The 109619-nt window shown below is 39.0% G+C and overlaps 4 protein-coding genes and 1 long non-coding RNA gene across 14 annotated transcripts; 2 read left to right on the forward strand and 3 right to left on the reverse strand.

Moving 5' to 3' along the window:
* Positions 1–19592: 19592 nt before the first annotated feature.
* Positions 19593–25006, forward strand: LOC113030507 (LIM/homeobox protein Lhx1-like). Its single transcript, XM_026182014.2, has 5 exons — positions 19593–20397; positions 20948–21168; positions 21406–21680; positions 22290–22446; positions 22716–25006. The coding sequence occupies exons 1-5, from the start codon at positions 20228–20230 to the stop codon at positions 23090–23092; spliced, it is 1200 nt and encodes a 399-aa protein (XP_026037799.1). The 5' UTR covers positions 19593–20227; the 3' UTR covers positions 23093–25006.
* A 9573-nt stretch (positions 25007–34579) lies between these two features.
* Positions 34580–68127, reverse strand: acaca (acetyl-CoA carboxylase alpha). Of its 10 annotated transcripts, none has more exons than XM_080307006.1 (55): positions 67919–68127; positions 66468–66726; positions 65060–65192; positions 64676–64814; positions 64274–64383; positions 64079–64160; positions 63884–63982; positions 63649–63755; positions 63460–63570; positions 63160–63369; positions 62895–63065; positions 62173–62334; positions 61810–61973; positions 61538–61688; positions 61224–61327; positions 59865–60092; positions 59186–59336; positions 57270–57404; positions 56265–56411; positions 55998–56186; positions 55533–55633; positions 55308–55396; positions 55045–55169; positions 54828–54941; positions 53924–54037; positions 53714–53803; positions 53483–53601; positions 51193–51216; positions 50629–50778; positions 50168–50311; positions 49967–50069; positions 49767–49874; positions 49559–49615; positions 49225–49269; positions 48055–48096; positions 47237–47452; positions 46961–47116; positions 46664–46867; positions 45678–45833; positions 45436–45582; positions 44791–45060; positions 44236–44333; positions 43947–44067; positions 43678–43788; positions 41501–41644; positions 41278–41398; positions 40218–40314; positions 39986–40082; positions 39744–39879; positions 39492–39669; positions 39291–39403; positions 38489–38643; positions 37557–37727; positions 36389–36525; positions 34580–36246 (listed from the first exon to the last, which is right to left on the reverse strand). In XM_080307006.1, exons 2-55 carry the CDS (start codon positions 66695–66697, stop codon positions 36120–36122), a joined length of 7203 nt encoding a protein of 2400 aa, XP_080163132.1. In that variant the 5' UTR covers positions 66698–66726; positions 67919–68127; the 3' UTR covers positions 34580–36119. The 10 variants fall into 10 exon arrangements, with proteins under 10 accessions (XP_080163132.1, XP_026037167.1, XP_080163131.1 ...); XM_026181382.2 differs by having other exon boundaries at positions 46643–46867; XM_080307005.1 differs by adding an exon at positions 67384–67489 and having other exon boundaries at positions 46643–47116; positions 67919–68097.
* A 5553-nt stretch (positions 68128–73680) lies between these two features.
* Positions 73681–78652, reverse strand: LOC113029980 (T-box transcription factor TBX3-like). The gene is made up of 7 exons (XM_026180955.2): positions 77884–78652; positions 77311–77578; positions 77007–77153; positions 76786–76862; positions 76548–76708; positions 75608–76152; positions 73681–74760 (listed from the first exon to the last, which is right to left on the reverse strand). Exons 1-7 carry the CDS (start codon positions 78207–78209, stop codon positions 74446–74448), a joined length of 1839 nt encoding a protein of 612 aa, XP_026036740.1. The 5' UTR covers positions 78210–78652; the 3' UTR covers positions 73681–74445.
* Positions 78653–81788: 3136 nt separating this feature from the next.
* On the forward strand, positions 81789–88650 carry LOC145431375 (uncharacterized). The gene is made up of 2 exons (XR_013911679.1): positions 81789–82111; positions 87251–88650. It is a non-coding gene; the product is annotated as an uncharacterized LOC145431375 (long non-coding RNA).
* Positions 88651–95801: 7151 nt separating this feature from the next.
* On the reverse strand, positions 95802–105074 carry ppm1db (protein phosphatase, Mg2+/Mn2+ dependent, 1Db). Its single transcript, XM_026182668.2, has 6 exons — positions 104413–105074; positions 102432–102660; positions 100070–100194; positions 99770–99951; positions 99298–99525; positions 95802–97969 (listed from the first exon to the last, which is right to left on the reverse strand). Exons 1-6 carry the CDS (start codon positions 104927–104929, stop codon positions 97532–97534), a joined length of 1719 nt encoding a protein of 572 aa, XP_026038453.2. The 5' UTR covers positions 104930–105074; the 3' UTR covers positions 95802–97531.
* Positions 105075–109619: the final 4545 nt, after the last annotated feature.

The following is a 109619-nucleotide window of genomic DNA, read 5'->3' on the forward strand; positions in this document are numbered from 1 at the left end:
GGCAGTTTGTTTAAAAATATATCAGTAGCTGGTGAGGTGGTGATTAACTTCAACTAGAAAGACTAGAGAAATGGGAGTGTAGATGAGCCAGAATAGATTCTTGGCTGGATCATTTGATGATGCCTGAGCTTAACTGTCTAAGAGGGGATTAAGTATGAGGCCCATACATATAGCGCCTACATAAATGATTGCAGGGTTAATTGCATTGTTCTGTGCCTTTGGGTAATGGACTGTATTGAACTAATGATAAAGCATGAGCTCCAAAGCTTTTGGTTTTTGCATCCCAGATTTCCATGCTTCTCTGTCACAGCTCTTTCCAAGATAACCTAATTAAGAAGAAAATTCACTCTTTTGATAATTAGCCTACTAATAGTTATTACATATCTTCCAATGAATATTATGGTAACGGGGTAGTGCATCCAAATCTTTTGAAAAACCCCGCTGTGGCACTATTCCCGTGCTACAGAAAGTCATCATGACTACTGTATCTACTGTGGAAAAAGCAACAAAAAACAACGACAAAAAAGGGAGATATTTTTCTTTCTTTCTTTCTTTCTTTCTTTCTTTCTTTCTTTCTTTCTTTCTTTCTTTCTTTCTTTCTTTTTGATTATGCAGTCTTGTTTTTGAGACCTGGGGGGGCGTTTTTCACCTGTTCACAAGTCATTAGACAGAGAACACTAACATTAAGCTATTCAGTCAGGATTATAGCTGAATCAATCCATTCAGCAAAATAAATAAAAATATGATGCATTTTACTGCAAATGATATCACAGAGAATTTCTATATATAACTGTATATAATTTTAGTATATAATGTTTTAGTATATGAAAATATATATGAAAATATATATGAAAATTGTCATATACTAAAATTATCTATCTATCTATCTATCTATCTATCGATCGATCGATCGATCGATCGATAGATAGATAGATAGATAGATAGATAGATAGATAGATAGATAGATAGATAGATAGATAGATACTGTATACATATATTATGATTGATTGATATATTGACTGATTATTCCTCTTATAGTACTAAAACATCTTTATTACATTTGAACTAGTCAATGCACTACATGTACATTCATTTATTCATATGATGATTAAGAAGAAGGGCTTCTGTGGCAGACATAAGTGGATCATTATCAAACCAGAGAAACATCAACAGAGTAATGAAGGGCACTACATCAGAGGTCCAGCAACAGTTCACAACCTCAACAAGCCCCGTACTGCAGTCTCATAATGACTACAGTGTTTAGTGAAAATGCTAATCGGCTGATAACACGACCATTTTGATTGTCTTTTAATTAGAACATACCTAAACAGAGTGACCACAAAAAAATAACCATGAGACTTTTTGAAAAGCTCTTAATTGAAGCTCTTATTAATTAAGAATCAATTCATCTTTAGACTTTGAACAAGTTGCCTTTTTCACTTTCTTACTTATGCTTCCTTTTACATTGTAAATGTTATGGACTTTTTGTCTTTTACTGAATAAAAGGGGAACAAATTTTTAAAAGCTGGTGCTGGCATTTATATTTTATGTCTCAAGTTAGGGTAAATAGTTATAAAAGCATTAATATACAGGAAAGTTCAAATAACAATAATGTGTTGAGAAGAAGATAAGAAGACCAACTAAATGCTGTAACTGTCAAAGTACTTCAATCACACAAAGGAATTGGAGGCAGGAGGTGTTGGAGCAGTAAATGGAAGGGTTATTATGGCAGATTGTGGGGCCTAAGCCTTGTTGCCTCTCCACCTGCTCTCTGTGCTTTTTTTTATAGTGCACAGAAAGCCTCCTCACCTCTAATGGCAGTTTACAGAATGTTTGCCCACAACCAAAAGTGTCATAATTTGCTCTAACCACCATAATTATGCCATTTATTTTTTTTTTAGACATAAACTATATTAAATGGGAACAACAACAGTATCTCTAATTATAACTTGTAATGGTTGTTGCACAATAGCTGTGTTTGAATTGTTGCTCAACTACAGTAAATTTCACCCTCAAAGTATAAGATGCCTCCAATTTTGCGAGTGTAAACGAAAACAAGGACAAATATTTCACTTCTGACAAAAGCTGTAGACAATCAAGGGAACAAAAGCTGCAACATTGTAAGTGTGTTGTCTACAGTCTTACAAAAGGTCATTTTTAAAGCAATTTAAGGGTTAAAGACTCACTTGAATGCTCTTTGAAAAAGGTCAGACGTTGCTATTTTAATCTAATTTACCTTGAGGAAATATTCTTGATTCTTTAATTTTCCAAGAAAGAAAATCAGAGTTATATCATCAACCTTTGTTTCACTTAAAGGACGATGTGTTAATGTTTGTACACATATTCTCAGGCTGGCTGATACATAAGGTACTCTCTGCAAACTACACACCTTTCCAATTATTTGGGTGTTAAAATTCAGACAGCAAGTTTGCAAATTATTTCTTCTCCTCTTGTGTGGCTTATAGAGCACTTAGTCAGCCATCCTGGCTTTGCTTCATTTAGTGGAAAAATAAACATGATGACAACAAGCATGAAATATATCAGTTCATAAATATAGTTTGACTGTAAAAATAACCAAGAGGGTGTATTCAGTGAAAATGGATGGATGGATGAATGGATGGATGGATGGATAGGATTTGTAGACTCTTTCCCAAATCATTCTGATTGTGTATCATTACCCATATAAACTATTGTCTTCCATCAACACTAAATTTTTTTGCTCTTGTTAAAGACAAAAAAAAAAAAGAGCAAAAGAGTATTAAGACAAAATTTATGATTGTTCCTTTAACCAGAAAAAAGTATATAAAATATTTCATAAAATATGATGTGCTCTGGTAATCATTAACACATGAAATTAGCCTTCAGGGTGGGTCTTCTACAACAGCTCTGCGTATAACTCACAGTTCTCACAACACACTAGAGTAAATGGTAAATGGACTGGTACTTATATAGCACTTTTCTACTCTATTTGAACACTTAAAGTACTTTCTTACTACAAGGCTCATTCACCCATTCGCATAATAATAATGGATTGGATTTATATAGCACTTTTCAAGGCACCCAAAGCACTTTACAATACCACTATTCATTCACTCTCACATTCACACACTGGTGGAGGCAAGCTACAGTTGTAGCCACAGCTGCCCTGGGGCAGACTGACAGAAGTGAGGCTGCCATATCGCGCCATCGGCCCCTCTGGCCAACACCAGTAGGGTAAAGTGTCTTGCCCAGGGACACAACGACCAGGACAGAGAGCCCAGGGATCGAACCGGCGACCTTCCGGGTACAGATACGCTTCCCAACCCCCTGAGCCACGGTCACCCCATTAGTGCTTTTTCTATGCTGAAGCATCTTGCCTAACATTCACACTCCAATGAATGCATGAGTAGTAACTCAGGTTTCAGCATCTTGGCAAAGGACGCTTTGACATGTAAAGCAGGGGAACCAGAAAACTACTGACCTTTTGATTGGTAGATGACTCATGGCTCTATCTGTTAAAAAATAAATAAAACTATGACAGCACCCTCATTCTGTCTTAGAAAAATAGGTGGTTGTGTTTAATTCTTTTGGTACTAAAGAATGATTTAATCCCACTGGCAACAATTGTTACCGTTTTAACCCCCTATTACATTAACAAAATTAAACATATTGTGTGTATGTGGAAGTCTAAGGAGTAAAATGCATGGACTTATTTTGCAGGGAAACATTTGGGATCAAATGGAAACTGGTCATTCAGAGGTTGACTGCTCAAAATCCTCAACTTCTGGGCAACAATTTCTGATTGTAAGAAGACAGCACAGGTGCCCTCTTTGCAGTAGGGGACTCCTTAATCCAACTGGTTGTATACTGTTTATATTCCAATATAAAAGCACCTATGTCATTCTGCACTAAAATTGTGATCCTATAACAACCACGTCACTATTTGACCTCAACTTGATCTCATCTAATTACAGACTGATAGTTGACTTTCTCTGTCTTGTTGACATTTTATTGCTGTCTTGACACACCAAAGAAGCATTTCAAAGGCAACAAGATTGCAAGTTCATTGCACACAGTTGCAATAATTTCTCTTGTGCCACAGTGTCCATCCACTGTCACTGTGATTGTAGCATTATTGCTGATGTTGACCTTTGAGTTCTAAACATGACTCCCACACGCTTCAATGTGAATGGAAACCACATTGCCTTCACAACTGATTACTGAACATCTTTCATCAGCCACTGCTCTCCCAAAGGCACTTGAAATGAGCCCGCCTTATTTGCATGATAGTATTGTCTGAATGTTTCTGTGAGAATACCAAAGTGAAACCAGCACACTGTGGCATGAGACAGAGGGACATGGTGGTGATGATGGTGTTTTGGGGGAGTGGGGCTAGTAGAGGAAAGCTGATGAATGCAAAATAACATTAAACATTCATGTTACCCAAACTTTTTATCTGAGAGTGCTGAACAAAGGCAGTGCTCTTGTCTGGACAGCATTATATTAGACCAAAAGATAAATGCGTGCATTGAACAGTGAGAGAGAAATTCATCACAGTGGTTCACCTTTTCAGCAGCTAAAAACGTTTTGTGGATGAGTCCAGTTGTTGAACAGTTCATATAAAATAACCAAAAACTCTGAAAAGTACTTTCTCAATAAGTTTCCCACATACACACAATTTACTACATTTGCAAATGTAGGGATACATACAATAAACTACAAGCCCAATTTCAACATTAAAACAGACTACAATTTAAAAAAAAATACTATATATGTATATATAGTTATATATATATATATATATATATATATGTGATATACCTTATATGTGAGCCTGCTGGGAGACACGCTGACTGCGCTCTGCACTTCATACAGCAAGCCACAGAGAATCAGAGCTCAGTAAGCCTGAGTAACACCCATAACAGGCAGGGGGCCTTTATACATTTCTTGATCCCTTATTCTCTTCCCATTTGCTCTCCCCTCCTCCTGCCATGACGGCACAATTAACCATCAGACACACAATAGGGGCACATGTCCCCCACAGCCACGGCCAGCTCCCTCAGACCTGTACATCCTAATAAGGATTAGGCTAGAAGTTAACAATGAATGAAGAAGTCTTTCAGGAGCCTCTAATTCTATTCTGCCCTGTGTCACTTTTCATATGAGGTCTTTCACAACTGTGTGTTTGAACATAAGGTATAATCCTCTTAAATATCAAAGGTGGACAAATCATATTAATTTAGACATTACTTCCCCAGGCTCAAGAGCACATTATTCACTCGACACAGACCCCCAGTATCACCATCTGCTCTACTCTGTCACCTGCCACTGAGTGACAACCGAGTGCTCCTCCACTCAACTTCTTGCCTTTTTCCTCCATCTGACTTTAATCCTTTAGATTTAGTTCTTTTCAGTAACACTCTGATAAGTAATGGAAACTAGATAATGTGGAGACATGATTGATGATCAGGACGTAATTATACAAATATTTGATTCTGCGGATTGCTCCTACCAGTTAATCAAAAACTTTTGTGAAAAGTTGAATTTCTTTTGATATATTATCTATCAAAAGAGAAAATGACTTTGTCACTGGCTCTGGCAAAGGATTTAAACCATCTTAGAAAAAGGTTTACAAGTATGTTCAAAGGATATGAGAATATGTGGCACACTTGATCTGATGAACACTTGAACACATTATTTATGTTTTTACTCTCAGTGAATATTTCTCTTGCGGTTCTGTTAAATTAAAAGATTAACTTAAAAACATATTGTTTATTAAATATTGCTGAGCTTCTTCAACATCTTTTACAAAACCGCAGACACTATGTTATCCCTTAGCTAATTTAAAAACTCCACAGATCCACTTAACTGATACATTTTCTTTGATGCATATGTTGGTAAAACTAGAAGGGATCTTATTTGAAAATTGCAAACACCTGCTTCGTTTTTCCACTGTTTAATAACGCAGTGTACATCCAGCCTTGCTTCATGTTTCTTTCTACAAGTGTAAGTGAAAAATGGCCAGAATCTGTTTCATCCTTTAAAGAAAGTCACAGTATCAGCCTACCTTCTTCCTTCCCTGGAGTTATATCTGTTCATTTGTACAACTTCAGTTCCACTTGAATTTTATCAGCCTTCTGCTGGCCTCTTTCGTGGAGATAGCGTATACATTCTGACAAGAATTAGCCTCAGACTAACCGATACGGCTCCTCCCCAGAGAGTTCATGCTCTCATCCTTTACTTTTTTCTCTTCTCCTTTCTTTCTCTCTGCTGCCTTCAGTTGGTTTTCTCTTCCTTGTCACTCACCTGTCTGTAAGACATCAAGCAATGCCTTTGTCTGACAGACAGCTGCTAGCGATGTCTGATGGAGTAATTTGCAACAAATGTACAAAACACGACTGATGAGAAAAATGTCATCCGAGGTAGTGGTGAACACTAGAGCACTGTGGATGGAGAAGAGAGGTCCATTTCCATTCATCACAAGTACTGACAGATGGTCCCAGTTCTCATTTTCCATCTTTCTGTTCCAAGTCCCTCAGCTCATTAATGTTCTACATCCTCCACAGGTTGATTTATTCTCTACTTGAATGCAGTGCTTACCACCACTTGAGAAAACAACCTGTGCATTTAAAGGTGTCGGAGCGGTTTTAAAATGCAACTGGAATTAGAGCGCTATACTACATAATGCAAACAATCAATATTTGTAGAACACAAGTCTTCATTTTCCGCCCCGCCGGGTCATTTAAAGGGAACTGGAGCAAACCATCCAATTGTAATTTATATCGAACTCTGTCCAGATTTATTTTATGAACTCAGCACAAAAACGAGGGAAATTTGTATTTAGGTGATTATTTCTTTGTTGTAACAATCGTTCTTGGCAATAGATTCTCACACAATGGCAAAGCCTGTTTATTTCCCCTTAAAATGTGAAATGGTTTTCAGTTTGTCATTCTGTTTCTCCCTAGTTGTTGCCCGACATTCTTTCCTGTGTATCTTTGCTGATTTCATGAAGGCCTGGTTTGGATAACCACATGTTTTAAGAGCTTTCTTTGCATGTCTGTGTTCCTTTTCTTTGCCTTCTGCCTCAGATGGAACATTTTGTGCCCAGAACATTTCCTCTTAGGCAGAAGGGAAAGAAAACAACTTAACCTTTTTGATATAAAATGGTTTTTACTTATTTTATCCCATCATATCTCTGTAATTTTTAAAAAAATTGAGTTATGTTCAAAGACATGTTTTATGTGATCACAGTGACCTCTAGACATCCAGCAGACTTCCATGTGAATATTTCAGAAAAAAAAACAATACCCTCCCCCCACCCTTTATATACTGTATCCTGTGAATGGGACAGAATGACATCCGAAAATGCTAATGCTTCCTGACCCACCTGTTGCTGGCACAGAGGCACATTATAGGTGGAAAAACCTTCCAGGAAGTAATGGTGAAGGCTACGAGGTGCAGGCAGGGTGTTTGACTTTGTAACACTCTTTGGTGTAAAAGGCTTGTCTGCGTGTTTGACCACAGCATGCTACGCTGTCAAACATCTTTATTTCTGGGGTACAAAAAAGCAGTTACTGGATGATATCGGCTAGCACTTTCCAGGGTGTCGGCCACAGATGGAAAATTGATTTTTCCTTCCAACAACATTTCATCTGTTCACACATTTGTCGTATCCGATACTGGACCGGACAAGTCCATGGGCTCTGATTTGGAGGTAAAGGTTAAAGACAGAACCTGTATGATCTACACTGCCTGTCATATTTACATCACAAAGCAAAACCTGACTGTATAGCAAAAATCAGCCACATAATTTGTATTACTGTATGCATGGGGGGGAAGCTGGAATCTGTAAGAACACTGCAAGAAAAACTTTTGAAGCTCTGTTCAGATTACATTAACACTTTAGAGAATCATTTCATGCCAATCACGGATTATAGGGTTCAAAAAGAGAGGCTTCTTAGTTTTTGGTTGCATGCATGAAGAAGTGTATCAAGGAGGAGGTAAACAACAGATGTAGTGGAATAAAGCAGTCTAATCCTTTAGGTGAGAAATAGAATTAATAATTATTTTAGGAGATTAATAAAAATGGAAATCTTCTAACATATAAAAGCCACCGAATTTAGATAACCATGAAATGCACTGTTTCTTTTTCTTACTTTTCTTTTCTTATGCCTCATTTGTATTAAGGTATTTTTCTCTTTAGTTCTTTATGCAGCATCAATCAATTTGATGTAGAGCTTCATCCACACAGTGTTCCTAAATTAATGGGGTTTATTCTTGAACACCAATCAGAACAATGTTTAAAAAGGGGGGGCTTTCTTAGTCCGTATGCCTCATTTCTGTGTGAAAGAGTTCTCGGAGACATGAAGGAAGAAAAATAATCGACACACTACACAACACTCAGAATCCAACACTAACACCTTAACTAAAGGTTTTCTTTCAAAATTTCCCCTGACCCTGAAATGACCATGTTCTGTTATTGTTGCTTCATCTTCACTGAGGGGCTAAGAGCCACACAGAATTGATTGTATCTCCACAACATGGAGATGGTCATTGATCTTATTCTTTTTTTTTTAAATTAAAAAAGAAAGAAAAAACGCTTTGTTTAGCTGACATCTGTCTTTTCTCTCATGGTCAGGATACCCCAAAGCTTTATGGTGCAGGAAATCAGTGGGCTGCTTGATTACATTCAGTGTTTCAGCAGGAACACAAAGTACGGCTGCTCTTTGGAAAAATGCCAAAGACTAAATCTACCATATCAGGTCTGTAAAATTCAGAAAGAGGTTTCCCTACTGTGCCCCTTCCTTTTCTTTGCGGTGAATTTGATGGTGATCTCTGACAATTCCTGATTGTGGTTGGGGTACAGTGTCATGCTTCTTTTATCTCTCATTCTCTCCAGAGAGTAGAACCAATAGGCGTACTGCGCCAAGGCACCGATCACCACAGGTCCTGTGTTATTAACTGAGGTCAGATGTGAAGAATCAGTGATTCTCACACCTTCTTCCTGTCACTCTCTTTAATTCTCACTCATTCCTCACGGGAACTGAAAGGTTTTGACTGATCAATCACCTGCAAATAGCTTTATTGACACAGCATATGTAACATCTGCATTGATGAGGCTGTTTGGACAAACAGTTGGCATGGTCACATAACACTCAAGCAAGTGAAGTAGTCTCAGACTCAGCTCTAATCTGTAGTAAAATATTAATGAATAACTGTGGAACCTTAAGCAAATGAGTAGATTGGGACAATGTTTCAAAAATTGACCAAAACAGTGAGGAAATTATTAAATACACACGCTAACAGCTTCTCCAGTTTTATTAATACATTTTTAATAATGCAAATATTATACATATTACACATTATTCAGTCTGCAAAAGGATTAAATTATGTGTAAAAGGGGATTGGCAGTCTTCTGTCAGGCCCGGCACTCAGCAATTTGAATTGACAAAATTAGATGCCAACTCTGTGTTATTTCAGGCTGGTCGGGCAGGGAGGGAGCAATAGATCCAAGTCCTGCATTCAGCTGTACTGTATTTTATTATCAGCATTAGTCAAGCGGCATGATGCACTGGGCTGTGAACTCTGAGCTGTGATCAGCTGTTCCACTTGGTCAGTCCATTAACACTTTTCTCCATGCATTGTCCCGAATCTAACCGCCCACTGTCACTCCGGCACTCGGGCAGGCCAGAGCATGAACAACTCTGATATAAGTTGCGTAATATATAGATAATATATATGTAATATATCTAAGCTATTATATTATACTAGTGCTACCACTGGTGTTTGGTATTATAGTGAATATTCCTTATCGCCTCATGATGTGTGACTAGTTAACTAATATGAAGAGAGGTCTTTTTTGTGACCTTGATGCTAAGTGAAAACCCAAGAGCTGGGGGAAATCAAAGCAGCACACTAACATTGCAGCGCTTGAAGGTATACGTCACTCAATTGATTTGATTTGTAAGCTCTTCTACTTCTTTCTCCTCAGATTTATTTGCATGATAATGTGCAAGTGTACTAAAGAGAAGCACCACACGCCACGCGTGATCAATTGATAAAAAGTCCCTTATCAGACATGCGCTCACACTGCTGTGTACTCTCATTCCAATTTTGTAAGAATCTCTGTTAATTGTCCTTCTCTGCCGTGTGGCCTTTATGCAGCCACAAACATGAACCCACAAACGCACAAAATCTTTAAACTACTCCTCTCTCTCTCTAGGGATATTGACCTTGCCAGTTACGTTCTGGTTGGCTGCATTCTGCGCCGATGTTGGGTCTGTCAGAGGAAATATACAGTCCTTGGCTGGAACCCAGGTGTGCTCAGGCAAACTGTTAAATTTGGTCATTACTCTTGTAATAGTGCTTTTATGGTTTGTTCACATGGGCCATGTGCACAACCGCCTCAGCAGAGCTTTGCTGTAAGGTCTGCAGACAGAGACGAAGGCATCATTTCTCAAGAAGCTCAAGAAGCACCATGACTATAAAGCAGACATCTAAACAGCCTGTTGCAGAACTGAAAGATCTATCTATCTATCTATCTATCTATCTATCTATCTATCTATCTATCTATCTATCTATCTATCTATCTATCTATCTATCTATCTATCTATCTATCTATCTATCTATCTATCTATCTATCTATCTATCTATCTATCTATCTATCTATCTATCTATCTATCTATCTATCTATCTATCTATCTATCGATCCATCCATCCATCCATCTGTCTAATTTTGGATGTATGCATGCTACAACATATGTACGTCTGAATTGATTTGTAAGTGTCAACTCAACTAGAGGCAGGACCAGGAGGAGGGAAAAGCAATTCTAACGGCTTTTTGATGTAGATAAATGGCGTACAGATGGCCCACTCAATATATTTAAATGAGATATAAAAATCGGGGAGGGGGTGACTGGAATACATTGATTAGCCTACCAAGCAGACACGTTTTCACTGCTATAATTCAAATGTTTATATGATTTGATAAGTGCCCTTAAATATCATAAAAACGTTTGTAATGATGTCATCAAAAGTATTTTAAACAAACAGAAATTACTAAATAAAAATCTCAACACTAAGATATCTCTATAAACAGGATTTTTATTTGATATAAAAGTGTAATGCATTAATAAGAAAACGGTAAACTGTTACAACATAAATGTACACCGACATAATGGATAATATATTTGTTATTGAAGTTGTAAATCCCCTGTCTGTTTCAATTTAATGTCTGAACTAAATCCAATACTTTCCATTCATCTCCTTTGTTTTTGGGATTAGCTATAGGGTAACAACAGTAAAAATACTCAGTTTTGTCCTCTATTACACTGTAGAGGAGAGGCAAAGTATTGCTATGGCAACATGACAGACACACTTGTCGTCAAACATGTAATGTTTTCATCATTGTCCTACCAATTTGATTTACTAATGTCTCATGACTCCTCATGGGGGTGTTTATCATATTAAAAGGAGTGAAACTGACACAAGTTAACCAATAGTGCAGACAGCAGAGAAAAGCAAATCTGAGAGATAATCAATTGACTTGACACATTATTAAAATTTAACATTAATGATAATAAACAAATGCATTTCTCCAATTACACTGATGTCATGATGTATGTATACAGTGTACATAACATCACAATCCCATTCCAGTCACGAGAAACAGTATTTTACTATGAGCTACTCATTTATTTCTACCCTGAATGCACTGATACTCACCTTGATCAGTGCGATGTAAGTTGTTATATTACCATGTTCTTTTTTTTTTAAAATATAAATATAAATATTATTCAACAATAACAGTTTAAAGAATTGAAAAGTTTTCATTTGTGTGTCATTAAAACTTTTCAATGGCAATACCATGAAAATACTTACTTACTGGCATAACATACCATCTGTAAAAGGTTGCCTGAAATATCTGTTAGTCTTAACCTATAACTCTATTTTTATGTAAGTCATGTAGTCTGTGATCTTTCTGCTTTTTGTAACTCTACCTTGTGAAGTTGAATGACGACTCCCGAAACAGAAATTATCGAAGAAAGCTTAAGTCGGGCTGTAATTAGGAGATTTTGTGCCGTCGCGGTAGAAGAGATCAATACAAAGATATTAATATACAAATGAATATAAAACCATCAAAACACAAAAGATAATGCAGGGAAATCCACCACTGAAGACAGCCTTGGGTGGTGGTATTATGACTCTCTAAGATGCACCAGCCTAGACATTTTATGACTGAAGAGATAATCCTCTTCATTCAGCCATCTCGGTCTGCAGACACTATCCTGAAGGTAAGAACTGCTAACACATTCCAAACAATACTGTCCGACAAGTGTAAATTGTATTTACCCACAGTTCACCTTTAACACTGGGCTGCAAAAGAAGCCCAAATGCGATTATGCACGTGAAGAATTAATCCCGAGATGAGCACAGGGTAATGTATGGTAATTATCCAACAGGATATTCTTGCGTAGCGATTAGCATATCTGGGAGGCCAGACATGGATGGGAGGGCAGTCTGAGAGGAAGGAAAGGACACAGCTGCTGATAAGAAGCCCAGATTTCTTTTTTCTATGTTGATGGTCTGGCTACAGGCAGTGACTCATTCTCCCCTTTGTGTTTCTCTCTATCATATATACGCATATACAACATCAGATGAAAATCTGAACAGTTGGATGTACACAAGCACTCACAGACTGACAACGCACCTATCATAGCGAATGCTGGTAAAATAAAGAAGTGGAAATGCTGGATATCTGGGAAACAAATGCTCTCAGACACTTACAGTGTGTCTATTTTGCACTTCGGTTTATAGTTTTATAAATCCAGCTTACAGTTTATGCCAGCAGCATGGTTCAAAAACTTTAAACAGGGGCATGTTTGTTGTTGTTTAACCTGTATTTTTTATGCAAACAAACATGCCACTATCATTTCTCATGAAGACTTGTTGTTTTCATATGTGCAGAATATGGTTTATAATGGTCTTGCTAAAATATGTAAGGTCTTCTGTGAAAATGGTATCATCGCTCAAATCTATATGCATTGAAAAATGGTAGTAATGGCTCCTTTACTGATAAAATTAGTCATGCATTTCCATTCATACTACCACAGATGCTTGTCAGCTGTGTATTGATCATTTTATTTTAGATATTATTATTTATACATACTATTACATTTATACAGTTATCACTTCTCTATCCATCTTGTATGAGTTTGGGACAAGAGAATGCAGCTTGGTAGAGTTTTAGCTTCACTGTCAACTTCAAGTGAGCCTCAGTCCAACTGATACTGATTTAGAATTGTCATCCAAATAGAAACATGATGAAATCTGAATCGTGAAATCCCCAAATTCTCAAATTCTGTCCAGTTATAAAAGGAAAAATGTTTGTTAAATTGTTGAATTGAACCAACATCATTATTATTATTTTATTTTCATTTTTTCCCATAACATCTTTTATGCCTCTTAGCATCCCCCAGCTTTTCATTTCTTCACTTCTACATCTTCTTTTGTACCAGTAGCAGTATTTATGAAATCTGAATAACAGACACAGGTTTCAACCCATTTTTTTTTTTTTTGGCTGCCCTCTAAACCCATTGCATAATGTGACCATGAACCACTGTATCAATTCTGGGTTTGGTATTTAGGTGTAATCAGCCATGTAGGACACCAGTTTGCTGAGAAGCACGGGCCTTTGTGAGATGCCCATCTGCTTAGTGTATTGGGACAAGCCCAGTCCCACAGAGCTGCTGAAATGAAAGGGGTGAGTATGAGAAAGCCCAGCTGAAAAGACAAGGGTGGGCGGCTGCATCAGGGCACAGTCTGTCTAAGGCACTCCTGCAGTTCTGTCTTATTCTAATGCAGCGTATACGAGTCCCCTGCTTGCATACAACTCAGAGATCAGAGACTGACAGATGCACCATGGGAAGCAGACTGGGATGTCTGATGCATGCATGCGTCCATCCTTTCATGCATGCGGTGTCTGTGTTCTCTCACTCTCTGTTAAGCTGTTTAGCTAATATTTGCCTATTGACTTGACAGTGTACATATTACCCTGCCTTGGTGACCTCTTAGCAGGACATGTATGTGTGTGAGAGTAGATCGATTCATACAGTGGGCTCCCCCATCCTTGTTGTTAGTATTCAGCAGTTTGGCTGAGCAGGGTGGGAGCAGGTGATAAGCTGCTATAGGCCAGTGAAACCATTCCAGAAAGAGTTGTGACCCTACTTCAGCAGGACTGATTATATCTTTCCCAGGGCTGCTAGGTCTGGCAATCGAGCCTACACTACAGCCTGAAACATATCACCCCAGACTGAGATCACAGCAGCCATGTTCGAGATAATAATAGCCAGTGAGCAAACAGTGGGAATGGCAACAGCGTTGTTTTCAAAATTCTGTTCATCCTTTAAAATGTGCTTTTGATGAGTTATATTTAAAACTGTACATTCCTGCATCTTCATGGCTAAGCCAGACTCCTGTCACATTTAGAAATGTTTCTGTAAACTTTAGATTAAACATAGCTTTAATCGGCTTCTTTGGCCTATTTTTAAGCTAATTTAACTATTTTATTTATAATTGTACAATTTCACATGATGAGTGCACAGAGAGTTTTTGATAACCTTCCACCTTTACAAACAGAAGAGCAAAATATTAATGGAAAACACACACACAAACCATTTTTCCCGAGCAGCCTGGAGATGTGGGGCAGGTGACCTGCTTGTGAGAGACTTGCCATGTGTTGCATGGAAAAGAGAGCTTTTGGTCCTGTAGGTCCATATGCCCTCAAGCTCCAACAATCCTCCGTCCGCTTCCCCCTTAGACTTACACACAAGCATGCTTCTCTCTATCAAAGCAGGCTGCACCCCCACCCCCGGCGCACGCTCTTGATAACTGACAGCAGCTGCATTGATGAGCACAATGCACGGGCCAAGGCAGCTCAGCTGGCCTCACTCCCCACTTGACACTGGTTTGACCTCTGGCATGTGAGTCTTCCTCCCCGAAAGATGCTCTTCCTATAGCCTGACACAGTCTGTCTATCTCCTTTACCCACACTCACACAGACAGAAGCACGACACACACCCAGAAACGGGTGCATCCTGAGGTTAGCTGGGTCAATTAAATTCAAACCAAGGATAAATGATTTGTAAATCATGTACAGATAAGGAATTAATGGACAATAGAGTTAGCAGCAGTGCTGCTTTCATTTTCACGTAAAAAAGTACTCACAGCAAGCATCCGTAGGTGTTTCTTCCAATGACCCATAGTAAGGAAGTAATTCTCAAGCAATCTTTATTTCATTACTGCCTTTGAAAAACCAAGTCACACTGTGCTTCACAGGTGAACATAAAATATAATACCAAAAGTTGCATAACTGGTGAAGCATTGAGAAAATAAACAAAGATTTTGAATAAAAAAGAATAAAACCATAGTTTCAAGGAGTTGTTATGTACACTTCTTGCCATATACTCATACATATTTCCATATGCGCACAAGGAGCATCAGCAGTGTATCCAGTACGAGTGAGCATGAAAGGCTTGTAATAGCTCACCTCCCTAGGGGACTGATGACACCAAGGAAACCAAACAGAAGCTGATGGTATGACAGAAGAGCTGGGGAGGGCGTGCTCATCGCTTCCCCTCCACCATTGTGCTCCTTTACAACTTTACAAAATAGCCTTTTAATTTGCTGCAGCGTCTGGGGTGTCTGAATTGTGCCAGCATCAATCACCATCATCACCAGGGCCGTAGGCACTCCGTCCCTTGGGCCCTCTCACTGAACGGCCCCCAAGGCAGATCACTCTGTCTTCCCTCATACAGGCTAGGTTTCCCAATCTGTGCGATTGCTTGCACTACCTCACAATCATGCAAACAATGTGATGCTGTTTGAACCCTAACATTTGCTCCACTCGACATCACTCAAATTTTGACCAGCCTTTGATACTCCAGTGTTGTGCATGAGAGGAAAAAATCTAAATACAAATGACACTGGCTTGAGCATGAGATTTCATTGGTTAGTTTTCACTGGTTTTTACTTTAAGAAAATCTATCAAATTTCTCTTTTTCCAAAAAAAAACAAAACAAAAGAGAATATTTACATTACATTAATATATATATAGACTATTTTTTCTATAAGGCTTCAAGATTTGGCTTGCGAAATTACCCCCATAGTGGAAAATGATATATCAAGACAGTGCCAGGGTAAAACACACTTCTCTGGGTTTGTTTTGGGGGTTTTTGTTTTTCTTTTAAGTATTTGAGGTTAGTTGGTTAAAACTAGAGAAGGTACTTTAACAGAAACTGATAATAAACATTTTTTAAACTGTTTAAAGATCAGTGCTTCATGAAACCTGGCTTGTTAGGCATGTTAGGGATAGAGCCTGATACAAAAACCTAATAATACCTCCTCCTACACAATGTTCAGTTTGGGTGCAAATGATTCAAAGAAGTGTTGGCTCAGATCGGGATTTCTTACGTGGTTTACTAATATACACGCATGGCTGATGGAAAAGTTCTTATATAGTGCTTGATATGTGTTGTACATGTCTTATTTACTTTTTCTAAGTCCAAGTGTTTTGCTGCAGTACCCTAACCTATCAAGGTGAACTAACAAATAGAGATGCCTTTTTAGTAACAGACTGCAGTATCGTGATTGGATTAAACTTAAATTGTCCACAGAAGACAAGAAGGGCATTAGGAGAGGGATTTCATCTGCTACTAGTGTGTGTGTGTGTGTGTGTGTGTGTGTGTGTGTGTGTGTGTGTGTGTGTGTGTGTGTGTGTGTGTGTGTGTGTGTGTGTGTGTGTGTGTGGTGTGCTTGTAGTTTTTATTACCTTAAAGCGTTGCAGACCTATATAGGTTTTTATGCTTCTATCTATTATATTAAGTATATTGACTCTACATGTAATGAAATGTTCTATATAAAATAGAACTGACATTGACACTGACAATTATGTAGACTGAGACAGCTTCTCTTTGTTGTTCTAATAAATGTCAGCTGAGTAGTGTAAATGTTCAGTTAGGCTGTTGAGCTAAGTTTCACAACTTTGGAATTGTTCTTTTAAACTAAGCCTGTCCATCCATATTCTCTTCTGCTTATCCTTGTCAGGGTCACAGGGGTGGGGCTGAAGCCTATCCCAGCTACCATAGGGCAAGTGGCAGGGTATAGCCTGTCCAGATCGCCAGCCTGACGCATGGCTAACATAGACAGATGCACAATCGCACTCACATTCACACCTACGGGCAATTTAGAACCACCAAATAACCTAATCCCACTGACTGCATGTCTTTGGACTGTGGGAGGAGACGATATCCCCCATAGAACTCACACAGACACGAAGAGAACATGCCCGCTCCACACAGATAGGTCCTGGAAAGGTGGTGGAGTGGAACTCAGGACCTTCTTGCTGTGATTTATTGAATTCATTGACAGATGGACGGTTGGCTAGAGTCCATCTCTTCTTAACTGAACTCTACATATAATCCCTGTTCTAGTGCTAAGGCCAGGCAGTTATCATGATGTCACTTATGAGCTGTTCTGACTGAACAAAGCAGACCATTAAGCACCATTCAGCATAGGTACCAAAATGGTAAAGTTATCCCGCTTCACATTAGGAATCTCTTTAATCTGCAGATATGCTTGTCATGCCTTATTGTGTGCTGCATAGTATTTTCTTTCTGTCTGTCACTTCCCATTCTGCCACTGCCTAGTCAGTTTTAATTGACTTTAATTAGCATCTAGTAATTAATTTTGTTTTCTACAAATTATTTGTATGAGTGGTCCCAGTGGGTGGCCTTGTTCATCTCGTTAGGGCCAATTAGCTGCAATTAACAACCACTAATGACTTGCTTTTTTCATTCCAAAACAAACAGTGCACACCCTGGCAGATTCCAACACTGCACAGAGACCTCTTGTGTGTATAAGTGGTGCTGGGGCCAAATGATGGGCCAGGCCTCTAATCAACACCTTCCCTGGAGAAACCAAACTCACTAAGGAAACATGTATCCAGCTTCCAGCTTCCCTCTGGTCTTTTTGTTGTCAGCCACTATTACACCAAAGCTTCTGGGAGCAAACTTACTAACAGAATAAACTTATGAGAAATCTTTATTTAGTTTAACAGTTCAAAACTTGTGAAAACTAATTTATTGTTGAGTGGGTGCTTATTTTTGCTTTTAAAATAATAATAAAAGTAATAATAATAAATCACATACTTACAGTGCCACTGAGAGACTGTCCTTTCTGCACTGTGACTACGTCTTACTTGCAATGTTTTGAGGCCATCTTCGTATATGGTTTTGTGTAAAGTGTAAGGCCTGATGAGTGAATCAGCTGATAAATTCATAATTTAAAACACATCCTCTTAATTAATCAGCATTTACAGTTTATCAATAAGACCACAGCCTGAAAATAGTGATAACGATTCACGATATGCTACAAATCTGCTTTATGCACACAATTCTAGCATTAGATAGGCCCTTTAATCCCTTGATTTTAATTCCGTACACTAAGTAAATGTGTACATAGTTTGTTCACTGAATCAATAATAACCCCCTACTCCCCATCACAATTCTGCTTGATTGACTGGTTGTCAATAACTGAGATCCACATTAGTTGTTCTAAAAGCAGAATTTTAAAGTAATGACTTTAAGTGTCAAAGAAAATGTGGAGACGGTAACGTTGTAAATCAATACAGTGGACTCTGATAAAAATGACTGATAAAATTGCGAGTTGTAAAACGTCAGGCGTGATGTGACCTTGCTCAAAAAGAAGAAAAAAGGCAAGAGAAAATCCGAAGTGTGGCTTTAAAAACGAAATGTTTTTTTTTTTAAAAGAAGAAGTTGTTTTTTTTAATCTTCAAACAATATATATATATATATATATATATATATATATATATATATATATATATATATATATATATATATATATATATATATAGCTCAACCTACATATCGGGACATCGGATATCAGGGCCCAGCAGAACCCGAAGCTTGTATGAGAAAATGCGCTATCTTCGTCCCCAGTGTACCAACATGGTGAGATAGCATCTATAAGAGGCAGCCTATCGCCACAGATTATAACCATTAGTGTTCCCAGTCATTTCAATGCAATGAAGAATAATGCAGGGCCACAGCGTCGGTCTGTGTGAAAAGACTGTGTTGAGCACGTCCTCTCCCCACAGCCTTCTGCTGGGATAGACCTGCTGATCATTTGTCACCTGCCACTGCTTCAGTCAGACTTATTCTCCGGCCTTTTCCAAAGGAAATCATTTATTCACGTGACATTATCACGGCCTCTCAGCACTCTATTCTACAGAGGAAATGTATATCAGTCATAAAAAAGACTATTATTGTAAAGTGAACCACTTTCCTTATTATTTTATATTATTTATTCGTAACTATAATTTCTTTTAAATATTAGTTTGAGCTTTTCTTTTTAGTTTGCGGTGTTAACATTAGACATCCGTCACTAAAATCTGCTTTTAGAAAATTTATTTTTAACAATTTTCCAAGAAATAAAAAGGCTTTAAAACATATTGAGGTTTCCTGTAGTTTTTACCGCCACATTTCTATTTCCTTTTATTTTATTTTGTAACCATGATGCTTCACCTCTGTAACTTAAATAGTTATTTGTGGCGGACTGAAATGAAATCCCCTCATCCTCCACCCCTGAAGCTGACGTCACAGGTTTGTTAATAGGCAATAGGCTGAGCTCCGCTAGGTGAGCTCATTACAGCGTCTCTCTCAGAGAGAGCTCGTCAGAGGCAAAATGGGACACATATGACCACACTAAGCGCACAGACAGCATTTTATTGTTGTTCGTTCTTCTTCTCCACTTTAGCCAACTGCGGATTTTTCGCAGTGAATGATTTTAATATTTATGAATAGCTTTCTTTTTTTTTATGTCCTGAAATCGCACACCTCGGATCATCTTCACGGCCCGCTATGATCTCCAGTCAGTGATTATTATATATACATATTTTTTTTAAATACCAGTTTGTCTTCAACTGCTGATCTTTCATTTGGAGCAAAAGACTGAATTTGGATTGTTGCCCTGTGGAACAAAAAAATCAAACAAAAACAACTACTTTTACTCTCACTGATGGCGACCTAATCGATGCGAATAATTCGGATGAGCTGGATCTTTTGGATTATATGCACTAAAGCGAATCCATATCTAGGTGAGCGGGACGGAAGAGAAGAGGAAGAGTTGATTTCGCACTCGCACACTGGAGCGGGAATAAGTCTAGACAATGCTTCAGTGTGCCAGCTGTGAAAAACCTATTCTCGATAGGTTCTTGCTCAAAGTTTTGGACAGACCGTGGCACATCAAATGCGTCCAGTGCTGCGACTGCAAATGTAGTTTGACAGAGAAGTGTTTTTCTCGAGAAGGGAAACTGTATTGCAAGAATGATTTCTTTAGGTAAGAATTGACAGTGTTTGTGGTTTAGTATTTATAGAAAAGGTTTGGGTTTTTTTTAGTCAGTTAAAAACAGGTTAAAAATGCATTCCAGTGGTTGCAACTAACCATCTGTTTTTATACAATGGACACGCCTGTCTGCTGTTATTTTATTTCCTCGTCTTATCTTTCTCTTCTCTCTTTTCGTTTAATTCTCAGTTTTCTGTCTTCTTTGAAAGTGAAGCTAACCCTAACTGCTCGTGTGATTATTATGATGGAAAATATCTTACAATTGTACCTAATATTTGTGTTTAGCCTGTTTAGTTAGACAGCTGCATTTTTACTTTCTGCTCAAATCTTACAGTTGTGAAAAACTGACTGTGGTAATTTCACTGACTACAACACACTAAGTTTCCGGTAGTTTGAATGGGGGGTTGTTTTGTAAAAACAACACAAACTTGTCAAAACTGGGCCTAAAGTCATAGCAGGTGTAAAGGTGTTCTCCTAGATTAAGACCAACATATCACGTCTGTGCCGAAACCTTTCCCTGACTTTGGTTCTCCCTCTTGAACAGGAAATTTGGAACCAAGTGCGCTGGATGCGCGCAGGGGATTTTACCCAGTGATCTAGTCCGCAGAGCCAAGAGCAAAGTGTTTCACCTGAACTGTTTCACCTGTGTGATGTGTAACAAACAGCTGTCCACCGGAGAGGAACTGTATATCCTGGACGAATTCAAGTTCGTTTGCAAAGAGGACTATGAAAACAACTCTGGGAAAGACACAATCCTCCTTTCAGGTGATTTATTATTATTATTATTATTATTATTATTATTATTATTATTATTATTATTATTATTATTATTATTATTATTAATTATTATTATTATTATTATTATTATTATTATTATTATTATTATTATTATTTAGTGTAGGCTATTTTATTTATTTTTTTAAAAAGATTCCTGAGGTGCACCTTTCATAAATATTTAGCCTAGAGTAGTGGCATTTTCTGATTGTCTTATTCTGATTACAGTAACGACGTGCAGCGATCCAAGTCTGTCTCCGGACTCTCAGGACCCGCAGGACGACGGGAAGGAGTCAGAAAACGGGCATTTATCGGATAAAGACACGTGCAGCAACGAGAACGACGAGCAGAGCGCCGTCGGAAAACGACGCGGGCCTCGGACCACTATAAAAGCCAAGCAGCTGGAGACCCTGAAAGCGGCTTTTGCGGCCACACCGAAGCCCACCAGGCACATCAGAGAGCAGCTGTCAAGGGAGACGGGTCTCAACATGAGAGTCATCCAGGTAAAAGCAACAAATATAGAAAAAGAAAAAAAACCCCAGATAACTATAAGTTTACTGTTTTTTTATTCATACACAGACTCACACAAAGTGACAGTAACACAATCACCAAGGCACTAGTGTTACAGAGAATAAAGCCTTTGATGTAGGCAACTCAACAAAGCAATGTGGCTGGTGGCGCTTGCAAGCACCCACGTACAATATATGCTCTGCTGATTTTCATTTTTTCCCCCCGCCTCTCATTTGGGGTTTTCCTTAATCTGTGCGCCCAGTGCGTCCCTAACATCACAGAGAACTCATGATGCCCATGGGCATTTTAAAAGGCCCCCTAATAATAATAATAAAAATCGTGTCGCACGGATACATCTTGAATGCTAATTTAAAAATGCTATAAATTATATTTTTAGTGACCTAAAAAGTTAATTTTTGTGTCTTTTCTCATCAACTAAAACCTTACCCCAATTTACAAAGACCTCGTCATTATTTTGGGTTGATTTATTTCTAATCATCGTCTTCCAAATCATCCAACTGCAATTTGTCGCCCTTATTTCAAAAAGCTGTTGGCCACACTTCATAATTCATGCTCTTTGTTTTTGAACTGCTGTCTTAAAGGTTTGGTTCCAAAATCGGAGGTCCAAAGAGAGACGTATGAAACAGCTGAGCGCTCTAAGCGCTCGGAGACACGTGTTTTTCCGCAACCCGAGGAGAATGAGAGGCCTGGGAGAGAGAGTGGAACCAGGAGAGCTTGGACACTTTTCTTATTATGGAGGTGAGCTATATAAAATAATGATTAAGATTTAGTGTTTTAAGACTGTCACATCATAAACAAACAGATAAATAAGCAAATATGGTACAAAGTATCTATGCTTCTTCAGGTTGATGCATTAGCTGTAATCAATAAAATGAACCTTATACAATCTTATAATCAATGCTGTTTTTGACCAAATTGTAAAAATTCAAGATACATAAAAAAGCCACTACTATTCTTTCTTTAAATTCTGACACAATGCACTAATCCTTATGTTCATATGAGTGCAGAATATCCTGGTGAATACTATGGCTCAGGAGGGAATTATGAGTACTTTCAAGGCCCACCATTATCGCAAGCACAGACTCCAGCAGACCTGGGCTTTGTGCCCTCCACAGTCCCGGCTGGCACTCCACTAGGAGCCATAGACCACCATCATCCTGGGCACCACTGTCCCGGAGAGGTTCAGTGTTTCTCTGATACATTATCTCATCATCCCGTGGACTCACCAAGTCCGGAGCCCAATGGACCAAGTTCAATTCACAGCATCTCCAGTGAAATGTGTGGCCCCAGCACGCCCTTCACCACTGTTTCTCTCAGTGACAACGGATACACCAACCAGCTGTCACAGCCCTCTTCAGAAATGAGTGAAGGCACTGTTTGGTAATCAGGCTAAGACCGAAATACTACAAATGCAGTTTGAAGGCAAACCCTTAACTTTATTTCATATATCAGCTATTTATTTATAATTATTTATGAATATTTATTTATTTATTGTATTTCATTATGCTTTTTTTATTTTTATGTTGGTTATTTATTGACGGGCCACGTATTAGATAGTTTGGAATAATCTGTGTGAATTGGCTCGTTAATAGGTTCGCAGTGCTGGGCCTCACTGACTAAGCAATAAACAAATACATTAATACTGCTGAATCGTATTTTAGTGTTTACAAAACCTTTTCCGTCATGTACAGTACTGTGCAAAGGTTTTAAGCACATTTAATGCTTATATTCTTTATCCATTATACAAGAATATCAACTGGCCATAAGCCCATTCTGTATTCAGTTTTTTGGCCCATGCTAGCTGGAATAGACAGTTAAGAAGATGGATGTATGGATGGACAAGGCAATGGATATCCCCAAACATTCACACAGAGTCATAAAGAACTTCAGTGACAAGAACTACAAGGAGTTCTGCAAGATGCTATGGCCCACAGAGATCCCTTGTCTCATTGTGCTGTATTTATATCAGTCTAAGATAGCAAGAAGCGATGGAAACAACTGAGACCAGCCTAAATGCAAAGAAGAATTGTGACCATACATTCAAAATGGCTGGGAGAAAGAAAAAAAAGAGTACCCTGATAAGCAATGGTAAGTGCACCCATAAGAATCTGTGCTTTTTAAAGGAAAATGGTCATACTCAGTATTAATTTGAAACTTTTTTTCTGCTTAGTGCACTTTATGCAAAGTTAATTGATAAAATGTCAGATTTCAATGTCATTTCTAAAAACATTCACATTTTGATATGTTTAAAATTTGCACAGCACTGTATATGATGAAACTGACCTTAAAATTCAAATGTGAACTGTGTGATTGTATTTGTTTTATCACCTTTCAGTGTTTCAGCCAACTTACAAATTCCAAGTATGAGTTTGTGTGTAATATTCATGTTCATGTATTACACATGAACCACCCGCTGGTTACAGATCATGAACGTGATACATCTGACCAAAAACATTTCTCAGGACTGCGGAAACATTGCATTGTTTTTTGTTTCGCTACACCTTTCTTATGAATAATTTGCTGTTTAGCATGTGTTTGCCTTCAAAGTATTGCCATTTTAATCTGAACATTTACATGAGTAGAAAATGATTTGACTGTGACATGATATGAGTCCAACCTGACAGTATGTATAATAATGGGCAATAATGGACGGAAGAGTCAATTGTTTATGTGACACTCAAGTGTTCAGAGGGTTGATTTTGAGTTGTTTTAAACATTTTCATTCTGGCATTAAATGAAATGCCAGAATGAAATAAATGAAATTAAATGGCAACCCATTTAATGCTACTATTTCACTATGCTATTTTGCATACCTCAAAAAAAACTGAAAACACAATAAACTGTTGCCAAATGAAAGGACATCGCAAACCCTGCCATTTCAGTTGTAAAAAAAATAAAAAACACCTCTAAAGACTTAAACGGCTTTTGTCTTTAAAATGTCAAATTATTTATAACGATAGTATTTCACTTTTCCACAGACGACTTTTTTTCCATGAGATACTTGACCTTTCTTATCCGGTTTGTGAAACAGGCATCACAATGCTGTATAATAAAAGTCCTATTGATGATTGTTATTTGTTTATCACTTTTGGGGGAAATGATGGGAATTCCTTTTTCAGTCTTTCCTGATTTTGTGAATGTTTATTGAACAGGGATTTGTTAACATGTATGTAATCTTTTGAGATTTTTAAATAGACCAAAAAGATTACCAGAGGGAATCCTTTTAGTGTACAAATGTGCATTTAAAATATTTTTGTTGTCCTTTAATAAACACACTCTTATGGAGTCTGATGAAGAAGCCAAAGTGTCAGCAACTGCTTAAAAACTGCTGCAAGATTAGAAATAAGTTCTAAATAACATCAGCAACAATGCATAACCGCTAAAAGAGTTCAGCTCAAAAGTACTTGTATATTTATAACAGACATTGTAAATTTGCTTAGCTTAATCTGTTACATTGATTATGAAGAGCTACTCATTGCCATAATTTACTGTTCTGCTAAATCGGGAAAATTATGACTAAGTGAAATTCTAGGAGGAAATACAAAACGTCTCTTTGAAACTCTACTATAGATTCACCAAAATCAGAGCTGTTGTGCTAATGTGTTTATAGCAACATTATCTAATTGGCATTGTCAATATATGAACATCTTCTTTCCCCCGGTTATGTTCAGTGAGCCTAAGCGACATTTCAAAGACACAATGTTTAAGTAGAAAGTTATCAACTCACATTACATACTGTATATATGTTGGTTTTTCCTTGTGTTATGCAAAGGAGCTTCATAAAATCTTTGGCACTTGTTACTTTGCTAGGTGTTTTCTTGATAATTCAAGAGCTGCAAGCACGTATTTGGATTCGCCGGCAATAAACAATGAGCCTTTCTCCAATGCCAGCTAAGTGACATGTTGCAACATTAACAGGCTAACGACAGAGTGACTATTTTCAAGCCAGGGAAAGGTGAGAGCATCATAAAAGGGGACAGGACGCTGCATAGTGGATCAGTAAGCAGTGAAGCGGGAGACTGAAGGAGCAGATCAGTGGAGCTGATTGGGGGAGGGGTAGAGGAGACGAGCAATGTCACAAGGCATAAACTGCAGGAAAACATGTTTATAAGTTGAAGATTAGATTTGACAGTGGCTAACAAATGTCAACCTGATCACAAAATATTATAAAAAGACATATGAGAAAATGTGGAGCTGAAGCTGGAAAAGAGAGTTGCACAATTGTTAATATGGTTTGCATTAGACTGATGTGTTTGAAAAAAACAAGTTCAGTCTCCCTTTTGCGTTACAACTTTGCGAAATGTTACGCTGAATGTTAAAAGAGTGACATTCAGCGTCATTTCCCCCCAAAAATTCATAGCAGGCAACTTGTGCTTTTAAACACTATTAAAACGATGTGATAAAAACTATGGACTTTGACATAACTGGGCATGTTTTTTGCTTAACCAGACACATGTATATACCAGCTTATGATGATGAGCTTAACTTAAGCTGCTAAAAGAGCTAGATAACATCCTAATGTTCAATATTCATCTAGATTTTCTTATAAATACGTGCAACTTGTCAAGGTTAGTATCAGTGTTGCCTGCTGCTAGTTGGTAAAGTTAATGCTAAATGGTATTTTCACTTATGCTTAACTTCCTATTCACCCATAACCCTTTATCAAGTGTAGAACCCCATGTAGTAACTTTATTTGCATCATAACAACGGAGAAAAAAAACCCAAAAGAGTAAAATGTTCATGTGATATCCTCTAATAACACTCAAATTTTGAATTATTCAGTGAAAATCCTATAAAAGATTGAAATTGTTCCAGTCATAACATTTTCTTTAGGTGAAGAAGTTTAGGACACTGATGAAGAGGCAGGTGGTAGCACAAACCTGAGCTCTTGACCTCTCCAGTAATATTAACTGGTGGCAGTGTTATGCTACTGGGGGTTTGTTTTCCTGGTGCTGTTTGAGTTTGTAAAGGGAATTCTCCCTCAGAATCAGCGATTGAATTGACAATGTTCCAGAGGGCAGTAGGGGCTGAAACATATGCTATCCCCAACTGAACACCTGTAGAAGATTGTGGCCCAGTGTACTGTTCACCAAACACTAAAAACACCAAATGAGAGAAGAATAGTGTTGTAGTAAGGATTCTGAGAGTTGCAGAAGCATTGCCAGGTGCACTGAAGCTGCTCTAGCCCAGCACCTTACCTTTAATTTGTTACCTGTCTGTAGAAATGTACAGCTACTTGATATAGAAATGTAATCCTCAGCAGATAATGCTGCAGTGTGAGGGCTCTGAGATGCAATCCAGAGTTTATTTATGTCATTTAAATGTGCTCTCGTGTCATTTCAGCTTAGCATGAGAGATAGTACTGCTGTTCTTGCTGGCCTGCTCTGCTCTCCCTCGTACTGTGTGTGCAAGAAATTCTAATCATGATGGTGAACTTAACATCAGTTGGCCATTCAGTGTAATTTGGTAGAAAGTTTACCACTTAAAGCATGTCTGAAAATGCCCCTAATACACAATATTATATTTTTTGCTAATATTGATCTTTGAATTCTGCTAATTAACTGAAATTTACAACATTTACATGTTCCCGTTTGCTGTAGCAGATAATGTTATGCTGGAAACGTAATCCCTATAATCTCAACAAAATACCTTGATGAAGAGAAAGATTTGCAAGTCAAACGTGAAACCAGCAAATCAATTTAAATCTCACTGACAATGAGAGAGAGGGGGGGGGGGGGGGGGGGGAGGCGGGGGAATAAGACTTAATTGACCTCTAAGCATTGATTTGTGCACTTACCTACCAATTTAACTGCTTTCATAAGTGTCCTGAAAAAAATAGCAAATCAAGCAAGCAATCATGGAACCTGGTGTCCAGGAAATCTGAACTGTATTTTATATATCGGGTATGTTTTATGCACAAAAGAGCTGATGGCTAATTAGCTGCCTACCGCTGACTGGATGGACTGTTTGACTCCTATTATGCCCTGACACTTGAGCTGGGTATCAGCAGCTTGGTTAGATGCCTGCAGCTATAGTATCTTTATTGTTCTTCACAAGACTAGACAATGTTCTTAGACATAATTTGTTGGACCAATTACCAAAAGTTTTTTTTAGTCTCTTCTCAAGGAGCATAATACAGTCACCCATGAAGACTTAGCGTGAACAAATATAACTATCTTACATCCTGTGTATCAAAATTTAAACACCTGAAAACCGAGAAAAGAAAAGAAAAACCCAAAACAATAAGATAAATGCTACCATGTACTAATAATCTACTGCAATTTGAGATGAATCCTTCTGGTCCTTATTTGATTTGAACTTAAATTTAGTATTTTTCTCATTGCTGTTCTTTTTAGCCCCTTTCTCAATCTAGCCCAATTCACAAATTTGACTCTTTCTTCACTTTATGCTTGAGGCTTGGTACTCCAGTTTCTGCATGAAAATCATTCACACATAGAATTTTATAATCAATGCCCACAGTAATAGGATTCCTCTGGCCATGGGCAATTAATACAGTTTTCTCCTTTTTTCCCTCCTTGCGCTGATCTCAAAGCTACGAGACATTGGCTTCTCCTCATTTACATATTTATTGCATTGGACTCAAATCTGGCGAGTGATTGATGTGGAGCCTGCCTTCTGAATTTTTAGCGGTCTATTATTATGAAAGACATGGAGGGGGGCTGCAGCACGTCAGTGTAATTTTGATTAAAGTTGAAGAGGACAGAATCACGAGTGTTCCCCACCTACTCTCTTTTCCTACACTGCTTAATCCGTGAGGCCAAGAGCTGATTTCAGCCTGTTATTGAGCCTGAGGAGTCAACCATTCACAAAAAAAAGGCAGATTCACTTGTTAAGATTTTAATCAATGTGTCACTTGCTCCTAAAGTTAATGACAATGCGATTATTTTCAGTTATTAATGGGTCTTTGGAAAACTTTTTCTTTCCTCTCTTCTATTTATTTTGGATCATGTATGTGGCTGTATTGTTCAGAATAATGTTACGAGCAGTATCCATCTGTTCATGAATGAAATAATAAAAATTGTTTTGAAAGGATGATTTTCCTCTGCATAGCAAAGGCTTTTGCACACTGAATTCCTTCAGATTGCTTTGCTGCACAATGCAGACTGAGACAAAGACATGACACTGATGGCTGATCAGATGGTAAGCTTGTATGCTCAAGTGTGAAAAACTCTGCTCTGCATATGGTATATGTGCATACGTGCATGTAATGGGGTGCAGTATGGAGGTGACTGTAGAACAGTTCTCCAGCTCCAATAGATCAGTTTCAACGTTTCATCTAATGTTTGAGCAAGTTTGGGAGATAAAATGTTTCTTGTTTAGTGCAAGCTTTAGCAGTTATAATAAAGTAGCTAACATTCACTCCCATTTTTTGATTAAATGTAAACTCAAACCTTATAAAAGTTTCAGTTCAGGCGAATTTGCCTAAAATCAAAAGCAACCCTCCTTCTCTCATCTATACTTACACCAGCACTCATCTGGAGGCCGGACAGATTCTTGAGAACTTAGATGGCTTTTATCAGTCTGATTTAGATGTAGTAAACTAATGCTGATACATGACATTACTACAAGCTAGCTTGTCAAGCACAGGGATTTCACTGGTTGGCTGCCTTTGTCCTTCAGAGCCAAAGGACGTGCATTATGAGATGCGGTAAACCAACAGTTCCATGTGGAGTTGGCTTTCTATGGTCCACTGATATGCCCTTAATGTATGCAATTTAATGTGACACATCTCTCAAATGGACTCATTGCTGGACTGGACTGATCTTTGCATTCAGCTAAACGGTGCATATCATAACCCATAATGAGTGCCACACAATACACTTCAGTGCAGGCTGTCTTTACTTGAACATATTAATTAATGCATCTTCAGTTCTGGCTTGACGGGCTTTCAGATTCTTTGATGGTGCATCTTGTACTAAACTTCATAACGTCAAATTAGCAACAATAAGTACACATTCCCATAGTAATAAGATGAGGTGACTAAGTCACAAGGAACCTACAGTACACATAGTTCTATAAGTATTTCATTAAATGTAATTAAATTACATTAAATGTAAATCTGTAATTGAGTAATTTATACTTTTTAAAATGTATTTACTTATATTAGGCTATCTGTGTGGTGTACCTTTTATAGTGAGGATTAGCTATAGTTGTGCATACTTATTTTGGTTCAGAGTTTCTACTTTATTTTATTTTTTTATTTTTATTTTATTTTATTTTTTTCATTGTTGTTCAGTTTTCCTTTCATTTGATAGCTTGTTGGCAAAAAAACCCACAGGAAAGTAAAAAATAAAAAGAGCTTTATTTCGTATTACAGTGTATTCTATGGAAGCATTAATAATAATAATACATTTTATTTGAAAGCGCCTTTCAAAACACTCAAGGTCACTGTACACGGAATAAAAAGCAACATATAAGCAAGCAATATTGTCAGTCTTGTGCTAAATGGTGTGAAAGGAGAAAACTTTTTACTTTTGCATTTATTTAAAGCTTCTTCAAAACAAAGATTCAAAGAATAATAAAAGCAACAAATATGAAAAGTTAAACTTAAAAATCATAATAACACAAAATAAATTATAAACAGAAAAAAAGAAGGAAAAACTGCCTTAAAAGTGAAAGAAAAAAATGTGATAAAGGCATTAGCAGTTATACAAAGCCAAATGATAAAAATGTGTGGAATTTAGTAATTGTGGTGTCCTGGCTGCAAAGACTCGATCAACTTTAGTGACTAATTCTTCTAAGTCTTTAAAAGTCTGTAGCAGATGGCGGTCTGTGGAATAACTGTACAGATGTTCGACTTTCCAAAAATTCAAATACACCGTGCATCTAAAAGAGAAGCTGGGCATCCAACAATGTGTGACTAATTCATCACCTGGAGAATCTGAATATCTGTACAAATTCAACTGCAATCAACCTAAAAGCTGGTTAGATTTCAGTCTATAGCTCAAAGCGACCGACCAACAGGCTGAGTAGACTACAGAGCCCTGTAGTCAGAATGGCTCAGACAATTATGTTTGTAGTAGCATTTGCTGAGAGACACGGTAACAGTAGATAGCATCTTTTTCCCGTCCCACCCTTACCAACACGTCCAATATACTGTGAGGATCTATCGCTGCTTCCATATTTTCTATACCAGTTGATGACCTACAGTGATAATTGTGATGTATGGCCAAAGGTGCTGGACCTCGGCTGCTGACCTTTCCACAATCTCATACTGGGGAACCTTTACCATCGACCTCCTTTGCCCCTCCCCATTTTCCACAGATCGTATTCCAGGGGCTCCAACCTTCCTCTCCCCTCCTCCTCAGCCATGTACATATTGTAGTTGGCTCAACGTACGAAGCCCGAAACACTCCAGTGGTTCCATGAATGTTAATGCTGGGATAAAGGAGCAGAGGAGAGGGGAGGGAGGCACAGTACAATGGACAACTTTACCTGGCCTGCAATGCACAGCTATATGAAGCTTCTTCCATGTTACGGTTCATATTGATTAAGCCATGTTTTCCTTGTTATAGTATGTGTGTGAAATATTAAGTGTGTGAGCAGCATTTTCAGGACGAGTCGCAATCACACTCCCCAACCATGCGCTGTAATAATTTCACATTTTGTATACAAAATGTAAGGACGACTTTTTGCTATTTGATCTTTGTGTAATTTTGGTGCAATCAAGATTTTAAAAAATTGCTGCTGATGTGTGCCAAAGTTCACTTCAGTCTTTACCAGGCTTGGGTACAGAGGAAATGGCAGCACTATGAAGTGACAATCACAGAGTGTTGCAAGCTTTTACTCCTGCAGAGGGCTGAAGTGCTGCTTTCCTGCCCTCAAAAGAGGTTCACAACCTCTGTATACCCTGCATTTAAGATGCTCTAAATCATTTATTTAAGTATTGATCTATACGTGGATTTGCATTTCAGGAACTGAGTTTGCGTTGAGACACTATCAAAGATTACAAACCACAAAACCTGGGATGCATGGGGAAATATCACTATCGTTCTAATCTCACTATCATGAAACTAAATTCAAACAAAGCCACCAGAGTGACAACAATATTTTACTTTCTGATATAGGTTCAGCTTCACTGGAAGTTTCAAGACTGCATTTATATTCTCATATGCATTATTCACAATATATAGCACTGTGCAAAGTTTGGAGCCACCTCTCATTTCTTTATAGTTTATTAGAAACATGGGAAATATGTGTGATATGAAACAACAAGCATAAATGGAAATACAGTATAAGTGCAAAAAGAGACTGAAAGTCAATATTTGGTGATGCTCATAGTGCTCCATTGTGTGCTTTTGCAAAGCTCAATTCAATTCAAATCAATTCAATTTTATTTATACAGCTCCAAATCACAACAACAGTTGCCTCAAAGTGCTTTATATTGTAAGGTAGGCTCTACAATAAGTAGCAAAGTATATTCTGAGTGTTTTCACTGGCAGGGATGTAAAAGTATCCAGGTATGCTTACTGCATTAGCAGTGTGCTTGGGATCATTGACATGCATAAAATGAAGCAGCTGCCAATCAATTTTGTATTGCATCATCGTGGGTAAAAATGTGACGGTACTTTAATGATTTCAAAATAAATGGTAAATGGCCTGTATTTATATAGCGCTTTACTAGTCCCTAAGGACCCCAAAGTGCTTTACATATCCAGTCATCCACCCATTCACACACACATTCACACACTGGTGATGGCAAGCTACATTGTAGCCACAGCCACCCTGGGGCGCACTGACAGAGGCGAGGCTGCCGGACACTGGCGCCACCGGGCCCTCTTACCACCACCAGTAGGCAACGGGTGAAGTGTCTTGCCCAAGGACACAACGACCGAGACTGTCCAAGCCGGGGCTCGAACCGGCAACCTTCCGATTACAAGGCGAACTCCCAACTCTTGAGCCACGATCATACCTTAAGTTTTGACAAAATCCTCAACACCGCTGACTGTTTTATAAATGGCTGTAGACACTCACTGCTGGACCGCTCTCCTGAACACTTTTAGACTTAGTGACATTTTTAACTAAAACAAAAACTTTAATCACTCAATAAGATTTGTTGCCACTGATTTTCAGTCCAGTTGTGTCCAGCCTTTCTTCCTTCTCCAAGAATGGCTTCTTGATTGCTACCCTTCAACTGAGATTATTTCCAATTGAGGCTTCACAGAGCAGTAGATGGATCAGCTGAAGGGCCAGATGCATCTCTCAGATCTTGTGTCAGGACATTTCTGGATCTTTTTTCATCATATCACGACTTTTATCTTAGGCCTGTTCCTTCTTTTCTCCTCCACTTGTCCAGCTTCTTAAAACTGCACCCCATGGTGTGCAGTGTCTTTCCAGCAGCATTGTATTATAACACACTTTTTAAAATTGCACATGATGCAACGTGAAATTTTTTTTGGTTTTTTTGTCAGTTATTGAGAAAAAATATTTTCCTCAGTGTGCCTTCAGTATATAAGAGAAACAGGTTTGAAGCCAACATTTATTTCAATACCGTAGGGGAAAAATTAATTAAAAAATGACCACATACTCATAAAATTGATAGCATTGTAGTGCCCTGGCCTGTTATAAATTTGCAGTATGTCTGAAATGTAAAAAGACAGGGAGGGACGCAGAGATGAGATGAGCTCTTCAAAATCCTCTGCCTGGAAAAAAGGGGAGAACAGCTGGGACCTGGCACTCCCTCTGTGTCTGTCTACTCTTTGTCATGGCCAAAAGACTCTTGTTTTCAGGCAGTAATCAGACAGCCCTGGGGCTCTGTAAAGACCCTGTTCTCTTTTCATCTCAACTGTTGCATACACCCTGCTAATTGGAATCCTGCAACTGGGTCACAGGCATTGTCTCTCAAGTGCTGTCAAGTCATTGTGACGCGTGAATGTGGAATTATGGTTGTCTCCGATGCATGATTGAGTCTTCTCATCGTAATGCCTCTTTTTCAGTCTCATCACAGATGTGAATTTTTCCCCCTTTCTTTCACTAATATTTCTTTCTGCCCCCTCCTGTTTTTGTCACTTTTTTTGCGTGACACCAGAAGTAACTGGGTCTTGTCATTTGGGTAAAGATGAATATTTAATTCAACTGTAGTAACATTTAAAGTAATCTTCTTTATTTATTTATTTCCAACAAAGCTTATAACTATATATCAGCAGATCTGGTTTGCATCCTTAACTAGAGAAAGATCATTACAAGTTTCTGTCAGTTTCACCTACTGATCCTCTTCCCTCCAGTGGCTGACGAGGAACCTGATTTCGCAGTTTGTCAGTGATTAAAAGCAGAATTAATCGGCCTAGCATGCCACTACAAATGAGCAAGAACCCTCTGGGAGACCAGCAAGACCAAGCAAGGCACATTTCCAATTATACTACCAAATGAATCATTTCTTTTATTGGGCCGTCTATAATTGTGGTGGGTATTGGGTGCATGCAACTCAATTTGTCTTACATATTTGTTGGTAACATGGTAATAGAGTTGACAGAGCCAAGGGGATGATATGAAAGAAAGAGCCGGAATAAAAAAAAAGAAGAAAAAAGGGGAGGATGAGCTAGATCCCTCAATATTTGTTTGATCTGCTTCATCCTCCTTAATACTGTTGAAGTTTAAAAGCCAGAGAGAAAAATGGCACTTTAATCATCTGTGGATTGAGGAATGGGAAGACTATCATTTTCAAATAATCAGAAAATGTCTCTCCAGAGTCACAGACTTTGTTCTGACTACTGGAATTAACGAGGCTTCCAGTGATGTGATTATCAGTCGCCGGAATCATCGATACAGAAAAATAATTGACAAATTAAATTAGCATAAATTCTTGAAAACAAGACATTTGTTAAAAAAAATAAATCAAAAAACTTTAAACTAAGTTGGGTAAGCTTTATTTAAAGTTGAAGTTACATTTAGAGCACATCGTCATCAGTGGAGATTATTTTCCGTCTTCAATTAGGAAACATCCAGTTACTTAGAAAGCAGCTGGGAAGCTTGTCAGTACAGGTGTCCACACACACACACACACACACACACACACAGAAAAGGCACAGCAATAACTATGAAGCCATTTCACATTGCCAACATTGGTATTCAGCAGGGCATTATAATGACACAATGATCCAAAAGTCTAAATTTAACAATGTAGTGCCCTTTAGCCGTTGTTATTATTAGCATTATGTACTCAGTTCCTAACAACAGGTTGTCTTTCTATCATAACACAAATACAGTCGAATATGTGATTCAGAAGACTGGTTTAAATGGTAAAAATAAAAAACATTTCATACACCAGACGTAAAAACTTCAGCAACAGTTGATTACAGTTAAAATCTAACGTATATGTGAACAGTAGCTTTTATCATTTCACAGACATTTTTAAAAGATTTGGCCATTTGATTGTTAATTCAAATACATCTCTTTAGAAAAAAAACTCAAACAAATAAAACATAAATTTAGAACAAGCTTAACTTAAGACTCAACAGCTGTTGAGGAAAGAGGAAAAAAGATCTTTCTGAGCAAGCTTACGTTTTAAACTCCGTCTCCATTTCGTATTCAAGCTTTCGTCAACTCTCCGTGCGTTACTGTTTGTTTCCCTTTGTGCATTTATGTTTGCACGTATGCTAGATGCAACATTTCAAATGCAGGCTTGATTCTGGCTGCAATGTAAGGGAACAGTAAGCACTAAAGTGCCTCTAAAGCAGCATTTACTGTGTGAAGGGGACAGCTGTGGTTTTGTTGTGAGGCGAGCTGCCCATTGCTCACTGCAGGGTAACTGTGCAATAGTTGGGGTTTAAAAGGGACCTTTCTGCTGCTCCCTGCTGAGCTCCCCTGTTCAATTCTGTCTTTGTTCAGTAACTAAGTGCTCCATGCTTAGGAGTGTAAAAAAAAAACACCTTTCTTTCTAACTCCTCTATCAATGTGTCGCCACTGTTGAGCTGGTCATCAAACGCTTGCAAATCTTAGCAAGCGTATGTCACAAACCTAGGTGTCTTTTTAAGAACAGCGTGTTTAATTTATACTTGGGAACACTCCAGTTGAAAAGCATGGATTATCATGGAAGCATAGACATCCTCTCGAGTCATCTGTGTAAACTCCAAACGTATTATTAAATTAAATTCACTAGATATTTCTACATTGTCATTCTTTTAATTGCTCTTCAGTACAAAACACATGAATTAATCTTAAACACTAGCACATGTGTACTGCCATTTACAAAATGTTATAAATGATGTCAGTCAACTCTTGATCACTGAGAATCATTGCCAGCGGTTCATTAACAACGTGGCTGCTGCCAGCGGTCATCACGCTGGCTCCTCTAGCCTCAATCTCCAGATCAGGTTGAACCAGGCTCTGTTTAGGTCTGACTATGGCCTAAGCTGGGCTTTAAGCCAAGCATGGGCAAAGACAGGCCCCCACTAGGAGGATGCTGATGTCTCCATAGTGGACAGGATACGTACCACTTCTGCTCTCTGAGTAGGTGAGATGTGCTGGGTCATGTGCACAATAGAATCCATGGCAACCTCTGGATTGGCTTGAACAAGGCTGGGAGAAAAAAAAAAGAGAGGGAAACAAAAGAAAATGAGCCTGTCAGGTGGGCGAATGAAGGTTAAGAAAGGAGAAAATGAGCTATTTAATTCCAGCACTCAGCAGCAGTTTGCGCTGTTGCACAGCTTTGAATGATCACCTGCGAATCTGCTTGAGGATGTGGTCTCTGCGGATGTACTTGATGTTCTCGTCAATGACTGATCTTGCACCCTCTTCTTCAGCTAGCTGCCTCTCCAGCCATGCCACCACTTCTTCATTGTTATCCCACAGATAGGCCTGCAGAACACAGAGAGCGTTAAAGGACAGAAAATGAATCATTGTATGCAGCATTTAAGCATATATAAAGCCTGAAAATCCCACTTTTTTCATGATGCAACAATGAGTGGAAGTAAAAGCAATTAAAAGTTACACACCATATTAAAAGATAAAATTAGCAAAATATCATGAATCAACAAATAAATATCAACATCAACAACAACAAAAAAGATGGACAGGCACAAAGTGGGGGCCTGATGTCTTGCTGACTGGACCTGATGGAAAAATTAGTATTCATGAGTGCTGGCATTTTCTGTTCCCAAACAAAGCCAGGCTGGAGGGCTTAGTGAAGATTTGGGGGTTTAATGGGCTCTTGCCTTTTTATGAACAGTCCTGCTTGAGGTCCACAAGAACATTTAACGCCCTTATTAATCATTTTTAATCTGTTTGCTTTTAATTAAGAAACAGCGTGTTGCTCTCCTATCTGCACGTGCCAGGGCTGTGATTAATTGTGGCTTAAGACAGCCAGTCCTGATTAGGGTAATGTATTAGCTAACAAGAAGGCCACTTCTTAAGAGATCTCAAACACTGAGCCGACTCCTGTCACCCCAGCGGCTGGAGCTCTGAGCCTTAGAAGCAAGGAAGCACAGAAGGAAGGAAGGAAAGATGATGACTTTCACAGAGCGATACACAATGAGACATTACCAAAAAAAAAAAAAAATCTAACATGAAAGGCACTGAAAAGCAGAAATGTCTACAATCCTGTGTGGATGTGTGGAAATGATGAAAAGGTTCACTACATGACAGATATTTTGTTATTCCACAATTCTGGTTTCAGTCTACTGTCAAAATAACTAGAATTTACCAGTATTTTAAATATTCAAAGTTTTTATTTTGAATGAATTCTACACGATCCCGTCGCTCTCTAAAGTCAAACTTTTAAATTTATGAACCACCACATCCTTCCATATTATCATACTTTTCACTCAGAGCCAATACATATTGAACGATTTTACAACAAAACCTAAAAACGCCAACAAAATACTTTTTACCTTTACAGCCCCCTCGGCCTCCACAAACCAGCGGCGCAACATCGCCTGGATCTGCCCATCTGTCAGCTCGCTGTTGGCCACCTGGATCTTCCTCTTTACGGTTTCCTCCAGCAGCAGACGCCGCAGACGCCAGTAGAAGAACTGACGGGATGTCTGCCATTCTAGGATATCCTGAAGAGGCAAAAGACAAGCATCTAGCGTTACAAAGAGCTGGTATCATGAAGAGCTACGTTTTAATCCTGCTGAATGCCAATTTTAATGTGGAGCATTGAATTCTGTATCAAGTGAAGCCAAAGGTGTGGCACTCAGGTAGCACTAATTAAGTAGACCACTGTATTACCTGGCTTAAAAACTGTCTGCTTTGACACAAATGTCAATGAATTTATAGGTTTCATTCATAAAATAAAATCTAATTCGACACATTTAAAATGTAATTGTTGTAAAGCGGATTGGTGTGTTAATAACACATGCTGTTCTTCACATTACAGTGAACTGATGGTCTGAGGATGTCTGTTCTCCTTTTCCGTGCTAGTATACTTTAGAATAGGTAATAATCCTCTCCTGTATATAGCATGTAGGGCAGGAAAGAGGGGAAGAGAAAAAAAAAAACCACCCCGACTGCCATCCATCTGTAAAACACCCCTCTGGTCATGTGAGCAAAGTGTGTATCTGTGTGTATTTGTATGTGAAAGATGGGTCTGTGAAGGCACAGAATGAGATGGGGTCTGCCTAAGGCTGCTCTGTAGTTGCTAAGGTGATAGACCAGGGTCATCAGAAGATAATTATAAGGATGAATCTCGCAGCCTGTTGAGACCAAACATTATTCACTAGGCAGGTGCAGCAGCAGCTAGACTGATACTCCCCTATGGGCTTTTCAGGTTATTCACAGACTACACCTTCATATGTGCACACGTGATAGTGTTAGCTCTCACCGTGATGACCCCCTTCTCTTGCATGCGACCTGGGGTGTCATGGAGGTCCGCAAACTGTACAGCCACCTGATGGTAGATGGGCAAAAGAAACTCCTCACGCTCCTTAAGTTTGGTTTCAAGCTCTTTGCGATCAGGAGGGCTCAGCTCTGGGGTTCCTGTTGGAAGTTTCAGAGTAATAGCATGAAACATATTAGGCATATTTCACTGGATTATTCTAAAAAGTTGAATTTAGGGATCAGCAATCAAAAGTGCATGTGCTTATCTACATTTCTGAGCACGTATAATGTAACTGTATTTTCTGTTTACCTCTGTACTATCAGCCTATATATTTTTTTTTATGCAGGCAGTTGCATGGTAGTCCTGTATTTGCCTTTGGTATGTTATACATAAACACAGGTTCTCTATGAGAATGTAGTTGGGAATCAACTTCTGCTAATAGTGTTTTATTCTAGCACCGCCCCCAAACCCTCACTTCTCTCAGAGCAGACAGATGAGCTCCCAAAACCCTCACAGTAAACCATCACTATGCCGAAAGCTCCAAGCAATTGCAGCATTGGTCCAAAGGGGAAAAAAAAAATCAATAGTCTGCATGGGAGAGACAGTAGAGCTAGTGATTAATCTGGGAAGGTTGTGACCGACATCTCCCAGGGGAATGCAAAAAAGATGACACAAAATCAAGAATGACAGGGAAAGCATAAATGCTCACACCTTTTGCTTCTCCCTTAAATGAAGGTAAGACCAAACAGGGAGGAAGAGAGATAGCCCTAAAGAGGAATACTCAGATTTCAAGTGTGGGGCTTACCCAATTTTTCAGCCAAGCCCATGTAGACTGGATCTACTCTTCTCATGGTCTTGACCAGATCCTTCCTTCTAAACTTGATCTCGACTGTCCCTTCAGGCTCCAACACACCACCTCTGGAAACAGAAAGGATTTAAGTGAGGAAAGACAAGGTATTAAAAAAAATAAAAAATAAAAATCTGCCTCCTTTTCTCCAAAGCTCACCGGCTGTCCTTGTCGGCGTACATCTCCATGTGCCGGGGGTTGATGGTGGGATCTATAACGACCCAGGAGCCTCCTCTCAGCTCAGCCTGCGGGGGGATATAAACCAATACTGGCTGCTTGTACTCTCTCAGCCCATCCACAATGTAGGCCCCGAATTTCAGCACTTGGTCGTACATATCTAAAGAGGATAAAACCATATTAGATGAAGATGGGGTTCAATCACTAATTGGTTGGTGACTGAGGCAGAAGTACCTTTCATCCCTCCAGAAAAGCCCCTCCAATTGGCAAACACAATGAGAGGTAAGCCCTCCCGGTTTAGGTCCTTAATGGCCTGAGCAGTTTTGAAAGCAGAATCTGGGAACCACACCTGTCCTGCCTGTTGGATGAGCTAAATATAAAATAAAAACGAAAGAAGCGGTATCAGTACAAAGGTGTCTGTGAATGTGTTGTGTGCCTGTTCATTCTTGAATATATACACACTCAGTGACCCTTACCTTAGCCTCAGAGTCTAAATTGGCTGGATCAGCTGGGATCGACAGTTCCACTGACCTGGTTTCCACAGCAACAACTCCAGTCGGTATCCCACCGAGTCTGTAAAGAGGCCATCCACTGTTAAAATCTACAAAATACCTTGATATGATTTTTAAAAGCTAATCAATTTTTTTGTTTTGTTTTGTATATCAATAACGTTTAGTGACATGTAACCTGGTTTTATTTGGGACTTACCTGGCTCTGCCTACCACTACACTCTGAGCCCACGGCTGCATGATCTCCATGAAAGAGCCATGGTCGAAGAAGCCAAGCTGCCAGGAACCCTTTGGAGCTTTATTGAGAGAGAGCAGAATACATGCACAGAGTAAATAAAGGCAAAAAGTGAAGTTAATTAATGAAAATTCTAAATGCAACACAATCAGATCCACTTCCAAAAAGCATTCTCTCTTCTCGTGATATTTTTAAAATCCCTAGCTCTCTTCTGTGTGCAGACTCAGCGTGTATATTCGCAGGATCTGTCATCTTGGCACCGCCCGTGATAGATGACTGTATAAGCAGACTTGCTCAGCTCTTTTTCTGCCTGTACACCCCAAGAAACATGCCCAGCCTAAGAGGTTACCATTCAATTAAGCTTGGCCACTCATCACTACCAGACATTGACTGGCTTCCCACACGGTTCCCCGATCTCTTTGCCATCCCAAGCAGTAATTACACTGATGTGGAACCTGCTCAGTCCTGACCTGCAGTGTAAAACACACTGCATCAATTTTGATGCTGATCTGGCCTTTGGCGGCATGGTGTTAGGCTTCACTGTTTCTTGCTTAGTTTCTTAATAGCCTTTCTCTTGTAATGAATTATTTCAACCTTTAACTCTTAGGCTATCAGGCTGAAATAATAAATCTTTATATTTACTTTAAATAACACAAAAGAAAATGTGGCTTGACTTTTTAACAACTGCTGATGAAGCAATATTGATGATCATTAGGGGAAAAGTGAAGTGTATACATTATTTTTATAGTCAAAGCTTAGATTTGAGAGCTTAGATGCTAAACAAATCACTACAGCTTTTTTTTTGACTATGTTCAGAATTATAACATCAATAGCATTAATAATTAATAGGATGATTTCTAGTAAATAAAACTGGGCATTTAATACAGAGTAACAAAGAAGCTACAGTGAATAGAAGGTCTGCATTTTTTTTTAATACACACTCTTCAAATATTACTCGAGAATTGATTTGCTAGTCCAAACATTTTCATAATCAAATTTAAATACGTCCACATTAGGCACTCACTCTGACTGGGGCGTCCTGCCAACATCCAGCGAGGGTCATAAGGAGCCTTGGTAGGTACAAACTCTACCAGTCGATCTATGGGATCCTTGGCATTGAGGATGGGCACTGGGCTAGATTTACACTGAGGAAAAGATCACTCATTATGATCATGATATCACATTATTAAATGAAATTGTACATTACATTATTATATTTACATACGTTCTAAACATCGAGCTGTTACCTTGGGCATGTAGGACAGCCACTGCAAAAGAGTGAAGACTCCCTCAAAGTCATCGCAAACAGTGCAGTGAGTGACACCATTGTTGTGCATGATCTGAACTCCACCGAGTTGGTTGTTGGATGTATACACTTCTCTGCCCAGCACCTAATGTAGGAAAAGGACAAATGTATGGATTTGTGGGGAAATGTTTGACAAAGGTATTTTATTTTAGATCAGGCAACTAATGAAGGCAATGTTTCAAAACCTGAAGCATTAGTTTCCCGCTTAATTGAACAGAATGTGGATTTACCCTTTAAAAACTAGTTTCAAACTAAGTCAGAATACTGTTGCGCAACACTGGCTGACAACAGGAAGTGTTGTAAACAAGTTTCTAGTCTGTGTATCAAGGTTACGGCAGCCTTGTCGATACCCCTCTTTCACAGTAGTCACATTTTTGGGGACAGCGCCTGCTTCTCTTCATAGCCGATTTCCTAACACATTGCATGAATTAACACGTCCCTTTCTTAACAAGAAAAGCTAATTCATTATACTGGCTTACATCCATTTCTGGTGTGCAACAAAAACCAATGTATCTGTATACATTTAGAGCCACCAAACTTATTTTATCTTCATGTTGTTCCTTTGCCAACCTGAAGCCATAAAATCTCACTTCCAGCCCACCCTATTTTCATAAGCATCTCAGAACAGGTGGCAGGGCCCTGACATGCTTCTATAAAAATCAGAGAGGAGCTCAATCCCTACCCTCAGCTCTCACCTTTTCAGCCATCATTTACTTTTTTTATTACCATTAATGGTTATGTATCTGGCTACAAATCTAGGGCACTCTCCTAAAGCTGTCAGGAAAGCTGGCTGCCCCAAGAAACATTGCAGTCACCTTGACATACACAAAACCCCTGTGCCTCTGGCCATCGCCAGATTCATTAAGATTCCACTGCGGAGAGAAGAGGAGGAGACAAAGGCGGAGGAACGAAGGGAGATGATTGGAAGGAAGAAAACGAGGCACCAAGTGGTAGCAACAGCTCGCTGGGGTATTTGTGCTAGTAGTTACTATCCATTCCCCATGAAAATAGGAGTTCTTTCCAGCAGTTAATGAAATGATGATCTCTGGGTGGTAGCCTCCTGCTCTCTATTAAGTTTCAGTTAATAGCCAGGAAGTCACATGATAAATGAGCAGGCCAAAAAAAAAAAAAAAAAATCTTAAATCAGTGTTGCTGGTTAAAATCATTTTCTCCAAATAAAAAACAAAAAAACGTGTTGCTATTCATCACCTCTATATTGTGGACATTTGTCAGTAACCATTATTGTGATGCTGCTCCTACAAATGGAGCAAAACAGTGGGACAATCTAAAAACAATTGAGCTTCCAGCAAATAGATATATCATCATTGGGCCATTTGCATGGTTTGTCATGTTGTGAACTGTCATCCAATTTGAAATGAAATCATCTTAATGCACTGACAAGGACAGACAATGGGTAGCAAGCCAAAAGGAGGCAGCGATGCGTGCAGACACGCACACAGACACACACTAATCAAGTGTATACAGGCGAGAAAAAAACCAAAAAACAATCTGCATCAGCAAAACTTTTCATTCTGATTAAAAACAAATGATATGGGTGTCCTGCACTGCAGCCTCTGGCATGTCACTCTATTTCTATGCAAATACAACTTCATGGTGCGCTTTCAATTATTCCACTTTGAGTGGCAGCCAGGCCTGTGGCTGGGATCGGAAAGGGAATCCCAGTAGAACACAGCGAGGTGGAGGGAATGAGCTTCAAAATTGCTCAAACAGGGAGGGGGGAACAAGCCATATAAACCGAAAAATAAAAATAAAATCATCAAAGCACACACCGTTTTCTGTTACATTTTTTTCATAATTCAAAAAACAAACAAACAAACAAAAAAAGGACGAAAAACATAAAAGACCCATTTGACCTTCCTGCCATATTAGCTAAAAAATTTAAAAGTCAACTAATGAATATATATTGGTTTGCTCATTAAAGCGCAGATGCATTAATTATATGAATTTAGAAACAGCTCATTTGGTGTTCACTCCCCATTACAGGAGAAGCAGAGTGCACATGTGTACAACACAATCATGTTTTTCTTCTACAACAGCAGAAAGGCACCATCACTGTATTCTACTGTATCTAAATTACACAAAAATGACCCATTTCACCTTATTGAGGGCTCCAGCTCCAGTAAGGATGATGTGGGAGTTGTCCACTTGTATGGTCCTCTGTCCAAGCCTCACCAGATAGGCTCCAATACCTATGGCTCGGCATGTGACCTAGAGGAGTGCAAGATTTCCAATAAGCAACCATCCAGCTTTTCACGTCTTTACATACAGCAAGTCTTTCTTCTTAACAGAACATACAAACTCAAGGCAAAGCAGAAGACTACATATATGAATGTGTGTTTTCACACAAGTGCGCACTTGAATCTTACCAGATTCATCGTGATGATCTCCTCGTAAGCCAGAGAGGATTCTCCGGCAATCATTCCCGACCCTCTCAGATTCTCCACACCCAGCCCCTCATCTTTACCTATAATGTCAGTGATCTTGTACCTGCGTGACAACACATACATTCACTCAAATCCAGATGCGATGACCCCCTCTTACCTTTGTCTCAATCTGTCACATCTTGTGTTTGAAGCTTGAAGATTACAAGCTTATAAAATCATATCCTCACATACAAAATTAACTATTAATGCATACTTAAAAAAAAAAAATTACCTCGATTCACCCTCATCCTCCACATGTTCGCAATGCACTGAGTTTAGAGCTGAAACCTTCTTGTAATCCTGAGGTGTGAGGTAGAGATACTTGAAACCCTGTAGGAAAAACAAAACATGCAACTGAAATAATGTTGACAGCTTAAAAATTGACAAAAATGAAGATGCAGCAGACAAAAAGTCAGGAAACTTTTTTTTTAAAGACAGAAAAAAAGGAACAAAAAAAAAAATTGAGAGAACAGATTAGTCTCAGAATTTATATACTACACCTTTAGTAAAAAACAAAAAACAAAACTTAATACATAATAATAAACCTTCAAATGCAAATACACTGAGATAATGACAGCAATTCTGAAACAAAAAAATCTTTTAGAATTATGGAAAACTAAATAACTAAAACTTACTAAAATAAGTATTAGGAATATTACGATATTCTCAATAATTATCTACAAATAGTGATTAGTGGATTTCACTTAAAATAAAAAAAAAAAATTCTATACAAATTTAAATTAAAGTTTAAGTATAGCCTAATGTCTCTGAGACTCTGCTGGCTGACCTTGTAAGGATCAGCTGGATCTTGCCAGGCCACATGAAACATATGTCTGATTTCCTCTGCCAGACCGATGCGTGCACCGCTGTTGGCCGCAATATAGAGTCGGGGGATGCCACTTTCCCGAGCCATCTCTGAGGCTCGCAGGAACAGCATGTCCTCCTGGGGCCCAAAGGAGCCTATCTTGTGTGTGATGTCATTGCTTATGACAATGATCTCACGTCCTGCTGGGTACTCTGGGGTTCGCAGGGTCATCCGCCATGCCACCATGCCAATCTGGAGAGATCAAATAGGGAAACTTTAACCCAATAAATACAGAATATCTGTAAGTATTAGACAATAAATAATCCACATTAGCTGCATAGTTGTTTTTCTGATTTTGACCATGTTTGCTCAACGGTGGAATAAAAAGTGTGAAATCCTCCATATTTGTTGAATCAAGACAGAATCAGAACGCAGCTTTACATCTTTGGAATAAATAGAAGTATAATATATACAGTCATCTATTTATCTATACTACCATCTTTATTGCATCAGAGCAAAAGAAAATGTGTACATTCTGAAATAAGAGGCGAGTGTGTCAAAAAATGTCAATGTCAAAAATTCCTGCTTTTCAAGGTTTGTTTTCATGCTTCAAGCTTAAACACGGACCTCGTTGCCCCCTGGCAGTCGATTCATCTGTACCAGCTGACCTTGAGCATCAAGAACCAGCTCTGTGAAGGTGAGCAGCTCAGAAGGAAGAGGACACTGAGGTAAGTCGGCAAAAGCCTGACATGAATGCCAAAGCTTTTTCAGAGCCTGAAGATAGGATAAAATAGGCAGCATGTTAATATGTTATTATTTAGTACATCTAAGCAGAAGCTAAATATAATAGGCACGTTTTTGTACAGTACCTGTCTGAACATTTCTGGAAAGTCATAGACATAGGTGGTGCCCAGAGATTGTGCTTGGAAGCGTTTAGACTGCAACAGGTCTTTGGTAACATATGGTGTATTGATGAGCATGCCATGCAAGGGGCCCTGCTTGTCTCCATATGCTTGGAACATAATCTGGAAAAAGGCCAGAAGTGGTCACTTTAGTGATACAATGATCTCTTCAACAACCTTGGCATTAAGATGAAATCAAGATGAAAACACATGACAGGAAAAAAAAAACAACTAAAAAAAACGTGATAATGATTAAAAGCACTTCTCATAGTTACTGGACATCAAAAGAATTCCTCTCATGTAGCGCTCTCACTATGTTGCAACTTTAGTATGTGTTATTACTTCATTATTTATCCTCCCAACAATATTACATTTTAATGCATGAAATGAGTACAGCTAAAACACTTCGAGCTGTCACTTTTGTTGGTAACCATATAACAGTCTTCACATAAAAAACAAACTGTGAATCTCTTATATAATGGAACCATTAAAGCCACCACAGAGCAAACATGGGAAAAAGACAAAAATAAGACATGAAATGTGTTGAAGATGACAGAAATCTTCCTTCATTGCTTCATGTAGCTTTCATCTCTTCAGCACTGCCTTACTACTGAATGGATGGCCGTGACCACTGAAAGATGAATGGACGGCTGGATTGATGAATCTCGCATATCTTACCTGAGTTACCTGAGTTTAGAAAAAAGATATTGCTAAAAGAACTGTCCAATGGGCTATGGGCAAGACACCATACTGGATCTCTACTCCAAATAATAAAAACTTGAAGTTTCTATTATGATATATACAACTACGAAATTTACAACAGAGTCTGGTAAATTGTACTCTACAAGCTGAGGTTTCCAGGAAGGAGCTGATGCCCTTTACCAGTGAATGGACAATAAGGAGATGAGATGGATGATGTATGAGTGCCCCACCTGTCGGTCTTTGGGCCCCACCTGTCCCGTTCGGGCATCAGTGACCTCCTTGTAGAGGCTGATATCCAGGTAGTAGCCAGATTCATTTGTAAGGAAGAGGCGGATGGGAATTTGCTTCCCCGTTGGAGTCAAGCGGATGTTAATCTTCAACTCGGCCTGCAGGACTCGAAGCTTCCACAGACGGCTGCCGTAACGCATCACCATGGAGCGCACAGACTCCTCGATCTGAAGTTCACAGGAAAAGATTAGCAGGAAGCAAACACAGTGGCAGTAATTTACTCTGTCAATCAGATATTTGTGGGTAATATTTTCCCAGACCTTTGATGGGTCCATGATGACTGTAGGGACAAAGTTGAGGAAGATATGGTTACAGTCAGTTCGCACAGTTGTGTTGTTGAAAGCCACCTCCAGTTCATCCATAGCTTCCAGCAGCAGGCGCTCTGCTTCATTGTGAAGGTATTCAAAGGAGGCCTCCTAATAAAAGAGGAGGAAAAAATAAATCTCAACAGCATCGAACACGGCAGAATTTGGGGGCTAAAAATTAAAGGCAAAAAATAGAAAGTTTCTCATCCAAAACCAAGCTTGTAATCTTACCTTTGTTACCAGATCAGAGTGGCGGATAATGGCACGGACAAAGAAACGGTAGTCCGTAACTTCTGTGCCCACCTCCACTCGGGCTGCACCCAGATACAGGTGCATCTTGTGATTGGCACATGGAATGGCAGTGAGAGCAAAATTCCGCATGCGGTTGAGCTCCAGCTGGAATGCTAATGCAGGCTCTAAATGACGATAGATCCGGTCCTCCTCAAACTATTGAGACACAGACAGGATACAATAACAAACAGTAACACAGTCCTGCAGAGACAAGTTTGTTTCAATATTTTACTGAGCACCTCAGTTTTTTTCTTAACTAGCACCTCTAACATTAACAGACACAGTTTAAATTGGCAATTTCACGATTGCTCAGTTGGTTTAAGTGTAAAAAGACGCCCATGAGCCACACACTGTATTAAGTAAATTAAGTCATGGGCAATATCAATCTCAGAAAGCTGCTAATGGGTGTCATTTCTCTTAAATGGGGGACATAATTAAAGAGTTCATTAGTTTAATGAGTTTTAGTCATGTCATTGTAGTGAAACTATCAGGAGTAGCAGAAATGAAGAGCCATCACTGACTGCAACTGAATGAAAGTTAACACTGCTTGGAACGGGTGGTCAGTCTGTTTTTTTTCCCTAAACAGGCTGTTTCATTGTCATGGGAATAATCCGACATACATGTGCATTAAATACACAGTATATTCATCTTTCCAATAGAGGTCCCTTCTCCATAGGCTCAACATTAACTTGACATTTAAGCAAAAATACATTTTATATGACAGTGATGATTTGGATTTGTGTTATGTGAGCACCTACCTTGTCCCTGGCACGGAATGTGAAAAATTTAGGAAATTCCCTCTGTGTAAATAATCATAAGACAAAGAAATAAATTAATCAAAATGTTGTACATAACAGATTACATTTTCTATAAAGACAGCAATTCTGTGTTAAGAATGACAAATTAATTAGACTTTCACCAACTGTGCCTAATTACAGCAGCTCAAAAAAAGCCATTATGATCTTTGCTGAAATAGCTATATGGAAAGGAACAGTCACAATTAGGACCTTAATCGACACGCAGGGGGCCCTGTGTTCTTTTACTGCGATAATTTACCTATCAAGAAATCACTATGTATTCACCAAAGCAGAGGGCTAACATAATAATAGCAATGGGCTCAACATATAAGCACCCATTACATTCTAATGCATAAAACATGTCCTCCTTTCAGAGATCCAGTGATTCTCTGAATAATGCCTGGTAGGCCTGTCTGATGTTATCACATGAAGTCTCCCACTTGCCAAAATAATGCCAGATGGATTGGAGACGCCCTCATCACACCACAAGCTACATAATAATCAGATGACTGCAAAAGTATACACAGTGTAAACCTTCATAGCTATGATTTAACACTTATTGCAAATGACCCACTGCAATATAGTGAACTGAAGAAAAATCTTTTCAGAGTGAGCATGCATAAAACAGTAGCGGCCACAATGATAGGGACATCTGTTATTATGACAATGACTTTGTCTTTTCTATTCAAATCCCTGTCATCTAAATGCAACTGGTCTCTTGATAATATGTCAAACTCTGAAAGACAAATGGTACATCACAAAACTGCTACATCTGGGGGTTCAAACTCTTATGTGGCTAAAATGTGTGGTCCCATCACTAATAGGGCATTTCCATCTAAAAATGATGAGCTCACAATCTGTGTGATTTATTTAAGCTGGTATAACCGAGCTGTAAAAAAACAAACAAACAAACAAACAAACAAAAAGCAGCTGCAGGATGGCAAAGATTAAAAAAGTCTGTGCTAAACAGAATTAGTGTATGCATGTTAATACACTATCATTAATCTACCTCCTGTAGGTGGCGTTTCCAACAACATCTACAGTGATATTTTGCACTTTCTATGTAATTTGTGTTGGTTGTGAAACAAATGCACTGTTGACGACAGAATTCTTCTGCCTTCCATTACTTACATGAAACCTTTGGTCCACCTCACAGTTGACTTGCTTCCTGAAATCCTGTCATCAAAAATGCAGCAAAAGCAAGGCATGCAGAAGGAGATACAGAGACAAAAGAGGAAAACCAGCTAAATTTCAAATGCAAATTATTACCACAATTACTACAGTATTGCCACACATAACAAATTAATAAAATATTAGTGATAACAAAAAGGTCAGATGCAAGCTCAGTTTATTTCTGATATTTTGGTACATGCGGTTCAGTAGTGCCGAACTGATGGCATGCAAGGCAGCTGATGGTGAAGATAGATGGTTTTCTGAGTTTTAAGTTTTAAATCAGAAGCCTCACCTTTTGAGCCACGAGGAAAGTCAACCTTCGGATGCCGTGTTCAAACAGCAGAGATTTCTGGAATAAGAAAAAAATTTTGTTAAAAAAAATTAAAATAAATATATATATTTATAGTCAGGATGATAAGAACAAGCTAAGTCATCTCATATATTCTAATCCATTTTCTTAACTGACAAGATACAAGGTTTTTGCTGTAGATGTCTCCCACCTTTGACTGAGTGAATTCCCGGAACATAGCTGCCAGGCCATCATCATCAATGTCGCTGTCAGTCTTTATAGCAACATTCAGGATATGGATAGGCTCATCCTGGATACTCTGGGTAACAAAGCAAATACACATCTAATTCGAATCCTTAGTTATAGGGGTCAGTGACAGGCTAGTGACTAGTACAAGTCTGCCCTCTTCACCTTGTTGTCCTCTTCACCGTACAGCACGGGATTGCCTCCTTCTGGGAAGGTTGGACTTTGTGGAGGAGAGTCAGAGAAGCAGCTCAACATATCCGTTATGTTCCTATAAAATATTTAAAAAATATATAAAAACGATTAGTGATACTTTTACCTCCCAATAAAAACCACTCAAGTTTAGAATTTTTTTACACAAGGACTGACTTGGTGAACTCCTGGAAGCTGCGGAAAGCCACCATGGCTCCCATGCGCTGGCAGGGTGGTGTAAAAGACGTGTCAAGCAGAACGTCGCTCACACTGGCCATGTGCACCATGCCGTAGTGATTCAGGTTGGATGAGAATGACATCCTAAGGTGTAGACAGAGAAATATTAAAAAAGGCTTGAATGTTAAAAAACAAACAAACAAAACAAACAAAAAAAACAAGTAGTAACAAAACACCACCAAGGAATGAACATAGGAAAAGAGCTATACCGTAGGCAAGGACATTTAGATATATCCTGTTACGATAACACCGCTTTGCAGTGAACAAGACCACGTAAAACCACCAGAATGACCCCTCAAGTATCCAAGTTTCATTTTGATGTGTGTTAGTCCTTTGATTGTAAGCAGGCAACCCCAAAGTTACAGCTTGTATAAGCACTCAAGAGGGCTTATGTGTCAAACCTGTCCACAGTATCCAAATCTGATGCATTTTTCTTCTCAGCATTATCATCCTGTGATTCATTTTCTGGTGCTTTAGGGTCCTGGGGTTTAGTTTCCTCTAATTTAGTGTCCATGACTTTAAGATTTTCCAGGACTGAAGGAAACATTTTCCTGGCAGGACAGTCAGAGGTTTCAGTTTTGGAGATGCGTACTAGTATATGATTTCTACCAAAATTTTATGTGATCATCTTAAACTATATGACATACATAAGTTATCTTAAACTTGCACAATACTGAAGCACATACACACAGCAGTTAGATACAGAGCAGTCATTTCAACAGAAACAGGCACCCATCAGTAAAGACATTTTTTGGCAGAAAGGTTGAATGCCATAGGCCATGCAGATGTCAGTAAAATTAAATTACTCTGCAATTATCAACCAGACTAGATCAAAGTTACTAAATCTAAACCAATAAAACAGCTTTATAACCAACAACTAGATAATTAATCTCAACTTGAATTACAGCTTTATTCATCCAGCTAGCTAGTCACCGGTAGTGGATGCAATTAAAAGAATGTTTTACCTGTTTAGAGTGGGGATGTTCCCTCTGCAATCAAATAACATTGATTATCAAGTGGTTAGTGACAGGCATCAGAAGGAAGACATTTAAGGTGTAGCAATGTGTGCATGTGATTATATGTGTCCCTTAACATATTTTTGCACCAGGAACAACCAAATTATTCTGTGACTTCACACATAAAAAGATTAACGAGAAACACATCTGATGTAAATGCAGCCAATTACATTTGTATCCTTGGTGCTCTGTATGTGTGTGTGTGTGTGTGTGTTTGGGAAGGGGGGGGGGGGACTGGAAAATTTCATGGGTGGAGTTTCAGAATCTTGTATGCATCCACTGCATATAGAAATGGATGTAATGAATGGTAAAATTATGGTAAATAACTCTTTCTCACAATAAACACACATTTTGCTACTTAACTGCTTCCTCTACACATGCATCACGTGATCCAAAAAGAAACAAACAAACCCTGTTCAGAGACTAACTCTGAACAAAGAGCGGATCACGTCACACTCTCATGCCGTTCCGCATGTTACAAATTATGATGCAAAAATGAAGGTTAATTTATACACAGTAAAACACAAGCATGCGGATGGATGAGTGCAAGGATTTCAAAAAAATAAGCACTACTTAGTAACCACAAGCAAATGCATTGAAACAAACAAAAAATACACAAAACATGCAATCACACATGGACGAACTGAACCCAGCTGCTGAAACTGAGTGAGTGCAACAGAAATGCCACAGTACTGTGTCTGTTAAAAACCTTTTCAAATACTGAGCACGTACAATAACTTCTGACTTTTTTTGTGCCAGATGTTTTTTTTTTTCCCCTCAGAACTTAAGCAAGAGCACGTGACCTGAAACTCTTGATTCTCAATTGCTTAATTGCTCAGTCCTGTTTTAACAAACCAAGAAAAGTATTTTCAGTGGTGAAAAATACCTTCTTTTTTTGCACATGACAACATTTACAGGAAAAACAATGGCGAACAGCGACACAGAGGTAGGAAAAAAAACAAAAACAAAAAAAACAGGGACCGTGGATATAAAAAGTGCACACATCCCTGCTGGGGGAAAAATAATGAGACAACAATAAATCATTATAAAAATTCTTCCCACCTTTATTGTGACCTATAACTTGTACGACTCAAGAGAAAAACAAACCAATCTGTTATGGGGAAAAAAATGTAAACATAAAAAATAAGCTGGCTGCATAAAAATGCACACCTCTAAAACTAGTACATTACTGGAGCACCTTTTAATTTAAACGTGGCATTCAGTTTTCTTGAGTACACAGTTGTCATCAATTAGAGACTCTCGTTAACCTCGCATAAAGTTCAGCTGTCCTAATAAGATTTTGCTGACATTTACACCATGTCTAGACTATGGGCTAGTGTTGCAAGACTGAAGCCTATTCTGACAAAGAAAACATCCATACACAAGTCTCCTAAAAGCTTGTGGGAAAATGTGATACGGTCTGAAGGTTGAACTTTTTGGCACAATTTCATACAGAACGTTTGGTGCTAAAACCACTCTATGCATGACCGTACTTAAAGTGAAGCACGGTGTTGGCAGTATCATGCTTTGGAGCTGCTTTTCTTTAGCTGGAAACTTAAGTGTTAGTGGAGTGGACAGAACTCGAAACATTTCTACCACCAGTCACAAGAAACCCTTCAAGTTTCTTGCAGACAGCTGAATTAAAGGTTGTGCACATTTATGCAACCAGCTTATTATGCTGATTTGTTTCTTCAATTGAATTGTACAGGTTATAGGTCACATTAAAGGTACCAAAAGTTGAGAATTATTTATTGTGGTTTTAATTTTTATTTCTCAGATGCTTGGCATTTTAACTAGGGTGAGTATGCTATTTATATCCACTGTACTTAATAATAAGTATTCTTTATCTTTTAACAGTTACAGTATAATAGGTCATGAAAATTTTATGCAGCCATGCTACACCTTGAGTTGGGATGTCAAAAAAATAAATAAATAAATAAAATGTTGTAGAAAACTGTAAGACAGCAAAAAATTCAGGTTCCTCTATTTAGAAACACAGGCATAAGCAGCAACTGCAGCACATCATTGCAGGTCCCGCTGCTAACACGCAGACTAATATTATTATTGTTGTGTTGTCACCTTGCAAGCAATTTTGATAAAAGCTAACTTTTAATGAAAAATTCAACATGAGAGTAAGAGTAGAATTACTGATGGCACAGCGTCCTGGGGAAAGGAGGGGGTCAGGACAGCAGAATAGTAATGCACATGTACGCGTTTCAGCTATTTTCATGAGCAATACCTGTTGGGATGTGAAGTGGGAAGCATGAACTGAAACTCTACTATACATGTGTTGTCCTTCAGTTGTCGATGCTGAACACTGTTGAGCTCGTAGGCGATGTATGCTCTCCGAACATACACCTGACATTATTGAAGACAGGCAATGCTGGTCAGATATGTGAAGTGCTTGTAAAGTTTGTTCAACTTAAATTCAGAGAAACTGATTAATAAACAAGACTCTTATTCCTCTCACCTCCAGGGCGGCCATCCTGACTACCTGATTACTGTGGTAGAAGAAGTTGGGGAGAACGTCAAAGATGGATGTCTCTGAAAGGATCAGTTTCTAGAGAAAGAAAAATAACAAAGAAAAAAAAAAAGTATAATCATACACCTTGGACATTTTGTCTGTTGTTGTGAAACACATGCACAGCCACAACTACTGCTCTTGCCCTTTAATGCTCACCTGAAGGTTCTCAATGCAGAACTGGTGCCCATACATATCGATGGCAGAGAGAAAGATTGACTCCACCTGGTTGTGTCGTAGCTCATAAGAGGGAAGGTGGGAAGCTATCAACACCTGGAAGAATAAGATAAATGTGCTCTTCAGGTATAGCACAGCAAACACTACTTAATTATGCTTTCCTTTACATTTTCTGACAGTGTCAACCTTTACACTGTTTCAGCTACACACTTTGTTGTGCTAATGTGTCACATGTTTTACTTTATATTTATATTTATTTTTAAAGAAATGGAGAGCATATAGTGACATCTGGTGGGAAAATACTAAATAAATAAAGTCTGGTAGTGAGTTACATTCATAGTTGTGTTGGTGTTTCTGTATTGCTCAGCGATCACAGGTGATTCTGAGCTTTGATGTTGCACTTTGACAAACAGTTACTTTTAATAAAACAGCAAAGAGAAAAAACTTCTCTCTACACAGACTGTCAGAGATGTATGGATGAATATTAGCTATTGCATTACTAAAATGAGCAAGCTAGATACAACTACAAACTATGACATTTTGTTTCATGCTGTGCTTACAGGGCACATTACTGCTCAACAGAACAATCACAGAGTTTAAGGCCCATGTTGCTGCAAATTATCTTAAAAGTGCATGTCAGGCTACGCCAGAGGTTAAAAAATCCACAGTCCTACCAATTAGGCATCACCTGAGCCAATCCACAGCCTGTGCCACTTCAAAAGCTTTTCAGCTAAACAATCAGGCTTTTAGATCTTTTTTTTTTTTCAACTAACTTCTTTTAGTTTCCGAATAGTACTTCTTCATTGCTGTACAGTTTTGTTTTGTTTTTTTAAATTCTGTTATTTCATTGTAGTATGTCAAACAAGATTAGGAGTTCAATTCTGACCTGCCGAGCACGCAGCGCCACCTTTGCATTGGTTGTCTTGCTGAGCTGGGTGAGTTCAGTCAAAATGGCCATCAATTCATCAGTTAGTGTTGGATCACGGCCACAGAGCTGGTCCTGCATGGAGAAGAAGAGGAAGAAGAAGAATATGATAAAAGGCACGACTGCTGAAAATCACTTTTTTATAGAGATTTCTAAATCAGTAAGAATGGATACTTACAATCAGCATAGTAACAAGTAGATTCTTCTTGGTGACTTGAGCATGGGAAAAGATATAATTGAGCACATTGGCCATGTCACCCTTGTTTTCCTCACGCAGTGCAAAGACACACTTATCGTAGTGTCCTGTTGACAGATAGATAAGAGCGTTGGTAAAAACTGGACAGGAAACTTGAGGTTTAAGAGCACCATCAAGTGGTGAGAATATGCTAATGCAATGTTTCTGCTATCCAAGCAAGAAAGTGTCAAGTCACTGTTTCTCACCATTCTGAAACTGGATCTCTACTTTTAAATATTGTCTAAGCAAGTCCATCACGACAGCCTTCATGTGACCTCTGATGCCGCTGCGGTACCTGTTAGACACAAAAACATTCTGGTCTTACAAGAAAAATGTATGCTGTTGTGCAGATAAAGCACACAGACAAAACATTTACTTTAAACCCTAGGATTAAAACTTGGTGATATTTAGATAAAAAGTATGTTGCTCACTTCTGCACCAGCTGAACAATGCTTTGTGTGTTCATAAAGAAGACTTCTCTCTCTGATTTCTTGTTAAGAGTAGCTGCATGGCTGTCCAGTATGTTTGCAATCTGGAAACAAAGGAAGAAACAATAAGCATTTAATCCCACCAGCAGTGGAGACTGATAAGCATTTAATCCCTTTGGCACTGACAACGCGTTCCTTAACAAGTGTGTGTTACAGGCTATGTAAAGAAATTTAAAAGCTACATGAAATTCTGGACCACAAATCTATTTGTCACTCACACACATCCGCACCTAGATATGGCACTTTCATTCTGCATGAAGCCACTGGGTTCATTGTTTTCAAAATACATTTTTAAAAAATGGTCACATGAAAGTGGGCTGTAACTGTATAAGGAGCTCAGGTCTGAAAAGCTGATAAGGTATGTGTAGTAAGAAATATGTGGTTCATGTGCAAGTGTCTGTGATGCACCTGCTGGCTGGGGAACTGGCAAAGCACAGAAGTTATGTTGCTGGCATACTGAGCCATCTCCTTCTTGATGGCCTTCTCCACAGCAGGGGGGATGCGACCTGAAACACTCGTCATGATGTCTTGAAGCTCCAACAGTGGTAAAGAAGGATCGCGCATGGTTTTCATTACCCTTTCCACCCATTCTTTCAACTAGGAGAGACACAAGAAGTGTGTTCAAGACTAAGCAAAGTAATGCTGGTGTGCACACTGGTGTACATGAATTCTTACCTTAGCACTGAAGAAAGGCTCAGGTAGACAATAGCCATTCATCATGTGGACAAGATGACCCAGTGTGTTATGGAAAACTCTGTGCAGCTTCTCTCCTCTCAAAGCTACTGCCTGGATAGAAGGCAGGGTCCCTGTGTAGAGCTCAGCCTGTGAGACAATACAAATACCGATTACTAATAAGTCACTGGATTTTTAAAATACATCAGCGTGTCAATGGTATGTTCTAGTAGGAGGTAGAGGTTATGGTGTGAAATAAGCAATTCTTAATCCACTGCTTAGTTTATTCTCTGCTTAATTGTTGTGTTAAGTTTTATATTTTTTTAATTTATTCAATTTGGTAATTTTACAATTTCTTGGGAACTCAACTGCTGTTTTGCTCTTTGCTTCACCATATGGGTGCAATATAGACTCATGATGATGGTGAGCTCAACCTCATTTTGGTTCATTTGGTTCCTCATAGATAATGATATGTAATTATAATACAATGGTAGAGCAGATAAATGCTTATAGGCTGGATGTGTGTGTGTGTGTGTGTGTGTGTGTGTGTGTGTGTGTGTGTGTGTGTGTGTGTGTGTGTGTGTGTGCTCTCATGTCTGGGGGTTATTCAGGTATGGCTTGTAGAAAGCAAGCATATGTGTCAGTGACGTATCTATTCGATTCGTCTTAGTTTGAGACGCTTGTGCTGGAGTTTAACATCCGTTAGATTTAATTGTCTGTCTGTCTCTTCTTGCACATTGGTTCCCCTCATATATCTGAACATAAAGCGATTAATCATTAAACGCAACACATGCATATTTAAACTAATACTCAGTGTTACCAAGATACCTGCTAAGATACTTTTTATGGGCAAATGACATCAAAGTTAAAACCGATGCTCTAATTTAACCTGATGTAAACAAAAATATTACGTTAACCGTCATTTTGCATTATACAAAATCCTACTTGCTGCACAGCAAATACTGCATCTGTGACAACAATAAAGTGGAATGATGAGACATAATGTACCTGCTGCACTCTGCTTGGGTCATCCAGTTGCAACTTGGCAATGACACAGCCAGGCTCCAAAGCTGCTCCAGCCCTCTTCACATAGTGAATACAACCAGACTCTGCTGCAGTGAGGGTCATGACCATCTTCATCACCTGTTTATTTGCAAATAACCATATGTATATTTACAGATTCCATCTTTATAGTGGACTGCACACAACTAACCATTAAACCAGAGGTGGGACCAAGTCATTGTTTTGCAAGTCTCAAGTAAGTCTCAAGTCTTTATCCTCAAGTCTCAAGTCAAGTCTCAAGTAATGTCAGGCAAGTCAGAGTCGAGTCTCAAGTCACTGGTGTAAAAGTCCGAGTCAAGTCACAAGTCTGAAACTTTGAATTTCAAGTCCTTTCGAGTCTTTAAAAAAAAAAAAAAAAAAAAACGAAAAAAGCATGTTGCAGTTATATGCTAAATGTAAATATTAGACCATGTAATTTTTAAATCTGTGTTTTTCTCAACACATGACAAAATAGTGAACTTAGAAAATATACACAAATTGTGAAATTGCACCTCTTTAAAATGCAGCTCAATTAAACCTAGCTCCAAGAATAATTTTCACCGACAGTTCTGAGATAAGCTGCATGTTATTCTTGGATGCGGTTGTAGGACCAGCTTTAAAATCGCATGACAAAAATATCATACACATTAAAAAAAAAACTGTATCACCAACGTAGCCTGTACAACATTTGCTAGTTAGATGAAGTCAGCTATCTCATCTTAGCATATTTATATGCATATTTATAATCATACGGTTCTTGGAGTGAGTGCATACACTCATGAAGTTTAGTAACTTCAGGTCACTGCAACAAGCCCAGGTACAGTTTACCGACGGATGGGTGCAGGACCTTGAAATGCACCGTGTAGAACGAAAGACCATCGTACGTATCATAAGTTTACCAGTCTCACAAATTGTCGTCATAAATACACATTCATTAACCGTTTATTAATAGGACCTTTGAGCTCAACGGTAATTAATTAGTAGTGGAAATAATTTCTGGTACGCGTTACAGAAATGTAGCAGTGACAATAATACTGTATGCTGTAATCGTACTGGGCAATTAGTGATACAAAACAACTGTTTTATCCTGTGAATAAAAGTATATGTTTTTGTCAATGTACCATAATAACAGAAGCGAAACACAATATTGTGTCAGGACAATTCACTATTTATGCACAATAAATAAAGGAGCATAGCGCGACAATTTCTGTTCAGCACCAGACTTGCTTGTAACCTATATCACTAATTATGTTATGAAAATGACGTATTAACTACTAAAAGACACTGACCTTCGTGTAAATGCTTGGAGCAGACTAACCTGTGAGCTGGAGTGTTCTGGGACGTTATATTTGATCTTTGAATGGCTGCAATCCAGTCGCGTCTTTGTTACTTCGGAAACATGGCTCGAACAATTTCTCTTCAACGACGTAATCCGATAACAACCGATCTCTTTACCCGTCGGCTTCCCGTGGCTGTCATGCGACCGGCTTTTGCAGTTAATAATACAACGGCTTCTTGACATTTTTGTGTTTCTTTTTATCGATGTATAACTGATTTTAATTGAAAGCCTGCGTGCGCTAGTACCGCTTGCCACGAGTTCCCAGAATCCTTTGCGGTTCTACCCGTGAATGACGTCACATTTTCAATCTCTATATAATATGCATGTTAAATTTTATATTTGGGGTAAAATATCAAGTCTTTTCAAGTAAACCAGTTCAAGTCCAATTCAAGTCCCAAGTCATTGGTGTAAAAGTCCAAGTCAAGTCACAAGTCTTAGAACATTTTTTCAAGTCAAGTCTAAAGTCATAAAATTAATGACTCGAGTCTGACTCGAGTCCAAGTCATGTGACTCGAGTCCACACCTCTGCATTAAACTAATGTACCTCTATTTCAGCGTAGCACTGGCCAGCAAACACATGCCCGCCATCCTCAATAGTGTACTGAATGAGTTTTCCTGCTGAAGGAGACCGCAGCAGCGAGGGATCATTTTCTTTCTCAAAAACACACGTCTTGTTCCCAATTGTGATGCGATACCTGACAACAAAAAAACAAAACAAAAACAGTGTTAACAAACCAGAAATTAGAAGATTTCAGTGTCATGTTTTATCTGAAGATCTTAAATCAGGGGTCTCAAACTCGCGGCCCACAGGCCATTTGCGGCCCACGTCACCTCCGCTTGCGGGCCGCATATTGATGTGAACATTTTTTTTTAATTATTATACAAAAAATTATTTAATACGACGCCAGAGTGTTACAGGGATGGCCTTTTAAGACTGTATGAGCGTGAGGGAGGGAGAAAAAGGAAAGTCGAAAAGTACGAGGTGCTACCGAGCAGAAATGGGAGATGGAAGCATGTAAATATAAAAATAACCACTGCAGCCAAAAAGAGTGCCTGACGAGCCCAGTAAGCTATTAAGACTCGACTTTACAATGTGTTCGTTTTTTCCTCAATAATGTTCTGCTTTATTTATTTATTTATTTATTTTTTTAAATTGTTGTCATGTGGTAAACTTACAGTTACAATAGTAACAATTCTTTCATACAGTTAATGGTTTTGTTTACCTGTCCACCTCTTCTTTCATGTACGTAGTGTAGCTGCTTCCATCATATGAAAGCAAAAGACCTCCATCACTAAGCCGATGGACATCCACCTCAGCAGAAGAATTGTTCATGATGACCACATAGGAATTGGGAGACTGACGAGTCACTGTCAGAACGTACTTAGTACCTTCATAGATCAACTCCACATCCACAGTGTTGAGCAGCGTGTGTGGTGGTAGCACCTGCCCCCTGGTCAGAGAGTACAGAGTGTCTCATGTTATCTATTCAAAATGCTGTTTTTTCAAATGATTGTTTCTACTGCGGCTTACAACAGATTACAACTCATTTGTTTGTTTACATATTAAATAATGGCCAAAACGAATTTACGGGGGTGGCTGTAGCTCAGGTGGCAGAGCAGGTCAGCCACTAATCAGAAGGTCAGTGGTTCAATCCCAGGCTGCATCCTGGCTGCATGCCAAATATCCTTGGGCAAGATACTAACCCCATGTTTGCCTACTGGTGGTGGTCAGAGGGCCCGGTGGCGCCTGTGTCCGGCAGCCTCGCCTCTGTCAGTGCGCCCCAGGGCAGCTGTGGCTACAATGTAGCTTGCCATCGCCAGTGTGTGAATGTGTGTGTGAATGGGTGAATGACTGAATGTAGTGTAAAGCGCTTTGGGGTCCTATGGACTAGAAAAGCGCTATACAAATGCAGGCCATTTACCATTTACTAGTAATGCTTCTACACATAAGAAACAGTTTAGCAAAGAAACAAGTTCAAATTGTATCTCTGTTGTTAGCAGCCCATCTCAAAAACAAATCATCTGTTCCCATTTCTTTAGCCAAATCTATGGAAAATACCAACAGTATACAGTGTGCCCTTAAAAAAAATGAAGAAACTGGACAAATGGTGGGCCTAAAACAATTATATATATTTAACATCAAATGATCCTCTACAGTTCTCTAAAGCCTCATCAGAAAGTGTCTCGGCATTGTGATGATCCCAAAGACACTGTCAAAGCAATAACACCATACGTGGATAGAAAATGCACACAGGGGTACACCTTTAGTCATTGACTATCATCTCGACAGAGAATGGAACCAGTCTGGAGAACTATTCCTGAAGACTACTTCAAGAAATGAAAAGAAAGCTTGCCTCAGTGTGGGCAGGCTGTGTTGAAGACTTAAAGGTAGTGATGCCAAATATTCACTTTCAAGCTCATTAGAATAATTTTTGCCTTATATACTGCATTCCTATGTATGTTTAAAAAAAAAAAAAACACTGCACACATTTCCCACATTCCTAGCAATATATAAAGGATTGAGGCTAGAGAATTTGCGCAGTACTGTATTTGACCATATATTATTTGCATTAGATTTTTACCTTTCCAGAGAGTGCAAAAAGTTGGAAACACTGTTCCTGAGATTAACATCTGCCACATGCAGTGCACCGCTCACAATTCCCAGCATGGTATCAGGACGCTCCGCCTGCATGTAAATTACACTTTACAACTTACACAAAAACAGTCATGCATTATATGCTGTGGATATCAGGAGGATAAACCAAAGAGACTATCATCCCAACATTTGGTTTTATTGTGGTTTCAGTGCAGACACTAACATATAGGTCAAACATTAAATAACCTGTCGTTACAGTTAAGAACATCCATTGGCAACAGCTGCATAATCTCCACATACCTGCATCTTCTCTGAGATAAGTCTGTCCAGCCAGCCTGTGTCGATACTATTGTGCTGGAAGCTTTCTGTCTCCAGCAGCTTAATGAGGTATTCCACTGTTGTCCTGAAGTCACCCCTGATAGACAGCTCCTTAAGCGCAACCACCATGTTTCTAAAAGAAGCCATAACCTCTGTTTAGACATTGTACAGAAATAATCCATATTGGTAAGTGTATATAATAAAATGGAGTAAAAATAATAAGATCAATGTTTCTTAATTCTGAGTATACTCACGAGATGGCTTCTTCACGATTCTCTCCCCATGAGAAGCAGTGCCCAAACTGGGAGTCGGCAAACTCATGCAGCCCTCCAGCCGCTGCAACGCTGAAGTAGCCCCATACATTCTTATTGCTGCGGAAATTCAGCTCTTGCACTGTTCCAGAGCTTGGCTTGAAACCCTGCAATCACACAGCATAAACACAGTGATGCAAAGTGGACATTCAAACAGTAGTGATAATAGTACTTGTTGTTTTTAAAAAAAAAAAAAAGAAGAAGACTGAAAAGTAATATGAGTCACACAATAACGTCAGCAGATATGAATCGTTGGGTAACCTTTGGCTGGAAAACTTTTGCACAGCAGGAATGAGTGAATCTTACCTCATCTGGGTTCTCACTGGTGATACGAGCAGCAATGACATGGCCCCGTGGGGAAGGGGCAGTTGACAGAGCCTCAAAATCAATGGGAGAATCCCCCCAGGGCTGAACGCCATAAAGCATTCTAATGTCTTTGATCCGATGAAGAGGAATGCCCATAGCAATCTAACAAAGAAAGAAAAAAAGGGAAAAAAAAAAAAAGAAAAGAAAAAGAGTATTATTAACGTAACACATGGTGATCATAAACTAGCATGGAAAAATGATAACAGTCTGACTAAATAGCATATATTAGACCATGATTACTTCCCCCCATTTTTTAATAAAGAACCCCCAAAAGATTTCTTTGTCGTGCCTATTTGAAGCTTATCAATCCATCTTTCAACCAACCAAGATAATGAGCACTGAATCAGATAGTGTGTCACTCCCAAGTAGCACCCAATCAGCTTGCCTACAATGCCCTCGCAGTCCTTCAGCTTCATTGCCACTGACCTATTTACACACAATCCTAAACACTGCAGAGCAGACCACGTGACCCATCACTGCTACTCCGTGATCTGCTTCAGTGTTTCTGCACATTGCGCATTTGCCGTTGGTTGCCATAGCAACCAGAGGCCCCATCATAGCATCGACCATGGTGAAGCATGCTTATTTTTAGAGTCTGTGACTGGCCTGTAGTGGACAATGTGTATGATGTAACTGTGAGCTACTGAATAAGTGAGACCAACCTGCAGCTGGGCAGCAGGCAAGTTGACATCAGCCACCATCTCAGTGCACGGGTGTTCCACCTGTAGACGAGGGTTGAGCTCCAGGAAATTGAAGCTGCCATCCTGGCTGTAGAGGTACTCAACTGTACCAGCACTTACATAACCCACCAACTTAGCCAGCTTTACTGCACACTGAAAGGCGAGAACAGTTCAGGTTAATTTAAGCTTGAAATTTGTTGGTACCAATTTCCATTTATCAGTGCAAGTGATGCTAGAGGGGGAATACCTTTTCCATATCCTCAAACACATCAGAAGTGGCGATGGTAGCAGGAGCCTCTTCTATAATTTTCTGGTGTCGCCGCTGCACAGAACAGTCTCTGCCAAACAGGGAAATGGCATTGCCATACTGATCAGCCAAAATCTGAACCTCCAAGTGACGGGCATGCTTGGCTAGCTGCATGACAAAAATGGGCGATCCTGGGACTTCTGCCTGGACCTGGAAAAGATAAAATATATTCTTGAAATCGTTGAATACATAAAATACCACCGTACCAAAAAGCAGGAAAAGCTGTACATGTTCACTTACCTGTCTGAACAGGTTAGGGAAATCATCAGCAGAGTTGACTTTACGGATCCCTTTTCCTCCACCACCTTCGGAGGCCTTCACCATTATAGGGTAGCCAATTTTCTCTGCAGCCTTGTGATAGAAAGAGATGTTAGAAAGAGTGCATGCAACACTCATTTTCCATTATACAGCATTAGGTGAATTGCTTACTTTCATGCCATGCTCTACATCCTGGACGCAGCCGAGCTCATACAAGTCGTGAGGAACGTTGACGACCTTCTTCTTTTGGTTATTCTCTGGCCAGTCCACTGTCAGACCTGAAAAAGAAGATCCCAAAATGTACTCAGCATAGAAACTTGTCAGTGTCCCTGTGCATTGTTAATATTTTATTTCATCTGAAATGTTGACCAGCTACAATATTCAGACACCAGAATCTATGACCTACCTGTTCCGCTCCAGGGCAGTGTTGGAATTCCAGCTGTCTGAGCCACGATGGAGGAAGCAATCTTATCTCCAAGCGCCCACATAGCCTGACTTGGTGGACCTAAGAAAAGAGAGAAGAATTTTAACACTTTACTCTTACGTTACTCTGGCAAATGAAGAACAGGTGATGGTCAACAAAGTGACCCTCACTCCTCACCCATGAAAGCAATGCCATGCTTTTGAAGGAGCTCTGGGAGTTTGGGGTTTTCTGAGGCATGCCCCCATCCAGCCCACACTGCCTATAATACATAAAACAATACAACACCAGATGATAAATAAAAAAGAAAAAACAGAAAAGAAAAGAAAGAAAGGTAATTACAGAAGAAACTATTGAAAAATATTCTGGTGATACCTGAACTGGTATGCGTTTAGCAATGTCTAGAATGAGCTCAACATTGGCATAGTTGTTGTTATTAGTCCCCCCGGGTACAGGCACATAATGATCTGCCATCTTAATGTACTCTGTAAGCACAAAAAATATGACAAAACATGAACAATTATTCTCAGTCCTTTCAATAATACCAAAAAAGGCCAGTCATATTAGCTATAAGATAGTTAAAATGTAAAATTTTTGAATGTAAAATTTTAGAATCATCAGAATCAACATACTTATTAATCCCTAGGGAAATCATGTTGAAATGTTGTATGTAGAAATCATGAAGTCAATATACCTGTCTCAAAAGCCTCAAAATATGCTGAAGGTGGTACTACATACAATGAGTCTACTGTTTGGGGAAACCAAACTTTAGCTCACCTGCATTGGCCTTCAGGTCTTCTGGGGTCACCATGACGACAAAACGGATTGCCCTTTCATTGCGAAACATTTCATAGGCCCAGCGGCGGATGGAGCGCATGCATTTCACTGCTGCAATGCCATTGTTTGCAATGAGCACCTGAAAAAGGAGATCAGTTACTATTGTTAACATAGTCTAATCACAATATAGCAGGAAAGTTATGAAATGCACATACAGTCAATCATTTGACTGACATAATATCACAATTTGAACTTGAATCTTTTAATGTTTTTTGTTATTATTGCAGAGTTTATAAATTAGATTATTGTATAGAATTATTGTCCCTATATAACACGTTGGGGTTTTTTGGAGTTTTTTTTTTTTTTTAAATCAGAATTTCTTACCTTTTCAATGACCCTGTTACCACCAAAGCGTGTGACAAATTCAGCAGGAGAAGCAACAGTGAAGTCCCTCTGGAGGTCAATACGCCTGCGATCTCGTCCTTGTTTCACCAGGTGCAGGCCTGACATGCTTGATCTGTTTTAATTTAAAAAAAAACAAAACAAAGAATATCAATATAATGTCCCTTTGGTTATACAGCTTCTGGATAAGTTGGTGAAATGGTCAGAATGTCTAACCATAAATAAAAATCTATGACAACAGTAGGAAAAAAACAAACAAAAAACCAACAACCTAGAAATAAAATAATGGAAGAAATTGTTAAAAAGAGTAGAATTTCTTGTTCAAACACATTTACATGTTGGGGCAAGTGCTTCCAACAGAAACTGCCGAGCCCTGTAAATCAAAGCTCCACCCAAAGAGGAAGAGTTGGGACAGTTGGGTACTATGGGTGGAGGAACGTGACAGGGTGTGGCAGAGCCTGGGCCCGTTTAGCTGGCTGGCTTCTATATGACATGACACTGGATGGTTGCATCACTGTAAAGATCTTGACGTGGATCAACTCTGTCCAGATGTGGAAGAGATTGTGTGTGGGGGGGGAGTGGGGAGACGGGGCGGCATAACCCCCGTTCATCCAGTATTTCCAGTTCTGACAACGGTAGTGCCGCCCAGTGTCTTTCGGTTTACCCTCATTGAAACTGATCACATCAAAACCAGCCACAAATAAAAGTAAACTTGCTGATTATGGCACAAAGAAAGTCAGCATGCAAGAAATGATAATAATTAATGTCCCAAGTGTTTTTGCAAGTAATTATACTTAGAGGTCAAATACACATAAAAACACACACGCACTGTTTTTTTTTTAACTTAAATTTAAAACGAAAACTTTAAATAACAAAACACAGGAGATCAGGGAGCCCAGTAGGAAAAAAAAACAACCCCACCCCCACCAAAAAAACAGGATTGGCAGAGAGGCTAAAAACTACTATCATGAATAGCTCCTTTCAAAAGTTTGGGAATTCCTGTCTGTAAAAAATCATTTGACCATTTTTCCACAAAAACATTCTGCAGTCAAGATGACTGCTCTCCGGGACAATCTCACACAGTGAGGGCACAGAGGAACCTTTAGGTAGAGTGCAACTAGAAAAACCGCATTTTTCACAAGTTGCTCAAAGGGTTATGAAGCCAAGGAAAACTACATAATCTGAGCAGAGCATGCTGCGTGTTATTTTAGACTACAGATGTTGGCTAGTTTCACAAAGACAGCACAGAAAGTTGCAGGATCCCTATCCCTATCTCTCATTTGCTATATATAGCTTTTAGAAGGACATTTACAAATGTTTGAATAAAATGTATATTTCTGTTGCATTACCATTTAGAAGCCAGACAGACAAAGAAGGTTTACAGGCTAACCTTAAATTGTGCATAGGACCATCGATGTGGTCGAAGCCCATTTCATAGGTGCTGTCCGAACTCCCGGAAGATGGAGACAAGGAGCGAGTCTCCTTCTCGTCCAGTTGTATGTCCACCTTTCCTTGGTTTTCATCCTCTGAGTTCTCCTCTGACACAGATCCCACAATGAAGCGAGAGTGCAATTCCGCAACAGCCGGAATCTTCTTGGCAGCACCGTCCTGTTGTGCCATGGTCGGGCGACAGGAGCAGGCTCCAAACACTGACAAGAAGCAGAGCAGTGGTTGCAACAGTTATAAAGGAGCCACAGAGTACAGTGTGACACAGATTGCTTTGGCTGGAACACAAGGCTGTTTGTCATTATTGCAAAAGTGGGTTACATGAACTTAAGTTTCTTGATAGTGCAATTGATATTGCATCATTTTTGTGCACACTCTGGAAAAAAATGCCACTTTATGATCTGCCAAAACAGTTGCTTAGAATAAAATATTAATAACAAAATATTAAACAATAACACCTGAATGTAATGAGTGCTATATTGTCACCAGTAATCATATAGACAGAACCAATGAAGCATTATTTAGGCAGACAGCCATATAATCAAATTTGCTATTTGCCAGAGTTGCACTGTAATCATCAGTTGTCCTGTGTACACTTTGCATCTGCTATTTAAAAGAGTGGACAAAAGCAAAACAATTAAGACAATTGCTTGATTAAAACTCCTGTTTTTCCTCAAAACCCTAGCATCTGCTACAGTAATACTGACATTCCCTTTCTTCTCCCCCTTGTTAATTTACCATGAAGCCTCGAAAAAACGTTAATTAACAGCCACGTGCGGAAACGATAAGACGTTACTTAACTGCTATGTTGCTGTCGCCCTACCTGTCCAGTTGCCACAACTGTTAAAAAAAAAACCCACCTGTCAGAGCAACTGGAAAGAGTAGACTCTCGGGTAAGGCACACCTTACCTCTCGGCAGGCGCTTGCGGGACCAGAAAAACAAGCCGAGCACCGCAAACAGGCACGCTGTAAAAGTGAGCCAGGAGAACATCACGAAATGATAGCTGTGTTTAGCTTGTTAATAGACCCATATTTCTGTTTTCCGCAATGAACATTATTTAATGAGATAACTTTAGAACCGCCTTCTAGAAAAAGAAAAATTAAGGGGGGGGGGGGAACAAGAACTAAGGCTGAGTCGACTAGTTAAGGTTACCTGTCCGGTGAAGGCTAGCTTCTTTACCCAGCAACCCCAGATAAGCTGAGGCGCAGGTGCTAATAACGCTAGCTTACCGGCAGGCGCTAATACAATTATAATTCCACAGTAACGGCACTAATACAATAGCACGGACTGTACTGTACTGGCTACCGTTGTACTGTACTGCAGTGTGGGTGAAAACCTGGGTGCAGACGCGAAGTAATAAGAGATAAACCCTTGCAGGTATGCTAGCGACTCACCGGTGGAGATAAACCGACACGTAATCCTGAAAAAAAGTTGAATTAAAAAGATCGATAAATTAATTGTATCTGCCAGACATCTCTCTTTCGAGTGATGATGAAAACATCACATCATGATGAGGTCACACATCACCATCAGATGCTTAAACAGCAGAGAGTGGGGTGATGTGATGATGCGCAGGCAGGTTATTCCTGGGCATTGACCTCTGACTGCAGCTTCCGCTATAGAACTAGTTTAGATAGTAAAGACATCACACCCAAGCCGGTATATTAACGACTTCAGCATTATGTGTTCAGGCTGTCTATCTATTCTTCCGTTTATAAGGGAATGACGTAAAAAAACCCAGAAAATATATTGTATGTTGGACGTTATGAACAACTTGTAATTATACAGTTAATTACAAGTTGTACATAACGTCTAAAATACAATATATTTAATATAATAATATAATTTTAAAAAAGAAAGAAAACTGTGGAGTCAAGATAACCACAGCTGCTACACCAGCTGAAATCAAACGAAACGCTAGTGTTTTTGTAACATCCATCCAAGGTGCTCGATACTATATCTGCTGAATTCTTATGATTAAAAATATATATGAACATTCCAAAAGCAGAAAAAAAAGAAAAGAAATAATGTTTTTTTGCTTTTGTTTTGTTTTTTCTTCTATCCAGTCAATGTAATAAGGTCTTAGTAATCAAATATCAGTAAAAGACACGTTAACGCTGAATCCTTTCTGTCTAGTTCAGCTAGATCTATGCTGATTTCGCTCGCAAAGCTCCAATCAAATTGCAGTTAATCTGTGTGGGTGTGTTTAAGGCGGTAGAGGGCCGGGAGACACCCGGAAGAGGTGGTGCTTGAGCATGTGCTGTCAATGTACACAGCTACATATATGTAGCAGAACTGAACTTCGGTGTGCGGAATCTGTGACGAGCACACAGTTTCGCGGTTGCAGGTCTTCGTCGTTGTTGAGTAGACTGCGTGCAGCTGAAGCATGCTGTGAGCCCGCTAACATCAGACTACATTTAACAAGTCTGTTGTACACTATTTTCACGACGGGTAGTTTGAGGACTACGTATGCAAACTGGGAATGTCAAAAATCAGGGGCGATTTTAGCCCATTTTTGGGGGTGCTTCAGCACCCCTAACATGAATCAAAGCACCCCCAAAGATTTCTTACTTTTTTGACAATATTTGCTGTTTGTGTGACACACTACTAAAAATATAAAAAGCATACAGTACTGTACTTGTGTGAGACGTAACATTTTAACAACAAAAGTATAGATAATCCCCCCTCCCAAAGTGATTTGTTCCAGCTCGCCTCTCCCCTGCTCTGGCTCTAGGATGGTGGCTGAGACGCAACGGAGCGGAGGTGTTAGTGTCTGGCTTAAAACAGGACATATTAGCTGCATTTAACCTTCAGTTACTCTTTATATAGTTAGGTAGGAGTCAGACCATGTTTCTTTTTAGCTGAAAAATATTACACCAGGTAACCTGCTGTGTTGAAAACGTGTTTTCTGGCAATGTTTGCTACTCTACAATCCGTCCTGCTCTGTAGTAAAATCAGCGACATCTGACCGTCCTGTTGCTCCCATTGAAATATATACAGCCTATTTAAAATCTAAAACTTTAAATTGTCCGTAGCCTGCTGTTGTTACCACTGTCCTGCTTGAAATGGATACTAACTAGCTAACTGACTGGATGCCCATTAGCCTTATAACTCCTGTTGTGTGTGTGTGTGTGTGTGTGTGTGTGTGTGTACAGAGAGACAGTCAGGTTCATAATGGATATAAGGAAGTTTTTTCAAAAAAAGGAGCCACATTCAGGTAAAAGTGTAAAATCAAATTATCCATCAATCAAGAATAATATTGGATCAGTGTTTCAATGTTTATATCTTTTATTAGATGTTCATGTGGTTTGGTTATTTGCCTTTTGGTTGAAAGTACACTGAGAGAGGACTTTTTGTTAGCGATCTTAATAGAATTTTTTTCATATTAATGTAATTTTTCATCTAATTGAATACAATCTATTTGTGTATGATTGTCAGTCCAAAGAGGGAGAGAGGAAAGAGGGAACGTGAAGAGAAAGTACAAGGTCAGGAAGAACCAGGTAAGAAAACAGACAGGGAACAGTGACAGGCACAACACAAACTGTTAAACTGACAAAGAGAAAAAACCTGATTTTACTCACACAATCTGGAAGTTGTGTTCTCCCTATATTAAAGCTGCTATAAAGAATCTGCAAAACAAACTGGGTTGAAACATTTTTGACCCTCTTTAACAACATTCCAACATAACATTATAATGGATTGGGGAGATTAAAATTAATAATATATTTTTATGTGGTTCAGCCACAACTCTACTAAAACCTCAGCCAGTAATAGGTAGGCCAACTTTTGGACCGTCCAGTTGTCTGTATGACTGCCGCAGTACGTACATCACATTTGCACACTATCAGAAAGTGCCCTGGTGGAGTGAGGAGCTGTAAAGAGAAGCAGATGCTCTGTTTATATTCTAAAAATGTTTTAAGCTTGTTTCAAAGATTCTGTACTGCAGCTTTAAATGTTTTCCAAAAGCACACACACACTTATCAGTGTTTCTCAAACTTTTTACAGTGTGTACCACCTGAGAAAAATGTCAAGCTCTCCTAAGTGCCACTATGAAAGCATGAAACTCATAAATCTTACAACACAAAATTAGTATCTGCAGTAAAGATTTTTTCATACATTGTATACATTCTACCACAGGCAAAGTTGCCTCCATTTTTATATTCTTTTTTTTTATATTTTGTAATAATTTATTTGTAATAATTTATTCTGTTTTGGGAGTGTTTTTATGTATCTGTATTATATTATACAAACACATTAAAAGTGAATCTCTGTCCAAAAAATGCACTCAGTTTACTTTTTACTCACTATGAGCATCATTCATTATTCTTCCCCAGTAATTAAGGTTAGGATATGTATTTTTTTTATTCCAATCCATTCTTCTTTTGCAGCATTTAAATAACCTTGATCAGATTTGATGGTTTTGTTACAGACTTTTCAAAAAAGTGTTTTGCTTTTCTTTCACAAATGTGGGGATTAAATTGTGTTAAAATGTACAAAACAGTGATGTCATGTTTTGTGACGAGGACCCAGGCACAGAGAGACTTGATTAATTTAAGAATCTTATGATTTAATAAAGAGATTTGCAGACTTGCACAGAGATGGTAAAATTATGATGACTGATAACGGAGACTAAGACAACAGACGATGAGGACAGGGAGGAACAGGGGTTTAAATGCACCAAAGTGACAGTCAGAGAGAACTCGGGACAACATTTAAGGATGCAGGGACTGACAGAGACAGGTTTATCTTGCCTGGCTGGGCAGCTCTCTGGGTGCTCAGCACCCCCAAAGCTCTGATCCTAGAATCGCCCCTGTCAAAAATTAAGAAAAAAATGCATCCAGTGTGCAGTATATTAAAGATGTTTATTCATCACTTCAGTGCAGGCAAGTGGAGTATATAGACTGCAGACGATGTAGTCAACGGAAGACTTATTTCATATCCCGTTTGGCTCACGTTAGCTGTGTCGTTTGAAAGCTGAGAAACTGGCCTGTCTGCATTCAAACTGGTTCCGGCGAAATCCCACTTCTAATCACAAACGAGAAGCAATTAGGATTGATCGTATTTAAATAAAGAGACTTGAATTCATATATTCTCTCTGTGAAACTGTTTTACAAAGACAGTTATTCAAAGTAATGTTCATACTTAATGTGACGAATTAAACATTGATTTTTTTTTTTTACCGTACTCGTGTGCGTGTAGGACAGATGGATAGCCACGTAAAAACGCTTAAAACTTTGTCTATTCATGTGTAGACAGTAACAGCTTGCTGAGGTTTCTGATGATATGAAAGTGTAAATGCAGGTCGTCAGGCTAAGAGTCCTAAAGCTAAGCCCTAAAAGACTGAAAGAGAATGAAATCAAATTACAATATACCAGTGTTGAATTAAATACCAGCTCATTCAAAACATGATTTGGTTCATTAAATGTACATCTTTTAGTTAGAGCCTACACCACTTTAACCCAGTTGTTAAAATAAAACAGGATACCTGTGATAAACTATGACAGTTAACCTTAGTGAAATACCCTCGATTACCAGTTTACATCAAAGGTGTAAATATATTATCATTGCACCTTAGATCCACTAGGTGGCTTCAGAGGCCTTAATGTGCAGAACCACTCAAAGTGGTTCTGAATTTATGGGATTTCAGCAGGAGCAACTTTGTCTTTCTATTTCTTGACTTTAACATAAAGATACATGCCAAAAGCTTAATTTACATTAACAAAAGCTTTTAAATTGTTTCCATGTTAAGTGAATGACTGCATCAAGGCGATCTCATCTATTTAAGCCATCTGTGTTAACATTTTTATCTTAGCTCATAGTGATGATAAGGATTGATTTAAAAATCCAATCATAGAGCCTGCATTGCCTTCTCTTGACACAGTGATGTTGAAAAACTCAAGTATTTGCAAGTTAACAGTCTTTTAACTAATATTCTGCACACTGTGAAGTGTGAAATAGATGCTTCCCTCCCAGTGTTCAGAGTAGGTTAGCACATGCCTGCAGAAACTTGATATTTCAGTGCACTGTTGGTCTATTTTAACACAACCAAAATTATTATTTTAAGTATTAGTAGAATTAATTAGTGTAATACTAAACATGCAAGTGACAGGAATAAATATTGACACTATCGCAATCACAAAAGAGATTTAGGATTTTAAAAAAAACTTTCTTTTTTCTTTCTATGCTTTAATAACTTGGGTTTGCAGAAGACAAAGAAGCTCTAAACATTCACTAACACACAAATGTATTAAGAAGACTTAAGTATTCATTTTTTAAGTCTCAAGACAACTAGTGACAACATTTATTTTGCCATTTGTCAGTGTGCCCCAGCAAACCTCAAAGTAAAAACAGTGTGAATCATCTTGTTTGAATACACAGTCAGCTATCTACATTTGTTTGTATACATGCAAATGGGTGTGTCCTACACTGATATGACCTTTTTTACACTCTCCCAGTATGATTTAGTGTCTTCAAATTTGTCCCTGTCATTAAACGCCAACTTTACTGTCACCAAGTGACAGTGGTTCAACTTTATGTGAACCACTGTCACTTTACAAATAGTGTCACTGTCCAGCTAAATTTTTTTTCACACGGTTGAGCTAACATATGCCATAGCTTTATGACTATTGTAATGCTGTGTGCGGACAGATGTAAAATATGCAGGAAGTAAAATGAGGGCACTGCAGCTAACGGTCCAATTTAAAATCTGTCTCTTGTCTTGCCAGTGTTTGTTCCTGGAAAGGTGTGGGTGTTGGATGAGGGGAGCAAAAGTGCCAAGATGTGTTGCCACAAGAATTTGTTTAGAATTAAGATCATAAGTTCAAGAGCTCCCCTTTTCTTCTAATGCATTTGACTGTGACTTAAAATAGAAGATGACAAAAATGTTCTATAAGGTCTAAAGGGCAACCAAAGCCACAGTTGCCTAGAAATCAGTACAAAGATGGGTCATAAGGAGCAGCCACATAGGCTGACCTTTTCTGAAATAGAAAACAGAAGTAGAGAAATAAAATGTAAAGCTTTTTTTTAAAAAATAAAGTAACTACATAAATAAAACTGATCACCATTAGAGAAAAAAATAAGGGAAAAATCCCTTCTTAAATCAATATTAAATATCCTGGCATTTAAAAACAGTGATAGACAGCGCCACATCCAAAAGTTTGTTTTTTTTTGTTTGTTGTTGGTTTATTTTTACGAAATGTAGGGTTGCAATGCACAACAACTCACCAAAAGATGACCCCGCCCAAAAAAAGAACAAACAAAATAAGCAAAATTAACGTTAAATAATTCAGTCAAATATTACAGATTAGAACATCTTTATGTAAATTGTGAAAACACACACACAACACACAATATACTTGCATAATTCCATACACAACATCACATCTCCTGGAGATTTCTCAAGTGCTGGTTTAAAAGAAGATAAACAAAAAGTCCTGAGTTTTTCCAAGCTCACTGCACATTTTTGGTATATCAGAATGTGAAAGTGTGAAACAAATATAAAACATTCTGAAAAAAGGCTTCATTTAGTCACTTTCTTGTGAAAAAAAAATGCAAGAGAAAAACTATTTACACATTTACATAGAATAAAGCAGTAAAAATGTGTTTTTAGTTATGTTTAAAGCACATTACATCATATCATCCTCTAAAGAATTTCACCCCGGGCACCGACTTTTGCATAGCACATGTTCTGGAATTCCATTGAGTAGCTTTTAGTAGAATCTAGTACAATATTTATTTGAATCATTAAATTAAACATGCATATCCAAGTCTAGTATAATATACTGACTGTCATTGGACCACCAAGTCTGTCTTTATTAAATTTATGATAATATGATCGATTTAATGAGAAGCAAAAATATAGACTTTCTGCCAAAACATTTTAAATGATTGTCATATGTGACTTCACTTGTAGAATAGTCTATTATGGAGGATTTGGTTTATTAGGTCTTATGACTAGATAGCTGTTATTGTCAAACACCAGAGTTGACTCTCGCTCAGATTGTAAATATGATCTACCAGGCAGTCTGGATGTTAGCAGATTTTGGCTTGAGGTGATCGATGTGGGAATCTGATAAGGGCTGAATCGCACCCATGGTCGAGAGTTGCTGTAACGTTGGCTTCTGGAGTGCGACGAGGCTGCAGTGCAGAATGAAAGGGCTGGTGTGACTGAACCTGGTGCTGCCATGTAGCGGTATGGATATGAGAAAAGTCCTCCATAGGGTGATGGTGAAATCCCCTGCATTAAAAAGTAGAGTTGTTAAGATTTGTAGTACAGATCATGTCATCTTCCTTTATATAAACAGCTCTGTAAAATTAAACTTTATTAACCAGCAACTGAATACATCCGATTTGTTTTGTCTTTAACTCATATTATGGAGGAAATCCAAGGCATTAGGAAAGGAAGTCAGTAAAGGTAATCAATCCAGTCCCATTAAACAACAAGAGGATTGACACCTATGCTTTACTTTACACTGAAAATGACCTGCACACTATAAAGATCTCTAAGCCATTCATAAAGAATTCACAAAGGCTTATAATGAAGTACAACTACTCAAGTAATACATTCCAACTATTGTTTTACTTTATTCAGTAGTTGTTTAATGAAAAACTAGACATTCATTGTTTTTCATATTGTATATATTCATTTAATGCTTTTATATTTTGTTTCCACACATAATACACCAAATAGTGATCAAAGGTTTTTCTGTTTTTTAGTGGAAAATCGGTTTACAAAGAACCTTTGGTTTTTTTTTAATTATAACATGAAGGCTTGTAGGATTGCACAAACAGTAGGACGAAACATGAAGTAAGATCTAAAAGTATGTTCTCCAAATTACAAACAGAGCTTGCTATGAAACATATTGGCACGAAACATATAACGTATTTCAGCTTTACTCGCTGAGAGTTTCTTTAACTGTAAAAATTCTGCAGCTGCCCAGTGTGAAGTCCTTTGTTAGTGCTCAAAGACTTTAAAGATGCTACTGAAGTTAAGTAACTGTTACTGCTGTATACAGCACTTACAATTAAATGAATGGATGAAAATATATTCAATAACTTAATATAGTGAACCTGGGGAAGCGTACCTGAGATGCTAGCATTTGCTGTGACAGTTGACGTTTGAACGGAGCTGAAGAGGTGATGCTTTCAGAAAACAGGCTTCCATTTCTTAATTCATTTATACCAGATGAAGTGGGAAACATATTCTCCATAGCCATATTGGAAAAAACCTCTGGCTTCATTGATAGCTGTCCAGATTGAAATGACAAAGGTGTCCCAAGCCTACTAGAGAATTGGCTGTGTGCACTTGAGAAATCCAAAGTGGGTTGCTGACCAGCACTGAAGGATGATGCGCTCCATGACTGTAACATCATAGGCACGACCCCATCTTTGATTTCACTCATTTGCTCTTCTAAACCCGTACCTATAGAATGTCTATCACGTGAAGCGCTGCTTGATGTTCTTGCTTTTGTTGCATCTTGTTTGTTCTTTCTGAGATCACACTTGTTCCACAGTATCTCTTCACTTCTCAGACTTAAACCCAATGTGTGTTCTCTCCTGGAGCAGCTGCCTTCAGCGTTGCAGTCATCTAGTGGATCAACGTCTGAATCACTGACAACGTTGGTCTCGTCTGTAAGGAAAAAAACAAACACTTGAAACATTTTTAACCATGAAGAAAACACTGTCAGACAGTGTGTCATGGAATACTTTGCAGTCAAATTGAATGAGCCATCATATTATTAACCCATGTTCTTTTGAAACACAGTTTAAAATGCTTTGTTAATTTTGCATCAAATAAATATTTTTTTAAAGTAAAAACAAAAGCAGATCCCCAAACTACAAACAGCAATTATTGGCTTGAGAATATGTCATTAAAAGGAAAACACGTACTAAAAACAAAAAAAAAATATATGCAAGCTGTTTCAGTGTAGTGACTATGCAGTAGATCTTAAGTTAGATTATCACTTCATGAACACAGGTCAACAGTGGCTGCCTAATAACATAATGAACTCTAAATGAACCCACCTTGACAAGTTGATGTGGGCATCAGAGGGCTGCTTATTAGTTGTGGGGAATAAAAAGGCTCACTGGTACTGGGCTGCTCATAGGAATCATCAGAATCAGCAAAGTCCTGGTCTGCTTTGCTTTGGTTTCCATTCAGTGAAGAAATGTTTAACTGTTTATTTCTGGGGATCACAAATCGAGATTGCATGAGACCATGCACATATGGCCTAAAGATGTATTCTGTTTTCAAAATGTATACCTCTTTTCACGTCTCCCATTTCCTGTATCTCTGAATCCTTTGGCAAAGGGATTGTTGTCAATTTTTAGTTGTGTAATCTTGATGGAAAAGAAGGAAAGATCTGCAGATTAATCAATCCAAAGTTCATTGTGCAGTGACAAACAGGCACAACAGTAGTACACACTGTATAATCCATGTGGATATTTGTCATTTGTGTATGAGGGGCTAAAGGATGATGTTACCTTTTCATTTTGATAAGCAGTGACAGCGATGAATTCTGTCTCTGGGAAAACATAAGTCCGGAAGGTGCTATAAGGAAGCTTCATTATGTCATTCGCCTTCACAATATGAAATCTGGGTTGGTACTTGTGCATGGAATTCAAAATTGTCTGCAAATTAGAAAAATAGAGTTGGAATTACTGGTATTTGGGTAATTAATTACTACAACTACAACCATAATAAAAGCTTTAAAGCAGTGCACCCAGTCACCCAGCATAACCATGCGTAATGAGGAACAAAAGCAACTTTTCAGTGAGTGTTACTTACAAACCCATGGTTATCGGACATGTTATTGGTGAGTTTGAGTTTATGAAAGGCAACAGGCTTGCTCATCCATTGTTCTCCTTTAGACGGACTGTCCGGGTGGATGTACATGCGCTTTGGCATCTCTGGGTCAGCTTTTCCAGCCATCATCCAGCGGGAGTTGTGAAACTTGTAGCGACAGTCGTCGACAGCGACAATGTCCATCAGCAAGATGTACTTGGCTGTATCATTCAGCCCTTCTACTTGCACTTTGAAAGGGGGAAACATCCTCCTGATAGTTAATGAAGAAAAAAAGAAATTGTTGTATATGTCATAATTAACAGTGTTATTTTTGTTTTTCATCACTTTTTTCTCATAGAGCTTCTATTTGTCTATGGAGGTCCCCCCCCCCCCCCCCCCCCCTTGTGGCATTTTTTAAACTTCCGATCATCAGCAAAACTAGATTATTCGCTGTTTTTCCCCGTTAAAGCGTGAACATAGCATTTGTGCGCGCTTTTACAGGCTATTTACAAATTTGAAACGACAAAGACACTACACAAATTCTCAGTAGACTACTTAAATGCGCATTGCACTTGCCTTCCTGATTTTGTGATAACCATTTCAGTTCCTATTTTGTGAAATTCACTCCACAAGTTCTTTGATTCCAGCGTAACTTTCGGGTCCTCGTCCAACCATTCTTCTGGCTCAAGTCTCTTCAAGGAACGTTGCTGAACGGCCTCATTTTGGCACCCCAGACCTGCGTGCAGCCCCGCGTCAGGGGGTGCCTGCTCTGACAGAGACTTGGAGAAGGACGCGGCGTCCGGAAAAGTCGGCGCGGCGGGAAAAGAAGGCTGTGCGCTGGTAAGGAAGGCTGACAAGGACAAGGCACCTGGTCCGCGAATTTGGAAAGGATAATAAGCCATGGGAACAATGGCGCCAACTGCATTTCTCAGCACAGCATCCGATCAGAAAAGTCCCAGCCAGCCCGCGCAGGTTGCAGGCGCATGGCGTACATCCAGACAGCAACTCCGATTTTAAAAGTTTATGAATTGTGTGGCATGATTGGTCTTACGAGGGAATGCAAAATTCCCCACTCTTAAAATACTGAGAAAGAGGTAAGAATCCGCTTGTAAATCGCAAACGGGGAGAGAGCAGCTGTGAACGCTGTGACTGCACAAGCTTGTTGAAAACAACTGGTACCGAGGATGAGAACAGAGGGAGGGAAAGAGACTGTGTTTGCGCTGTCACACGTCTGTTTTCCCTTGCACAAGGTACACTAACGAGCCAAATATTTTCGACAGGGCTTCGTTACACGTAGCTTACCAATTACCAAACACGCATAATGATAATAATAATAATAATGTAAAAATGTTCAAATATTCTATGATATGTCAAAAAAATAAAATAAAATTACAAATCAGCGCGTGTTACTGATAACAGAAATACATCATTTACACAGTTCAGGATGTCTGGAGTCACTTTACCTTCTTGAATAAACTAGTTATGAGACAGGAAAGCTCGAAAGTGGAAGTGTTGCACACACACACACACACACACACACACACACACACACACACACACACACACACACACACACACACACACACACAGAGAGAGAGAGAGAGAGAGAGAGAAACAGATTCCAAACGTGATGTTCAAAAGGTTTAAGTACTGTCTGGTGTGTTTTACTTTATTGAATTTATTGAATCAGCAGTCTTGTCACACCTACAAGCCAGTGGACACTATTTCACTTAGAAACAGCATCAGTGTTGAGCGGGGATTCGAGGAGGTCATTTATGTGAAAAGGGAAAGACCATCTCTAAATCAAGGAGGGGGGCTAAGGGTACATCTTTCTCCATCTTGCAATGCTGTGATTGCAGTCATTACCCAACTATCTGTGAATGTTACTCATGGCCATTGATCAATGGTCTTTGATCAGTGGTTGTTGATCAATGGTAATGACAATCTGCATATTAATGAAGAAAGAAGATATTTGCTTTCAGTTAAAATTATTTCAAAGGGGTACAAAACCACAGAGGCATGTTCATCTCAAAGAGGTTCACTCTTAAAGAGGTTCGCCAACTCTGTCCAGTAAACAAGGTCTTTCCTAATCTTGTGGTTTAGCAGCATGAAATTAGCTTTGTGCAGGTCAAAGAAGGAGAGGGTAATTTGTATACCTGGTGAAGTAAAAAGTGACAGGGACTAGCTAAATGGATCAGAGCAGGTTGAAGTCCAGGATACATTAGGTCGAGGGCGTTGCCTCAGACTTAGAGTAATTAATCTCGTAAAGTGGAATTTCACCAAAGGACCAACTGTCCCAATAATAGAATCCTCAAGGTGGCTTAAATAAAGCAGAACATTTTCCATAGAGACGTTATGTATCAGTGAAGCTACCTCTATGCAATCACAAACAAGTAAATTCAAATGGTTTAGCCTGCACAGTGGGCCTGGAGCCATGACCCACCATGATTCGGGACACTTCAGGCCAGCTGTGATGAGTGGAGTAAGAGGGAGAGATGCAAGGCCTTTCAGTCCTGTCAAATGACTTATTGGTGTGGAAAGAGATTCTTGGATATACCTAAATCTGTTTTTTCTTTTAATTTGCAGAAAAGTGTACAGAAAAGAGACTAGAACAGAAAAGAATAATGATAATGAGACAATAATGATAAAATCAACAAACTGTTCTGTAAGTTATAGGTTTGTGCTGGATTTCTCAGTAATTAAAAAACAAAGGCCACCACAGAGGATTTTACAATCCACTCTGAGAAGAGGAAAAACTAAGTGTTGACAGTGTCTTTTAGTTGAATACAGCATTTTCTGAGATCCATCCAGAATACACAACGGGTATGACGCCAGTCTGTCGTAGGTCTAAAACAGAGAGAAAGACAACCATTCACACTCACATTCATACCTATGGGCAATTTAGAATCACTAATTAATGTAGCTCTACAAACTGCATGTCTTTGGACTGTGGGTGGAAGGCAGAATACCCAGAGAGAAACTATGCAAAGTAGCAGAGAGAACATGCAAACTCCACAAGAAGCGCCAGATGGTGTATTCAAATCCAGGACCTTCTTGCTGTGTGGCTCAATTTTGGTTTCTAGAAACTTGATGCAGTTCTCAACTATCTCCTAGTTTGGGAGCCTTAAGTATTGTTAAGCCCAGAAAAAACTGATGATTCCTCTTTTTATGTGGGATGAAGGCTCTTCCCAAAATCTACCGTCATACCAAAATCCATCTTAATCAGGCTGAAAATAGAAATCAAGTCCCACTGGTTATTGATATGGTTTATATAACATAGGATTTGTGTGACGTATAATGTGAATGACTTGTGAATATACCCACTTACTTCTGACACAGACACTTTGTAACCCTAATGCGCAGTAATTAATTTTAGGTTACATTAACCCATTTACAGGGGTGCTTCAAGCACAGACTCTGGGATTCCAACTTAATCTAATGATCTTAAACTAGAGACACAAACAGGTATAAAGAGAGGCCAAGTTATTGTTTTTGCTGTAGAGGCTATAAATGTTTTGCCCACAAATTTAATTAAAGCCTAACAGACATATGCTAACAGACAACTATTTTAGTCTCACGAACCTCTACATCAAAGTGGCAGTAGCTGCGAAATCTCTAATGGGCACTATAAAAAGCTTGTTCATTCAATAGAATTAAGAATTAATTTTACTTTCTACACAAATTAAATGAGCGGCATGGCAGGAAGACTTCTTATGTTAGAATTCCTAGCAGAATTGACTCCCTGTTGAGGCACTGTCACACCATTTTGTTTATTTAGACTTGATTAGCAGTAAGCTCTGCTTTCCTTCAAATTCATTTAGGGGGCTTTCAGAGAGACTTTCAGCCTAACTAGCAAATTACTACTACAGTGGACTATTTTTAATCCTGAGAATTTCAGTTATAGCTTTTATGATTTGGCTTTCTCACTTTGGTGTTACATCAAAGACATCACTAGTTTTATATTACACTAAACTGTCCACTTTGTTTTAGTCTGGAATTGAATTGCCTTTAAAATCTTCTACAGAGAAGCTTATATTTGTAGCTCTTAGTTGTTCTTTGGAGTTCTAGACCAGCAAATTGACGAAACGTCTGCTTTATGGAGGTGCTCACACAATCAAGTGATTAGCAGCACCTGGCTGCTACTTACCTACTTAATTTCTATTGAAGCCTTAAGAGTGTGCTTTGTTTTTCATAGGACTGTATAACATTTCATTGCATAATGTTGCATCAGTGTCCATGCAGCTATTATGTGTTAAGGTTAAGCATGGTCCTCCCTTTACTGATGGGTAAACATGTCTTAGGTGTGTCAAAAACAAGCAAGCACTGGCCACTTTAAATAACCCTTATCCGGCTGCACAGCTTGACAGTGTAAATCTAACACACAGCAGTGATTGGCTCATTGATGGCCTTTCTATGGCACTGAAGTAACTGGTTTTTAATTGAGAAACCACTGTTTTACTGTCACAACTCTGAAAATTGGAGGGCAGTGCATTTCCAGAGTGAAACGAACTACACTCGAATTCTCATCTTAGATAAAAATATAACTTATGATAATGATACTTCAGGGTTGTATAGTCAAAAACAGGTCATATTTGAGCAAGTTACAAAGGGCTGGTCCTTTTTGCATTCTGGAGTTTTCGTATTGCCTTGCTGTGTTAACTTGGCTGTTAAATCATTAACCCCTCATCTCGTCAAGCCTGCCACTCTTGTGCATTTTCTGGGATCCGTAAGTGTCACAAATCCCATAAGAGGAAGACAGCAGAAGGCTAGAGCTGTATTTTAACTTATCTCTATTCTGCTTCAGGTTGGTCCAACCTTATCTTCCAGTTCTTTTAGAACTCTTAGTGTGATCTGTGTAAAATATTTTCAACTGTTTCTCCATGTGTGTGTTTTTTAAATTTGATTATTTTTGTTGTTGTGTTGTTTTGTCTCTAAAGCAGGGAACTTTCATAGCTACATAAGCTTCCCTATGTGCTTATGACAGAGGTAGATGGAACCTGACAGGACAAGAGGTCGCAACGGTACTCAATATTACATGACAATGCTGTGCGGTACCCAAGTGCTTAGAATAGCTACAGTGTTGCAGCCTCTGATTGTTCTGTACATTTGGCAATATTAATGCATTTAATTGTTGTACATTTAGACGTTATTAGTGACTTACAGAGCCTGCGTTGACAGAATTTGTACAAATACAACAATATGACAAAGGAAGTGTTAGCTAAAAAAAAACTGCAGACGTGCAAAAACTCCCAACGAAGAGGTTCAAACCCTTACTGTGACCAGATATGTATTTTTGGTCAGTTTTATGATCATCATTTATATATCCACAATTGGGTACCGTAGCTCTTAAAGAAGTCCAGACACTTTTCTTTCCAAGATCATTCGACTAACTCTATGGTCTACTTTCCAGGTTAATAAATGCTGGTTTATAGTATACTAGTATACAGTATATAAGTGACAGCATGAGTGAAAGTGGGAACTGGTGGGTTGGTAAACCTACAATCATGTGTAGGACTGGATGAAATAACTCACTTAGAAACAGCATCAGTGTTTTTACTAATAATGTATTACACAAAATCCTCGCTTTTTTGTAAGTATTGTGTTAAATTACTTATTTACTCCCTGTAGAAGGTAATTTGTTACGTTATTTTTGAGGTAATTGCAACACGGCCTGAGATGCACTGTCATATAATATCAATTAACAATACAACCAAAGGAAAGTCAAATATATTAACACAAATCTCTAATGGGAACACACAAGTGTTAAAGACAAAAAAGCTTGACAGTAAAGTTGGTGAAATTCAGTCCAAAGCGCACTTCACAGTAAAATGTTCAGATTCTACTGTGGAAACAGGTAGAAGCAGAATGGAGGCTAATGCTACAAGACTGCCTCGTAATCACTGCTTTTGTGATGCCTGTTTGTGATGCCTTCTTAGCTAGGCAGACAACATCTGCATACATAAACCTATGATAGACTCTGGGTGAGTTAGTGTTAAGAGTGTAAAAGAGCATCGGATGACACTGATTTCAACAGGTAATATCTCTATGGCATTACCTCAAAGCAGTGCATATAAAAAAGAAACTGGTTAAACAGCATAACAAATGCAATGACTTATTAATAGATGGTGTCAGACTTGCATTCAGGGTTGTCTCAGTCCTCGTCAACCCCTGATCTACAGAATATTTACCTCTGACAGAAATAGGAATATGTAAAATAGCTAAATGAATTGAGGAAAGGGTGCACTGAATGCAAACACCAGCTCTATAGTTCTATTTATGTCATTAGTTCCATTATTTTCTGTTTTAAGTTGGAGGTCCAAGTAATATTTGGTTATTCTTAAGCCTTTCATAAATGTTTTTGGATCAGCATTCTGCTACCAAACAGGAGGAAAAGATTAGGGTCGTGAGGAATTAGGGGTCTTTTTTCTACCTTTGTGAGGGATTTTCTGTCAGACCTTATTATTGACTGGTTGGGGTGAGAGAAGGAAGACAGGATAGAAGACATGCTGTGGAAGAGAAACAGAGATTAATAACAAGTATGATTTAATGCAGAGAGGTCTATTAACACACAGTGAGTGAAAAAGGTGACTAAAAAGGAAAAACTCAATGCATCATGGGAGTCCCCCAGCAGCCTACACCTATTGCAGCATAACTAAGGGAGGATTCAGGGTCACCTGATCCAGCCCTAACTATATGCTTTAGCAAAAAGGAAAGTTTTAAGCCTAATTTTAAAAGTAGAGATAGTGTCTGTCTCCCGAATCCAAACTGGAAGCTGGTTCCACAGAAGAGGGGCCTGAAAACTGAAGGCTCTCCCTCCCATTCTACTTTTAAATACTCTAGGAACAACAAGTAAGCCTGCAGTGTGAGAGCGAAGAGCTCTAATGGGTTGATATGGTACTACAAAGTCATTAAGATAAGATGGGGCCTGATTATTTAACACCTTGTATGTGAGGAGCAGGATTTTGAATTCAATTCTGGATTTAAAATGGATCCAATGAAGGGAAGCCAATACAGGACAAATATTGCGCAATGGAAGAAAGCAGTCCTACGTATTTGTTTAATATGTGCATTGAAGGACATATCCTGGTCAAAAATGACTCCAAGGTTCCTCACAGTGTTACTGGAGGCCACAGTAATGCCATCCAGACTATTTTTACATGGCAAAAATACTCTGCACTCTACCAAGTTTACCATGGCAATTTATCATAACAAAAAGTGAAATGATTATGACCACATTAAAGTCATAGACTGGAACAAAGTGTATGTGTGTATAAAATATTAGGTATAATATTAAGTAACTGGTAGATTATAGACATATTTATTAATGCATGCTTTGTCCTTTATCAATATTTTTACTGCACTAAAGTTCTAGTACCATGTAGGAGACATTATTTACACCTCTCATAGCTACTTTACTAAATGTTAAATCTGTATTGTTTATCTGGGAGCGTGTAACTCAGGCTAAGGCTGTCTGTCTGCCCTAGCCATATTAGTAGATGAGCAGATGGCATTGGTCCAAGCAGGGGCACAGGGGCATGAAAATCTCCACTATAACCTCCAGTTTAGCCAGGTCGGTTAAATGGAGCCAATATAGGAAAATTTAGTCTGAGCTTCTCTTTTGTATTTGTTCATTTCTGAATTTTTATATGAATTCTAATTCTATTTCTCCTTTACTGAATATAAGAAATATTGCTAAGGCAAACTTTTGTTTTACAAGTAGGCCACGAATACAGAACCTTTTGTGCTATCTGCTCAAAGCTGATTTAAATCCGTAAAGTTGGCCTGTTTTTAATCCAGTTAACAAAACTGGATTCACCCCATGGTGGGTGACGAGAAAATTCTGACTTACCCCTCCCAGATCTGGCCTGCATATATGTTAGAATAAAACCCTGCTAGTAGCATGGAAGTCAAAATCACAGTTGAAGAAAAAAGAAATCTATATGCTTCTTTACATATTGCCTTGTTTGCGTGCTGCTGTGTGTATTTATGTAATAAAGGTATGCATAAAGTTACCATCTGTGCAATAGGAAGGGATTATAGTGAGCCAGAAAAGTCTGGGACTGCATTCTGGCCCCATGTTTGGTTAGTGACACAATAATGTCAAGGGAGTTCATCTTGTGTGTTTGTGTGTGTGTGTGTGTGTGTGTGTGTGTGTGTGTGTGTGTGTGTGTGTGTGTGTGTGTGTGTGTGTGTGTGTGTGCGCGCGCGCGCCTATGGGTGACAAAACTGAACCAGTGTCATCATTTGGGGATGGGTCGATCAGATGTCAGGTGACTAAGTGGGTGAGCCGAGTCAAACGCTTGTCCTTACATTTCCTTGAATTTCAATTTAACCCTTTAAGACCTACCATAGAACCAAGTCCGCCAGAGCTTATATTATATTTTTACATGCTGTAGTGCGATTTTTGGGAGCATTTCAAGTTGCTGTACACCAATACAACCATTATAGGCCAAATTTTAATAATATGTATGCATTAAGAGCATAGTAATTACATAAATTGCAAAAAAGTGCAATAAACTACAAAAAAATTGAAAATCATTTTGGTTTTTTTAACATATATTTCTAGTTAGAGAAATTTAAAAGGCTTATCCCTCAAAACTGTAAATACAAAAACGTTGCACAAAATAGTTTCCCACCACAGGAAATTTATTTTGAGTGTCTTCATAGTTTTATTTTTGAAATTCACCAATTTTTATATACTGCAGGAAAAATGAAAATAAGTATTATAATGCAAATTTGCAAAAAAAAAAAAAAAGCATATGCATCAAAATAAACTATTTCCAGCAGGGCAATTTGACTTCTAAGCATCCCAGAAATGACACAGAAAGTCATAAAGTCAAACATAACTTTAAAAAACACCAGTATAGCCTTACAAGGCCCTGATGGTAAAAAAAACTACATTTTCGCAAAAGTGACGCCACTTCCGGTTTCGGGCAGGTCATTGTGGATATGCGATAGTTCGCGCTGATGGACGTAGGGAGTGTTATGAAGAGCTGATCGGATCGGCAAAGCCTGTTTCTGGAATATTATGTTTTTGTTGCTGCAAGCGCTTTTTATGCAATTTTTTGCAAAGCTATATGTGGAAGGAAACCGTGACCTAGGACAAGCTGATGGCATAAGACGCAAGTACAACTCCTCCGGTTTCATATGCAAAAAAATTATTGCGCTAGCTTACATGGTTGCACTGCTACCGGGATTTAAAATTAGTTACGCAAAACGGCCTGCTCCGAACGGCTTAATTTGCTAATCTCTCTCTAGGCTTACCCACTAAAGTATCTTAAGGTATTGACATCCTGTGAACTTTTACTGAATAATCTATACCAAACTTTATACTCGTGTTTCTACTACATGACTTATAGGGGAGCAACATATTTGAATTAATCTCAACTCATATTGGTTAAAAGTATTGTTTTGTATAGTTAGTATTGTAGTATTGTAATATTATAGAATATGGAATATAATAATTAGTTACAGACATCCATGATATTGCTTTATTGCTAGCAATGATCAAAGATTAACTGTTCCAGACTTAAATAATTTAATTTTGTAAAAATGGTTATGTTTCATTGCTTTACAGCATCAAACGTTAGTGGTGTTGCTTATATAAATGGGTAGAAGAGCTACTCAGGAACATTAATATCCCATCAGAGAATAACTGAGATTAGAACTGCAGTGATGCAGGCCATGGTGGGGGATGGACAGTCATCTCTCAGCTACTGTATGAGACCTCTTCTATCAGAGTGTATTTAGATTTCATCTGGGATCCTTCCTAATAGGATCCTTACATTCAGTTCCAAGAAGATGCTTGTGGCGGATGTGGTCCCTGGCGTAGCTGCAGGGGAGGGGTGGAGCGGTGAGCTCAGGGGGGTGGTACCGGGAGGCAGGTGAGCCACAGGTGGTGGCGATTGTGTCATGAGTGTTTTCCTTCTGTGTGTCTATATAGTGACGGCAGAGGCGAGCGGGAGGCGGGCTGGACCGGGACGAGCTGTAACGGCGCATTGTTATTATAAATAAAAATATGATCGTGAGCAAAAACGGTGTGTGTGTGTGTGTGTCGCATACATCACAATGCTCAATCACGTAATTCCTAACATATATACAAGTGATGATTATTGTAAAATCAGCTAAATTGATTGGGATCAGCTTTGCAATTCATATTATGTCAGGATAACTGAGGCTTTAGTCGTAAATACCCAAGACCCAAAAGAGAAAAGCTCACTGTGCGGAAGAAAAGATCATCTCCCTCACACATACAAAAACCTTTCATATTATAACTGGTTTTGAGCATCCACCTATCACTCATGGTGAGCCTTGAGCCTTTAAAATCAATCCACCAGTTCACTTTCTACCATTTATCTAGGTTTGGGTCATGGGGGCAGCAATCTAAGCAGAGAAGGCTCGACTTCCATCACCCTGACCACGCCTTCCAGTTGTTGCCAGGTCAGCCAAGAAGTATAATCTCTCCAGCAAATCCTGGGTCTGACCGGGGGCCTCCTTCTTGTAGGACATGCCCAAAACACCTCACCCAGAATGCATCCAGGAGGCATCCTTATCAGATGTCCAAACCACTTCAGCTGGCTTCTTTTAAAGTGGAGGAGAAACAGGTTTACTCTGAGTCCCTTTTGAATGACCAAGCTCCTCATCCCATCTCAAAGGGAGAGCCCATCCACCATCGAAGAATGCTTGTATCCTTAGCGAAAATGTATTTTTTCAAAACCCAAAAGGTGATTTTTATCTTTAGTTTCTTTATCTTTTGATTAGATCTTAGATTGAGACACTTGAAACACTTAATTTGGTCAGTTTGTATTAAATTACCATTTGTTTAATATTAGTTTAGTTCCTTTTTATTCTGTTTTGTAAAAAATAAAATCGCAATCTCAGACTGGTTGGTCGTGAGGGAAATCTGTACAAGGACAAAACAGTCATCTGGTTACTGGTCAGCCACTCTAGTCTCACCCAAGATGCTCATCCATAATTTTTATCTGGCCATCCAAACACAACAGGCTAGAGGTGGCACTTCTTCACACTCTTAACTGATAACTATGGCCAAAGTCCATGATGCCCATCCAAAGTTCACCAGTCTTGGACACACATGTGATGCATATCACACATACATAACAAGAAGGAAAATCCCTTACATCTAGTCCAGTCTAGACATAGGATCATCTCCACATCATTGCTCCGGGATATAAGAAGGTTATGTGGTCAGTAAGATCAAAATGTACCACATGTTTGTCATCTGTATAAGATGCCTTATGCAATTAAGTATATGCACGAATGAATGGCTTATTGTCATCTTTGAGGAAGTTTTTTTTTTTTTTATAAAATGACTTCTAAATACTTTACCAGATTATTTGTGTCTTGTCAGGGTCTTGTCAGGCTTAATTTCTGTCCCATTAAGTCCCATCATAACTGTTTAAGTAACAGGGCGCACCTGTGCTCTACTGCTGACCCTACAGTACATCCTTAATAAGCTTATCTTACGTTTTATTGAGGGGGAGGGGGAAAAATTCTTCTATTCAGTCAGTCTTTGAAATGCAGAGTATTTTATCAATTGCCATTTGTGCACAAATACACAATTCTATTCTCCCATGGGTAAGTCCACTAAACAAGCCTAGGCCCCAAAAGATAGGCCAGATTTCTGGTTCCCTATAAGACCACTTCAATTCTAATATGCATAAAGGTATGAGAGATGTTTTTTTGTCTAAAACATGTTGCCTAGCCCAGCTTTAACAGTGTTTAGGTCAGGTTAGAACTGTCTGTTTGTGTGTGTGTGTGTGTGTGTAAGACCCTGTTTGGCTCTTGAAGTCTGCTTTTCTTTACAGGAGGTTGTGCTGAGTATGTGAAACTGTTGGTGCTAAAAGCACTAGCAGTGACAGAGGAGGTGTTTGACAGCTCTCGCGCTCCCGACATGTCCTCCCGCCTTTGCTTTCACCCTAAGCCAAAGTGAAAAGACAACATATTCTAGCGACACACATTCAGTCAGTGGAGTGCTGCCTTTGTTGCCAGCAAGAAATCAGGAACGAGATGAGTCAACGATTTCTTTTCAATTCTCTCTGTGGTTGGGCATCTGTGTGTTTGTGCATGTACTAAGATGTGTCAGAAACAATGAGCGAAAACAGTGAAGGACAAACAGCAAGGGAGATGCTCCTGTTGTATAAACTTTGGAAAAAGTTTTTATTGGACGAGAACTTTAGGAATTAAAATATGTCCATTTGTCCTTCCAGAGTCACAGCATTTTAACTTTGCGTTAAAGTTCTTTAAAAACAAATCAGTCCAAACTAGAAGCTTGGTGTCAGGACAAAGAGCCACTTGCAGACACATACAAACATCAGTGCGTTACGGAGTACAAACTTGCACAGAGGGTTATAATGAGCCGCCTGGAAAATAATTTCCCAGTGGTTTTTAGGCACCAACAACTGGATCTGTTCCTCTTCTGTGAGAGTGTCACGACTCACTCAATAAAGCCTCCCTTTGACCAATACAAAATGCGGGTAGGTCAGGGCTGTATCATGGTGCACCATGTCATCATCAATTTTTTTCACTTGGTCAAAGGCTGAGGGTGGGGTGTCATCACGAGACTGCTCTAGTGGAAAATCTTCCATGAAGTGAATTACTGGAGCCAGTGGGGCATCACGAGAAGGCCTGTCTCTTCCTCCCCACAGTCAGCGTCGCACAACCCTTTGTCAGAGCTGAGACTACACGCTCAAACTACAAACTCAGACTGCACGCCACTAAAGGTCATGAACGCATCCCCACACAAGGTCCTGACAGGTCATTAAACTCTGGCTAATCTGTTTCCAAAATTAAGAGATCAGTTAGACGCGTACCAACTTCTGCCTTTACTCTATGTGTTTTGACCTTATATTTAATTTGCAGTAGCACTATGGGATATTTGTGGACGTCCCCATGCATACACCTATCTTGCAGCCACTCTGCCTCCAGCAATGCCCCCAGCCAAATCAGAGTTTGGTGAAACAGGGTTTATGTGCAGCCTGAGTCCATATTGCCTGGCCTATCTTCTCCAGCAGAAAAGATTAACTGGCTAATGCTTGGATAATCTGAATTGACCCCTGGGCTTTATTTTGAGGTATAAAGACAGATTAGCCATAAAGATAAGCAGTTTGTTGAGAGCACATGTCTTAACTTTGGGAATATTAAATTAATGGTCAAATCCTACACAGCATGGGTATCATATTAAAAGCAAACTAAAAGCGAACACTAAAATAAAACCTGTCACATTTTCTATTACATTAGCATATGTGGTCACAGATTTATAAGCTTATGGTCTGCACACTGTTTAATCAGGTCAGCTGGAGTGCCCATGCTGGGTGTCAACACTTCTCACCTCTGTTTCGACAGTGATGACCCTCTATGGCGTTATAATCCAAGCTTCAGAGGTTTGATCAGAGTAAGAACCTTTAAGAGATCAGAGGTCAGATTGATGTCTCAAACAAGAATGACTTGTGAGGACACATTAGTGGAGGATTAAACGCCATTCTGCTCTGTGGTAACATGTGGTTACCAAAAAACCACCACAAAAAGGAGTTTACTTCCCGTGGATGGCAAAAGCTCATCAGCAGGTCGTGTTTTGGTGGGCTATCTCTGTGAGAGCACTTTGGTTTGATAGTTAGTGTGTCCTTTACTTAAATAGGGTGGCTGTAGCTCAGGTGGCAGAGCAGGTCAGCCACTAATCAGAAGATCGGTGTTTCGATCCCAGGTTGCCTCCTGGCTGCATGCCAAATTTCCTTGAGCAAGATACTAACCCCATGTTTGCCTACTGGTGGTGGTCAGAGTGTCCGGCAGCCTCGCCTGTCAGTGCGCCCCAGGGCAGCTGTGGCTACAACGTAGCTTGCCATTGCCAGTGTGTGAATGACTGAATGTAGTGTAAAGTGCTTTGGGGTCCTTAGGGACTGAGTAAAGCGCTATACAAATGCAGGCCATTTATGAACAATTCTTATATACAGATTTTAAACGATTGTGCTGTTTTTTGCAACAATTCTCCAGTAAACAAAAACCACAGACATTCTGAAAATATTTTCCCAGACAGCGATACGTTACTAAACCCGACCTTATACCTGGGCAGGTCAATCTGCCTTCAAACTGTTCGTAATGTGTGTGAGGTGAAAAAGATTTTACAGGGAAACAATCAAAGGACTTAGAGACAGTTAAGAATCTTAACCTCACCATACCTCTAAATCCTGCTCCAATCTTGGGTCACATCACTTACTCCCAAGCTGGCTGTAATTTCAAATTGTCTGTTGCGGCAAGTTCAACAAACAGTCTAGACACTGTGACAGATCACAGCAGGAAAATGGAATATAATAAGTATTATTATTTACATGTGTTTCCCAAGTCAGAATGCCTGTCTTGAGAAATGAAGTAATTAATGCATAAATTGTTTTTTTCTAAATGTATTTCTTTTTTTAAACTAACATTTTATATTTAAAACATAAAGCATATCATAGTAATGATATGTCAAAGTATTTCTATCCATCGGAATTTGGTGTAGTATGCTGTCTCGCTGACTTTAGCCAAAGCCTGTCTGCTCATAATGTGATGGAGCATTATTCATTGTACACTTGGGCACATTGACACCTGGCTCAGAGTTAAATGGATTTTGTGATCAACAGGCAAACCTTTCTCAAGCAGTTCACCTATTCCTGGAAAACAGAATATGGCTGGAGGGTTTGAGGATACAGTGAGTAAGCCACGTGAGTTCGTATAGTGCTGTAAAAAAGTATTTACCCCACACCCCAAATTTCTTGGTTCTTTGCATATTTGCCACACTTACTTGCATCATATCACCAACAAATTTTAATATTAGAGAAAGTAACTTGAATAAATAGAAAATACAGTTTTAGAATGATGATTTCTTTTATTAAACCTACCTGGCCCTATGTGAAAAAGTAATTTCACCTAAAGTTAATAAGTGGTTGTGCCACCCTTGGCAGCCAGAACTGCAATCAAGCCTTTGCAACACCTGGAAGTGAGTCATTCACCTCAGTGTCGAGGAATTTAGGCCCACTGTTATTTGCTAAATTGATTTAATTTAGCCATTTTTTTGGGTGTTTTTTGTTTGTTTTATATCGTAAACCATGAGCTTTTAATGCAAATTTCCTGAGAGGAAGCATCATTGACCATTTTGTCCGGGATGATTCGGTTTTCGATTTATAAAGTAAAGTAAGAAGTGTTGAAGTCTGTAATATGAAGCAGGTTCATCATACTGAGCAGCTTATAGGGCTTTATTGTGCTGTTTTAGGAATGTGGTGCTTCTTAAGAACAATAAAAACTGATTGCTGCCCAAAAAGCAATAGAGAAAGAAAATTTACACTTACCAGAAAGTCACTTTGACAGTACCATTTTGGACCATATTTGGACCATTTCTACATGGCAAAGATTCAACAAGGTGCTGGAAATATTTCTCAGAGATTTCAGTCCACACGGTTTGTGCATGGTCTCCACATCCATGTTGCAAACTTACCATTCGACAGCATCCCAAAGATGCTCCAGTGGATCAAGATCTGGTGAATGTGGAGGCCATGTGAGTGCAAGATAGAGGGACACACTGTGGTCATAAAGGGATGAACACTGCCACAACAATGCGCAGACTGTAGTTTTTAAACCATGCTTACTTTAAACTTTAGAAGGTTGTCCTGACCATGTCAGTGTGTCTAAATGTACTGAACTGATGCCATGTGATTGGTTGATTAGATATTTGTGTTAATGAGTAGTTTGATTGCTTACAAGTGTAAGCAATCATAGTCCATACATTTAAAGTCCCTACCCTCATTTCCACACTTCTGCCTTCCCTTCTCTCTTGCTGTCTCTGAACACGGATTCCCTCTTTTCCTCTTCCTTTGTCTTTAGTAGGAAAGTTTCTACTGGCAACCTATTAGCCAACAGCACCAAATGAAGTCTCAATTAATGCAGACTCCTGCTGACCCAGTTTGAAAATCAAATTCAGCAGCATTCTTGATTTGGTAAAGCCTTTACATTGGATGCTCTTCCTCAAGCAACCCTCCCCATTTATCAGAGTTTGGGACCATCACTAGGAGTACACTGGCTTGTGGTCCCTCTTTTCCCTGGGTGGGTTTGCAGTATGAGCGAATGACCGAAAAGAAGGTGTGGTGACTGTAAGAAAAAGGAAAAAATAATAAAGTGAAAGATTCCTGCCTGATTTAAGTGCATATTGTGCAAATGGAAAGGTGCAACAACACAGTCCATCGAGTTAAGCTGCATTACTTTGGAGCCTGATACTATTCAGTAGCTATCATCAAGAACAGTTAAGAAGCATAAGTGGAGACTTTATGATTTATAGGACAGTGCCTTTAATCAAAGCTACTAAGCAGGCTTAAAAAGGCAGCAATAATTTAGGACATCTGATGAATAAATCAAATAATGATGACTTATAATTATTATGGAAAACTGGAAAACTATCCAAGTCTAATTTTTACACTAGTAAAAAGATCAAATTTTATCTTTCAAACAGTATTTGAACACAATCCAGCACACATTGTTTGGAGAGAGACCAGGGGGAGAAAATGAGGGCACGTCATTTTACATCATGTGGAGAAGTCACTCTCGTCATAACACTTACTCTAGAGCCTCCCAAGAGTGGCGCAGGGCAAGCCATTAAAGGTCTGCTGAGATGCTGCCCGAAGGAGACGGGACACTTGGAGAGAAACAAGTCAATTAGTGAGAGTGTGAAGGTGGCAGGTGAGCAAAAGTCTAAGTTAATCAATGGAATTTCATGTGACACATGACAATGAAGTGCAAGATTACTCAGCACATGTAAATGTTTGCTGTAGATTGTACTATGTACACACATGAAAGAGTTTGGGAGATAAACTAAAGAAAATCACATTATAAATAATGTCTGCTAGCCACTGGGGGACTGATTGCTGCCAGAAAAGCTTGAGCTTCAAGTTGTTTATAGGAGCTTCTCCACTAAATCACTCAGGTTTTCACTTAAATTTGCAACCGCATCTGCCTATGAGACTGAAAGTTTGAACTCTTTCCTCCTACTCCGAGTAATCTTTGGAGTTCTTTTCTGAACTGAGTTTTTCTGTCTTATTCCAGGCCTGTTGTGAAGTGCATCGGAAGTTGGTGAGGATGGTACCCTTCATGGCAGCAACCCTTCAAAAATCCTGTTCTAATAGTGACCAAACCAACAGTATGGGGGAAGGAATGAATAAAAGGGGACATTTGCAGACTAGAGATGCAGTTTGAATGTATTCATGGCATTTTTTGCTCCTCACTTTTTCCAGATTTCCTTGGAATATGGAACAGATGTACCTGATCTTCTCTGTTCCTTTTCTTCTAGCAGGACATGTCTGACTTTTAGTATTGTCTTTGCTCCCCTTTTTTATAAATTAGATAGCAATTAACTGGCAACTATAACTGTCAGAGTGAAAAGTACAAAACTAAAAGTACATTAGTCTCCAAAACACAGTGGAGTTTAAGGAAGAAGCATAACCTGGAAATATGCAAGTGCATCAATAGTGTAGAACATTTGTGTAAATGCACTTAACGACATTCCTGTAGCTGTCACATCCAGTTTGCTCTCCACTGCCCTCCTCGACTGGCTCTGATCATGCTTATTTGTAAGAAATTCAGACAGGCGGAGCAGAGAGAAATGCGGTGGACACAGTGATGCTTCGCTGGCTGATGTACAGCGACAGACTGCAGTAAAAGGGAAACGTTGCGTGTTAGGTGGGTCAGCAGATGCCGAGCTGACAGTCGATGAAATATTTAAGTCAACACAACGCTATCATGGATCTGATGTCTGTAACGTGTAAGTGAAATGCAAAGTAGAGAGTGTGTCAGAGTCCATGTTACTACAAAAGACTTTGTTTCTTTCTAAATATAAATGATGGCATGTAGTATGAGAAATTACATTTAACTATAAATAAAATCCACCTATTTAACAACATATATTAAAATAGCGTAAATTAGCACAATCCTGTATTGAAATTTGTTTTTTCCATGTATTTTTCCTTTTAAAAAGGTATAAAAATGCTGGACAGCCAAAGCATTTGCAAAGTCAAACCAACCTTTTTTCCACCATGTTGGGAGTTTGGGTTTTTTTTGTCCTAAAACTGTAGCTCTTATCAGTCCATGTTTTTGACCACTTTTCTTATTGAACATCTAAAAAGAGAGGTTCAACAAGAAATTATTTGTCCAAAAACTGTATCATAAAGAGCCACATTGCAAGTCATATATATTAGTGATTTAGATCTGTGGGATTTATATAAGAGATACCCAATTTGTCTGGTAAAGATGGCATTCAAGCCCTTTACATTGCTACCATCTACTGGATAATAGCAGCAAATGCATGGTCTATTACCTCTCTTCTCCCCCTCTACAGTATATCTCAGCACCACGCTAACTCAAGACTATATACTGTGCACAAATGTCTACTGATTAAGCAGCTTTACCAAACAGCTAATCTAGTTATCAAAGTTGGGAAATTATTGAATGATGACGCTGTGTGAAAAATGAGAACTTTATTACAACACGCAAACACTTTATACCCAGTCAACTTTCAAAGTCTGTAACTTACACAGTTAAATCTTGAAAACCGGCAGCATTTGGATACAAAGTCAGACCAAAGCATTTTAATTTGTCATAACACACCACATGCCCATTAACACCCATCTGGACACGTCACAAAACATTGAATAGATCTGAGCATGCCAGACTCCTGAAACACCCCGATTACTTTGCATAATAATGTACTGTACAAACTTCTATTGCATATTGACGCACCGTACAAAAACGAACAAACGGCTCAAAGTAACAGGAACAAAATATTAACCACGCAGAGCAGATTTAGTGTGATGCAGTGCAAATGGTAGAATTAGACTAACGACTAATTAGACTAACTGAAGGTGTGTGGCGTTCGAGGCTGGGCCACAGAGATTGTCACCAGTTCGGTTCCCAAATATGTAAAATAATGTGAAGAGCACGTCGGACTCGTCTGTGCTAAGGCATCCATGACATTTTAAAATGGAAAAAGAAGGCAACGAATGAGCCGGGACTTTTGCTGAGCTGCCGTATAAACACAACACCATGAATCGGGTACTTAATGTAGTCAACTCATGGAACATAAAGTGTTGCCTTCGCAGAGTCAAACAAGCTGCGGATGCAAAACCATGCATATACAAAGAATACAGTATAGAACAACAAAGAGGAAGACATGTTGAAGTTGTTAGTGCCTAGTGAACAGGTAGTGTGCTTGGCGTTTCCAATACGTAGACACCCGTTCGAGTCAATAACCTCTTTAGCTGCCTTTATTAAAGTTGTAAAGAGGTCCAAAAGTGTCATTCAATTGGCCAAATGATAAATAAAAATAAATTAAGGCGAGTGGAACAGAACAATAGGAAAACCCAAAAAGGAAAAAAAGAACTCGAAAACAGTAAATGACCATTTCACTCAAATTGTGTACAAACTATTATGAGAACATGTAATCTGTGTGAAGTTAGCCTTTAACACAACACAAGCTATGCATGAAATTCATCAATCATATGAGTAAAAGCTGTGATCATAACAGCACATAATTAATACAGATTAAAACCCAGAACCTGCATAATTTCCTCACACCTGTTGCTTGAACCCTAAAGAATAATAAGTACTAGAGGCATCTCTCCAAGTGAATACACAGAACCTGAGCCTCCCCATTTGATGTGAACTGGCTCTGAACCCTTTCCAGATGCTGAGTCAGTAGCACATTTAAACTCAGCAGGGATCCAAACAACTGATGTGAAATATTAAATCTAGTCAAACAAAGGCTAGCATGTAATACCATCCACCAAGTTAAAAACAACAACAAAAAAACAATCTACAATAGTTCATGAACAGTTGATTAAAAATCTCGAGGATCACATGCTTAACAGTTCTGCTGAACTGATGTTGTGCCAGATTTTCTGATCTCCCATTAGCTGGCTTATGAATATATTGTACAAACTTAAAAGTATGACACTTGGTAGCGTAAACAGGGCAAATCAAAACTCAAACACAAAGTGGGGGCAAAAAAAATATAAAGGAATAACATATTCACAATTTCTGACATATTTACAAAAGGAAAAAAAGGACTTTGTAGTAAAATTATACATTTAGGAATAGGCCTGTGGCACACCTGGTTCAAAGTCAACACGATGCACATCATTAGTTCATTAGTTCAGCGTCGCGGCCAGAAACCACCTTGTGTATGAGACCAGATTCAGCACACGCACAAGGCAGCGTTGTGGTGCTGTGAAAGGATGCTGCGTTCCTCAGAGGAGCTTCTTTCTCTGCTTTGAGTTTGAAGGGACTGTTCGTTTTCCGTCTCGCCGTGAGGCGTCTTTGGGGACAAACCTTTGTTGGGGGGCCGGCCGAGCCGACGATGAGGACCTTTGAGTTCTGGGGAGACGTGCGAACAGCGGCGAGACCTTTTTATTGGCGGAGGGGAAGTAGCACAGTCCATCTGCGTGGTCGAGTCTTGCTTTTCAAAAACATTGGCTGAATCGTCTGAAGGGGGCAGCGCGTCCCCGACGGAGTCGATGTCGGGTAAGAGCTGTGTGGTCGCACAGAAAGCGGCTTCGTAAAACCCAAATGCCTGCTCCAGAGTTGTGGAACTTTCTTTGAAAGGCGAGGGAACATTCAGTGGTTCACCACTCCACTGAAATAAAGTGAAAATTAAAAAGTTAGCATTATTATTGAGTGATTAAATAGAATTCCAAAAACTAAGTACTTTTATTTTGAAATCCAAACACAGTTGTCAAGAATAAACAAAACAAACAAAAAATTTGCCATTTAATAACTTACGGCTAAAAATGAGATGGACTCATGGAAGCTATATTATATGAATGGAGACATGGAGACAAACTCAGAGATATAAAAATGAATCTACACTAAGTTTTATGTGTATTGCATGCACATGTGATAAATGTGCAAATGATGCAAACAGTAAATATCGATATATGACTGGCATCTGAAAGAATGATAAAGGTGAGTAAATGCAGTCCTAAAAATCCCCATCTTCCATCTGTCCGCCTAAATAAACTGGTCATCTTTAACAATCATCATCTTCTCTGGAAGTGTAAATATACTCTCCCAATGCCATCTCACAGCGTTAGATGAGCTGCAGTTCAGAGTATGTGTAAAAGCGCTCATATCATAAACTCAATCATCATCAGGGTTACCGTCTTCTTGACTTTAAGGATGCTAAAGGCACTGGCGTCAATAAACACTGAAAAATTTGACATTTTAAATAAGATCTTTGACAGAAACTTGTAACACAATTCCTAGACTGATGCCAGCTGTTGTGCCAGTGCAACCTGGGAATAATCTGAGAACAGCAGCCGTTTCACCGTCTCCCACCACTGGTGCTCATTTGTCAGTAATGTTCTGGTAAATACCAATGAACAGATTTAAATAAACAAAAGCGCTACATTGGAGGTAATAATACCAGTGTTTCAGAACAAATTAGTTTAACTGGTTGTACAGAGATGTAATCATCCTTTGGTCCAAACAGCTGCGTTTTCCTATCAGATTCAGTAAGACCAGCCTGGATCTTGAGAAGGGCAAATCATGGGCTAATCATTTTTGACACATTTTCATTGCTGAGTCAGTCACCTCACTACCACTCCAGGCAAGTCCATCCCTCATGTTCTTCTCCAAATACCTCATCTTCTTCATAAAACATGCCATCCTCATGCTCCGCCTGTTGGGCCCCGAAAACAAAAAGTGATTTGGTAAACCATCGATCTTCTGATGGAAACTGATTGTGTGACCTTTGGCTAATTTCTCTAGGTGTTTACCAATAATCATATTCCAACTGGTGAAAGTATTAAAATGATAATTAAAAAAATGGACTGAAATATATATATATATAGAGGACAATACAGTGAATAGCCAAAGACAAACACACACTGTGAACACACTGGGTATATGCTTTAATGGAAACAGAGCAAAAGGAAAAGGCTAAAGAAAAGCTAGGGCACTGACCTTTGGGACCTCACATGTGTTATAAGTCGTCCCTGGGCCAGGAACGTGGTCAATTCCTGTAGCCATGTCGACAACAATCTCATCTCGATGCATAGGGATAGGTAGGCCACCGCGTTCCTGTAGGGCTAGGACGATCACTGTCGTATTATCTGCACGGAGCATGCGTTCCTTCCAAAACAACAGAGCTGTGCATCCCAGCCGGCGGGCACAAGACATTCCCTTTGGCCCCTTAATAAATTAAGAGATAAAGAGAATCAATGTTTTCAGGTTTCCAGTGATACCACTTTAATTGAAATTGTGTTTACTTGAGGTGAAAGTGTGAAAATCAATTCAAAACTGCCCCACTCTAATAAGTATAGCAGGCATCTACCTTAAGAAACGTTGTAACCGTTTTAAATTCCAAACCACTATACTGCATGTAAACATAACATTAAACATAACGTAAAAATATTAAAATGGTACTATTACGTACCACCATTTTGTCGTGACTATAACACATATTAACAGCATTCTTGGGTGGCATCATGTTCCACAGTCCATCACTGCCGAGAATAATGTAGCGATGTCGTTTGGGGTCAAGGGTCATCACGGTGGTATCAGGCTCAGGAGAAACCACAAACTCTCCACTGTAGAAATCATAGCTCCAGAGGTCACCTGTCAACACACAAGAAATTATAATTAGTGGGAATAGATTAAAAAAAAAAAAAAGGCCATTACTCACATCGTGCACTTACATTTAAACATCTCATAAATAAAGAGTTAAATTTCTCACCAAGGGATCGGGCTACGGCCAGGAAAGGGATCTGGTCAATGACTGTACTCCTCCTCACAGGGCCATTGTGGGTCAGCCTGGGCCTCTTCCACACAACACGGTTCACCCCAGATTTTTTCATTACACTACAAAAATAAAACAAAGAAACGCTTCAATACAAGATTTTGCTCAAAATCATTGTTATTAATGACACCCGCACGCATCAAGTGAACTGCAGTCATCATTCTACTGCTTGCAGTTAATTGCAGCTTGTGTTCACACAGTAATGATAGATATAATCCTGCACAATGCCAGTTAGGCTGATTTGGGCATGATCAAAAAAAACAAAACACATCTAGTTAGTTCCAAGTTGCTGGCCAAACACCCTCTGACTATTACTGTAGATAGCTATAGATACACCCATCGTCCACTATGTTGGGAACACCTGTTCAGCTGAGTGTTAATGCAAATATCTAATCAGTCAGTCACATAGTACAAATGCAATATGTTTAAGGCATGTAGACATGCTCAACACGAACTGTTGAATTTCAAACCAAGCTTCAGAATGGGGAAGAAAGGTGATTTAAGTAACTCTGAACGTGGCAGGGGTTCTGAGTATTTCGGGAACTGATGATCTACTAGGATCACACACACAACTATCTCTAGGGTTTATACAGAGGTTCCTCCCCAAAAAAGAAGAAAAAAAATCCAGCAAGCTGCAGTTCACTGGGTCAAAATGCCTTGTTGGTGTCAAAAAAAAGGGCCAAACTGTGTCAAACTAATAGGAAGACAACACTAACTCAGATAACCACTGGTTATAACGAAGGTAGAAAAAGATGATGCAGAAGAGCAGTTCTAAATCGACCACACACTGAACTCTGAAGTAGATGGGCTACAGCAGCACAAGACCACACCCAGTGACAGTCCTGTGAGCTAAGAAGCCTCAGGAAACTGAGGCTACAGTTCACTGGGCTCAGCAAAACTGAACAAGAAAAGATTGGAAGAGCCTTGATTTCTCCTGCAACCCATGGATGTTAGGGTCAGAATCTGATGTAAACAACACTAAACCATGGTTTTATCCTGCCTTGTATCAGTGATTCAGGCTGCTGGTGGTGCAATAGTGTGTGGGGGAAGTTTTTGTGGTACACTTTGCGCCCTTTAGTGCCAAGTGAGCATCATTTAAACACCACAGGCAACCTGAATACCGTTGATGAACATGTCCATCCCTTTAGAACAATGTATCTAGATGCTTATGGCTGAACTTGTGATGCTCATCTTGTAAACAAGGACCGAAATGTCTGAGGAATGTTTGGTTGCTGAATCTATACCATGAAGACTTTTTAGTTCTGATGGTGAAAGTGGCTCCAGTCCACTACCAACTAGGTGTACCTAATAGAATGTCTGATTAGTGTAGTCAGTATTATGAGAACTGCCAGCTAAAGTTAGAAAAATTGATTTGAGAAATCCCAAGCTGATGTATCAGTTCAGTCTCAAGAGTTTGGACGAAATAGCCATACCCATTTGGTCTGAAGGGTTACAATAATGTATGTATGTATGTATGTATGTATCTTTATTTATTTCAGACATAATAAAACAAACAAACAAAAAAAACCCAATATATACTCGTCTACATGTATTTTCATTTACGGATACGAATATATGTGTAGATATACACACACACACGTATTTGTACAGACAAACAAGAAATATAATAACACTATAATAACACAATAACACTGTTTATCGTCTGGTTAATGCAAAGTAATATTATCTAATATGCAACCAATGCAAATTGCTCAATAGCTGAAGCAGCAGCTAGCTAGCCTTAGCAGGGTTTCTAAAGTTCCCAATTGAAAAATGCTAAATGGATTCTATTTTATGCTGGGACCAAGCACACTTGGCTATGTTTATTTCATGATTAACGGACTCCTTTTCTGCATTATCATTAGCCAGTTTAGGAACAAGCACAATCAAGACAGCTTTTGAACTTCCACTGAGAAGCCAACCAGCCAACATGTGGCTTAAAGGTATAAGACGCCACCCACTGAGACATTAAAATATTTTCAGACATTGGTAACAAAAGGTGTTTAATACATGGACAAGTTATCCAAAAGACATTTAAGCTTGACAGAAGATCAGCAATGCTGGAACTGAACAAATGCCTGGATTTGAATGGTAAATGGGCTGGTTCTTATATAGTGCTTTTCTACTGTAGCAGACGGGGATAGAACCACTAACCGTCTGATTAGTAGGTGACCTGCTCTACCTCCTGAGCGAGAGCCACCTTACATTTATTATTTGGCTATCTGACAGAGCCTCTAACTCTGTAGTCTTGACAAGTTCCTCACAGAAGAAGTTCTCTGAGGTTCTGTTCATGACTCACCTGCCACCAAGTCGTTCAATCCTTTCCTTCTCTTTAGGAAGTTCAGGTTTATGGTCTTGTGTTACTTCAAGTGCCTGGAGCGTGATGTCAGAGTCATTTTCTTTCACTCCAACCACTACAGCTGAATCCCCTACATGGGCAACATACATGTGAACCCCACGGATGACAATGACACTAGCTGTGGTGCCCGATGTACTGGGCAGCCCGGTAATAGTCTTTGGCCACTCAGCTGTAAGGGGAAAAGAAAAGTCAAATGTAAGTCAGCTTTCTGAGACCACTTAGCAAAAAATCTAGACAAGCGTACCAATATAACAAGAAATGTTACATTAAAAGGTAAGCAGAAGTTACATTAACATTATGAATATGATACTTAGAAACTTACTCCAGACCTATGAAGCATAGAATTATAACGAATGCAAGGATTAACAGTGGATTTCTGTTTGTGTGTTAAATCTATGCCTTAGATAAGTTGTAAATAAAAACCTTAAGCTGATGTAGGTTATGCGGTTGGCTCTACAGAGATTCACAAGTCTGAATGAAGCTTCAGTGAGTTAAAAAGCTGATCCAATAAAGGTGTTAGCACAATCAGAACTAAAGGGAAGTGGTTTTAAATGGTTTTAATTGAGTTCATTGAGTCCCATTATCAATGTTGGTATATGTTTTGTTTGTTTCCCCTAAAGTTGCACTGGAAAATAATGACGTTAAACTCTTCCCAATGGAGCTGCTCCCTGCGTAAGTCGCACGCAAGAGTATTTTTTTTCTTTTTGTTAATATTGTATGATAATAAAAACAGATGCATTGACTGTAAAACAACAAACAAACAGAAAAATACAGACCTGCTTTTTCACTGCATCGAAAAACAAAAAAAGAAACTGAATTAGAAATCTAGGCAGAATCACAGTTGGAAAGCTCATATCTAAAACAGCCTACTACATAAAAAGAAAAATTACACGGTCAGCTTGCATAAGAATGAGAGGCATATGTTCACTTTTGAACCCCGAAATAAAATTTTATAAAAACCTCTACGCTGCCTTATAACCTTTAGGGAAACCACAGGAAACTGTGGATTTTGCATCTTCGTGACCTCTTCTTACAGCACCTACAGGAGGAAATGAAGATCGTGTGTTTGTGTGTGTGTGAGAGAGTGTGTGACTGTGTTTTAAGGGCGGGGGGGCACACAGCTGAAAACTGTTTTTTCACTTTGAAAAAAAATCCAGTCCCATAAAGCTGATCTTACCATATATACTTTAAAACCCGCAGTCCCATGCTATTTGGGAAAGACTGAACATTGACTCGTGGTTAATTGCATTTCATTCCATTTATCAAAAATAATGAAACTATGAATATTATCTCTGAAAAATTATCTCTAAAACAGTATTTTCCCTGCGTTTTAACCATTAATTTCTTTGGCGACCGGGCTCAGGGGGTTGGGAAGCGCATCTGTAACCGGAAGGTCGCCGGTTCGATCCCCGGGCTCTCTGTCTTGGTCGTTGTGTCCTTGGGCAAGACACTTTACCCTCCCGCCTACTGGTGTTGGCCAGAGGGGCGATATGGCAGCCTCGCTTCTGTCAGTCGGCCCCAGGGCAGCTGTGGCTACAACTGTAGCTTGCCTCCACCAGTGTGTGAATGTGAGAGTGAATGAATAGTGGCATTGTAAAGCGCTTTGGGTGCCTTGAAAAGCGCTATATAAATCCAATCCATTAATGTCTTTGCATCCTATCATATCAACATCATATTGTGACAGCCTCGAAGGCTGAGTCGAGGTCAGATGACAGCTCGCTGTTAATTGTAACGGGATTGGCCGTCGGGGGAGCCACCAGCAACCAGCTGAGTGGGATGCTGCCTCACGCGACAGCATTTTGCCATCTAAGATGCCGATACTCGTAATTGTTAGATTTTATGCCCGTCGTGCTGCAATAAAGATCACCAGCGAAAAAATATGAGGGAATAAAGTGCAAGTTAGATAACTTGGATGACTCACGTAGCTCTTTCCACATTGCGTGGTGGCAAGCGATGAAGCCTTTCCGTAGAGCGGCACACACTTCACTGTGATCCTTCGACCAAAACCCCCGTTGCCTTTTCAGCAGACCCCACAGATTCTCCCTGGCGAAATGCGCTGCTTCTCGGCCCCCGTGGCCATCGAAGACGGCGAAAAACGCCACGGACCTTCGAGTATCAACTAGATTTTCCGCGTCTTTTTGGTCTGATGTTGGTGCACTGATGTTGTCGCTATTCCCGTCTGATAAACTCTCTGTCCACGCTGCAGTAGCTGGACTCGACTCGGCGGAAACCTCGTGTCCGTGGGTCTCACTCTGAGTCTGTTTGATAGCTTCACTTTCCGCTTTCCCCGGTCCCCCGTGTCTCTGAGAATTTGGATAATCTTCGGCTGGCGTCGGCGTCGGCTCGTACTCGAGTCTTATCTCGACAACATCCTCCATGTATTTTCTCCCTCCTTGCTCGGAAAATGCACTCATACGGAATATCATTGCGTCGTCCATGACTGTGAACTCCGTGTGGCACGTACCTAAGCAATAAAAGGCTGCATGTAGTTGCTAACTGCAGCTCCAAGCTAAAATTTTAAACCGATTTTGCCGCGATTGTGTAGCCGAAGGCTTCCTGCCTTTTTTGTTTATCTTCTCAGCTACGTCCCGCTGTACGTAATGACGTCGCTTTACTCGCTCTCTCTCCCTCTCTCTCTTTAAATGCATCAACTCAGACACTTCGCATAGCACTCCCGCCTGTCGTGCTGCCTTCATGGCAGCTCGAAAACCTCGCAACGACAAGCTCATGTTATATTATACCTGAAACATTTGCTTTGGTATTATAGTGGTAACAATAAATAATTTTCAAAAGCCGACTCTTTATTTGGCTGTAGCAAATCACCCTAAGATGGCAAAAAGTAGACTCATTAAACATTATTTATTAATAACCGGACTATCAGTGACTATGTGTTCAGAAGCTTCAGTTTCTATAAATTGGGAAAATACATTTAAACATAACTGGAAGTTATGCAAGGTTTTGGTCTCAGTTATCAAAAACCGATCTGAAATAAAGCCAAAAAACCTTGTGCTTTTCAAGGTAAAGGTTTCCAATTCACAAAAAAATTACTTACTAAAATAACTGTGTCCCACTCAAACTAGTTAAGTATTAACTGCACGTAATTTGATGGTGGCTGTAACAAAAGCTTATAGTACTAGAGATACTCTACAAAAAAAAAATAAAGAAATAGAAAAAAAAATAGTTTTGTCTCCCTCCATGGTTCTACCCCGCTTTGCTTCCTGTTAAAAAGGAGTTTTTCCTTTCCACTGTCACCAAGTTCTTGTTCATAGGGGTTCATCTGACTGTTGGGTTGTTCTCACTATTACTGTAGGCTGTACTGTCTTTATCTTACAGTATAAAGCACCTTTAGCTGACTGTTCTAGTGATTTGGAAATCTATTGAAAACTGAAAATATATTGGAAACTGAATTTAACTGTGTTTTTATTGATTGATTTAGTTATTTTCCCTTCATACTCAATTACCTCAAATTACACAAATTTATCATGACTAAGCTAGCAGTTGTTCCAGTATCCTAGCATTGTGTATAACTTGTGCTATGAGAAACAATGGTTGTGCTCACACAAAGCTACAACTGCTGGACAGAAATCTCCAACACATTCCAGATAGTGTGGCGTGTGCGCTGGTCTTGTTAACTCTATAAGCTTTTTTTCATTGCTTGGGTAATGAAAACATTAATGTAAAAACCAAATGTGGAGATGCTTCTTACAGAGAGCTTATTACTGCGAGTGTTTGTCGATAGTATTATAATTTTGGTCATAGTAGACATTTACTGGCATAATGCTCGTTTCTTGCGTAGCACTTAGTCTTTCCTGGCAATGGAGATTGATCATGTTGTAAAATAAAACCACAGATTTCATTAAAACACACCACATGAAATAATGTAAAAAGTTTAGGACTTCTTACTCCAAAGCAGTGGTCTCTTTATGAGCACTTCGAGTAGTGTTACAGTAATGCCAGGTGGAGGCAGTGTTAATCCAGCCAAATAAACTATCTTTTTTTTTTTTTTTAACCTTTTCTCTCATATTCAAAGATTTCAAAGCATATAATGTATACTTTCATTTAATATAAGAAAAGGAAATATTTGATCTTATGTGTCATGGTAGGACTATCATGGTTTTGTTGTTCTTCATATAAAAGGTGCTTCCACATTCCCTGTCTTGCTACAAGTAAACCAGATACACAGTTATTTATGATTTGGTAATCTCATCATTGACTCTGGCTGTAGTGCATGTTTAATGTGAATGTCTAAGCAAACATTCAAGTTTGAGGTCACAGGTGCTACTGTGCATGCATGCAGCAGTTTTGCAGCAAGCATGGAGAAGCAAACAATAGATTGGCTTTGTGGCTTCCTGGAGCCTGAGAGATGTGCCAGATGTTTTACTCTTATCCCACCTCACAGGCCTTTTTTCTTTTGGAATATTGACATTTTAAAATATTGGTTTAATTTGTGATATGATCACGGAGAAATATTTGATATAAACACGGAAGGAAAATAAAATCTTGCATTCAAACATGTCTTACTGCAATCTAACAAGGCACTGAAACATAGACTATATGCATTTTCAACAAGTGCTTAGATGTGAGCTTTGTGGTGGATGTTTGCGCTTTAGGGGGAAATCTTTATGTCTCTTTTTAATGTGGGTATGTATTCCTGTCCACATGTGTGTGTCTGTGCATGCGAAAGAGGGAGAAGGGGAAAGAGAGGATCCAGGTTTAAGTGGAGAAAAAGGAATTTCCCACATTATGCTTTCTCTCAGTCTCTTCTGCTGCTTTATCCCTTAATACCTAAAGCTTTGACCTTGACTTAAACCCAGAAAACCCCAGGTTTTAGTATGCACCCTACTTTCTTTCTTTCTTTCTTTCTTTCTTTCTTTCTTTCTTTCTTTCTTTCTTTCTTTCTTTCTTTCTTTCTTTCTTTCTTTCTTTCTTTCTTTCTTTCTTTCTTTCTTTCTTTCTTTCTTTCTTTCTTCCCTTCCTCCCTTCCTTCCTTGTTTATGCCCATTAATAGTCCAGCCCTCAGAGAGGTCCTGTCTGCGTACAGACCACTATTACAGATGAAGAGGCAAAGTGATTTCCATGTAAATGGTGTCAGAATGTCATTTTCAAGTGAAGCTGCTGAGAAAATGAATTCCTGAAGACGAGAGAGATTACCAAGGGGCAATGACACCTGGATTGCATTCTCACAGATTCCCTGTGCAGCTCTTGTATAATAGTCCATCCATAAAAATAGCTTCTTCTTTTTTTTCTTTTGGTTTTCGCACAGAGTAGATACTAAAGTGTCAGTCAGGCCAACCAAAGAGGGTAAAAGAAAAAGGACTCAAATATTACCATATAAATGTATGCTAATATAGTCATTTGTCATTATTTGATATGAGCAAATCACAGTTAAACTGAATGTGAAAGTATGTGAGCAATCTTACTGAAGAAATGTATTTACACATCACTTTGTAGTATAAGTACAAGTTGTCCAAGGTAAGTAAATAGATAATGTAGAAATCACTAGACCTTAAATGTATGCTTTGTCTATGTGACACGTTCACAACGAAGAAAAAAAAAACTCAGGAAAGACAAAACAATTAAGAATGAAAGATGCCAAAAAGGCTAGGACCAAACATCAACATGTTTCTCAAGCCCTTCAGGAGAAAGCCTGTTGCCAAATTTCACAAACGTTGATATAGTTCTTCATCATTGCTGTGTGACTAACCTCATGGAACTCGATACTGAGAATTTAAATGAATTTGAGATTCTAGGAGGTTTCGCTTCTGCTGTGAGAAATATGCGGTGGCGCATTTCATCTCTGTCTGCAAATGCAAATGAAATGCACTACCACACAGCTAATGCGGATACAAATTTCATTAGCATTCCCATTAGCTGTTTCCTTCATTTAGTAATAGCTTTAAATAAATAACTTAGATCGAACAAAATGCAAGTCTTACTGATCATAGAGGATATCATTCACAACATAGTGCTTTTTCTGGAATAATGCACCTTTTTCTCTTCAAAGTAATTTGTGCAGCTATTGCTGTTTTCACAGAAGAACTCCAGAAAACTTGCTTTATCATTACCACAAAATACTGCATTATATAAATACCTCTCACATAGGTATGAACAACTGGACATCGCACAGACTTTGTACCATAAAGCTGTTGGGTTAACAATGATTTAATATCTGATCTGAGTGCATTGAACATTTGCATCGGCACACGCAGCTCTGTCAAGTAACGGCTAGAAGTTTACGATAATGAGTGATATCAAAAACAATAACAAGAATGATAGATATTATAAAGGTGACGAGGAGCTCAAACACCAGATTGTGTTCATTTTTATCAGCCGAACACTTAATAGACATAAACAGGGGTGTGGCAGTCATTTGCATTCATCAAAATACAAATATTTTGCTCTATGATCAGCTTCTCCACACGGTCTGTCTTTTGTTGATTCCACCTCGTGTTCAAACTGCAAGCAGCCTGGTCATTCTAATCACCGAAGCAGCATTCCTGCCAGATACAGCCATGTTTCCTTTTGATTATCTTTCCACTGTCACACTCACAGGTCTGCTCCTGTTAGATCGATGACCGTGATATTGACTTGAGGTTAATTCAAAGCTGCACTGCTGAGTTAGATGAAGGATTTCGATAAAAGTGCTGATGATAAGAGTGCAGTTGAAACGAAAAAGGCTTTGGGTCACATGCCCTGACATTCCTTCATTGCAGCATCAGACTATTTACGGTTCCCCATCTTTTTTTGTAAGAGCACTTAAAAGCTGTTATTATATGTGGTGTGTACTTGAATCTACAGTGCATTGCACAGGTTGGCTTAATCCTGCTGATTTACTGTTGCTGAATCCTGTATGACACATAGCTGTTCAATAATCCTGCGGATCAATTTCTTTTGTTAAACAACATCATTGCACACAAGAAGATGCATTTATCAGTCGACATTGCCCTCATTAAAATAACATAAAGCCAGTTGCTGCTGCTGCACAGGTGACGTGTTTCTGAAAAATGAAAATCACACAGAAGTGTATGGTGGGAGACAATAGAAAAGGGCAGAGCTTAATAGTCATGCGAATCAGGTGGCCTCAAAACCTCTAAAATTTCTATAGGTGAGAATGTGTTTGTCTTTGTT

Source organism: Astatotilapia calliptera, chromosome 10 (genome assembly GCF_964374335.1).
Source record: "Astatotilapia calliptera chromosome 10, fAstCal68.1, whole genome shotgun sequence".
NCBI classification, from domain to species: domain Eukaryota; kingdom Metazoa; phylum Chordata; class Actinopteri; order Cichliformes; family Cichlidae; genus Astatotilapia; species Astatotilapia calliptera.

What these genes read in the sequence shown, in the direction of transcription:
- LOC113030507 (XM_026182014.2), top strand. Translation starts at nt 20,228, where the DNA reads ATGCTTCAGTGTGCCAGCTGTGAAAAACCTATTCTCGATAGGTTCTTG. An exon ending in TCAACATGAGAGTCATCCAG is followed by an intron (nt 21,681 to 22,289) that starts GTAAAAGCAACA and finishes GCTGTCTTAAAG; the next exon opens with GTTTGGTTCCAAAATCGGAG. An exon ending in ACACTTTTCTTATTATGGAG is followed by an intron (nt 22,447 to 22,715) that starts GTGAGCTATATA and finishes ATATGAGTGCAG; the next exon opens with AATATCCTGGTGAATACTAT.
- ppm1db (XM_026182668.2), bottom strand. Translation starts at nt 104,929, where the DNA reads ATGGACGACGCAATGATATTCCGTATGAGTGCATTTTCCGAGCAAGGA. An exon ending in ATTGAACGACTTGGTGGCAG is followed by an intron (nt 100,195 to 102,431) that starts GTGAGTCATGAA and finishes TTATTTTTGTAG; the next exon opens with TGTAATGAAAAAATCTGGGG. An exon ending in GGCCGTAGCCCGATCCCTTG is followed by an intron (nt 99,952 to 100,069) that starts GTGAGAAATTTA and finishes GTGTGTTGACAG; the next exon opens with GTGACCTCTGGAGCTATGAT.
- acaca (XM_080307004.1), bottom strand. Translation starts at nt 66,697, where the DNA reads ATGGCACAACAGGACGGTGCTGCCAAGAAGATTCCGGCTGTTGCGGAA. An exon ending in GCATGGCATTGCTTTCATGG is followed by an intron (nt 63,983 to 64,078) that starts GTGAGGAGTGAG and finishes CTCTTTTCTTAG; the next exon opens with GTCCACCAAGTCAGGCTATG. An exon ending in AATCGTGAAGAAGCCATCTC is followed by an intron (nt 61,689 to 61,809) that starts GTGAGTATACTC and finishes GGCTTCTTTTAG; the next exon opens with AAACATGGTGGTTGCGCTTA.
- LOC113029980 (XM_026180955.2), bottom strand. Translation starts at nt 78,209, where the DNA reads ATGGCTTATTATCCTTTCCAAATTCGCGGACCAGGTGCCTTGTCCTTG. An exon ending in CTGCTTATCAAAATGAAAAG is followed by an intron (nt 76,863 to 77,006) that starts GTAACATCATCC and finishes TTTTCCATCAAG; the next exon opens with ATTACACAACTAAAAATTGA. An exon ending in AGCAAATGCTAGCATCTCAG is followed by an intron (nt 74,761 to 75,607) that starts GTACGCTTCCCC and finishes TTTTTAATGCAG; the next exon opens with GGGATTTCACCATCACCCTA.